Below are 144,179 nucleotides of genomic sequence, written 5' to 3'. Positions count from 1 at the left end.
TGCAGTACCCGCTTGCCTCAACCTTTCATCATCTAGCGAACCGTTTCCACTACTGCCAACCAAGTACTACGTTCACCATGTTGAATGGACTACAAATATCGCCATCACACTACGATCACTCGGGGCCCGCCCCCGCAACGATGCAGGTCACAAGAATGCCCTTTTTCATGCAATCTGTACTGATATGGATTACCACGTCAACGCCGCTGGGCTGTCAAGGCAGCTGCTACAGCCTGGACATGGAATCCGACGTTTGGCGGGAAGCTGACTTCATGGACAACGAAAGCGACGCCGTGCAGTACCCGCTTGCCTCAACCTTTCCCCATCAGGCGAACCGTTTCCACATCTGCCAACCAAGTACTACGTTCAGCGCCACCACGTTGAATGGACTACAAATACCGCCATCACACTCCGATCACTCGGGGCACGCCACCGCAATGATGCAGGTCACAGGAATGCCCTTTTTCATGCAATCTGTACTGATATGGATTACCACGTCAACGCCGCTGGGCTGTCAAGGCAGCTGCTACAGCCTGGACATCGAATCCGACGTTTGGCGGGAAGCTGACTTCATGGACAACGAAAGCGACGCCGTGCAGTACCCGCTTGCCTCAACCTTTCCCCATCTGGCGAACCGTTTCCACATCTTCCAACCAAGTACTACGTTCAGCGCCGCCACGTTGAATGGACTACAAATGCCGCCATAACAATTCGATCACTCGGGGCACGCCACCGCAATGATGCAGGTCACAGGAATGCCCTTTTTCATGCAATCATTACTGATATGGATTACCACGTCAACGCCGCTGGGCTGTCAAGGCAGCTGCTACAACCTGGACACGGAATCCGACGTTTGGCGGCAAGCTGACTTCATGGACAACGAAAGCGACGCCGTGCAGTACCCGCTTGCCTCAACCTTTCCCCATCTGGCGAACCGTTTCCACATCTGCCAACCAAGTGCTACGTTCACCATGTTGAATGGACTACAAATACCGCCATCACACTCCGATCACTCGGGGCCCGCCCCCGCAACGATGCAGGTCACAAGAATGCCATTTTTCATGCACTCTTTAGTGATATGTATTACCACGTCAACGCCACTTGGCTGTCAAGGCAGCTGCTACAACCTGGACATGGAATCCGACGTTAGGCGGCAAGCTGACTTCATGGACAACGAAAGCGACGCTGTGCAGTACCCGCTTGCCTAAGCCTTTCCCCAACTGGCGAACCGTTTCCACATCTGCCAACCAAGTACTACGTTCAGCGCCACCACGTTGAATGGACTACAAATACCGCCATCACACTCCGATCACTCGGGGCCCGCCCCCGCAACGATGCAGGTCACAAGAATGCCCTTTTTCATGCACTCTTTAGTGATATGGATTACCACGTCAACGCCACTGGGCTGTCAAGGCAGCTGCTACAACCTGGACATGGAATCCGACGTTTGGCGGCAAGCTGACTTCATGGACAACGAAGGCGACGCTGTGCAGTACCCGCTTGCCTCAACCTTTCCCCATCTGGCGTACCGTTTCCACATCTGCCAACCAAGTACTACGTTCAGCGCCACCACGTTGAATGGACTACAAATACCGCCATCACACTCCGATCACTCGGGGCCCGCCCCCGCAACGATGCAGGTCACAAGAATGCCCTTTTTCATGCACTCTTTAGTGATATGGATTACCACGTCAACGCCACTGGGCTGTCAAGGCAGCTGCTACAACCTGGACATGGAATCCGACGTTTGGCGGCAAGCTGACTTCATGGACAACGAAAGCGACGCTGTGCAGTACCCGCTTGCCTCAACCTTTCCCCATCTGGCGAACCGTTTCCACATCTTCCAACCAAGTACTACGTTCAGCGCCGCCACGTTGAATGGACTACAAATACCGCCATCACACTCGGGGCACGCCACCGCAACGATGCAGGTCACAAGAATGCCCTTTTCTATGCAATATTTACTGATATGGATTACCATGTCAACTCCGCTGGGCTGTCAAGGCAGCTGTTACAACCTGGACACGGAATGCGACGTTTGGCGGCAAGCTGACTTCATGGACAACGAAAGCGACGCCGTGCAGTAGCCGCTTGCCTCAACCTTTCCCCACCTGGCGAACCGTTTCCACATCTTCCAACCAAGTACTACGTTCAGCGCCGCCACGTTGAATGGACTACAAATACCGCCATCACACTCGGGGCACGCCACCGCAACGATGCAGGTCACAAGAATGCCCTTTTCCATGCAATATTTACTGATATGGATTACCATGTCAACGCCGCTGGGCTGTCAAGGCAGCTGCTACAGCCTGGACATGGAATCCGACGTTTGGCGGGAAGCTGACTTCATGGACAACGAAAGCGACGCCGTGCAGTACCCGCTTGCCTCAACCTTTCCCCATCTGGCGAACCGTTTCCACATCTGCCAACCAAGTACTACGTTCAGCGCCACCACGTTGAATGGACTACAAATACCGCCATCACACTCCGATCCCTCGGGGCACGCCACCGCAACGATGCAGGTCACAAGAATGCCTTTTTTCATGCAATCTTTACTGATATGGATTACCACGTCAACGCCGCTGGGCTGTCAAGGCAGCTGCTACAACCTGGACATGGAATCCGACGTTTGGAGGCAAGCTGACTTCATGGACAACGAAAGCGACGCCGTGCAGTACCCGCTTGCCTCAACCTTTCCCCATCTGGCGAACCGTTTCCACATCTGCCAACCAAGTACTACGTTCACCATGTTGAATGGACTACAAATACCGCCATCACACTCCGATCACTCGGGGCCCGCCCCCGCAACGATGCAGGTCACAAGAATGCCATTTTTCATGCACTCTTTAGTGATATGGATTACCACGTCAACGCCACTGGGCTGTCAAGGCAGCTGCTACAACCTGGACATGGAATCCGACGTTAGGCGGCAAGCTGACTTCATGGACAACGAAAGCGACGCCGTGCAGTACCCGTTTGCCTCAACCTTTCCCCATCTGGCGAACCGTTTCCACATCTGCCAACCAAGTACTACGTTCAGCGCCACCACGTTGAGTGGACTACAAATACCGCCATAACACTTGGATCACTCGGGGCACGCCAACGCAATGATGCAGGTCACAAGAATGCCCTTTTTCATGCAATCTTTACTGATATGGATTACCACGTCAACGCCGCTGGGCTGTCAAGGCAGCTGCTACAACCTGGACATGGAATCCGACGTTTGGCGGCAAGCTGACTTCATGGACAACGAAGGCGACGCGTTGCAGTACCCGCTTGCCTCAACCTTTCCCCATCTGGCGTACCGTTTCCACATCTGCCAACCAAGTACTACGTTCAGCGCCACCACGTTGAATGGACTACAAATACCGCCATCACACTCCGATCACTCGGGGCCCGCCCCCGCAACGATGCAGGTCACAAGAATGCCCTTTTTCATGCACTCTTTAGCGATATGGATTACCACGTCAACGCCACTGGGCTGTCAAGGCAGCTGCTACAACCTGGACATGGAATCCGACGTTTGGCGGCAAGCTGACTTCATGGACAACGAAGGCGAGGTTGTGCAGTACCCGCTTGCCTCAACCTTTCCCCAACTGGCGAACCGTTTCCACATCTGCCAACCAAGTACTACGTTCAGCGCCACCACGTTGAATGGACTACAAATACCGCCATCACACTCCGATCACTCGGGGCACGCCACCGCAACGATGCAGGTCACAAGAATGCCCTTTTTCATGCAATCTTTACTGATATGGATTACCACGTCAACGCCGCTGGGCTGTCAAGGCAGCTGCTACAACCTGGACATGGAATCCAACGTTTGGCGGCAAGCTGACTTCATGGACAACGAAAGCGACGCTGTGCAGTACCCGCTTGCCTCAACCTTTCCCCATCTGGCGTACCGTTTCCACATCTGCCAACCAAGTACTACGTTCAGCGCCACCACGTTGAATGGACTACAAATACCGCCATCACACTCCGATCACTCGGGGCACGCCACCGCAACGATGCAGGTCACAAGAATGCCCTTTTTCATGCAATCTTTACTGATATGGATTACCATGTCAACTCCGCTGGGCTGTCAAGGCAGCTGTTACAACCTGGACACGGAATGCGACGTTTGGCGGCAAGCTGACTTCATGGACAACGAAAGCGACGCCGTGCAGTACCCGCTTGCCTCAACATTTCCCCATCTAGCGAACCGTTTCCACTACTGCCAACCAAGTACTACGTTCACCATGTTGAATGGACTACAAATATCGCCATCACACTACGATCACTCGGGGCCCGCCCCCGCAACGATGCAGGTCACAAGAATGCCCTTTTTCATGCAATCTGTACTGATATGGATTACCACGTCAACGCCGCTGGGCTGTCAAGGCAGCTGCTACAGCCTGGACATGGAATCCGACGTTTGGCGGGAAGCTGACTTCATGGCCAACCAAAGCGACGCCGTGCAGTACCCGCTTGCCTCAACCTTTCCCCATCTGGCGAACCGTTTCCACATCTGCCAACCAAGTACTACGTTCAGCGGCACCACGTTGAATGGACTACAAATACCGCCATCACACTCTGATCACTCGGGGCACGCCACCGCAACGATGCAGGTCACAAGAATGCCCTTTTTCATGCAATCTTTACTGATATGGATTACCACGTCAACGCCGCTGGGCTGTCAAGGCAGCTGCTACAACCTGGACTTGGAATCCGACGTTTGGCGGTATGCTGACTTCATGGACAACGAAAGCGACGCCGTGCAGTACCCGCTTGCCTCAACCTTTCCCCATCTGGCGTACCGTTTCCACATGTGCCAACCAAGTACTACGTTCAGCGCCACCACGTTGAATGGACTACAAATACCGCCATCACACTCCGATCACTCGGGGCACGCCACCGCAATGATGCAGGTCACAGGAATGCCCTTTTTCATGCAATCTCTACTGATATGAATTACCACGTCAATGCCGCTGGGCTGTCAAGGCAGCTGCTACAGCCTGGACATCGAATCCGACGTTTGGCGGAAAGCTGAATTCATGGACAACGAAAGCGACGCCGTGCAGTACCCGCTTGCCTCAACCTTTCCCCATCTGGCGAACCGTTTCCACATCTTCCAACCAAGTACTACGTTCAGCGCCGCCACGTTGAATGGACTACAAATGCCGCCATAACAATCCGATCACTCGGGGCACGCCACCGCAATGATGCAGGTCACAGGAATGCCCTTTTTCATGCAATCATTACTGATATGGATTACCACGTCAACGCCGCTGGGCTGTCAAGGCAGCTGCTACAACCTGGACACGGAATCCGACGTTTGGCGGCAAGCTGACTTCATGGACAACGAAAGCGACGCCGTGCAGTACCCGCTTGCCTCAACCTTTCCCCATCTGGCGAACCGTTTCCACATCTGCCAACCAAGTGCTACGTTCACCATGTTGAATGGACTACAAATACCGCCATCACACTCCGATCACTCGGGGCCCGCCCCCGCAACGATGCAGGTCACAAGAGTGCCATTTTTCATGCACTCTTTAGTGATATGTATTACCACGTCAACGCCACTGGGCTGTCAAGGCAGCTGCTACAACCTGGACATGGAATCCGACGTTAGGCGGCAAGCTGACTTCATGGACAACGAAAGCGACGCCGTGCAGTACCCGCTTGCCTCAACCTTTCCCCATCTGGCGAACCGTTTCCACATCTGCCAACCAAGTACTACGTTCAGCGCCACCACGTTGAGTGGACTACAAATACCGCCATAACACTTCGATCGCTCGGGGCACGCCAACGCAATGATGCAGGTCACAAGAATGCCCTTTTTCATGCAATCTTTACTGATATGGATTACCACGTCGACGCCGCTGGGCTGTCAAGGCAGCTGCTACAACATGGACATGGAATCCGACGTTTGGCGGCAAGCCGACTTCATGGACAACGAAGGCGACGCTGTGCAGTACCCGCTTGCCTCAACCTTTCCCCAACTGGCGAACCGTTTCCACATCTGCCAACCAAGTACTACGTTCAGCGCCACCACGTTGAATGGACTACAAATACCGCCATCACACTCCGATCACTCGGGGCCCGCCCCCGCAACGATGCAGGTCACAAGAATGCCCTTTTTCATGCACTCTTTAGTGATATCGATTACCACGTCAACGCCACTGGGCTGTCAAGGCAGCTGCTACAACCTGGACATGGAATCCGACGTTTGGCGGCAAGCTGACTTCATGGACAACGAAAGCGACGCTGTGCAGTACCCGCTTGCCTCAACCTTTCCCCATCTGGCGTACCGTATCCACATCTGCCAACCAAGTACTATCTTCAGCGCCACCACGTTGAATGAACTACAAATACAGCCATCACACTCCGATCACTCGGGGCACGCCACCGCAACGATGCAGGTCACAAGAATGCCCTTTTTCATGCAATCTTTACTGATATGGATTACCACGTCAACGCCGCTGGGCTGTCAAGGCAGCTGCTACAACCTGGACACGGAATCCGACGTTTGGCGGCAAGCTGACTTCATGGACAACGAAAGCGACGCCGTGCAGTACCCGCTTGCCTCAACCTTTCTCCATCTGGCGAACCGTTTCCACATCTGCCAACCAAGTACTACGTTCACCATGTTGAATGGACTACAAATACCGCCATCACACTCCGATCACTCGGGGCCCGCCCCCGCAACGATGCAGGTCACAAGAATGCCATTTTTCATGCACTCTTTAGTGATATGGATTACCACGTCAACGCCACTGGGCTGTCAAGGCAGCTGCTACAACCTGGACATGGAATCCGACGTTAGGCGGCAAGCTGACTTCATGGACAACGAAAGCGACGCCGTGCAGTACCCGCTTGCCTCAACCTTTCCCCATCTGGCGAACCGTTTCCACATCTGCCAACCAAGTACTACGTTCAGCGCCACCACGTTGAGTGGACTACAAATACCGCCATAACACTTCGATCACTCGGGGCACGCCAACGCAATGATGCAGGTCACAAGAATGCCCTTTTTCATGCAATCTTTACTGATATGGATTACCACGTCAACGCCGCTGGGCTGTCAAGGCAGCTGCTAGAACATGGACATGGAATCCGACGTTTGGCGGCAAGCCGACTTCATGGACAACGAAGGCGACGCTGTGCAGTACCCGCTTGCCTCAACCTTTCCCCAACTGGCGAACCGTTTCCACATCTGCCAACCAAGTACTACGTTCAGCGCCACCACGTTGAATGGACTACAAATACCGCCATCACACTCCGATCACTCGGGGCCCGCCCCCGCAACGATGCAGGTCACAAGAATGCCCTTTTTCATGCACTCTTTAGTGATCTGTATTACCACGTCAACGCCACTGGGCTGTCAAGGCAGCTGGTACAACCTGGACATGGAATCCGACGTTTGGCGGCAAGCTGACTTCATGGACAACGAAGGCGACGCTGTGCAGTACCCGCTTGCCTCAACCTTTCCCCATCTGGCGTATCGTTTCCACATCTGCCAACCAAGTACTACGTTCAGCGCCACCACGTTGAATGGACTACAAATACCGCCATCACACTCCGATCACTCGGGGCCCGCCCCCGCAACGATGCAGGTCACAAGAATGCCCTTTTTCATGCACTCTTTAGTGATATGGATTACCACGTCAACGCCACTGGGCTGTCAAGGCAGCTGCTACAACCTGGACATGGAATCCGACGTTTGGCGGCAAGCTGACTTCATGGACAACGAAGGCGACGCTGTGCAGTACCCGCTTGCCTCAACCTTTCCCCAACTGGCGAACCGTTTCCACATCTGCCAACCAAGTACTACGTTCAGCGCCACCACGTTGAATGGACTACAAATACCGCCATCACACTCCGATCACTCGGGGCACGCCACCGCAACGATGCAGGTCACAAGAATGCCCTTTTTCATGCACTCTTTAGTGATATGGATTACCACGTCAACGCCACTGGGCTGTCAAGGCAGCTGCTACAACCTGGACATGGAATCCGACGTTTGGCGGCAAGCTGACTTCATGGACAACGAAAGCGACGCTGTGCAGTACCCGCTTGCCTCAACCTTTCCCCATCTGGCGTACCGTTTCCACATCTGCCAACCAAGTACTACGTTCAGCGCCACCACGTTGAATGGACTACAAATACCGCCATCACACTCCGATCACTCGGGGCCCGCCCCCGCAACGATGCAGGTCACAAGAATGCCATTTTTCATGCACTCTTTAGTGATATGGATTACCACGTCAACGCCACTGGGCTGTCAAGGCAGCTGCTACAACCTGGACATGGAATCCGACGTTAGGCGGCAAGCTGACTTCATGGACAACGAAAGCGACGCCGTGCAGTACCCGCTTGCCTCAACCTTTCCCCATCTGGCGAACCGTTTCCACATCTGCCAACCAAGTACTACGTTCAGCGCCACCACGTTGAGTGGACTACAAATACCGCCATAACACTTCGATCACTCGGGGCACGCCAACGCAATGATGCAGGTCACAAGAATGCCCTTTTTCATGCAATCTTTACTGATATGTATTACCACGTCAACGCCGCTGGGCTGTCAAGGCAGCTGCTACAACATGGACATGGAATCCGACGTTTGGCGGCAAGCCGACTTCATGGACAACGAAGGCGACGCTGTGCAGTACCCGCTTGCCTCAACCTTTCCCCAACTGGCGAACCGTTTCCACATCTGCCAACCAAGTACTACGTTCAGCGCCACCACGTTGAATGGACTACAAATACCGCCATCACACTCCGATCACTCGGGGCCCGCCCCCGCAACGATGCAGGTCACAAGAAGGCCCTTTTTCATGCACTCTTTAGTGATATGGATTACCACGTCAACGCCACTGGGCTGTCAAGGCAGCTGGTACAACCTGGACATGGAATCCGACGTTTGGCTGCAAGCTGACTTCATGGACAACGAAGGCGACGCTGTGCAGTACCCGCTTGCCTCAACCTTTCCCCATCTGGCGTACCGTTTCCACATCTGCCAACCAAGTACTACGTTCAGCGCCACCACGTTGAATGGACTACAAATACCGCCATCACACTCCGATCACTCGGGGCCCGCCCCCGCAACGATGCAGGTCACAAGAATGCCCTTTTTCATGCACTCTTTAGTGATATGGATTACCACGTCAACGCCACTGGGCTGTCAAGGCAGCTGCTACAACCTGGACATGGAATCCGACGTTTGGCGGCAAGCTGACTTCATGGACAACGAAGGCGACGCTGTGCAGTACCCGCTTGCCTCAACCTTTCCCCATCTGGCGTACCGTTTCCACATCTGCCAACCAAGTACTACGTTCAGCGCCACCACGTTGAATGGACTACAAATACCGCCATCACACTCCGATCACTCGGGGCCCGCCCCCGCAACGATGCAGGTCACAAGAATGCCCTTTTTCATGCACTCTTTAGTGATATGGATTACCACGTCAACGCCACTGGGCTGTCAAGGCAGCTGCTACAACCTGGACATGGAATCCGACGTTTGGCGGCAAGCTGACTTCATGGACAACGAAAGCGACGCTGTGCAGTACCCGCTTGCCTCAACCTTTCCCCATCTGGCGTACCGTTTCCACATCTGCCAACCAAGTACTACGTTCAGCGCCACCACGTTGAATGGACTACAAATACCGCCATCACACTCCGATCACTCGGGGCCCGCCCCCGCAACGATGCAGGTCACAAGAATGCCATTTTTCATGCACTCTTTAGTGATATGAATTACCACGTCAACGCCACTGGGCTGTCAAGGCAGCTGCTACAACCTGGACATGGAATCCGACGTTAGGCGGCAAGCTGACTTCATGGACAACGAAAGCGACGCCGTGCAGTACCCGCTTGCCTCAACCTTTCCCCATCTGGCGAACCGTTTCCACATCTGCCAACCAAGTACTACGTTCAGCGCCACCACGTTGAGTGGACTACAAATACCGCCATAACACTTCGATCACTCGGGGCACGCCAACGCAATGATGCAGGTCACAAGAATGCCCTTTTTCATGCAATCTTTACTGATATGTATTACCACGTCAACGCCGCTGGGCTGTCAAGGCAGCTGCTACAACATGGACATGGAATCCGACGTTTGGCGGCAAGCCGACTTCATGGACAACGAAGGCGACGCTGTGCAGTACCCGCTTGCCTCAACCTTTCCCCAACTGGCGAACCGTTTCCACATCTGCCAACCAAGTACTACGTTCAGCGCCACCACGTTGAATGGACTACAAATACCGCCATCACACTCCGATCACTCGGGGCCCGCCCCCGCAACGATGCAGGTCACAAGAATGCCCTTTTTCATGCACTCTTTAGTGATATGTATTACCACGTCAACGCCACTGGGCTGACAAGGCAGCTGGTACAACCTGGACATGGAATCCGACGTTTGGCGGCAAGCTGACTTCATGGACAACGAAGGCGACGCTGTGCAGTACCCGCTTGCCTCAACCTTTCCCCATCTGGCGTACCGTTTCCACATCTGCCAACCAAGTACTACGTTCAGCGCCACCACGTTGAATGGACTACAAATACCGCCATCACACTCCGATCACTCGGGGCCCGCCCCCGCAACGATGCAGGTCACAAGAATGCCCTTTTTCATGCACTCTTTAGTGATATGGATTACCACGTCAACGCCACTGGGCTGTCAAGGCAGCTGCTACAACCTGGACATGGAATCCGACGTTTGGCGGCAAGCTGACTTCATGGACAACGAAGGCGACGCTGTGCAGTACCCGCTTGCCTCAACCTTTCCCCAACTGGCGAACCGTTTCCACATCTGCCAACCAAGTACTACGTTCAGCGCCACCACGTTGAATGGACTACAAATACCGCCATCACACTCCGATCACTCGGGGCACGCCACCGCAACGATGCAGGTCACAAGAATGCCCTTTTTCATGCAATCTTTACTGATATGGATTACCACGTCAACGCCGCTGGGCTGTCAAGGCAGCTGCTACAACCTGGACATGGAATCCAACGTTTGGCGGCAAGCTGACTTCATGGACAACGAAAGCGACGCTGTGCAGTACCCGCTTGCCTCAACCTTTCCCCATCTGGCGTACCGTTTCCACATCTGCCAACCAAGTACTACGTTCAGCGCCACCACGTTGAATGGACTACAAATACCGCCATCACACTCCGATCACTCGGGGCCCGCCCCCGCAACGATGCAGGTCACAAGAATGCCCTTTTTCATGCACTCTTTAGTGATATGGATTACCACGTCAACGCCACTGGGCTGTCAAGGCAGCTGCTACAACCTGGACATGGAATCCGACGTTTGGCGGCAAGCTGACTTCATGGACAACGAAAGCGACGCTGTGCAGTACCCGCTTGCCTCAACCTTTCCCCATCTGGCGTACCGTTTCCACATCTGCCAACCAAGTACTACGTTCAGCGCCACCACGTTGAATGGACTACAAATACCGCCATCACACTCCGATCACTCGGGGCCCGCCCCCGCAACGATGCAGGTCACAAGAATGCCATTTTTCATGCACTCTTTAGTGATATGGATTACCACGTCAACGCCACTGGGCTGTCAAGGCAGCTGCTACAACCTGGACATGGAATCCGACGTTAGGCGGCAAGCTGACTTCATGGACAACGAAAGCGACGCCGTGCAGTACCCGCTTGCCTCAACCTTTCCCCATCTGGCGAACCGTTTCCACATCTGCCAACCAAGTACTACGTTCAGCGCCACCACGTTGAGTGGACTACAAATACCGCCATAACACTTCGATCGCTCGGGGCACGCCAACGCAATGATGCAGGTCACAAGAATGCCCTTTTTCATGCAATCTTTACTGATATGTATTACCACGTCAACGCCGCTGGGCTGTCAAGGCAGCTGCTACAACATGGACATGGAATCCGACGTTTGGCGGCAAGCCGACTTCATGGACAACGAAGGCGACGCTGTGCAGTACCCGCTTGCCTCAACCTTTCCCCAACTGGCGAACCGTTTCCACATCTGCCAACCAAGTACTACGTTCAGCGCCACCACGTTGAATGGACTACAAATACCGCCATCACACTCCGATCACTCTGGGCCCGCCCCCGCAACGATGCAGGTCACAAGAAGGCCCTTTTTCATGCACTCTTTAGTGATATGGATTACCACGTCAACGCCACTGGGCTGTCAAGGCAGCTGGTACAACCTGGACATGGAATCCGACGTTTGGCTGCAAGCTGACTTCATGGACAACGAAGGCGACGCTGTGCAGTACCCGCTTGCCTCAACCTTTCCCCATCTGGCGTACCGTTTCCACATCTGCCAACCAAGTACTACGTTCAGCGCCACCACGTTGAATGGACTACAAATACCGCCATCACACTCCGATCACTCGGGGCCCGCCCCCGCAACGATGCAGGTCACAAGAATGCCCTTTTTCATGCACTCTTTAGTGATATGGATTACCACGTCAACGCCACTGGGCTGTCAAGGCAGCTGCTACAACCTGGACATGGAATCCGACGTTTGGCGGCAAGCTGACTTCATGGACAACGAAGGCGACGCTGTGCAGTACCCGCTTGCCTCAACCTTTCCCCATCTGGCGTACCGTTTCCACATCTGCCAACCAAGTACTACGTTCAGCGCCACCACGTTGAATGGACTACAAATACCGCCATCACACTCCGATCACTCGGGGCCCGCCCCCGCAACGATGCAGGTCACAAGAATGCCCTTTTTCATGCACTCTTTAGTGATATGGATTACCACGTCAACGCCACTGGGCTGTCAAGGCAGCTGCTACAACCTGGACATGGAATCCGACGTTTGGCGGCAAGCTGACTTCATGGACAACGAAAGCGACGCTGTGCAGTACCCGCTTGCCTCAACCTTTCCCCATCTGGCGTACCGTTTCCACATCTGCCAACCAAGTACTACGTTCAGCGCCACCACGTTGAATGGACTACAAATACCGCCATCACACTCCGATCACTCGGGGCCCGCCCCCGCAACGATGCAGGTCACAAGAATGCCATTTTTCATGCACTCTTTAGTGATATGGATTACCACGTCAACGCCACTGGGCTGTCAAGGCAGCTGCTACAACCTGGACATGGAATCCGACGTTAGGCGGCAAGCTGACTTCATGGACAACGAAAGCGACGCCGTGCAGTACCCGCTTGCCTCAACCTTTCCCCATCTGGCGAACCGTTTCCACATCTGCCAACCAAGTACTACGTTCAGCGCCACCACGTTGAGTGGACTACAAATACCGCCATAACACTTCGATCACTCGGGGCACGCCAACGCAATGATGCAGGTCACAAGAATGCCCTTTTTCATGCAATCTTTACTGATATGTATTACCACGTCAACGCCGCTGGGCTGTCAAGGCAGCTGCTACAACATGGACATGGAATCCGACGTTTGGCGGCAAGCCGACTTCATGGACAACGAAGGCGACGCTGTGCAGTACCCGCTTGCCTCAACCTTTCCCCAACTGGCGAACCGTTTCCACATCTGCCAACCATGTACTACGTTCAGCGCCACCACGTTGAATGGACTACAAATACCGCCATCACACTCCGATCACTCGGGGCCCGCCCCCGCAACGATGCAGGTCACAAGAAGGCCCTTTTTCATGCACTCTTTAGTGATATGGATTACCACGTCAACGCCACTGGGCTGTCAAGGCAGCTGGTACAACCTGGACATGGAATCCGACGTTTGGCTGCAAGCTGACTTCATGGACAACGAAGGCGACGCTGTGCAGTACCCGCTTGCCTCAACCTTTCCCCATCTGGCGTACCGTTTCCACATCTGCCAACCAAGTACTACGTTCAGCGCCACCACGTTGAATGGACTACAAATACCGCCATCACACTCCGATCACTCGGGGCCCGCCCCCGAAACGATGCAGGTCACAAGAATGCCCTTTTTCATGCAATCTTTACTGATATGGATTACCACGTCAACGCCGCTGGGCTGTCAAGGCAGCTGCTACAACCTGGACATGGAATCCAACGTTTGGCGGCAAGCTGACTTCATGGACAACCAAAGCGACGCTGTGCAGTACCCGCTTGCCTCAACCTTTCCCCATCTGGCGTACCGTTTCCACATCTGCCAACCAAGTACTACGTTCAGCGCCACCACGTTGAATGGACTACAAATACCGCCATCACACTCCGATCACTCGGGGCACGCCACCGCAACGATGCAGGTCACAAGAATGCCCTTTTTCATGCAATCATTACTGATATGGATTACCACGTCAACGCCGCTGGGCTGTCAAGGCAGCTGCTACAACCTGGACATGGAATCCGACGTTTGGCGGCAAGCTGACTTCATGGACAACGAAAGCGACGCCGTGCAGTAGCCGCTTGCCTCAACCTTTCCCCATCTGGCGAACCGTTTCCACATCTTCCAACCAAGTACTACGTTCAGCGCCGCCACGTTGAATGGACTACAAATACCGCCATCACACTCGGGGCACGCCACCGCAACGATGCAGGTCACAAGAATGCCCTTTTCCATGCAATATTTACTGATATGGATTACCATGTCAACGCCGCTGGGCTGTCAAGGCAGCTGTTACAACCTGGACACGGAATGCGACGTTTGGCGGCAAGCTGACTTCATGGACAACGAAAGCGACGCCGTGCAGTACCCGCTTGCCTCAACCTTTCCCCATCTAGCGAACCGTTTCCACTACTGCCAACCAAGTACTACGTTCACCATGTTGAATGGACTACAAATATCGCCATCACACTACGATCACTCGGGGCCCGCCCCCGCAACGATGCAGGTCACAAGAATGCCCTTTTTCATGCACTCTTTAGTGATATGGATTACCACGTCAACGCCACTGGGCTGTCAAGGCAGCTGCTACAACCTGGACATGGAATCCGACGTTTGGCGGCAAGCTGACTTCATGGACAACGAAAGCGACGCCGTGCAGTACCCGCTTGCCTCAACCTTTCCCCATCTGGCGAACCGTTTCCACATCTGCCAACCAAGTACTACGTTCAGCGCCACCACGTTGAATGGACTACAAATACCGCCATCACACTCCGATCACTCGGGGCACGCCACCGCAACGATGCAGGTCACAAGAATGCCCTTTTTCATGCAATCTTTACTGATATGGATTACCACGTCAACGCCGCTGGGCTGTCAAGGCAGCTGCTACAACCTGCACATGGAATCCAACGTTTGGCGGCAAGCTGACTTCATGGACAACCAAAGCGACGCTGTGCAGTACCCGCTTGCCTCAACCTTTCCCCATCTGGCGTACCGTTTCCACATCTGCCAACCAAGTACTACGTTCAGCGCCACCACGTTGAATGGACTACAAATACCGCCATCACACTCCGATCACTCGGGGCACGCCACCGCAACGATGCAGGTCACAAGAATGCCCTTTTTCATGCAATCTTTACTGATATGGATTACCACGTCAACGCCGCTGGGCTGTCAAGGCAGCTGCTACAACCTCGACATGGAATCCGACGTTTGGCGGCAAGTTGACTTCATGGACAACGAAAGCGACGCTGTGCAGTACCCGCTTGCCTCTACCTTTCCCCATCTGGCGTACCGTTTCCACATCTGTCAACCAAGTACTACGTTACGCGCCACCACGTTGAATGGACTACAAATACCGCCATCACACTCCGATCACTCGGGGCACGCCACCGCAACGATGCAGGTCACAAGAATGCCCTTTTTCATGCAATCTTTACTGATATGGATTACCACGTCAACGCCGCTGGGCTGTCAAGGCAGCTGCTACAACCTGGACATGGAATCCGACGTTTGGCGGCAAGCTGACTTCATGGACAATGAAAGCGACGCTGTGCAGTACCCGCTTGCCTCAACCTTTCCCCATCTGGCGTACCGTTTCCACATCTGCCAACCAAGTACTACGTTCAGCGCCACCACGTTGAATGGACTACAAATACCGCCATCACACTCCGATCACTCGGGTCACGCCACCGCAACGATGCAGGTCACAAGGATGCCCTTTTTCATGCAATCTTTACTGATATGGATTACCACGTCAACGCCGCTGGGCTGTCAAGGCAGTTGCTACAACCTGGACATGGAATCCGACGTTTGGAGGCAAGCTGACTTCATGGACAACGAAAGCGACGCCGTGCAGTAGCCGCTTGCCTCAACCTTTCCCCATCTGGCGAACCGTTTCCACATCTTCCAACCAAGTACTACGTTCAGCGCCGCCACGTTGAATGGACTTCAAATACCGCCATCACACTCGGGGCACGCCACCGCAACGATGCAGGTCACAAGAATGCCCTTTTCCATGCAATATTTACTGATATGGATTACCATGTCAACGCCGCTGGGCTGTCAAGGCAGCTGCTACAACCTGGACACGGAATGCGACGTTTGGCGGCAAGCTGACTTCATGGACAACGAAAGCGACGTCGTGCAGTACCCGCTTGCCTCAAGCTTTCTCCATCTGGCGAACCGTTTCCACATCTTCCAACCAAGTACTACGTTCAGCGCCGCCACGTTGAATGGACTACAAATACCACCATCACACTCCGATCACTCGGGGCACGCCACCGCAATGATGCAGGTCACAGGAATGCCCTTTTTCATGCAATCTGTACTGATATGGATTACCACGTCAACGGCGCTGGGCTGTCAAGGCAGCTGCTACAACCTGGACACGGAATCTGACGTTTGGCGGCAAGCTGACTTCATGGACAACGAAAGCGACGCCGTGCAGTACCCGCTTGCCTCAACCTTTCCCCATCTAGCGAACCGTTTCCACTACTGCCAACCAAGTACTACGTTCACCATGTTGAATGCACTACAAATATCGCCATCACACTACGATCACTCGTGGCACGCCACCGCAACGATGCAGGTCACAAGAATGCTTTTTTTCATGCAATCTTTAGTGATATGGATTACCACGTCAACGCCACTGGGCTGTCAAGGCAGCTGCTACAACATGGACATGGAATCCGACGTTAGGCGGCAAGCTGACTTCATGGACAACGAAAGCGACGCCGTGCAGTACCCGCTTGCCTCAACCTTTCCCCATCTGGCGAACCGTTTCCACATCTGCCAACCAAGTACTACGTTCAGCGCCACCACGTTGAATGGACTACAAATACCGCCATCACACTCCGATCCCTCGGGGCCCGCCCCCGCAACGATGCAGGTCACAAGAATGCCCTTTTTCATGCACTATTTAGTGATATGGATTACCACGTCAACGCCACTGGGCTGTCAAGGCAGCTGCTACAACCTGGACATGGAATCCGACGTTAGGGGGCAAGCTGACTTCATGGACAACGAAAGCGACGCCGTGCAGTACCCGCTTGCCTCAACCTTTCCCCAACTGGCGAACCGTTTCCACATCTGCCAACCAAGTACTAAGTTCAGCGCCACCACGTTGAATGGAATACAAATACCGCCATCACACTCCGATCACTCGGGGCACGCCACCGCAACGATGCAGGTCACAAGAATGCCCTTTTTCATGCAATCTTTACTGATATGGATTACCACGTCAACGCCGCTGGGCTGTCAAGGCAGCTGCTACAACCTGGACATGGAATCCGACGTTTAGCGGCAAGCTGACTTCATGGACAACGAAAGCGACGCCGTGCTGTAGCCGCTTGCCTCAACCTTTCCCCATCTGGCGAACAGTTTCCACATCTTCCAACCAAGTACTACGTTCAGCGCCGCCACGTTGAATGGACTACAAATACCGCCATCACACTCGGGGCCCGCCCCCGCAACGATGCAGACAACAAGAATGCCCTTTTTCGTGCACTCTTTAGTGATATGGATTACCACGTCAACGCCACTGGGCTGTCAAGGCAGCTGTTACAACCTGGACACGGAATGCGACGTTTTGCGGCAAGCTGACTTCATGGACAACGAAAGCGACGCCGTGCAGTACCCGCTTGCCTCAACCTTTCCCCATCTAGCGAACCGTTTCCACATCTGCGAACCAAGTACTACGTTCACCATGTTGAATGGACTACAAATATCGCCATCACACTACGATCACTCGGGGCCCGCCCCCGCAACGATGCAGGTCACAAGAATGCCCTTTTTCATGCACTCTTTAGTGATATGGATTACCACGTCAACGCCACTGGGCTGTCAAGGCAGCTGCTACAACCTGGACATGGAATCCGACGTTTGGCGGCAAGCTGACTTCATGGACAACGAAAGCGACGCCGTGCAGTACCCGCTTGCCTCAACCTTTCCCCATCTGGCGAACCGTTTCCACATCTGCCAACCAAGTACTACGTTCAGCGCCACCACGTTGAGTGGACTACAAATACCGCCATAACACTTCGATCACTCGGGGCACGCCAACGCAATGATGCAGGTCACAAGAATGCCCTTTTTCATGCAATCTTTACTGATATGGATTACCACGTCAACGCCGCTGGGCTGTCAAGGCAGCTGCTACAACCTGGACACGGAATGCGACGTTTGGCGGCAAGCTGACTTCATGGACAACGAAAGCGACGCCGTGCAGTACCCGCTTGCCTCAACCTTTCCCCATCTAGCGAACCGTTTCCACTACTGCCAACAAAGTACTACGTTCACCATGTTGAATGGACTACAAATATCGCCATCACACTACGATCACTCGTGGCACGCCACCGCAACGATGCAGGTCACAAGAATGCTTTTTTCCATGCAATCTTTACTGATATGGATTACGATGTCAACGCCGCTGGGCTGTCAAGGCAGCTGCTACAACCTGGACATGGAATCCGACGTTTGGCGGCAAGCTGACTTCATGGACAACGAAAGCGACGCCGTGCAGTACCCGCTTGCATCAACCTTTCCCCATATGGTGAACCGTTTCCACGTCTGCCAACCAAGTACTACGTTCAGCGCCACCACGTTGAATGGACTACAAATACCGCCATCACACTCCGATCACTCGGGGCCCGCCCCCGCAACGATGCAGACAACAAGAATGCCCTTTTTCATACACTCTTTAGTGATATGGATTACCACGTCAACGCCACTGGGCTGTCAAGGCAGCTGCTACAACCTGGACATGGAATCCGACGTTTGGCGGCAAGCTGACTTCATGGACAACGAAGGCGACGCCGTGCAGTACCCGCTTGCCTCAACCTTTCCCCACCTGGCGAACCGTTTCCACATCTGCCAACCAAGTACTACGCTCAGCGCCACCACGTTGAATGGACTACAAATACCGCCATCACACTCCGATCACTCGGGGCACGCCATCGCAACGATGCAGGTCACAAGAATGCCCTTTTTCATGCAACCTTTACTGATATGGATTACCACGTCAACGCCGCTGGGCTGTCAAGGCAGCTGCTACAACCTGGACATGGAATCCGAAGTTTGGCGGCAAGCTTACTTCATGGACAACGAAAGCGACGCTGTGCAGTACCCGCTTGCCTCAACCTTTCCCCATCTGGCGTACCGTTTCCACATCTGCCAACCAAGTACTACGTTCAGCGCCGCCACGTTGAATGGACTACAAATACCGCCATCGCACTCCGATCACTCGGGGCACGCCACCGCAACGATGCAGGTCACAAGAATGCCCTTTTTCATGCAATCTTTACTGATATGGATTACCACGTCAACGCCGCTGGGCTGTCAAGGCAGCTGCTACAACCTGGACATGGAATCCGACGTTTGGCTCAAGCTGACTTCATGGACAACGAAAGCGACGCTGTGCAGTACCCGCTTGCCTCAACCTTTCCCCATCTGGCGAACCGTTTCCACATCTGCCAACCAAGTACTACGCTCAGCGCCACCACGTTGAATGGACTACAAATACCGCCATCACACTCCGATCACTCGGGGCACGCCACCGCAACGATGCAGGTCACAAGAATGCCCTTTTTCATGCAATCTTTACTGATATGGATTACCACGTCAACGCCGCTGGGCTGTCAAGGCAGCTGCTACAACCTGGACATGGAATCCGACGTTTGGCTCAAGCTGACTTCATGGACAACGAAAGCGACGCTGTGCAGTACCCGCTTGCCTCAACCTTTCCCCACCTGGCGAACCGTTTCCACATCTGCCAACCAAGTACTACGCTCAGCGCCACCACGTTGAATGGACTACAAATACCGCCATCACACTCCGATCACTCGGGGCACGCCACCGCAACGATGCAGGTCACAAGAATGCCCTTTTTCATGCAATCTTTACTGATATGGATTACCACGTCAACGCCGCTGGGCTGTCAAGGCAGCTGCTACAACCTGGACATGGAATCCGAAGTTTGGCGGCAAGCTTACTTCATGGACAACGAAAGCGACGCTGTGCAGTACCCGCTTGCCTCAACCTTTCCCCATCTGGCGTACCGTTTCCACATCTGCCAACCAAGTACTACGTTCAGCGCCACCACGTTGAATGGACTACAAATACCGCCATCGCACTCCGATCACTCGGGGCACGCCACCGCAACGATGCAGGTCACAAGAATGCCCTTTTTCATGCAATCTTTACTGATATGGATTACCACGTCAACGCCGCTGGGCTGTCAAGGCAGCTGCTACAACCTGGACATGGAATCCGACGTTTGGCTCAAGCTGACTTCATGGACAACGAAGGCGACGTCGTGCAGTACCCGCTTGCCTCAACCTTTCCCCACCTGGCGAACCGTTTCCACATCTGCCAACCAAGTACTACGTTCACCATGTTGAATGGACTACAAATATCGCCATCACACTACGATCACTCGGGGCCCGCCCCCGCAACGATGCAGGTCACAAGAATGCCCTTTTTCATGCACTCTTTAGTGATATGGATTACCACGTCAACGCCACTGGGCTGTCAAGGCAGCTGCTACAACCTGGACATGGAATCCGACGTTTGGCGGCAAGCTGACTTCATGGACAACGAAAGCGACGCCGTGCAGTACCCGCTTGCCTCAACCTTTCCCCATCTGGCGAACCGTTTCCACATCTGCCAACCAAGTACTACGTTCAGCGCCACCACGTTGAGTGGACTACAAATACCGCCATAACACTTCGATCACTCGGGGCACGCCAACGCAATGATGCAGGTCACAAGAATGCCCTTTTTCATGCAATCTTTACTGATATGGATTACCACGTCAACGCCGCTGGGCTGTCAAGGCAGCTGCTACAACCTGGACACGGAATGCGACGTTTGGCGGCAAGCTGACTTCATGGACAACGAAAGCGACGCCGTGCAGTACCCGCTTGCCTCAACCTTTCCCCATCTAGCGAACCGTTTCCACTACTGCCAACAAAGTACTACGTTCACCATGTTGAATGGACTACAAATATCGCCATCACACTACGATCACTCGTGGCACGCCACCGCAACGATGCAGGTCACAAGAATGCTTTTTTCCATGCAATCTTTACTGATATGGATTACGATGTCAACGCCGCTGGGCTGTCAAGGCAGCTGCTACAACCTGGACATGGAATCCGACGTTTGGCGGCAAGCTGACTTCATGGACAACGAAAGCGACGCCGTGCAGTACCCGCTTGCATCAACCTTTCCCCATATGGCGAACCGTTTCCACGTCTGCCAACCAAGTACTACGTTCAGCGCCACCACGTTGAATGGACTACAAATACCGCCATCACACTCCGATCACTCGGGGCCCGCCCCCGCAACGATGCAGACAACAAGAATGCCCTTTTTCATACACTCTTTAGTGATATGGATTACCACGTCAACGCCACTGGGCTGTCAAGGCAGCTGCTACAACCTGGACATGGAATCCGACGTTTGGCGGCAAGCTGACTTCATGGACAACGAAGGCGACGCCGTGCAGTACCCGCTTGCCTCAACCTTTCCCCACCTGGCGAACCGTTTCCACATCTGCCAACCAAGTACTACGCTCAGCGCCACCACGTTGAATGGACTACAAATACCGCCATCACACTCCGATCACTCGGGGCACGCCATCGCAACGATGCAGGTCACAAGAATGCCCTTTTTCATGCAACCTTTACTGATATGGATTACCACGTCAACGCCGCTGGGCTGTCAAGGCAGCTGCTACAACCTGGACATGGAATCCGAAGTTTGGCGGCAAGCTTACTTCATGGACAACGAAAGCGACGCTGTGCAGTACCCGCTTGCCTCAACCTTTCCCCATCTGGCGTACCGTTTCCACATCTGCCAACCAAGTACTACGTTCAGCGCCGCCACGTTGAATGGACTACAAATACCGCCATCGCACTCCGATCACTCGGGGCACGCCACCGCAACGATGCAGGTCACAAGAATGCCCTTTTTCATGCAATCTTTACTGATATGGATTACCACGTCAACGCCGCTGGGCTGTCAAGGCAGCTGCTACAACCTGGACATGGAATCCGACGTTTGGCTCAAGCTGACTTCATGGACAACGAAAGCGACGCTGTGCAGTACCCGCTTGCCTCAACCTTTCCCCATCTGGCGTACCGTTTCCACATCTGCCAACCAAGTACTACGTTCAGCGCCGCCACGTTGAATGGACTACAAATACCGCCATCGCACTCCGATCACTCGGGGCACGCCACCGCAACGATGCAGGTCACAAGAATGCCCTTTTTCATGCAATCTTTACTGATATGGATTACCACGTCAACGCCGCTGGGCTGTCAAGGCAGCTGCTACAACCTGGACATGGAATCCGACGTTTGGCTCAAGCTGACTTCATGGACAACGAAAGCGACGCTGTGCAGTACCCGCTTGCCTCAACCTTTCCCCATCTGGCGAACCGTTTCCACATCTGCCAACCAAGTACTACGCTCAGCGCCACCACGTTGAATGGACTACAAATACCGCCATCACACTCCGATCACTCGGGGCACGCCACCGCAACGATGCAGGTCACAAGAATGCCCTTTTTCATGCAATCTTTACTGATATGGATTACCACGTCAACGCCGCTGGGCTGTCAAGGCAGCTGCTACAACCTGGACATGGAATCCGACGTTTGGCTCAAGCTGACTTCATGGACAACGAAAGCGACGCTGTGCAGTACCCGCTTGCCTCAACCTTTCCCCACCTGGCGAACCGTTTCGACATCTGCCAACCAAGTACTACGCTCAGCGCCACCACGTTGAATGGACTACAAATACCGCCATCACACTCCGATCACTCGGGGCACGCCACCGCAACGATGCAGGTCACAAGAATGCCCTTTTTCATGCAATCTTTACTGATATGGATTACCACGTCAACGCCGCTGGGCTGTCAAGGCAGCTGCTACAACCTGGACATGGAATCCGAAGTTTGGCGGCAAGCTTACTTCATGGACAACGAAAGCGACGCTGTGCAGTACCCGCTTGCCTCAACCTTTCCCCATCTGGCGTACCGTTTCCACATCTGCCAACCAAGTACTACGTTCAGCGCCACCACGTTGAATGGACTACAAATACCGCCATCGCACTCCGATCACTCGGGGCACGCCACCGCAACGATGCAGGTCACAAGAATGCCCTTTTTCATGCAATCTTTACTGATATGGATTACCACGTCAACGCCGCTGGGCTGTCAAGGCAGCTGCTACAACCTGGACATGGAATCCGACGTTTGGCTCAAGCTGACTTCATGGACAACGAAGGCGACGTCGTGCAGTACCCGCTTGCCTCAACCTTTCCCCACCTGGCGAACCGTTTCCACATCTGCCAACCAAGTACTACGTTCACCATGTTGAATGGACTACAAATATCGCCATCACACTACGATCACTCGGGGCCCGCCCCCGCAACGATGCAGGTCACAAGAATGCCCTTTTTCATGCACTCTTTAGTGATATGGATTACCACGTCAACGCCACTGGGCTGTCAAGGCAGCTGCTACAACCTGGACATGGAATCCGACGTTTGGCGGCAAGCTGACTTCATGGACAACGAAAGCGACGCCGTGCAGTACCCGCTTGCCTCAACCTTTCCCCATCTGGCGAACCGTTTCCACATCTGCCAACCAAGTACTACGTTCAGCGCCACCACGTTGAGTGGACTACAAATACCGCCATAACACTTCGATCACTCGGGGCACGCCAACGCAATGATGCAGGTCACAAGAATGCCCTTTTTCATGCAATCTTTACTGATATGGATTACCACGTCAACGCCGCTGGGCTGTCAAGGCAGCTGCTACAACCTGGACACGGAATGCGACGTTTGGCGGCAAGCTGACTTCATGGACAACGAAAGCGACGCCGTGCAGTACCCGCTTGCCTCAACCTTTCCCCATCTAGCGAACCGTTTCCACTACTGCCAACAAAGTACTACGTTCACCATGTTGAATGGACTACAAATATCGCCATCACACTACGATCACTCGTGGCACGCCACCGCAACGATGCAGGTCACAAGAATGCTTTTTTCCATGCAATCTTTACTGATATGGATTACGATGTCAACGCCGCTGGGCTGTCAAGGCAGCTGCTACAACCTGGACATGGAATCCGACGTTTGGCGGCAAGCTGACTTCATGGACAACGAAAGCGACGCCGTGCAGTACCCGCTTGCATCAACCTTTCCCCATATGGCGAACCGTTTCCACGTCTGCCAACCAAGTACTACGTTCAGCGCCACCACGTTGAATGGACTACAAATACCGCCATCACACTCCGATCACTCGGGGCCCGCCCCCGCAACGATGCAGACAACAAGAATGCCCTTTTTCATACACTCTTTAGTGATATGGATTACCACGTCAACGCCACTGGGCTGTCAAGGCAGCTGCTACAACCTGGACATGGAATCCGACGTTTGGCGGCAAGCTGACTTCATGGACAACGAAGGCGACGCCGTGCAGTACCCGCTTGCCTCAACCTTTCCCCACCTGGCGAACCGTTTCCACATCTGCCAACCAAGTACTACGCTCAGCGCCACCACGTTGAATGGACTACAAATACCGCCATCACACTCCGATCACTCGGGGCACGCCATCGCAACGATGCAGGTCACAAGAATGCCCTTTTTCATGCAACCTTTACTGATATGGATTACCACGTCAACGCCGCTGGGCTGTCAAGGCAGCTGCTACAACCTGGACATGGAATCCGAAGTTTGGCGGCAAGCTTACTTCATGGACAACGAAAGCGACGCTGTGCAGTACCCGCTTGCCTCAACCTTTCCCCATCTGGCGTACCGTTTCCACATCTGCCAACCAAGTACTACGTTCAGCGCCGCCACGTTGAATGGACTACAAATACCGCCATCGCACTCCGATCACTCGGGGCACGCCACCGCAACGATGCAGGTCACAAGAATGCCCTTTTTCATGCAATCTTTACTGATATGGATTACCACGTCAACGCCGCTGGGCTGTCAAGGCAGCTGCTACAACCTGGACATGGAATCCGACGTTTGGCTCAAGCTGACTTCATGGACAACGAAAGCGACGCTGTGCAGTACCCGCTTGCCTCAACCTTTCCCCATCTGGTGAACCGTTTCCACATCTGCCAACCAAGTACTACGCTCAGCGCCACCACGTTGAATGGACTACAAATACCGCCATCACACTCCGATCACTCGGGGCACGCCACCGCAACGATGCAGGTCACAAGAATGCCCTTTTTCATGCAATCTTTACTGATATGGATTACCACGTCAACGCCGCTGGGCTGTCAAGGCAGCTGCTACAACCTGGACATGGAATCCGACGTTTGGCTCAAGCTGACTTCATGGACAACGAAAGCGACGCTGTGCAGTACCCGCTTGCCTCAACCTTTCCCCACCTGGCGAACCGTTTCCACATCTGCCAACCAAGTACTACGCTCAGCGCCACCACGTTGAATGGACTACAAATACCGCCATCACACTCCGATCACTCGGGGCACGCCACCGCAACGATGCAGGTCACAAGAATGCCCTTTTTCATGCAATCTTTACTGATATGGATTACCACGTCAACGCCGCTGGGCTGTCAAGGCAGCTGCTACAACCTGGACATGGAATCCGAAGTTTGGCGGCAAGCTTACTTCATGGACAACGAAAGCGACGCTGTGCAGTACCCGCTTGCCTCAACCTTTCCCCATCTGGCGTACCGTTTCCACATCTGCCAACCAAGTACTACGTTCAGCGCCACCACGTTGAATGGACTACAAATACCGCCATCGCACTCCGATCACTCGGGGCACGCCACCGCAACGATGCAGGTCACAAGAATGCCCTTTTTCAAGCAATCTTTACTGATATGGATTACCACGTCAACGCCGCTGGGCTGTCAAGGCAGCTGCTACAACCTGGACATGGAATCCGACGTTTGGCTCAAGCTGACTTCATGGACAACGAAGGCGACGTCGTGCAGTACCCGCTTGCCTCAACCTTTCCCCACCTGGCGAACCGTTTCCACATCTGCCAACCAAGTACTACGTTCACCATGTTGAATGGACTACAAATATCGCCATCACACTACGATCACTCGGGGCCCGCCCCCGCAACGATGCAGGTCACAAGAATGCCCTTTTTCATGCACTCTTTAGTGATATGGATTACCACGTCAACGCCACTGGGCTGTCAAGGCAGCTGCTACAACCTGGACATGGAATCCGACGTTTGGCGGCAAGCTGACTTCATGGACAACGAAAGCGACGCCGTGCAGTACCCGCTTGCCTCAACCTTTCCCCATCTGGCGAACCGTTTCCACATCTGCCAACCAAGTACTACGTTCAGCGCCACCACGTTGAGTGGACTACAAATACCGCCATAACACTTCGATCACTCGGGGCACGCGAACGCAATGATGCAGGTCACAAGAATGCCCTTTTTCATGCAATCTTTACTGATATGGATTACCACGTCAACGCCGCTGGACTGTCAAGGCAGCTGCTACAACCTGGACATGGAATCCGACGTTTGGCGGCAAGCTGACTTCATGGACAACTAAGGCGACGTCGTGCAGTACCCGCTTGCCTCAACCTTTCCCCACCTGGCGAACCGTTTCCACATCTGCCAACCAAGTACTACGTTCAGCGCCACCACGTTGAATGGACTACAAATACCGCCATCACACTCCGATCACTCGGGGCACGCCATCGCAACGATGCAGGTCACAAGAATGCCCTTTTTCATGCAATCTTTACTGATATGGATTACCACGTCAACGCCGCTGGGCTGTCAAGGCAGCTGCTACAACCTCGACATGGAATCCGACGTTTGGCGGCAAGCTGACTTCATGGACAACGAAAGCGACGCTGTGCAGTACCCGCTTGCCTCTACCTTTCCCCATCTGGCGTACCGTTTCCACATCTGCCAACCAAGTACTACGTTCAGCGCCACCACGTTGAATGGACTACAAATACCGCCATCACACTCCGATCACTCGGGGCACGCCACCGCAACGATGCAGGTCACAAGAATGCCCTTTTTCATGCAATCTTTACTGATATGGATTACCACGTCAACGCCGCTGGGCTGTCAAGGCAGCTGCTACAACCTGGACATGGAATCCGACGTTTGGCGGCAAGCTGACTTCACGGACAATGAAAGCGACGCTGTGCAGTACCCGCTTGCCTCATCCTTTCCCCATCTGGCGTACCGTTTCCACATCTGCCAACCAAGTACTACGTTCAGCGCCGCCACGTTGAATGGACTACAAATACCGCCATCGCACTCCGATCACTCGGGGCACGCCACCGCAACGATGCAGGTCACAAGAATGCCCTTTTTCATGCAATCTTTACTGATATGGATTACCACGTCAACGCCGCTGGGCTGTCAAGGCAGCTGCTACAACCTGGACATGGAATCCGACGTTTGGCTCAAGCTGACTTCATGGACAACGAAAGCGACGCTGTGCAGTACCCGCTTGCCTCAACCTTTCCCCATCTGGCGAACCGTTTCCACATCTGCCAACCAAGTACTACGCTCAGCGCCACCACGTTGAATGGACTACAAATACCGCCATCACACTCCGATCACTCGGGGCACGCCACCGCAACGATGCAGGTCACAAGAATGCCCTTTTTCATGCAATCTTTACTGATATGGATTACCACGTCAACGCCGCTGGGCTGTCAAGGCAGCTGCTACAACCTGGACATGGAATCCGACGTTTGGCTCAAGCTGACTTCATGGACAACGAAAGCGACGCTGTGCAGTACCCGCTTGCCTCAACCTTTCCCCACCTGGCGAACCGTTTCCACATCTGCCAACCAAGTACTACGCTCAGCGCCACCACGTTGAATGGACTACAAATACCGCCATCACACTCCGATCACTCGGGGCACGCCACCGCAACGATGCAGGTCACAAGAATGCCCTTTTTCATGCAATCTTTACTGATATGGATTACCACGTCAACGCCGCTGGGCTGTCAAGGCAGCTGCTACAACCTGGACATGGAATCCGACGTTTGGCTCAAGCTGACTTCATGGACAACGAAAGCGACGCTGTGCAGTACCCGCTTGCCTCAACCTTTCCCCATCTGGCGAACCGTTTCCACATCTGCCAACCAAGTACTACGCTCAGCGCCACCACGTTGAATGGACTACAAATACCGCCATCACACTCCGATCACTCGGGGCACGCCACCGCAACGATGCAGGTCACAAGAATGCCCTTTTTCATGCAATCTTTACTGATATGGATTACCACGTCAACGCCGCTGGGCTGTCAAGGCAGCTGCTACAACCTGGACATGGAATCCGACGTTTGGCTCAAGCTGACTTCATGGACAACGAAAGCGACGCTGTGCAGTACCCGCGTGCCTCAACCTTTCCCCACCTGGCGAACCGTTTCCACATCTGCCAACCAAGTACTACGCTCAGCGCCACCACGTTGAATGGACTACATATACCGCCATCACACTCCGATCACTCGGGGCACGCCACCGCAACGATGCAGGTCACAAGAATGCCCTTTTTCATGCAATCTTTACTGATATGGATTACCACGTCAACGCCGCTGGGCTGTCAAGGCAGCTGCTACAACCTGGACATGGAATCCGAAGTTTGGCGGCAAGCTTACTTCATGGACAACGAAAGCTACGCTGTGCAGTACCCGCTTGCCTCAACCTTTCCCCATCTGGCGTACCGTTTCCACATCTGCCAACCAAGTACTACGTTCAGCGCCACCACGTTGAATGGACTACAAATACCGCCATTGCACTCCGATCACTCGGGGCACGCCACCGCAACGATGCAGGTCACAAGAATGCCCTTTTTCATGCAATCTTTACTGATATGGATTACCACGTCAACGCCGCTGGGCTGTCAAGGCAGCTGCTACAACCTGGACATGGAATCCGACGTTTGGCTCAAGCTGACTTCATGGACAACGAAGGCGACGTCGTGCAGTACCCGCTTGCCTCAACCTTTCCCCACCTGGCGAACCGTTTCCACATCTGCCAACCAAGTACTACGTTCACCATGTTGAATGGACTACAAATATCGCCATCACACTACGATCACTCGGGGCCCGCCCCCGCAACGATGCAGGTCACAAGAATGCCCTTTTTCATGCACTCTTTAGTGATATGGATTACCACGTCAACGCCACTGGGCTGTCAAGGCAGCTGCTACAACCTGGACATGGAATCCGACGTTTGGCGGCAAGCTGACTTCATGGACAACGAAAGCGACGCCGTGCAGTACCCGCTTGCCTCAACCTTTCCCCATCTGGCGAACCGTTTCCACATCTGCCAACCAAGTACTACGTTCAGCGCCACCACGTTGAGTGGACTACAAATACCGCCATAACACTTCGATCACTCGGGGCACGCCAACGCAATGATGCAGGTCACAAGAATGCCCTTTTTCATGCAATCTTTACTGATATGGATTACCACGTCAACGCCGCTGGACTGTCAAGGCAGCTGCTACAACCTGGACATGGAATCCGACGTTTGGCGGCAAGCTGACTTCATGGACAACTAAGGCGACGTCGTGCAGTACCCGCTTGCCTCAACCTTTCCCCACCTGGCGAACCGTTTCCACATCTGCCAACCAAGTACTACGTTCAGCGCCACCACGTTGAATGGACTACAAATACCGCCATCACACTCCGATCACTCGGGGCACGCCGTCGCAACGATGCAGGTCACAAGAATGCCCTTTTTCATGCAATCTTTACTGATATGGATTACCACGTCAACGCCGCTGGGCTGTCAAGGCAGCTGCTACAACCTCGACATGGAATCCGACGTTTGGCGGCAAGCTGACTTCATGGACAACGAAAGCGACGCTGTGCAGTACCCGCTTGCCTCTACCTTTCCCCATCTGGCGTACCGTTTCCACATCTGCCAACCAAGTACTACGTTCAGCGCCACCACGTTGAATGGACTACAAATACCGCCATCACACTCCGATCACTCGGGGCACGCCACCGCAACGATGCAGGTCACAAGAATGCCCTTTTTCATGCAATCTTTACTGATATGGATTACCACGTCAACGCCGCTGGGCTGTCAAGGCAGCTGCTACAACCTGGACATGGAATCCGACGTTTGGCGGCAAGCTGACTTCATGGACAACGAAAGCGACGCCGTGCAGTACCCGCTTGCCTCAAGCTTTCCCCATCTGGCGAACCGTTTCCACATCTTCCAACCAAGTACTACGTTCAGCGCCGCCACGTTGAATGGACTACAAATACCGCCGTCACACTCCGATCACTCGGGGCACGCCACCGGAATGATGCAGGTCACAGGAATGCCCCTTTTCATGCAATCTGTACTGATATGGATTACCACGTCAACGGCGCTGGGCTGTCAAGGCAGCTGCTACAACCTGGACACGGAATCCGACGTTTGGCGGCAAGCTGACTTCATGGACAACGAAAGCGACGCCGTGCAGTACCCGCTTGCCTCAACCTTTCCCCATCTAGCGAACCGTTTCCACATCTTCCAACCAAGTACTACGTTCAGCGCCGCCACGTTGAATGGACTACAAATACCGCCGTCACACTCCGATCACTCGGGGCACGCCACCGGAATGATGCAGGTCACAGGAATGCCCCTTTTCATGCAATCTGTACTGATATGGATTACCACGTCAACGGCGCTGGGCTGTCAAGGCAGCTGCTACAACCTGGACACGGAATCCGACGTTTGGCGGCAAGCTGACTTCATGGACAACGAAAGCGACGCCGTGCAGTACCCGCTTGCCTCAACCTTTCCCCATCTAGCGAACCGTTTCCACTACTGCCAACCAAGTACTACGTTCACCATGTTGAATGGACTACAAATATCGCCATCACACTACGATCACTCGTGGCACGCCACCGCAACGATGCAGGTCACACGAATGCTTTTTTTCATGCAATCTTTAGTGATATGGATTACCACGTCAACGCCACTGGGCTGTCAAGGCAGCTGCTACAACCTGGACATGGAATCCGACGTTAGGCGGCAAGCTGACTTCATGGACAACGAAAGCGACGCCGTGCAGTACCCGCTTGCCTCAACCTTTCCCCATCTGGCGAACCGTTTCCACATCTGCCAACCAAGTACTACGTTCAGCGCCACCACGTTGAATGGACTACAAATACCGCCATCACACTCCGATCCCTCGGGGCCCGCCCCCGCAACGATGCAGGTCACAAGAATGCCCTTTTTCATGCACTCTTTAGTGATATGGATTACCACGTCAACGCCACTGCGCTGTCAAGGCAGCTGCTACAGCCTGGACATGGAATCCGACGTTAGGTGGCAAGCTGACTTCATGGACAACGAAAGCGACGCCGTGCAGTACCCGCTTGCCTCAACCTTTCCCCATCTGGCGAACCGTTTCCACATCTGCCAACCAAGTACTACGTTCAGCGCCACCACGTTGAGTGGACTACAAATACCGCCATAACACTTCGATCACTCGGGGCACGCCACCGCAACGATGCAGGTCACAAGAATGCCCTTTTTCATGCAATCTTTACTGATATGGATTACCACGTCAACGCCGCTGGGCTGTCAAGGCAGCTGCTACAACCTGGACATGGAATCCGACGTTTGGCGGCAAGCTGACTTCATGGACAACGAAAGCGACGCTGTGCAGTACCCGCTTGCCTCAACCTTTCCCCATCTGGCGTACCGTTTCCACATCTGCCAACCAAGTACTACGTTCAGCGCCACCACGTTGAATGGACTACAAATACCGCCATCACACTCCGATCACTCGGGTCACGCCACCGCAACGATGCAGGTCACAAGAATGCCCTTTTTCATGCAATCTTTACTGATATTTATTACCACGTCAACACCGCTGGGCTGTCAAGGCAGTTGCTACAACCTGGACATGGAATCCGACGTTTGGAGGCAAGCTGACTTCATGGACAACGAAAGCGACGCCGTGCAGTAGCCGCTTGCCTCAACCTTTCCCCATCTGGCGAACCGTTTGCACATCTTCCAACCAAGTACTACGTTCAGCGCCGCCACGTTGAATGGACTTCAAATACCGCCATCACACTCGCGGCACGCCACCGCAACGATGCAGGTCACAAGAATGCCCTTTTCCATGCAATATTTACTGATATGGATTACCATGTCAACGCCGCTGGGCTGTCAAGGCAGCTGCTACAACCTGGACACGGAATGCGACGTTTGGCGGCAAGCTGACTTCATGGACAACGAAAGCGACGCCGTGCAGTACCCGCTTGCCTCAAGCTTTCTGCATCTGGCGAACCGTTTCCACATCTTCCAACCAAGTACTACGTTCAGCGCCGCCACGTTGAATGGACTACAAATACCGCCATCACACTCCGATCACTCGGGGCACGCCACCGCAATGATGCAGGTCACAGGAATGCCCTTTTTCATGCAATCTGTAGTGATATGGATTACCACGTCAACGGCGCTGGGCTGTCAAGGCAGCTGCTACAACCTGGACACGGAATCTGACGTTTGGCGGCAAGCTGACTTCATGGACAACGAAAGCGACGCCGTGCAGTACCCGCTTGCCTCAACCTTTCCCCATCTAGCGAACCGTTTCCACTACTGCCAACCAAGTACTACGTTCACCATGTTGAATGCACTACAAATATCGCCATCACACTACGATCACTCGTGGCACGCCACCGCAACGATGCAGGTCACAAGAATGCTTTTTTTCATGCAATCTTTAGTGATATGGATTACCACGTCAACGCCACTGGGCTGTCAAGGCAGCTGCTACAACATGGACATGGAATCCGACGTTAGGCGGCAAGCTGACTTCATGGACAACGAAAGCGACGCCGTGCAGTACCCGCTTGCCTCAACCTTTCCCCATCTGGCGAACCGTTTCCACATCTGCCAACCAAGTACTACGTTCAGCGCCACCACGTTGAATGGACTACAAATACCGCCATCACACTCCGATCCCTCGGGGCCCGCCCCCGCAACGATGCAGGTCACAAGAATGCCCTTTTTCATGCACTCTTTAGTGATATGGATTAACACGTCAACGCCACTGGGCTGTCAAGGCAGCTGCTACAACCTGGACATGGAATCCGACGTTAGGCGGCAAGCTGACTTCATGGACAACGAAAGCGACGCCGTGCAGTACCCGCTTGCCTCAACCTTTCCCCAACTGGCGAACCGTTTCCACATCTGCCAACCAAGTACTACGTTCAGCGCCACCACGTTGAATGGACTACAAATACCGCCATCACACTCCGATCACTCGGGGCACGCCACCGCAACGATGCAGGTCACAAGAATGCCCTTTTTCATGCAATCTTTACTGATATGGATTACCACGTCAACGCCGCTGGGCTGTCAAGGCAGCTGCTACAACCTGGACATGGAATCCGACGTTTAGCGGCAAGCTGACTTAATGGACAACGAAAGCGACGCCGTGCTGTAGCCGCTTGCCTCAACCTTTCCCCATCTGGCGAACAGTTTCCACATCTTCCAACCAAGTACTACGTTCAGCGCCGCCACGTTGAATGGACTACAAATACCGCCATCACACTCGGGGCACGCCGCCGCAACGATGCAGGTCACAAGAATGCCCTTTTCCATGCAATATTTACTGATATGGATTAACATGTCAACGCCGCTGGGCTGTCAAGGCAGCTGCTACAACCTGGACACGGAATGCGACGTTTGGCGGCAAGCTGACTTCATGGACAACGAAAGCGACGCCGTGCAGTACCCGCTTGCCTCAACCTTTCCCCATCTAGCGAACCGTTTCCACTACTGCCAACAAAGTACTACGTTCACCATGTTGAATGGACTACAAATATCGCCATCACACTACGATCACTCGTGGCACGCCACCGCAACGATGCAGGTCACAAGAATGCTTTTTTCCATGCAATATTTACTGATATGGATTACGATGTCAACGCCGCTGGGCTGTCAAGGCAGCTGCTACAACCTGGACATGGAATCCGACGTTTGGCGGCAAGCTGACTTCATGGACAACGAAAGCGACGCCGTGCAGTACCCGCTTGCATCAACCTTTCCCCATATGGCGAACCGTTTCCACATCTGCCAACCAAGTACTACGTTCAGCGCCACCACGTTGAATGGACTACAAATACCGCCATCACACTCCGATCACTCGGGGCCCGCCCCCGCAACGATGCAGACAACAAGAATGCCCTTTTTCATGCACTCTTTAGTGATATGGATTACCACGTCAACGCCACTGGGCTGTCAAGGCAGCTGCTACAACCAGGACATGGAATCCGACGTTTGGCGGCAAGCTGACTTCATGGACAACGAAGGCGACGCCGTGCAGTACCCGCTTGCCTCAACCTTTCCCCACCTGGCGAACCGTTTCCACATCTGCCAACCAAGTACTACGCTCAGCGCCACCACGTTGAATGGACTACAAATACCGCCATCACACTCCGATCACTCGGGGCACGCCATCGCAACGATGCAGGTCACAAGAATGCCCTTTTTCATGCAACCTTTACTGATATGGATTACCACGTCAACGCCGCTGGGCTGTCAAGGCAGCTGCTACAACCTGGACATGGAATCCGAAGTTTGGCGGCAAGATTACTTCAAGGACAACGAAAGCAACGCTGTGCAGTACCCGCTTGCCTCAACCTTTCCCCATCTGGCGTACCGTTTCCACATCTGCCAACCAAGTACTACGTTCAGCGCCACCACGTTGAATGGACTACAAATACCGCCATCACACTCCGATCACTCGGGGCACGCCACCGCAACGATGCAGGTCACAAGAATGCCCTTTTTCATGCAATCTTTACAGATATGGATTACCACGTCAACGCCGCTGGGCTGTCAAGGCAGCTGCTACAACCTGGACATGGAATCCGACGTTTGGCGGCAAGCTGACTTCATGGACAACGAAAGCGACGCCGTGCAGTACCCGCTTGCCTCAACCTTTCCCCATCTGGCGAACCGTTTCCACATCTGCCAACCATGTACTACGTTCAGCGCCACCACGTTGAATGGACTACAAATACCGCCATCACACTCCGATCCCTCGGGGCCCGCCCCCGCAACGATGCAGGTCACAAGAATGCCCTTTTTCATGCACTCTTTAGTGATATGGATTACCACGTCAACGCCACTGGGCTGTCAAGGCAGCTGCTACAACCTGGACACGGAATCCGACGTTAGGCGGCAAGCTGACTTCATGGACAACGAAAGCGACGCCGTGCAGTACCCGCTTGCCTCAACCTTTCCCCAACTGGCGAACCGTTTCCACATCTGCCAACCAAGTACTACGTTCAGCGCCACCACGTTGAATGGACTACAAATACCGCCATCACACTCCGATCACTAGGGGCACGCCACCGCAACGATGCAGGTCACAAGAATGCCCTTTTTCATGCAATCTTTACTGATATGGATTACCACGTCAACGCCGCTGGGCTGTCAAGGCCGCTGCTACAACCTGGAGATGGAATCCGACGTTTAGCGGCAAGCTGACTTCATGGACAACGAAAGCGACGCCGTGCTGTAGCCGCTTGCCTCAACCTTTCCCCATCTGGCGAACAGTTTCCACATCTTCCAACCAAGTACTACGTTCAGCGCCGCCACGTTGAATGGACTACAAATACCGCCATCACACTCGGGGCACGCCACCGCAACGATGCAGGTCACAAGAATGCCCTTTTCCATGCAATATTTACTGATATGGATTAACATGTCAACGCCGCTGGGCTGTCAAGGCAGCTGCTACAACCTGGACACGGAATGCGACGTGGCGGCAAGCTGACTTCATGGACAACGAAAGCGACGCCGTGCAGTACCCGCTTGCCTCAACCTTTCCCCATCTAGCGAACCGTTTCCACTACTGCCAACAAAGTACTACGTTCACCATGTTGAATGGACTACAAATATCGCCATCACACTACGATCACTCGTGGCACGCCACCGCAACGATGCAGGTCACAAGAATGCTTTTTTCCATGCAATCTTTACTGATATGGATTACGATGTCAACGCCGCTGGGCTGTCAAGGCAGCTGCTACAACCTGGACATGGAATCCGACGTTTGGCGGCAAGCTGACTTCATGGACAACGAAAGCGACGCCGTGCAGTACCCGCTTGCATCAACCTTTCCCCATATGGCGAACCGTTTCCACTTCTGCCAACCAAGTACTACGTTCAGCGCCACCACGTTGAATGGACTACAAATACCGCCATCACACTCCGATCACTCGGGGCCCGCCCCCGCAACGATGCAGACAACAAGAATGCCCTTTTTCATGCACTCTTTAGTGATATGGATTACCACGTCAACGCCACTGGGCTGTCAAGGTAGCTGCTACAACCTGGACATGGAATCCGACGTTTGGCGGCAAGCTGACTTCATGGACAACGAAGGCGACGCCGTGCAGTACCCGCTTGCCTCAACCTTTCCCCATTTGGCGAACCGTTTCCACATCTGCCAACCAAGTACTACGCTCAGCGCCACCACGTTGAATGGACTACAAATACCGCCATCACACTCCGATCACTCGGGGCACGCCATCGCAACGATGCAGGTCACAAGAATGCCCTTTTTCATGCAACCTTTACTGATGTGGATTACCACGTCAACGCCGCTGGGCTGTCAAGGCAGCTGCTACAACCTGGACATGGAATCCGAAGTTTGGCGGCAAGCTTACTTCATGGACAACGAAAGCGACGCTGTGCAGTACCCGCTTGCCTCAACCTTTCCCCATCTGGCGTACCGTTTCCACATCTGCCAACCAAGTACTACGTTCAGCGCCACCACGTTGAATGGACTACAAATACCGCCATCACACTCCGATCACTCGGGGCACGCCACCGCAACGATGCAGGTCACAAGAATGCCCTTTTTCATGCAATCTTTACTGATATGGATTACCACGTCAACGCCGCTGGGCTGTCAAGGCAGCTGCTACAACCTGGACATGGAATCCGACGTTTGGCGGCAAGCTGACTTCATGGACAACGAAAGCGACGCTGTGCAGTACCCGCTTGCCTCAACCTTTCCCCATCTGGCGTACCGTTTCCACATCTGCCAACCAAGTACTACGTTCAGCGCCACCACGTTGAATGGACTACAAATACCGCCATCACACTCCGATCACTCGGGGCACGCCACCGCAACGATGCAGGTCACAAGAATGCCCTTTTTCATGCAATCGTTACTGATATGGATTACCACGTCAACGCCGCTGGGCTGTCAAGGCAGCTGCTACAACCTGGACACGGAATGCGACGTTTGGCGGCAAGCTGACTTCATGGACAACGAAAGCGACGCCGTGCAGTACCCGCTTGCCTCAACCTTTCCCCATCTGGCGAACAGTTTCCACATCTTCCAACCAAGTACTACGTTCAGCGCCGCCACGTTGAATGGACTACAAATATCGCCATCACACTACGATCACTCGTGGCACGCCACCGCAACGATGCAGGTCACAAGAATGCTTTTTTCCATGCAATCTTTGCTGATATGGATTACGATGTCAACGCCGCTGGGCTGTCAAGGCAGCTGCTACAACCTGGACATGGAATCCGACGTTTGGCGGCAAGCTGACTTCATGGACAACGAAAGCGACGCCGTGCAGTACCCGCTTGCATCAACCTTTCCCCATATGGCGAACCGTTTCCACATCTGCCAACCAAGTACTACGTTCAGCGCCACCACGTTGAATGGACTACAAATACCGCCATCACACTCCGATCACTCGGGGCCCGCCCCCGCAACGATGCAGACAACAAGAATGCCCTTTTTCATGCACTCTTTAGTGATATGGATTACCACGTCAACGCCACTGGGCTGTCAAGGCAGCTGCTACAACCTGGACTTGGAATCCGACGTTTGGCGGCAAGCTGACTTCATGTACAACGAAGGCGACGCCGTGCAGTACCCGCTTGCCTCAACCTTTCCCCACCTGGCGAACCGTTTCCACATCTGCCAACCAAGTACTACGCTCAGCGCCACCACGTTGAATGGACTACAAATACCGCCATCACACTCCGATCACTCGGGGCACGCCATCGCAACGATGCAGGTCACAAGAATGCCCTTTTTCATGCAACCTTTACTGATATGGATTACCACGTCAACGCCGCTGGGCTGTCAAAGCAGCTGCTACAACCTGGACATGGAATCCGAAGTTTGGCGGCAAGCTTACTTCATGGACAACGAAAGCGACGCCGTGCAGTACCCGCTTGCCTCAACCCTTCCCCATCTGGCGAACCGTTTCCACATCTGCCAACCAAGTACTACGTTCAGCGCCACCACGTTGAATGGACTACAAATACCGCCATCACACTCCGATCCCTCGGGGCCCGCCCCCGCAACGATGCAGGTCACAAGAATGCCCTTTTTCATGCACTCTTTAGTGATATGGATTACCACGTCAACGCCACTGGGCTGTCAAGGCAGCTGCTACAACCTGGACATGGAATCCGACGTTAGGCGGCAAGCTGACTTCATGGACAACGAAAGCGACGCCGTGCAGTACCCGCTTGCCTCAACCTTTCCCCAACTGGCGAACCGTTTCCACATCTGCCAACCAAGTACTACGTTCAGCGCCACCACGTTGAATGAACTACAAATACCGCCATCACACTCCGATCACTCGGGGCACGCCACCGCAACGATGCAGGTCACAAGAATGCCCTTTTTCATGCAATCTTTACTGATATGGATTACCACGTCAACGCCGCTGGGCTGTCAAGGCAGCTGCTACAACCTGGACATGGAATCCGACGTTTAGCGGCAAGCTGACTTCATGGACAACGAAAGCGACGCCGTGCTGTAGCCGCTTGCCTCAACCTTTCCCCATCTGGCGAACAGTTTCCACATCTTCCAACCAAGTACTACGTTCAGCGCCGCCACGTTGAATGGACTACAAATACCGCCATCACACTCGGGGCACGCCACCGCAACGATGCAGGTCACAAGAATGCCCTTTTCCATGCAATATTTACTGATATGGATTGACATGTCAACGCCGCTGGGCTGTCAAGGCAGCTGCTACAACCTGGACACGGAATGCGACGTGGCGGCAAGCTGACTTCATGGACAACGAAAGCGACGCCGTGCAGTACCCGCTTGCCTCAACCTTTCCCCATCTAGCGAACCGTTTCCACTACTGCCAACAAAGTACTACGTTCACCATGTTGAATGGACTACAAATATCGCCATCACACTACGATCACTCGTGGCACGCCACCGCAACGATGCAGGTCACAAGAATGCTTTTTTCCATGCAATCTTTACTGATATGGATTACGATGTCAACGCCGCTGGGCTGTCAAGGCAGCTGCTACAACCTGGACATGGAATCCGACGTTTGGCGGCAAGCTGACTTCATGGACAACGAAAGCGACGCCGTGCAGTACCCGCTTGCATCAACCTTTCCCCATATGGCGAACCGTTTCCACTTCTGCCAACCAAGTACTACGTTCAGCGCCACCACGTTGAATGGACTACAAATACCGCCATCACACTCCGATCACTCGGGGCACGCCACCGCAACGATGCAGGTCACAAGAATGCCCTTTTTCATGCAATCTTTACTGATATGGATTACCACGTCAACGCCGCTGGGCTGTCAAGGCAGCTGCTACAACCTGGACATGGAATCCGACGTTTGGCGGCAAGCTGACTTCATGGACAACGAAAGCGACGCTGTGCAGTACCCGCTTGCCTCAACCTTTCCCCATCTGGCGTACCGTTTCCACATCTGCCAACCAAGTACTACGTTCAGCGCCACCACGTTGAATGGACTACAAATACCGCCATCACACTCCGATCACTCGGGGCACGCCACCGCAACGATGCAGGTCAAAAGAATGCCCTTTTTCATGCAACCTTTACTGATATGGATTACCACGTCAACGCCGTTGGGCTGTCAAGGCAGCTGCTACAACCTGGACATGGAATCCGAAGTTTGGCGGCAAGCTTACTTCATGGACAACGAAAGCGACGCTGTGCAGTACCCGCTTGCCTCAACCTTTCCCCATCTGGCGTACCGTTTCCACATCTGCCAACCAAGTACTACGTTCAGCGCCACCACGTTGAATGGACTACAAATACCGCCATCACACTCCGATCACTCGGGGCACGCCACCGCAACGATGCAGGTCACAAGAATGCCCTTTTTCATGCAATCTTTACTGATATGGATTACCACGTCAACGCCGCTGGGCTGTCAAGGCAGCTGCTACAACCTGGACATGGAATCCGACGTTTGGCGGCAAGCTGACTTCATGGACAACGAAAGCGACGCCGTGCAGTAGCCGCTTGCCTCAACCTTTCCCCATCTGGCGAACCGTTTCCACATCTTCCAATCAAGTACTACGTTCAGCGCCGCCACGTTGAATGGACTACAAGTACCGCCATCACACTCGGGGCACGCCACCGCAACGATGCAGGTCACAAGAATGCCCTTTTCCATGCAATATTTACTGATATGGATTACCATGTCAACGCCGCTGGGCTGTCTAGGCAGCTGCTACAACCTGGACACGGAATGCGACGTTTGGCGGCAAGCTGACTTCATGGACAACGAAAGCGACGCCGTGCAGTACCCGCTTGCCTCAAGCTTTCCCCATCTGGCTAACCGTTTCCACATCTTCCAAGCAAGTACTACGTTCAGCCCCGCCACGTTGAATGGACTACAAATACCGCCATCACACTCCGATCACTCGGGGCACGCCACCGCAATGATGCAGGTCACAGGAATGCCCTTTCTCATGCAATCTGTACTGATATGGATTACCACGTACAGGCCGCTGGGCTGTCAAGGCAGCTGCTACAGCCTGAACATGGAATCCGACGTTTGGCGGGAAGCTGACTTCGTGGACAACGAAAGCGACGCCGTGCAGTACCCGCTTGCCTCAACCTTTCCCCATCTGGCGAACCGTTTCCACATCTTGCAACCAAGTACTACGTTCAGCGCCGCCACGTTGAATGGACTACAAATGCCGCCATAACAATTCGATCACTCGGGGCACGCCACCGCAATGATGCAGGTCACAGGAATGCCCTTTTTCATGCAATCATTACTGATATGGATTACCACGTCAACGCCGCTGGGCTGTCAAGGCAGCTGCTACAACCTGGACACGGAATCCGACGTTTGGCGGCAAGCTGACTTCATGGACAACGAAAGCGACGCCGTGCAGTACCCGCTTGCCTCAACCTTTCCCCATCTAGCGAACCGTTTCCACTACTGCCAACCAAGTACTACGTTCACCATGTTGAATGGACTACAAATATCGCCATCACACTACGATAACTCGTGGCACGCCACCGCAACGATGCAGGTCACGAGAATGCTTTTTTTCATGCAATCTTTACTGATATGGATTACGATGTCAACGCCGCTGGGCTGTCAGGGCAGCTGCTACAACCTGGACATGGAATCCGACGTTTGGCGGCAAGCTGACTTCATGGACAACGAAAGCGACGCCGTGCAGTACCCGCTTGCCTCAACCTTTCCCCATCTGGCGAACCGTTTCCACATCTGCCAACCAAGTACTACGTTCAGCGCCACCACGTTGAATGGACTAGAAATACCGCCATCACACTCCGATCCCTCGGGGCCCGCCCCCGCAACGATGCAGGTCACAAGAATGCCCTTTTTCATGCACTCTTTAGTGATATGGATTACCACGTCAACGCCGCTGGGCTGTCAAGGCAGCTGCTACAACCTGGACATGGAATCCGACGTTAGGCGGCAAGCTGACTTCATGGACAACGAAAGCGACGCCGTGCAGTACCCGCTTGCCTCAACCTTTCCCCATCTGGCGAACCGTTTCCACATCTGCCAACCAAGTACTACGTTCAGCGCCACCACGTTGAGTGGACTACATATACCGCCATAACACTTCGATCACTCGGGGCACGCCAACGCAATAATGCAGGTCACAAGAATGCCCTTTTTCATGCAATCTTTACTGATATGGATTACCACGTCAACGCCGCTGGGCTGTCAAGGCAGCTGCTACAACCTGGACATGGAATCCGACGTTTGGCGGCAAGCTGACTTCATGGACAACGAAGGCGACGCTGTGCAGTACCCGCTTGCCTCAACCTTTCCCCATCTGGCGTACCGTTTCCACATCTGCCAACCAAGTACTACGTTCAGCGCCACCACGTTGAATGGACTACAAATACCGCCATCACACTCCGATCACTCGGGGCACGCCACCGCAACGATGCAGGTCACAAGAATGCCCTTTTTCATGCACTCTTTAGTGATATGGATTACCACGTCAACGCCACTGGGCTGTCAAGGCAGCTGCTACAACCTGGACATGGAATCCGACGTTTGGCGGCAAGCTGACTTCATGGACAACGAAGGCGACGCTGTGCAGTACCCGCTTGCCTCAACCTTTCCCCAACTGGCGAACCGTTTCCACATCTGCCAACCAAGTACTACGTTCAGCGCCACCACGTTGAATGGACTACAAATACCGCCATCACACTCCGATCACTCGTGGCACGCCACCGCAACGATGCAGGTCACAAGAATGCCCTTTTTCATGCAATCTTTACTGCTATGGATTACCACGTCAACGCCGCTGGGCTGTCAAGGCAGCTGCTACAACCTGGACATGGAATCCGACGTTTGGCGGCAAGCTGACTTCATGGACAACGAAAGCGACGCCGTGCAGTAGCCGCTTGCCTCAACCTTTCCCCATCTGGCGAACCGTTTCCACTACTGCCAACCAAGTACTACGTTCACCATGTTGAATGGACTACAAATATCGCCATCACACTACGATCACTCGTGGCACGCCACCGCAACGATGCAGGTCACGAGAATGCTTTTTTTCATGCAATATTTACTGATATGGATTACGATGTCAACGCCGCTGGGCTGTCAGGGCAGCTGCTACAACCTGGAAAGGAATCCGACGTTTGGCGGCAAGCTAACTTCATGGACAACGAAAGCGACGCCGTGCAGTACCCGCTTGCCTCAACCTTTCCCCATCTGGCGAACCGTTTCCACATCTGCCAACCAAGTACTACGTTCAGCGCCACCACGTTGAATGGACTACAAATACCGCCATCACACTCCGATCCCTCGGGGCCCGCCCCCGCAACGATGCAGGTCACAAGAATGCCCTTTTTCATGCACTCTTTAGTGATATGGATTACCACGTCAACGCCGCTGGGCTGTCAAGGCAGCTGCTACAACCTGGACATGGAATCCGACGTTTGGCGGCAAGCTGACTTCATGGACAACGAAGGCGACGCTGTGCAGTACCCGCTTGCCTCAACCTTTCAACATCTGGCGTACCGTTTCCACATCTGCCAACCAAGTACTACGTTCAGCGCCACCACGTTGAATGGACTACAAATACCGCCATCACACTCCGATCACTCGGGGCACGCCACCGCAACGATGCAGGTCACAAGAATGCCCTTTTTCATGCACTCTTTAGTGATATGGATTACCACGTCGACGCCACTGGTCTGTCAAGGCAGCTGCTACAACCTGGACACGGAATCCGACGTTTGGCGGCAAGCTGACTTCATGGACAACGAAGGCGACGCTGTGCAGTACCCGCTTGCCTCAACCTTTCCCCATCTGGCGTACCGTTTCCACATCTGCCAACCAAGTACTACGTTCAGCGCCACCACGTTGAATGGACTACAAATACCGCCATCACACTCCGATCACTCGGGGCCCGCCCCCGCAACGATGCAGGTCAGAAGAATGCCCTTTTTCATGCACTCTTTAGTGATATGGATTACCACGTCAACGCCACTGGGCTGCCAAGGCAGCTGCTACAACCTGGACATGGAATCCGACGTTTGGCGGCAAGCTGACTTCATGGACAACGAAGGCGACGCTGTGCAGTACCCGCTTGCCTCAACCTTTCCCCAACTGGCGAACCGTTTCCACATCTGCCAACCAAGTACTACGTTCAGCGCCACCACGTTGAATGGACTACAAATACCGCCATCACACTCCGATCACTCGGGGCACGCCACCGCAACGATGCAGGTCACAAGAATGCCCTTTTTCATGCAATCTTTACTGATATGGATTACCACGTCAACGCCGCTGGGCTGTCAAGGCAGCTGCTACAACCTGGACATGGAATCCGACGTTTGGCGGCAAGCTGACTTCATGGACAACGAAAGCGACGCCGTGCAGTAGCCGCTTGCCTCAACCTTTTCCCATCTAGCGAACCGTTTCCACTACTGCCAACCAAGTACTACGTTCACCATGTTGAATGGACTACAAATATCGCCATCACACTACGATCACTCGGGGCCCGCCCCCGCAACGATGCAGGTCACAAGAATGCCCTTTTTCATGCACTCTTTAGTGATATGGATTACCACGTCAACGCCAGTGGGTTGTCAAGGCAGCTGCTACAACCTGGACATGGAATCCGACGTTAGGCGGCAAGCTGACTTCATGGACAACGAAAGCGACGCCGTGCAGTACCCGCTTGCCTCAACCTTTCCCTATCTGGCGAACCGTTTCCACATCTGCCAACCAAGTACTACGTTCAGCTCCACCACGTTGAGTGGACTACAAATACCGCCATAACACTTCGATCACTCGGGGCACGCCAACGCAATAATGCAGGTCACAAGAATGCCCTTTTTCATGCAATCTTTACTGATATGGATTACCACGTCAACGCCGCTGGGCTGTCAAGGCAGCTGCTACAACCTGGACATGGAATCCGACGTTTGGCGGCAAGCTGACTTCATGGACAACGAAGGCGCCGCCGTGCAGTACCCGCTTGCCTCAACCTTTCCCCACCTGGCGAACCATTTCCACATCTGCCAACCAAGTACTACGTTCAGCGCCACCACGTTGAATGGACTACAAATACCGCCATCACACTCCGATCACTCGGGGCACGCCATCGCAACGATGCAGGTCACAAGAATGCCCTTTTTCATGCAATCTTTACTGATATGGATTACCACGTCAACGCCGCTGGGCTGTCAAGGCAGCTGCTACAACCTGGACATGGAATCCGACGTTTGGCGGCAAGCTGACTTCATGGACAACGAAAGCGACGCTGTGCAGTACCCGCTTGCCTCTACCTTTCGCCATCTGGCGTACCGTTTCCACATCTGCCAACCAAGTACTGCGTTCAGCGCCACCACGTTGAATGGACTACAAATACCGCCATCACACTCCGATCACTCGGGGCACGCCACCGCAACGATGCAGGTCACAAGAATGCCCTTTTTCATGCAATCTTTACTGATATGGATTACCACGTCAACGCCGCTGGGCTGTCAAGGCAGCTGCTACAACCTGGACATGGAATCCGACGTTTGGCGGCAAGCTGACTTCATGGACAACGAAAGCGACGCTGTGCAGTACCCGCTTGCCTCAACCTTTCCCCATCTGGCGTACCGTTTCCACATCTGCCAACCAAGTACTACGTTCAGCGCCACCACGTTGAATGGACTACAAATACCGCCATCACACTCCGATCACTCGGGGCACGCCACCGCAACGATGCAGGTCACAAGAATGCCCTTTTTCATGCAATCGTTACTGATATGGATTACCACGTCAACGCCGCTGGGCTGTCAAGGCAGCTGCTACAACCTGGACATGGAATCCGACGTTTGGCGCCAAGCTGACTTCATGGACAACGAAAGCGACGCCGTGCAGTAGCCGCTTGCCTCAACCTTTCCCCATCTGGCGAACCGTTTCCACATCTTCCAATCAAGTACTACGTTCAGCGCCGCCACGTTGAATGGACTACAAATACCGCCATCACACTCGGGGCACGCCACCGCAACGATGCAGGTCACAAGAATGCCCTTTTCCATGCAATATTTACTGATATGGATCACCATGTCAACGCCGCTGGGCTGTCTAGGCAGCTGCTACAACCTGGACACGGAATGCGACGTTTGGCGGCAAGCTGACTTCATGGACAACGAAAGCGACGCCGTGCAGTACCCGCTTGCCTCAAGCTTTCCCCATCTGGCGAACCGTTTCCACATCTTCCAAGCAAGTACTACGTTCAGCCCCGCCACGTTGAATGGACTACAAATACCGCCATCACACTCCGATCACTCGGGGCACGCCACCGCAATGATGCAGGTCACAGGAATGCCCTTTTTCATGCAATCTGTACTGATATGGATTACCACGTACAGGCCGCTGGGCTGTCAAGGCAGCTGCTACAGCCTGAACATGGAATCCGACGTTTCGCGGGTAGCTGACTTCGTGGACAACGAAAGCGACGCCGTGCAGTACCCGCTTGCCTCAACCTTTCCCCATCTGGCGAACCGTTTCCACATCTTGTAACCAAGTACTACGTTCAGCGCCGCCACGTTGAATGGACTACAAATGCCGCCATAACAATTCGATCACTCGGGGCACGCCACCGCAATGATGGAGGTCACAGGAATGCCCTTTTTCATGCAATCATTACTGATATGGATTACCACGTCAACGCCGCTGGGCTGTCAAGGCAGCTGCTACAACCTGGACACGGAATCCGACGTTTGGCGGCAAGCTGACTTCATGGACAACGAAAGCGACGCCGTGCAGTACCCGCTTGCCTCAACCTTTCCCCATCTAGCGAACCGTTTCCACTACTGCCAACCAAGTACTACGTTCACCATGTTGAATGGACTACAAATATCGCCATCACACTACGATCACTCGTGGCACGCCACCGCAACGATGCAGGTCACGAGAATGCTTTTTTTCATGCAATCTTTACTGATATGGATTACGATGTCAACGCCGCTGGGCTGTCAGGGCAGCTGCTACAACCTGGACATGGAATCCGACGTTTGGCGGCAAGCTGACTTCATGGACAACGAAAGCGACGCCGTGCAGTACCCGCTTGCCTCAACCTTTCCCCATCTGGCGAACCGTTTCCACATCTGCCAACCAAGTACTACGTTCAGCGCCACCACGTTGAATGGACTAGAAATACCGCCATCACACTCCGATCCCTCGGGGCCCGCCCCCGCAACGATGCAGGTCACAAGAATGCCCTTTTTCATGCACTCTTTAGTGATATGGATTACCACGTCAACGCCGCTGGGCTGTCAAGGCAGCTTCTACAACCTGGACATGGAATCCGACGTTAGGCGGCAAGCTGACTTCATGGACAACGAAAGCGACGCCGTGCAGTACCCGCTTGCCTCAACCTTTCCCCATCTGGCGAACCGTTTCCACATCTGCCAACCAAGTACTACGTTCAGCGCCACCACGTTGAGTGGACTACATATACCGCCATAACACTTCGATCACTCGGGGCACGCCAACGCAATAATGCAGGTCACAAGAATGCCCTTTTTCATGCAATCTTTACTGATATGGATTACCACGTCAACGGCGCTGGGCTGTCAAGGCAGCTGCTACAACCTGGACATGGAATCCGACGTTTGGCGGCAAGCTGACTTCATGGACAACGAAGGCGACGCTGTGCAGTACCCGCTTGCCTCAACCTTTCCCCATCTGGCGTACCGTTTCCACATCTGCCAACCAAGTACTACGTTCAGCGCCACCACGTTGAATGGACTACAAATACCGCCATCACACTCCGATCACTCGGGGCACACCACCGCAACGATGCAGGTCACAAGAATGCCCTTTTTCATGCATTCTTTAGTGATATGGATTACCACGTCAACGCCACTGGGCTGTCAAGGCAGCTGCTACAACCTGGACATGGAATCCGACGTTTGGCGGCAAGCTGACTTCATGGACAACGAAAGCGACGCCGTGCAGTACCCGCTTGCCTCAACCTTTCCCCATCTGGCGAACCGTTTCCACATCTGCCAACCAAGTACTACGTTCAGCGCCACCACGTTGAATGGACTAGAAATACCGCCATCACACTCCGATCCCTCGGGGCCCGCCCCCGCAACGATGCAGGTCACAAGAATGCCCTTTTTCATGCACTCTTTAGTGATATGGATTACCACGTCAACGCCGCTGGGCTGTCAAGGCAGCTGCTACAACCTGGACATGGAATCCGACGTTAGGCGGCAAGCTGACTTCATGGACAACGAAAGCGACGCCGTGCAGTACCCGCTTGCCTCAACCTTTCCCCATCTGGCGAACCGTTTCCACATCTGCCAACCAAGTACTACGTTCAGCGCCACCACGTTGAGTGGACTACATATACCGCCATAACACTTCGATCACTCGGGGCACGCCAACGCAATAATGCAGGTCACAAGAATGCCCTTTTTCATGCAATCTTTACTGATATGGATTACCACGTCAACGGCGCTGGGCTGTCAAGGCAGCTGCTACAACCTGGACATGGAATCCGACGTTTGGCGGCAAGCTGACTTCATGGACAATGAAGGCGACGCTGTGCAGTACCCGCTTGCCTCAACCTTTCCCCATCTGGCGTACCGTTTCCACATCTGCCAACCAAGTACTACGTTCAGCGCCACCACGTTGAATGGACTACAAATACCGCCATCACACTCCGATCACTCGGGGCACGCCACCGCAACGATGCAGGTCACAAGAATGCCCTTTTTCATGCATTCTTTAGTGATATGGATTACCACGTCAACGCCACTGGGCTGTCAAGGCAGCTGCTACAACCTGGACATGGAATCCGACGTTTGGCGGCAAGCTGACTTCATGGACAACGAAGGCGACGCTGTGCAGTACCCGCTTGCCTCAACCTTTCCCCATCTGGCGTACCGTTTCCACATCTGCCAACCAAGTACTACGTTCAGCGCCACCACGTTGAATGGACTACAAATACCGCCATCACACTCCGATCACTCGGGGCCCGCCCCCGCAACAATGCAGGTCAGAAGAATGCCCTTTTTCATGCACTCTTTAGTGATATGGATTACCACGTCAACGCCACTGGGCTGTCAAGGCAGCTGCTACAACCTGGACATGGAATCCGACGTTTGGCGGCAAGCTGACTTCATGGACAACGAAGGCGACGCTGTGCAGTACCCGCTTGCCTCAACCTTTCCCCAACTGGCGAACCGTTTCCACATCTGCCAACCAAGTACTACGTTCACCATGTTGAATGGACTACAAATATCGCCATCACACTACGATCACTCGTGGCACGCCACCGCAACGATGCAGGTCACGAGAATGCTTTTTTTCATGCAATATTTACTGATATGGATTACGATGTCAACGCCGCTGGGCTGTCAGGGCAGCTGCTACAACCTGGACATGGAATCCGACGTTTGGCGGCAAGCTGACTTCATGGACAACGAAAGCGACGCCGTGCAGTACCCGCTTGCCTCAACCTTTCCCCATCTGGCGAACCGTTTCCACATCTGCCAACCAAGTACTACGTTCAGCGCCACCACGTTGAATGGACTACAAATACCGCCATCACACTCCGATCCCTCGGGGCCCGCCCCCGCAACGATGCAGGTCACAAGAATGCCCTTTTTCATGCACTCTTTAGTGATATGGATTACCACGTCAACGCCGCTGGGCTGTCAAGGCAGCTGCTACAACCTGGACATGGAATCCGACGTTTGGCGGCAAGCTGACTTCATGGACAACGAAGGCGACGCTGTGCAGTACCCCCTTGCCTCAACCTTTCAACATCTGGCGTACCGTTTCCACATCTGCCAACCAAGTACTACGTTCAGCGCCACCACGTTGAATGGACTACAAATACCGCCATCACACTCCGATCACTCGGGGCACGCCACCGCAACGATGCAGGTCATAAGAATGCCCTTTTTCATGCACTCTTTAGTGATATGGATTACCACGTCGACGCCACTGGTCTGTCAAGGCAGCTGCTACAACCTGGACACGGAATCCGACGTTTGGCGGCAAGCTGACTTCATGGACAACGAAGGCGACGCTGTGCAGTACCCGCTTGCCTCAACCTTTCCCCAACTGGCGAACCGTTTCCACATCTGCCAACCAAGTACTATGTTCAGCGCCACCACGTTGAATGGACTACAAATACCGCCATCACACTCCGATCACTCGGGGCCCGCCCCCGCAACGATGCAGGTCAGAAGAATGCCCTTTTTCATGCACTCTTTAGTGATATGGATTACCACGTCAACGCCACTGGGCTGTCAAGGCAGCTGCTACAACCTGGACATGGAATCCGACGTTTGGCGGCAAGCTGACTTCATGGACAACGAAGGCGACGCTGTGCAGTACCCGCTTGCCTCAACCTTTCCCCATCTGGCGTACCGTTTCCACATCTGCCAACCAAGTACTACGTTCAGCGCCACCACGTTGAATGGACTACAAATACCGCCATCACACTCCGATCACTCGGGGCCCGCCCCCGCAACGATGCAGGTCAGAAGAATGCCCTTTTTCATGCACTCTTTAGTGATATGGATTACCACGTCAACGCCACTGGGCTGTCAAGGCAGCTGCTACAACCTGGACATGGAATCCGACGTTTGGCGGCAAGCTGACTTCATGGACAACGAAGGCGACGCCGTGCAGTACCCGCTTGCCACAACCTTTCCCCAACTGGCGAACCGTTTCCACATCTGCCAACCAAGTACTACGTTCAGCGCCACCACGTTGAATGGACTACAAATACCGCCATCACACTCCGATCACTCGGGGCACGCCACCGCAACGATGCAGGTCACAAGAATGCCCTTTTTCATGCAATCTTTACTGATATGGATTACCACGTCAACGCCGCTGGGCTGTCAAGGCAGCTGCTACAACCTGGACATGGAATCCGACGTTTGGCGGCAAGCTGACTTCATGGACAACGAAAGCGACGCCGTGCAGTAGCCGCTTGCCTCAACCTTTTCCCATCTAGCGAACCGTTTCCACTACTGCCAACCAAGTACTACGTTCACCATGTTGAATGGACTACAAATATCGCCATCACACTACGATCACTCGGGGCCCGCCCCCGCAACGATGCAGGTCACAAGAATGCCCTTTTTCATGCACTCTTTAGTGATATGGATTACCCCGTCAACGCCAGTGGGCTGTCAAGGCAGCTGCTACAACCTGGACATGGAATCCGACGTTAGGCGGCAAGCTGACTTCATGGACAACGAAAGCGACGCCGTGCAGTACCCGCTTGCCTCAACCTTTCCCTATCTGGCGAACCGTTTCCACATCTGCCAACCAAGTACTACGTTCAGCTCCACCATGTTGAATGGACTACAAATATCGCCATCACACTACGATCACTCGTGGCACGCCACCGCAACGATGCAGGTCACGAGAATGCTTTTTTTCATGCAATATTTACTGATATGGATTACGATGTCAACGCCGCTGGGCTGTCAGGGCAGCTGCTACAACCTGGACATGGAATCCGACGTTTGGCGGCAAGCTGACTTCATGGACAACGAAAGCGACGCCGTGCAGTACCCGCTTGCCTCAACCTTTCCCCATCTGGCGAACCGTTTCCACATCTGCCAACCAAGTACTACGTTCAGCGCCACCACGTTGAATGGACTACAAATACCGCCATCACACTCCGATCCCTCGGGGCCCGCCCCCGCAACGATGCAGGTCACAAGAATGCCCTTTTTCATGCACTCTTTAGTGATATGGATTACCACGTCGACGCCACTGGTCTGTCAAGGCAGCTGCTACAACCTGGACACGGAATCCGACGTTTGGCGGCAAGCTGACTTCATGGACAACGAAGGCGACGCTGTGCAGTACCCGCTTGCCTCAACCTTTCCCCAACTGGCGAACCGTTTCCACATCTGCCAACCAAGTACTATGTTCAGCGCCACCACGTTGAATGGACTACAAATACCGCCATCACACTCCGATCACTCGGGGCCCGCCCCCGCAACGATGCAGGTCAGAAGAATGCCCTTTTTCATGCACTCTTTAGTGATATGGATTACCACGTCAACGCCACTGGGCTGTCAAGGCAGCTGCTACAACCTGGACATGGAATCCGACGTTTGGCGGCAAGCTGACTTCATGGACAACGAAGGCGACGCCGTGCAGTAGCCGCTTGCCTCAACCTTTCCCCATCTGGCGAACCGTTTCCACATCTTCCAACCAAGTACTACGTTCAGCGCCGCCACGTTGAATGGACTACAAATACCGCCATCATACTCGGGGCACGCCACCGCAACGATGCAGGTCACAAGAATGCCCTTTTCCATGCAATATTTACTGATATGGATTACCATGTCAACGCCGCTGGGCTGTCAAGGCAGCTGCTACAACCTGGACACGGAATGCGACGTTTGGCGGCAAGCTGACTTCATGGACAACGAAAGCCACGCCGTGCAGTACCCGCTTGCCTCAAGCTTTCCCCATCTGGCGAACCGTTTCCACATCTTCCAACCAAGTACTACGTTCAGCGCCGCCACGTTGAATGGACTACAAATGCCGCCCTCACACTCCCATCACTCGGGGCACGCCACGGCAATGATGCAGGTCACAGGAATGCCCTTTTCCATGCAATATTTACTGATATGGATTACCATGTCAACGCCGCTGGGCTGTCAAGGCAGCTGCTACAACCTGGACACGGAATGCGACGTTTGGCGGCAAGCTGACTTCATGGACAACGAAAGCGACGCCGTGCAGTACCCGCTTGCCTCAACCTTTCCCATCTAGCGAAACGTTTCCACTACTGCCAACCAAGTACTACGTTCACCATGTTGAATGGACTACAAATATCGCCATCACACTACGATCACTCGGGGCCCGCCCCCGCAACGATGCAGGTCACAAGAATGCCCTTTTTCATGCACTCTTTAGTGATATGGATTACCACGTCAACGCCACTGGGCTGTCAAGGCAGCTGCTACAACCTGGACATGGAATCCGACGTTAGGCGGCAAGCTGACTTCATGGACAACGAAAGCGACGCCGTGCAGTACCCGCTTGCCTCAACCTTTCCCCATCTGGCGAACCGTTTCCACATATGCCAACCAAATACTACGTTCAGCGCCACCACGTTGAGTGGACTACAAATACCGCCATAACACTTCGATCACTCGGGGCACGCCAACGCAATGATGCAGGTCACAAGAATGCCCTTTTTCATGCAATCTTTACTGATATGGATTACCACGTCAACGCCGCTGGGCTGTCAAGGCAGCTGCTACAACCTGGACATGGAATCCGACGTTTGGCGGCAAGCTGACTTCATGGACAACGAAGGCGACGCTGTGCAGTACCCGCTTGCCTCAACCTTTCCCCATCTGGCGTACCGTTTCCACATCTGCCAACCAAGTACTACGTTCAGCGCCACCACGTTGAATGGACTACAAATACTGCCATCACACTCCGATCACTCGGGGCACGCCACCGCAACGATGCAGGTCACAAGAATGCCCTTTTTCATGCACTCTTTAGTGATATGGATTACCACGTCAACGCCACTGGGCTGTCAAGGCAGCTGCTACAACCTGGACATGGAATCCGACGTTTGGCGGCAAGCTGACTTCATGGACAACGAAGGCGACGCTGTGCAGTACCCGCTTGCCTCAACCTTTCCCCAACTGGCGAAGCGTTTCCACATCTGCCAACCAAGTACTACGTTCAGCGCCACCACGTTGAATGGACTACAAATACCGCCATCACACTCCGATCACTCGGGGCCCGCCCCCGCAACGATGCAGGTCGCAAGAATGCCCTTTTTCATGCACTCTTTAGTGATATGGATTACCACGTCAACGCCACTGGGCTGTCAAGGCAGCTGCTGCAACCTGGACATGGAATCCGACGTTTGGCGGCAACCTGACTTCATGGACAACGAAAGCGACTACGTGCTGTAGCCGCTTGCCTCAACCTTTCCCCATCTGGCGAACCGTTTCCACATCTTCCAACCAAGTACTACGTTCAGCGCCGCCACCTTGAATGGACTACAAATACCGCCATCGCACTCGGGGCACGCCACCGCAACGATGCAGGTCACAAGAATGCCCTTTTCCATGCAATATTTACTGATATGGATTACCATGTCAACGCCGCTGGGCTGCCAAGGCAGCTGCTACAACCTGGACACGGAATGCGACGTTTGGCGGCAAGCTGACTTCATGGACAACGAAAGCGACGCCGTGCAGTACCCGCTTGCCTCAAGCTTTCCCCATCTGGCGAACCGTTTCCACATCTGCCAACCAAGTACTACGTTCAGCGCCACCACGTTGAATGGACTACAAATACCGCCATCACACTCCGATCACTCGGGGCACGCCACCGCAACGATGCAGGTCACAAGAATGCCCTTTTTCATGCAATCTTTACTGATATGGATTACCACGTCGACGCCACTGGTCTGTCAAGGCAGCTGCTACAACCTGGACACGGAATCCGACGTTTGGCGGCAAGCTGACTTCATGGACAACGAAGGCGACGCTGTGCAGTACCCGCTTGCCTCAACCTTTCCCGAACTGGCGAACCGTTTCCACATCTGCCAACCAAGTACTACGTTCAGCGCCACCACGTTGAATGGACTACAAATACCGCCATCACACTCCGATCACTCGGGGCCCGCCCCCGCAACGATGCAGGTCAGAAGAATGCCCTTTTTCATGCACTCTTTAGTGATATGGATTACCACGTCAACGCCACTGGGCTGTCAAGGCAGCTGCTACAACCTGGACATGGAATCCGACGTTTGGCGGCAAGCTGACTTCATGGACAACGAAGGCGACGCTGTGCAGTACCCGCTTGCCTCAACCTTTCCCCATCTGGCGTACCGTTTCCACATCTGCCAACCAAGTACTACGTTCAGCGCCACCACGTTGAATGGACTACAAATACCGCCATCACACTCCGATCACTCGGGGCCCGCCCCCGCAACGATGCAGGTCAGAAGAATGCCCTTTTTCATGCACTCTTTAGTGATATGGATTACCACGTCAACGCCACTGGGCTGTCAAGGCAGCTGCTACAACCTGGACATGGAATCCGACGTTTGGCGGCAAGCTGACTTCATGGACAACGAAGGCGACGCTGTGCAGTACCCGCTTGCCTCAACCTTTCCCCAACTGGCGAACCGTTTCCACATCTGCCAACCAAGTACTACGTTCAGCGCCACCACGTTGAATGGACTACAAATACCGCCATCACACTCCGATCACTCGGGGCACGCCACCGCAACGATGCAGGTCACAAGAATGCCCTTTTTCATGCAATCTTTACTGATATGGATTACCACGTCAACGCCGCTGGGCTGTCAAGGCAGCTGCTACAACCTGGACATGGAATCCGACGTTTGGCGGCAAGCTGACTTCATGGACAACGAAAGCGACGCCGTGCAGTAGCCGCTTGCCTCAACCTTTTCCCATCTAGCGAACCGTTTCCACTACTGCCAACCAAGTACTACGTTCACCATGTTGAATGGACTACAAATATCGCCATCACACTACGATCACTCGGGGCCCGCCCCCGCAACGATGCAGGTCACAAGAATGCCCTTTTTCATGCACTCTTTAGTGATATGGATTACCACGTCAACGCCAGTGGGCTGTCAAGGCAGCTGCTACAACCTGGACATGGAATCCGACGTTAGGCGGCAAGCTGACTTCATGGACAACGAAAGAAACGCCGTGCAGTACCCGCTTGCCTCAACCTTTCCCTATCTGCCGAACCGTTTCCACATCTGCCAACCAAGTACTACGTTCAGCTCCACCACGTTGAGTGGACTAATAATACCGCCATAACACTTCGATCACTCGGGGCACGCCAACGCAATGATGCAGGTCACAAGAATGCCCTTTTTCATGCAATCTTTACTGATATGGATTACCACGTCAACGCCGCTGGGCTGTCAAGGCAGCTGCTACAACCTGGACATGGAATCCGACGTTTGGCGGCAAGCTGACTTCATGGACAACGAAAGCGACGCTGTGCAGTACCCGCTTGCCTCAACCTTTCCCCATCTAGCGTACCGTTTCCACATCTGCCAACCAAGTACTACGTTCAGCGCCACCACGTTGAATGGACTACAAATACCGCCATCACACTCCGATCACTCGGGTCACGCCACCGCAACGATGCAGGTCACAAGAATGCCCTTTTTCATGCAATCTTTACTGATATGGATTACCACGTCAACGCCGCTGGGCTGTCAAGGCAGCTGCTACAACCTGGACATGGAATCCGACGTTTGGCGGCAAGCTGACTTCATGGACAACGAAAGCGACGCCGTGCAGTAGCCGCTTGCCTCAACCTTTCCCCATCTGGCGAACCGTTTCCACATCTTCCAACCAAGTACTACGTTCAGCGCCGCCACGTTTAATGGACTACATTTTAGAAGTAGAAAGCTATAAGTACCTCGGAGTAACCCTCACGAACAAACTTACTTGGTCCACTCATATAGCTGACATCTGCTCATCAGCAGTAAAGAAGTTGTGGTTTATTAAAAGAAAACTCAGAAACTCTCCCGTGAGTACCAGAATCACTGCATACAAGGCTTGTGTTAGGTCCCGACTTGAATATGCGGCAGCAGTGTGGGACCCGCATAACAAGAAAGACATTGCTCAACTGGAGCGTGTTCAGCGAAAAGCAGTTCGTTTTATTTATGGGAAATATAGAAGGATAGACTCTCCAACTGCATTAATTCGAAAGAGTAATTTACAGTTCTTGGCAATAAGAAGAAAAGTTACCCGTCTAGTAGTGCTTCATAATTACATGTCTGGAAATTTGAAGGCAGATCTTCCTGATTGCGTGAAGCTGGCGAGCACTAGGAGAACACGTCATGTACATGAGCAGTCATTAGCACCAATTTTTGCACGAACTAGTGGGTTTAAGAACAGTTTTTTTCCGAACACTGTCGCGGAGTGGAATGGCCTTCCTTCGGGTCTATGTAAGTCTAGAAATTTTGAGAAGGAGCTCAAGAACTTATTGTATGGCTCCTAGTATCTTGTTTGATGACTCTGGATTTGTGTCCTGCTTACTGACTCGCGGTGTTGTAGCTGATGCTCTTTTAGAAATTTTTTTAGTTGTATGCCCCTCCTGCTTGGGCCAACTCTGGCTTGCAGTATACTGAAATAAATAAATAAATACCGCCATCACACTCGGGGCACGCCACCGCAACGATGCAGGTCACAAGAATGCCCTTTTCCATGCAATATTTACTGATATGGATTACCATGTCAACGCCGCTGGGCTGTCAAGGCAGCTGCTACAACCTGGACACGGAATGCGACGTTTGGCGGCAAGCTGACTTCATGGACAACGAAAGCGACGCCGTGCAGTACCCGCTTGCCTCAAGCTTTCCCCATCTGGCGAACCGTTTCCACATCTTCCAACCAAGTACTACGTTCAGCGCCGCCACGTTGAATGGACTACAAATGCCGCCATCACACTCCCATCACTCGGGGCACGCCACGGCAATGATGCAGGTCACAGGAATGCCCTTCTCCATGCAATATTTACTGATATGGATTACCATGTCAACGCCGCTGGGCTGTCAAGGCAGCTGCTACAACCTGGACACGGAATGCGACGTTTGGCGGCAAGCTGACTTCATGGACAACGAAAGCGACGCCGTGCAGTACCCGCTTGCCTCAACCTTTCCCATCTAGCGAACCGTTTCCACTATTGCCAACCAAGTACTACGTTCACCATGTTGAATGGACTACAAATATCGCCATCACACTACGATCACTCGGGGCCCGCCCCCGCAACGATGCAGGTCACAAGAATGCCCTTTTTCATGCACTCTTTAGTGATATGGATTACCACGTCAACGCCACTGGGCTGTCAAGGCAGCTGCTACAACCTGGACATGGAATCCGACGTTAGGCGGCAAGCTGACTTCATGGACAACGAAAGCGACGCCGTGCAGTACCCGCTTGCCTCAACCTTTCCCCATCTGGCGAACCGTTTCCACATATGCCAACCAAATATTACGTTCAGCGCCACCACGTTGAGTGGACTACAAATACCGCCATAACACTTCGATCACTCGGGGCACGCCAACGCAATGATGCAGGTCACAAGAATGCCCTTTTTCATGCAATCTTTACTGATATGGATTACCACGTCAACGCCGCTGGGCTGTCAAGGCAGCTGCTACAACCTGGACATGGAATCCGACGTTTGGCGGCAAGCTGACTTCATGGACAACGAATGCGACGCTGTGCAGTACCCGCTTGCCTCAACCTTTCCCCATCTGGCGTACCGTTTCCACATCTGCCAACCAAGTACTACGTTCAGCGCCACCGCGTTGAATGGACTACAAATACCGCCATCACACTCCGATCACTCGGGGCACGCCACCGCAACGATGCAGGTCAAAAGAATGCCCTTTTTCATGCACTCTTTAGTGATATGGATTACCACGTCAACGCCACTGGGCTGTCAAGGCAGCTGCTACAACCTGGACATGGAATCCACACGTTTGGCGGCAAGCTGACTTCATGGGCAACGAAGGCGACGCTGTGCAGTACCCGCTTGCCTCAACCTTTCCCCAACTGGCGAAGCGTTTCCACATCTGCCAACCAAGTACTACGTTCAGCGCCACCACGTTGAATGGACTACAAATACCGCCATCACACTCCGATCACTCGGGGCCCGCCCCCGCAACGATGCAGGTCGCAAGAATGCCCTTTTTCATGCACTCTTTAGTGATATGGATTACCACGTCAACGCCACTGGGCTGTCAAGGCAGCTGCTGCAACCTGGACATGGAATCCGACGTTTGGCGGCAACCTGACTTCATGGACAACGAAAGCGACTACGTGCTGTAGCCGCTTGCCTTAACCTTTCCCCAACTGGCGAACCGTTTCCACATCTTCCAACCAAGTACTACGTTCAGCGCCGCCACCTTGAATGGACTACAAATACCGCCATCGCACTCGGGGCACGCCACCGCAACGATGCAGGTCACAAGAATGCCCTTTTCCATGCAATATTTACTGATATGGATTACCATGTCAACGCCGCTGGGCTGCCAAGGCAGCTGCTACAACCTGGATACGGAATGCGACGTTTGGCGGCAAGCTGACTTCATGGACAACGAAAGCGACGCCGTGCAGTACCCGCTTGCCTCAAGCTTTCCCCATCTGGCGAACCGTTTCCACATCTGCCAACCAAGTACTACGTTCAGCGCCACCACGTTGAATGGACTAAAAATACCGCCATCACACTCCGATCAATCGGGCCACGCCACCGCAACGATGCAGGTCACAAGAATGCCCTTTTTCATGCAATCTTTACTGATATGGATTACCACGTCAACGCCGCTGGGCTGTCAAGGCAGCTGCTACAACCTGGACATGGAATCCGACGTTTGGTGGCAAGCTGACTTCATGGACAACGAAAGCGACGCTGTGCAGTAGCGGCTTGCCTCAATCTTTCCCCATCTGGCGAACCGTTTCCACATCTTCCAACCAAGTACAACGTTCAGCGCCGCCACGTTGAATGGACTACAAATACCGCCATCACACTCGGGGCACGCCACCGCAACGATGCAGGTCACAAGAATGCCCTTTTCCATGCAATATTTACTGATATGGATTACCATGTCAACGCCGCTGGGCTGTCAAGGCAGCTGCTACAACCTGGACACGGAATGCGACGTTTGGCGGCAAGCTGACTTCATGGACAACGAAAGCGACGCCGTGCAGTACCCGCTTGCCTCAAGCTTTCCCCATCTGGCGAACCGTTTCCACATCTTCCAACCAAGTACTACGTTCACCATGTTGAATGGACTACAAATATCGCCATCACACTACGATCACTCGGGGCCCGCCCCCGCAACGATGCAGGTCACAAGAATGCCCTTTTTCATGCACTCTTTAGTGATATGGATTACCACGTCAACGCCACTGGGCTGTCAAGGCAGCTGCTACAACCTGGACATGGAATCCGACGTTAGGCGGCAAGCTGACTTCATGGACAACGAAAGCGACGCCGTGCAGTACCCGCTTGCCTCAACCTTTCCCCATCTGGCGAACCGTTTCCACATCTGCCAACCAAGTACTACGTTCTGCGCCACCACGTTGAGTGGACTACAAATACCGCCATAACACTTCGATCACTCGGGGCACGCCAACGCAATGATGCAGGTCACAAGAATGCCCTTTTTCATGCAATCTTTACTGATATGGATTACCACGTCAACGCCGCTGGGCTGTCAAGGCAGCTGCTACAACCTGGACATGGAATCCGACGTTTGGCGGCAAGCTGACTTCATGGACAACGAAGGCGACGCTGTGCAGTACCCGCTTGCCTCAACCTTTCCCCATCTGGCGTACCGTTTCCACATCTGCCAACCAAGTACTACGTTCAGCGCCACCACGTTGAATGGACTACAAATACCGCCATCACACTCCGATCACTCGGGGCATGCCACCGCAACGATGCAGGTCACAAGAATGCCCTTTTTCATGCACTCTTTAGTGATATGGATTACCACGTCAACGCCACTGGGCTGTCAAGGCAGCTGCTACAACCTGGACATGGAATCCGACGTTTGGCGGCAAGCTGACTTCATGGACAACGAAGGCGACGCTGTGCAGTACCCGCTTGCCTCAACCTTTCCCCAACTGGCGAAGCGTTTCCACATCTGCCAACCAAGTACTACGTTCAGCGCCACCACGTTGAATGGACTACAAATACCGCCATCACACTCCGATCACTCGGGGCCCGCCCCCGCAACGATGCAGGTCGCAAGAATGCCCTTTTTCATGCACTCTTTAGTGATATGGATTACCACGTTAACGCCACTGTTCTGTCAAGGCAGCTGCTGCAACCTGGACATGGAATCCGACGTTTGGCGGCAAGCTGACTTCATGGACAACGAAGGCGACGCTGTGCAGTACCCGCTTGCCTCAACCTTTCCCCATCTGGCGTACCGTTTCCACATCTGCCAACCAAGTACTACATTCAGCGCCACCACGTTGAATGGACTACAAATACAGCCATCACACTCCGATCACTCGGGGCCCGCCCCCGCAACGATGCAGGTCACAAGAATGCCCTTTTTCATGCACTCTTTAGTGATATGGATTACCACGTCAACGCCACTGGGCTGTCAAGGCAGCTGCTACAACCTGGACATGGAATCCGACGTTTGGCGGCAAGCTGACTTCATGGACAACGAAAGCGACGCCGTGCAGTAGCCGCTTGCCTCAACCTTTCCCCATCTGGCGAACCGTTTCCACATCTTCCAACCAAGTACTACGTTCAGCGCCGCCACGTTGAATGGACTTCAAATACCGCCATCACACTCGGGGCACGCCACCGCAACGATGCAGGTCACAAGAATGCCCTTTTCCATGCAATATTTACTGATATGGATTACCATGTCAACGCCGCTGGGCTGTCAAGGCAGCTGCTACAACCTGGACACGGAATGCGACGTTTGGCGGCAAGCTGACTTCATGGACAACGAAAGCGACGCCGTGCAGTACCCGCTTGCCTCAAGCTTTCCCCATCTGGCGAACCGTTTCCACATCTTCCAACCAAGTACTACGTTCAGCGCCGCCACGTTGAATGGACTACAAATACCGCCGTCACACTCCGATCACTCGGGGCACGCCACCGCAATGATGCAGGTCACAGGAATGCCCTTTTTCATGCAATCTGTACTGATATGGATTACCACGTCAACGGCGCTGGGCTGTCAAGGCAGCTGCTACAACCTGGACACGGAATCCGACGTTTGGCGGCAAGCTGACTTCATGGACAACGAAAGCGACGCCGTGCAGTACCCGCTTGCCTCAACCTTTCCCCATCTAGCGAACCGTTTCCACTACTGCCAACCAAGTACTACGTTCACCATGTTGAATGGACTACAAATATCGCCATCACACTACGATCACTCGTGGCACGCCACCGCAACGATGCAGGTCACAAGAATGCTTTTTTTCATGCAATCTTTAGTGATATGGATTACCACGTCAACGCCACTGGGCTGTCAAGGCAGCTGCTACAACCTGGACATGGAATCCGACGTTAGGCAGCAAGCTGACTTCATGGACAACGAAAGCGACGCCGTGCAGTACCCGCTTGCCTCAACCTTTCCCCATCTGGCGAACCGTTTCCACATCTGCCAACCAAGTACTACGTTCAGCGCCACCACGTTGAATGGACTACAAATACCGCCATCACACTCCGATCCCTCGGGGCCCGCCCCCGCAACGATGCAGGTCACAAGAATGCCCTTTTTCATGCACTCTTTAGTGATATGGATTACCACGTCAACGCCACTGGGCTGTCAAGGCAGCTGCTACAGCCTGGACATGGAATCCGACGTTAGGCGGCAAGCTGACTTCATGGACAACGAAAGCGACGCCGTGCAGTACCCGCTTGCCTCAACCTTTCCCCATCTGGCGAACCGTTTCCACATCTGCCAACCAAGTACTACGTTCAGCGCCACCACGTTGAGTGGACTACAAATACCGCCATAACACTCCGATCACTCGGGGCCCGCCCCCGCAACGATGCAGGTCACAAGAATGCCCTTTTCATGCACTCTTTAGTGATATGGATTACCACGTCAACGCCACTGGGCTGTCAAGGCAGCTGCTACAACCTGGACATGGAATCCGACGTTTGGCGGCAAGCTGACTTCATGGACAACGAAAGCGACGCTGTGCAGTACCCGCTTGCCTCTACCTTTCGCCATCTGGCGTACTGTTTCCACATCTGCCAACCAAGTACTGCGTTCAGCGCCACCACGTTGAATGGACTACAAATACCGCCGTCACACTCCGATCACTCGGGGCACGCCACCGCAATGATGCAGGTCACAGGAATGCCCTTTTTCATGCAATCTGTACTGATATGGATTACCACGTCAACGGCGCTGGGCTGTCAAGGCAGCTGCTACAACCTGGACACGGAATCCGACGTTTGGCGGCAAGCTGACTTCATGGACAACGAAAGCGACGCCGTGCAGTACCCGCTTGCCTCAACCTTTCCCCATCTAGCGAACCGTTTCCACTACTGCCAACCAAGTACTACGTTCACCATGTTGAATGGACTACAAATATCGCCATCACACTACGATCACTCGTGGCACGCCACCGCAACGATGCAGGTCACAAGAATGCCCTTTTTCATGCAATCTTTACTGATATGGATTACCACGTCAACGCCACTGGGCTGTCAAGGCAGCTGCTGCAACCTGGACATGGAATCCGACGTTTGGCGGCAAGCTGACTTCATGGACAACGAAGGCGACGCTGTGCAGTACCCGCTTGCCTCAACCTTTCCCCATCTGGCGTACCGTTTCCACATCTGCCAACCAAGTACTACATTCAGCGCCACCACGCTGAATGGACTACAAATACCGCCATCACACTCCGATCACTCGGGGCCCGCCCCCGCAACGATGCAGGTCACAAGAATGCCCTTTTTCATGCAATCTTTACTGATATGGATTACCACGTCAACGCCGCTGGGCTGTCAAGGCAGCTGCTACAACCTGGACATGGAATCCGACGTTTGGCGGCAAGCTGACTTCATGGACAACGAAGGCGACGCTGTGCAGTACCCGCTTGCCTCAACCTTTCCCCATCTGGCGTACCGTTTCCACATCTGCCAACCAAGTACTACGTTCAGCGCCACCACGTTGAATGGACTACAAATACCGCCATCACACTCCGATCACTCGGGGCACGCCACCGCAACGATGCAGGTCACAAGAATGCCCTTTTTCATGCACTCTTTAGTGATATGGATTACCACGAAAAAGCCACTGGGCTGTCAAGGCAGCTGCTACAACCTGGACATGGAATCCGACGTTTGGCGGCAAGCTGACTTCATGGACAACGAAGGCGACGCTGTGCAGTACCCGCTTGCCTCAACCTTTCCCCAACTGGCGAAGCGTTTCCACATCTGCCAACCAAGTACTACGTTCAGCGCCACCACGTTGAATGGACTGCAAATACCGCCATCACACTCCGATCACTCGGGGCCCGCCCCCGCAACGATGCAGGTCGCAAGAATGCCCTTTTTCATGCACTCTTTAGTGATATGGATTACCACGTCAACGCCACTGGGCTGTCAAGGCAGCTGCTGCAACCTGAACATGGAATCCGACGTTTGGCGGCAACCTGACTTCATGGACAACGAAAGCGACTACGTGCTGTAGCCGCTTGCCTCAACCTTTCCCCATCTGGCGAACCGTCTCCACATCTTCCAACCAAGTACTACGTTCAGCGCCGCCACCTTGAATGGACTACAAATACCGCCATCGCACTCGGGGCACGCCACCGCAACGATGCAGGTCACAAGAATGCCCTTTTCCATGCAATATTTACTGATATGGATTACCATGTCAACGCCGCTGGGCTGCCAAGGCAGCTGCTACAACCTGGACACGGAATGCGACGTTTGGCGGCAAGCTGACTTCATGGACAACGAAAGCGACGCCGTGCAGTACCCGCTTGCCTCAAGCTTTCCCCATCTGGCGAACCGTTTCCACATCTGCCAACCAAGTACTACGTTCAGCGCCACCACGTTGAATGGACTACAAATACCGCCATCACACTCCGATCACTCGGGGCATGCCACCGCAACGATGCAGGTCACAAGAATGCCCTTTTTCATGCACTCTTTAGTGATATGGATTACCACGTCAACGCCACTGGGCTGTCAAGGCAGCTGCTACAACCTGGACATGGAATCCGACGTTTGGCGGCAAGCTGACTTCATGGACAACGAAGGCGACGCTGTGCAGTACCCGCTTGCCTCAACCTTTCCCCAACTGGCGAAGCGTTTCCACATCTGCCAACCAAGTACTACGTTCAGCGCCACCACGTTGAATGGACTACAAATACCGCCATCACACTCCGATCACTCGGGGCCCGCCCCCGCAACGATGCAGGTCGCAAGAATGCCCTTTTTCATGCACTCTTTAGTGATATGGATTACCACGTCAACGCCACTGTTCTGTCAAGGCAGCTGCTGCAACCTGGACATGGAATCTGACGTTTGGCGGCAAGCTGACTTCATGGACAACGAAGGCGACGCTGTGCAGTACCCGCTTGCCTCAACCTTTCCCCATCTGGCGTACCGTTTCCACATCTGCCAACCAAGTACTACATTCAGCGCCACCACGTTGAATGGACTACAAATACCGCCATCACACTCCGATCACTCGGGGCCCGCCCCCGCAACAATGCAGGTCACAAGAATGCCCTTTTTCATGCACTCTTTAGTGATATGGATTACCACGTCAACGCCACTGGGCTGTCAAGGCAGCTGCTACAACCTGGACATGGAATCCGACGTTTGGCGGCAAGCTGACTTCATGGACAACGAAGGCGACGCTGTGCAGTACCCGCTTGCCTCAACCTTTCCCCAACTGGCGAACCGTTTCCACATCTGCCAACCAAGTACTACGTTCAGCTCCACCACGTTGAATGGACTACAAATACCGCCATCACACTCCGATCACTCGGGGCACGCCACCGCAACGATGCAGGTCACAAGAATGCCCTTTTTCATGCAATCTTTACTGATATGGATTACCACGTCAACGCCGCTGGGCTGTCAAGGCAGCTGCTACAACCTGGACATGGAATCCGACGTTTGGCGGCAAGCTGACTTCATGGACAACGAAAGCGACGCCGTGCAGTAGCCGCTTGCCTCAACCTTTCCCCATCTGGCGAACCGTTTCCACATCTTCCAACCAAGTACTACGTTCAGCGTCGCCACGTTGAATGGACTTCAAATACCGCCATCACACTCGGGGCACGCCACCGCAACGATGCAGGTCAGAAGAATGCCCTTTTCCATGCAATATTTACTGATATGGATTACCATGTCAACGCCGCTGGGCTGTCAAGGCAGCTGCTACAACCTGGACACGGAATGCGACGTTTGGCGGCAAGCTGACTTCATGGACAACGAAAGCGACGCCGTGCAGTACCCGCTTGCCTCAAGCTTTCCCCATCTGGCGAACCGTTTCCACATCTTCCAACCAAGTACTACGTTCCGCGCCGCCACGTTGAATGGACTACAAATACCGCCGTCACACTCCGATCACTCGGGGCACGCCACCGCAATGATGCAGGTCACAGGAATGCCCTTTTTCATGCAATCTGTACTGATATGGATTACCACGTCAACGGCGCTGGGCTGTCAAGGCAGCTGCTACAACCTGGACACGGAATCCGACGTTTGGCGGCAAGCTGACTTCATGGACAACGAAAGCGACGCCGTGCAGTACCCGCTTGCCTCAACCTTTCCCCATCTAGCGAACCGTTTCCACTACTGCCAACCAAGTACTACGTTCACCATGTTGAATGGACTACAAATATCGCCATCACACTACGATCACTCGTGGCACGCCACCGCAACGATGCAGGTCACAAGAATGCTTTTTTTCATGCAATCTTTAGTGATATGGATTACCACGTCAACGCCACTGGGCTGTCAAGGCAGCTGCTACAACCTGGACATGGAATCCGACGTTAGGCAGCAAGCTGACTTCATGGACAACGAAAGCGACGCCGTGCAGTACCCGCTTGCCTCAACCTTTCCCCATCTGGCGAACCGTTTCCACATCTGCCAACCAAGTACTACGTTCAGCGCCACCACGTTGAATGGACTACAAATACCGCCATCACACTCCGATCCCTCGGGGCCCGCCCCCACAACGATGCAGGTCACAAGAATGCCCTTTTTCATGCAATCTTTACTGATATGGATTACCACGTCAACGCCACTGGGCTGTCAAGGCAGCTGCTGCAACCTGGACATGGAATCCGACGTTTGGCGGCAAGCTGATTTCATGGACAACGAAGGCGACGCTGTGCAGTACCCGCTTGCCTCAACCTTTCCCCATCTGGCGTACCGTTTCCACATCTGCCAACCAAGTACTACATTCAGCGCCACCACGTTGAATGGACTACAAATACCGCCATCACACTCCGATCACTCGGGGCCCGCCCCCGCAACGATGCAGGTCACAAGAATGCCCTTTTTCATGCACTCTTTAGTGATATGGATTACCACGTCAACGCCACTGGGCTGTCAAGGCAGCTGCTACAACCTGGACATGGAATCCGACGTTTGGCGGCAAGCTGACTTCATGGACAACGAAAGCGACGCTGTGCAGTACCCGCTTGCCTCTACCTTTCGCCATCTGGCGTACTGTTTCCACATCTGCCAACCAAGTACTGCGTTCAGCGCCACCACGTTGAATGGACTACTAATACCGCCATCACACTCCGATCACTCGGGGCACGCCACCGCAACGATGCAGGTCACAAGAATGCCCTTTTTCATGCAATCTTTACTGATATGGATTACCACGTCAACGCCGCTGGGCTTCAAGGCAGCTGCTACAACCTGGACATGGAATCCGACGTTTGGCGGCAAGCTGACTTCATGGACAACGAAAGCGACGCTGTGCAGTACCCGCTTGCCTCAACCTTTCCCCATCTAGCGTACCGTTTCCACATCTGCCAACCAAGTACTACGTTCAGCGCCACCACGTTGAATGGACTACAAATACCGCCATCACACTCCGATCACTCGGGTCACGCCACCGCAACGATGCAGGTCACAAGAATGCCCTTTTTCATGCAATCTTTACTGATATGGATTACCACGTCAACGCCGCTGGGCTGTCAAGGCAGCTGCTACAACCTGGACATGGAATCCGACGTTTGGCGGCAAGCTGACTTCATGGACAACGAAAGCGACGCCGTGCAGTAGCCGCTTGCCTCAACCTTTCCCCATCTGGCGAACCGTTTCCACATCTTCCAACCAAGTACTACGTTCAGCGCCGCCACGTTGAATGGACTACAAATACCGCCATCACACTCGGGGCACGCCACCGCAACGATGCAGGTCACAAGAATGCCCTTTTCCATGCAATATTTACTGATATGGATTACCATGTCAACGCCGCTGGGCTGTCAAGGCAGCTGCTACAACCTGGACACGGAATGCGACGTTTGGCGGCAAGCTGACTTCATGGACAACGAAAGCGACGCCGTGCAGTACCCGCTTGCCTCACGCTTTCCCCATCTGGCGAACCGTTTCCACATCTTCCAACCAAGTACTACGTTCACCATGTTGAATGGACTACAAATATCGCCATCACACTACGATCACTCGGGGCCCGCCCCCGCAACGATGCAGGTCACAAGAATGCCCTTTTTCATGCACTCTTTAGTGATATGGATTACCACGTCAACGCCACTGGGCTGTCAAGGCAGCTGCTACAACCTGGACATGGAATCCGACGTTAGGCGGCAAGCTGACTTCATGGATAACGAAAGCGACGCCGTGCAGTACCCGCTTGCCTCAACCTTTCCCCATCTGGCGAACCGTTTCCACATATGCCAACCAAATACTACGTTCAGCGCCACCACGTTGAGTGGACTACAAATACCGCCATAACACTTCGATCACTCGGGGCACGCCAACGCAATGATGCAGGTCACAAGAATGCCCTTTTTCATGCAATCTTTACTGATATGGATTACCACGTCAACGCCGCTGGGCTGTCAAGGCAGCTGCTACAACCTGGACATGGAATCCGACGTTTGGCGGCAAGCTGACTTCATGGACAACGAAGGCGACGCTGTGCAGTACCCGCTTGCCTCAACCTTTCCCCATCTGGCGTACCGTTTCCACATCTGCCAACCAAGTACTACGTTCAGCGCCACCACGTTGAATGGACTACAAATACCGCCATCACACTCCGATCACTCGGGGCACGCCACCGCAACGATGCAGGTCACAAGAATGCCCTTTTTCATGCACTCTTTAGTGATATGGATTACCACGAAAAAGCCACTGGGCTGTCAAGGCAGCTGCTACAACCTGGACATGGAATCCGACGTTTGGCGGCAAGCTGACTTCATGGACAACGAAGGCGACGCTGTGCAGTACCCGCTTTCCTCAACCTTTCCCCAACTGGCGAAGCGTTTCCACATCTGCCAACCAAGTACTACGTTCAGCGCCACCACGTTGAATGGACTACAAATACCGCCATCACACTCCGATCACTCGGGGCCCGCCCCCGCAACGATGCAGGTCGCAAGAATGCCCTTTTTCATGCACTCTTTAGTGATATGGATTACCACGTCAACGCCACTGGGCTGTCAAGGCAGCTGCTGCAACCTGGACATGGAATCCGACGTTTGGCGGCAACCTGACTTCATGGACAACGAAAGCGACTACGTGCTGTAGCCGCTTGCCTCAACCTTTCCCCATCTGGCGAACCGTTTCCACATCTTCCAACCAAGTACTACGTTCAGCGCCGCCACCGTGAATGGACTACAAATACCGCCATCGCACTCGGGGCACGCCACCGCAACGATGCAGGTCACAAGAATGCCCTTTTCCATGCAATATTTACTGATATGGATTACCATGTCAACGCCGCTGGGCTGCCAAGGCAGCTGCTACAACCTGGACACGGAATGCGACGTTTGGCGGCAAGCTGACTTCATGGACAACGAAAGCGACGCCGTGCAGTACCCGCTTGCCTCAAGCTTTCCCCATCTGGCGAACCGTTTCCACATCTGCCAACCAAGTAATACGTTCAGCGCCACCACGTTGAATGGACTACAAATACCGCCATCACACTCCGATCACTCGGGGCACGCCACCGCAACGATGCAGGTCACAAGAATGCCCTTTTTCATGCAATCTTTACTGATATGGATTACCACGTCAACGCCGCTGGGCTGTCAAGGCAGCTGCTACAACCTGGACATGGAATCCGACGTTTGGCGGCAAGCTGACTTCATGGACAACGAAAGCGACGCCGTGCAGTAGCCGCTTGCCTCAACCTTTCCCCATCTGGCAAACCGTTTCCACATCTTCCAATCAAGTACTACGTTCAGCGCCGCCACGTTGAATGGACTACAAATACCGCCATCACACTCGGGGCACGCCACCGCAACGATGCAGGTCACAAGAATGCCCTTTTCCATGCAATATTTACTGATATGGATTACCATGTCAACGCCGCTGGGCTGTCTAGGCAGCTGCTACAACCTGGACACGGAATGCGACGTTTGGCGGCAAGCTGACTTCATGGACAACGAAAGCGACGCCGTGCAGTACCCGCTTGCCTCAAGCTTTCCCCATCTGGCGAACCGTTTCCACATCTTCCAAGCAAGTACTACGTTCAGCCCCGCCACGTTGAATGGACTACAAATACCGCCATCACACTCCGATCACTCGGGGCACGCCACCGCAATGATGCAGGTCACAGGAATGCCCTTTCTCATGCAATCTGTACTGATATGGATTACCACGTACAGGCCGCTGGGCTGTCAAGGCAGCTGCTACAGCCTGAACATGGAATCCGACGTTTGGCGGGAAGCTGACTTCGTGGACAACGAAAGCGACGCCGTGCAGTACCCGCTTGCCTCAACCTTTCCCCATCTGGCGAACCGTTTCCACATCTTGCAACCAAGTACTACGTTCAGCGCCGCCACGTTGAATGGACTACAAATGCCGCCATAACAATTCGATCACTCGGGGCACGCCACCGCAATGATGCAGGTCACAGGAATGCCCTTTTTCATGCAATCATTACTGATATGGATTACCACGTCAACGCCGCTGGGCTGTCAAGGCAGCTGCTACAACCTGGACACGGAATCCGACGTTTGGCGGCAAGCTGACTTCATGGACAACGAAGGCGACGCTGTGCAGTACCCGCTTGCCTCAACCTTTCCCCATCTGGCGTACCGTTTCCACATCTGCCAACCAAGTACTACGTTCAGCGCCACCACGTTGAATGGACTACAAATACCGCCATCACACTCCGATCACTCGGGGCACGCCACCGCAACGATGCAGGTCACAAGAATGCCCTTTTTCATGCACTCTTTAGTGATATGGATTACCACGTCAACGCCACTGGGCTGTCAAGGCAGCTGCTACAACCTGGACATGGAATCCGACGTTTGGCGGCAAGCTGACTTCATGGACAACGAAGGCGACGCTGTGCAGTACCCGCTTGCCTCAACCTTTCCCCAACTGGCGAACCGTTTCCACATCTGCCAACCAAGTACTACGTTCAGCGCCACCACGTTGAATGGACTACAAATACCGCCATCACACTCCGATCACTCGTGGCACGCCACCGCAACGATGCAGGTCACAAGAATGCCCTTTTTCATGCAATCTTTACTGCTATGGATTACCACGTCAACGCCGCTGGGCTGTCAAGGCAGCTGCTACAACCTGGACATGGAATCCGACGTTTGGCGGCAAGCTGACTTCATGGACAACGAAAGCGACGCCGTGCAGTAGCCGCTTGCCTCAACCTTTCCCCATCTGGCGAACCGTTTCCACTACTGCCAACCAAGTACTACGTTCACCATGTTGAATGGACTACAAATATCGCCATCACACTACGATCACTCGTGGCACGCCACCGCAACGATGCAGGTCACGAGAATGCTTTTTTTCATGCAATATTTACTGATATGGATTACGATGTCAACGCCGCTGGGCTGTCAGGGCAGCTGCTACAACCTGGACATGGAATCCGACGTTTGGCGGCAAGCTGACTTCATGGACAACGAAAGCGACGCCGTGCAGTACCCGCTTGCCTCAACCTTTCCCCATCTGGCGAACCGTTTCCACATCTGCCAACCAAGTACTACGTTCAGCGCCACCACGTTGAATGGACTACAAATACCGCCATCACACTCCGATCCCTCGGGGCCCGCCCCCGCAACGATGCAGGTCACAAGAATGCCCTTTTTCATGCACTCTTTAGTGATATGGATTACCACGTCAACGCCGCTGGGCTGTCAAGGCAGCTGCTACAACCTGGACATGGAATCCGACGTTTGGCGGCAAGCTGACTTCATGGACAACGAAGGCGACGCTGTGCAGTACCCGCTTGCCTCAACCTTTCAACATCTGGCGTACCGTTTCCACATCTGCCAACCAAGTACTACGTTCAGCGCCACCACGTTGAATGGACTACAAATACCGCCATCACACTCCGATCACTCGGGGCACGCCACCGCAACGATGCAGGTCACAAGAATGCCCTTTTTCATGCACTCTTTAGTGATATGGATTACCACGTCGACGCCACTGGTCTGTCAAGGCAGCTGCTACAACCTGGACACGGAATCCGACGTTTGGCGGCAAGCTGACTTCATGGACAACGAAGGCGACGCTGTGCAATACCCGCTTGCCTCAACCTTTCCCCAACTGGCGAACCGTTTCCACATCTGCCAACCAAGTACTACGTTCAGCGCCACCACGTTGAATGGACTACAAATACCGCCATCACACTCCGATCACTCGGGGCCCGCCCCCGCAACGATGCAGGTCAGAAGAATGCCCTTTTTCATGCACTCTTTAGTGATATGGATTACCACGTCAACGCCACTGGGCTGTCAAGGCAGCTGCTACAACCTGGACATGGAATCCGACGTTTGGCGGCAAGCTGACTTCATGGACAACGAAGGCGACGCTGTGCAGTACCCGCTTGCCTCAACCTTTCCCCATCTGGCGTACCGTTTCCACATCTGCCAACCAAGTACTACGTTCAGCGCCACCACGTTGAATGGACTACAAATACCGCCATCACACTCCGATCACTCGGGGCCCGCCCCCGCAACGATGCAGGTCAGAAGAATGCCCTTTTTCATGCACTCTTTAGTGATATGGATTACCACGTCAACGCCACTGGGCTGCCAAGGCAGCTGCTACAACCTGGACATGGAATCCGACGTTTGGCGGCAAGCTGACTTCATGGACAACGAAGGCGACGCTGTGCAGTACCCGCTTGCCTCAACCTTTCCCCAACTGGCGAACCGTTTCCACATCTGCCAACCAAGTACTACGTTCAGCGCCACCACGTTGAATGGACTACAAATACCGCCATCACACTCCGATCACTCGGGGCACGCCACCGCAACGATGCAGGTCACAAGAATGCCCTTTTTCATGCAATCTTTACTGATATGGATTACCACGTCAACGCCGCTGGGCTGTCAAGGCAGCTGCTACAACCTGGACATGGAATCCGACGTTTGGCGGCAAGCTGACTTCATGGACAACGAAAGCGACGCCGTGCAGTAGCCGCTTGCCTCAACCTTTTCCCATCTAGCGAACCGTTTCCACTACTGCCAACCAAGTACTACGTTCACCATGTTGAATGGACTACAAATATCGCCATCACACTACGATCACTCGGGGCCCGCCCCCGCAACGATGCAGGTCACAAGAATGCCCTTTTTCATGCAATCTTTACTGATATGGATTACCACGTCAACGCCAGTGGGTTGTCAAGGCAGCTGCTACAACCTGGACATGGAATCCGACGTTTGGCGGCAAGCTGACTTCATAGACAACGAAGGCGACGCCGTGAAGTACCCGCTTGCCTCAACCTTTCCCCATTTGGCGAACCGTTTCCACATCTGCCAACCAAGTACTACGCTCAGCGCCACCACGCTGAATGGACTACAAATACCGCCATCACACTCCGATCACTCGGGGCACGCCATCGCAACGATGCAGGTCACAAGAATGCCCTTTTTCATGCAACCTTTACTGATATGGATTACCACGTCAACGCCGCTGGGCTGTCAAGGCAGCTGCTACAACCCGGACATGGAATCCGAAGTTTGGCGGCAAGCTTACTTCATGGACAACGAAAGCGACGCTGTGCAGTACCCGCTTGCCTCAACCTTTCCCCATCTGGCGTACCGTTTCCACATCTGCCAACCAAGTACTACGGTCAGCGCCACCACGTTGAATGGACTACAAATACCGCCATCACACTCCGATCACTCGGGGCACGCCACCGCAACGATGCAGATCACAAGAATGCCCTTTTTCATGCAATCTTTACTGATATGGATTACCACGTCAACGCCGCTGGGCTGTCAAGGCAGCTGCTACAACCTGGACATGGAATCCGACGTTTGGCGGCAAGCTGACTTCATGGACAACGAAAGCGACTTTGTGCAGTACCCGCTTGCCTCAACCTTTCCCCATCTGGCGTACCGTTTCCACATCTGCCAACCAAGTACTACGTTCAGCGCCACCACGTTGAATGGACTACAAATACCGCCATCACACTCCGATCACTCGGGGCACGCCACCGCAACGATGCAGGTCACAAGAATGCCCTTTTTCATGCAATCTTTAGTGATATGGATTACCACGTCAACGCCACTGGGCTGTCAAGGCAGCTGCTACAACCTGGACATGGAATCCGACGTTAGGCGGCAAGCTGACTTCATGGACAACGAAAGCGACGCCGTGCAGTACCCGCTTGCCTCAACCTTTCCCCAACTGGCGAACCGTTTCCACATCTGCCAACCAAGTACTACGTTCAGCGCCACCACGTTGAATGGACTACAAATACCGCCATCACACTCCGATCACTCGGGGCCCGCCCCCGCAACGATGCAGGTCACAAGAATGCCCTTTTTCATGCACTCTTTAGCGATATGGATTACCACGTCAACGCCACTGGGCTGTCAAGGCAGCTGCTACAACCTGGACATGGAATCCGACGTTTGGCGGCAAGCTGACTTCATGGACAACGAAGGCGAGGTTGTGCAGTACCCGCTTGCCTCAACCTTTCCCCAACTGGCGAACCGTTTCCACATCTGCCAACCAAGTACTACGTTCAGCGTCACCACGTTGAATGGACTACAAATACCGCCATCACACTCCGATCACTCGGGGCACGCCACCGCAACGATGCAGGTCACAAGAATGCCCTTTTTCATGCAATCTTTACTGATATGGATTACCACGTCAACGCCGCTGGGCTGTCAAGGCAGCTGCTACAACCTGGACATGGAATCCAACGTTTGGCGGCAAGCTGACTTCATGGACAACGAAAGCGACTTTGTGCAGTACCCGCTTGCCTCAACCTTTCCCCATCTGGCGTACCGTTTCCACATCTGCCAACCAAGTACTACGTTCAGCGCCACCACGTTGAATGGACTACAAATACCGCCATCACACTCCGATCACTCGGGGCACGCCACCGCAACGATGCAGGTCACAAGAATGCCCTTTTTCATGCAATCTTTACTGATATGGATTACCATGTCAACTCCGCTGGGCTGTCAAGGCAGGTGTTACAACCTGGACACGGAATGCGACGTTTGGCGGCAAGCTGACTTCATGGACAACGAAAGCGACGCCGTGCAGTACCCGCTTGCCTCAACCTTTCCCCATCTAGCGAACCGTTTCCACTACTGCCAACCAAGTACTACGTTCACCATGTTGAATGGACTACAAATATCGCCATCACACTACGATCACTCGGGGCCCGCCCCCGCAACGATGCAGGTCACAAGAATGCCCTTTTTCATGCAATCTGTACTGATATGGATTACCACGTCAACGCCGCTGGGCTGTCAAGGCAGCTGCTACAGCCTGGACATGGAATCCGACGTTTGGCGGGAAGCTGACTTCATGGACAACGAAAGCGACGCCGTGCAGTACCCGCTTGCCTCAACCTTTCCCCATCAGGCGAACCGTTTGCACATCTGCCAACCAAGTACTACGTTCAGCGCCACCACGTTGAATGGACTACAAATACCGCCATCACACTCCGATCACTCGGGGCACGCCACCGCAATGATGCAGGTCACAGGAATGCCCTTTTTCATGCAATCTGTACTGATATGGATTACCACGTCAACGCCGCTGGGCTGTCAAGGCAGCTGCTACAGCCTGGACATCGAATCCGACGTTTGGCGGGAAGCTGACTTCATGGACAACGAAAGCGACGCCGTGCAGTACCCGCTTGCCTCAACCTTTCCCCATCTGGCGAACCGTTTCCACATCTTCCAACCAAGTACTACGTTCAGCGCCGCCACGTTGAATGGACTACAAATGCCGCCATAACAATTCGATCACTCGGGGCACGCCACCGCAATGATGCAGGTCACAGGAATGCCCTTTTTCATGCAATCATTACTGATATGGATTACCACGTCAACGCCGCTGGGCTGTCAAGGCAGCTGCTACAACCTGGACACGGAATCCGACGTTTGGCGGCAAGCTGACTTCATGGACAACGAAAGCGACGCCGTGCAGTACCCGCTTGCCTCAACCTTTCCCCATCTGGCGAACCGTTTCCACATCTGCCAACCAAGTGCTACGTTCACCATGTTGAATGGACTACAAATACCGCCATCACACTCCGATCACTCGGGGCCCGCCCCCGCAACGATGCAGGTCACAAGAATGCCATTTTTCATGCACTCTTTAGTGATATGTATTACCACGTCAACGCCACTTGGCTGTCAAGGCAGCTGCTACAACCTGGACATGGAATCCGACGTTAGGCGGCAAGCTGACTTCATCGACAACGAAAGCGACGCCGTGCAGTACCCGCTTCCCTCAACATTTCCCCATCTGGCGAACCGTTTACACATCTGCCAACCAAGTACTACGTTCAGCGCCACCACGTTGAGTGGACTACAAATACCGCCATAACACTTCGATCACTCGGGGCACGCCAACGCACTGATTCAGGTCACAAGAATGCCCTTTTTCATGCAATCTTTACTGATATGGATTACCACGTCGACGCCGCTGGGCTGTCAAGGCAGCTGCTACAACATGGACATGGAATCCGACGTTTGGCGGCAAGCCGACTTCATGGACAACGAAGGCGACGCTGTGCAGTACCCGCTTGCCTCAACCTTTCCCCAACTGGCGAACCGTTTCCACATCTGCCAACCAAGTACTACGTTCAGCGCCACCACGTTGAATGGACTACAAATACCTCCATCACACTCCGATCACTCGGGGCCCGCCCCCGCAACGATGCAGGTCACAAGAATGCCCTTTTTCATGCACTCTTTAGTGATATGGATTACCACGTCAACGCCACTGGGCTGTCAAGGCAGCTGCTACAACCTGGACATGGAATCCGACGTTTGGCGGCAAGCTGACTTCATGGACAACGAAGGCGACGCTGTGCAGTACCCGCTTGCCTCAACCTTTCCCCATCTGGCGTACCGTTTCCACATCTGCCAACCAAGTACTACGTTCAGCGCCACCACGTTGAATGGACTACAAATACCGCCATCACACTCCGATCACTCGGGGCCCGCCCCCGCAACGATGCAGGTCACAAGAATGCCCTTTTTCATGCACTCTTTAGTGATATGGATTACCACGTCAACGCCACTGGGCTGTCAAGGCAGCTGCTACAACCTGGACATGGAATCCGACGTTTGGCGGCAAGCTGACTTCATGGACAACGAAAGCGACGCCGTGCAGTAGCCGCTTGCCTCAACCTTTCCCCACCTGGCGAACCGTTTCCACATCTTCCAACCAAGTACTACGTTCAGCGCCGCCACGTTGAATGGACTACAAATACCGCCATCACACTCGGGGCACGCCACCGCAACGATGCAGGTCACAAGAATGCCCTTTTCTATGCAATATTTACTGATATGGATTACCATGTCAACTCCGCTGGGCTGTCAAGGCAGCTGTTACAACCTGGACACGGAATGCGACGTTTGGCGGCAAGCTGACTTCATGGACAACGAAAGCGACGCCGTGCAGTAGCCGCTTGCCTCAACCTTTCCCCACCTGGCGAACCGTTTCCACATCTTCCAACCAAGTACTACGTTCAGCGCCGCCACGTTGAATGGACTACAAATACCGCCATCACACTCGGGGCACGCCACCGCAACGATGCAGGTCACAAGAATGCCCTTTTCCATGCAATATTTACTGATATGGATTACCATGTCAACGCCGCTGGGCTGTCAAGGCAGCTGCTACAGCCTGGACATGGAATCCGACGTTTGGCGGGAAGCTGACTTCATGGACAACGAAAGCGACGCCGTGCAGTACCCGCTTGCCTCAACCTTTCCCCATCTGGCGAACCGTTTCCACATCTGCCAACCAAGTACTACGTTCAGCGCCACCACGTTGAATGGACTACAAATACCGCCATCACACTCCGATCCCTCGGGGCACGCCACCGCAACGATGCAGGTCACAAGAATGCCTTTTTTCATGCAATCTTTACTGATATGGATTACCACGTCAACGCCGCTGGGCTGTCAAGGCAGCTGCTACAACCTGGACATGGAATCCGACGTTTGGAGGCAAGCTGACTTCATGGACAACGAAAGCGACGCCGTGCAGTACCCGCTTGCCTCAACCTTTCCCCATCTGGCGAACCGTTTCCACATCTGCCAACCAAGTACTACGTTCACCATGTTGAATGGACTACAAATACCGCCATCACACTACGATCACTCTGGGCCCGCCCCCGCAACGATGCAGGTCACAAGAATGCCATTTTTCATGCACTCTTTAGTGATATGGATTACCACGTCAACGCCACTGGGCTGTCAAGGCAGCTGCTACAACCTGCACATGGAATCCGACGTTTGGCGGCAAGCTGACTTCATGGACAACGAAGGCGACGCTGTGCAGTACCCGCTTGCCTCAACCTTTCCCCATCTGGCGTACCGTTTCCACATCTGCCAACCAAGTACTACGTTCAGCGCCACCACGTTGAATGGACTACAAATACCGCCATCACACTCCGATCACTCGGGGCCCGCCCCCGCAACGATGCAGGTCACAAGAATGCCCTTTTTCATGCACTCTTTAGCGATATGGATTACCACGTCAACGCCACTGGGCTGTCAAGGCAGCTGCTACAACCTGGACATGGAATCCGACGTTTGGCGGCAAGCTGACTTCATGGACAACGAAGGCGAGGTTGTGCAGTACCCGCTTGCCTCAACCTTTCCCCAACTGGCGAACCGTTTCCACATCTGCCAACCAAGTACTACGTTCAGCGCCACCACGTTGAATGGACTACAAATACCGCCATCACACTCCGATCACTCGGGGCACGCCACCGCAACGATGCAGGTCACAAGAATGCCCTTTTTCATGCAATCTTTACTGATATGGATTACCACGTCAACGCCGCTGGGCTGTCAAGGCAGCTGCTACAACCTGGACATGGAATCCAACGTTTGGCGGCAAGCTGACTTCATGGACAACGAAAGCGACGCTGTGCAGTACCCGCTTGCCTCAACCTTTCCCCATCTGGCGTACCGTTTCCACATCTGCCAACCAAGTACTACGTTCAGCGCCACCACGTTGAATGGACTACAAATACCGCCATCACACTCCGATCACTCGGGGCACGCCACCGCAACGATGCAGGTCACAAGAATGCCCTTTTTCATGCAATCTTTACTGATATGGATTACCATGTCAACTCCGCTGGGCTGTCAAGGCAGGTGTTACAACCTGGACACGGAATGCGACGTTTGGCGGCAAGCTGACTTCATGGACAACGAAAGCGACGCCGTGCAGTACCCGCTTGCCTCAACCTTTCATCATCTAGCGAACCGTTTCCACTACTGCCAACCAAGTACTACGTTCACCATGTTGAATGGACTACAAATATCGCCATCACACTACGATCACTCGGGGCCCGCCCCCGCAACGATGCAGGTCACAAGAATGCCCTTTTTCATGCAATCTGTACTGATATGGATTACCACGTCAACGCCGCTGGGCTGTCAAGGCAGCTGCTACAGCCTGGACATGGAATCCGACGTTTGGCGGGAAGCTGACTTCATGGACAACGAAAGCGACGCCGTGCAGTACCCGCTTGCCTCAACCTTTCCCCATCAGGCGAACCGTTTCCACATCTGCCAACCAAGTACTACGTTCAGCGCCACCACGTTGAATGGACTACAAATACCGCCATCACACTCCGATCACTCGGGGCACGCCACCGCAATGATGCAGGTCACAGGAATGCCCTTTTTCATGCAATCTGTACTGATATGGATTACCACGTCAACGCCGCTGGGCTGTCAAGGCAGCTGCTACAGCCTGGACATCGAATCCGACGTTTGGCGGGAAGCTGACTTCATGGACAACGAAAGCGACGCCGTGCAGTACCCGCTTGCCTCAACCTTTCCCCATCTGGCGAACCGTTTCCACATCTTCCAACCAAGTACTACGTTCAGCGCCGCCACGTTGAATGGACTACAAATGCCGCCATAACAATTCGATCACTCGGGGCACGCCACCGCAATGATGCAGGTCACAGGAATGCCCTTTTTCATGCAATCATTACTGATATGGATTACCACGTCAACGCCGCTGGGCTGTCAAGGCAGCTGCTACAACCTGGACACGGAATCCGACGTTTGGCGGCAAGCTGACTTCATGGACAACGAAAGCGACGCCGTGCAGTACCCGCTTGCCTCAACCTTTCCCCATCTGGCGAACCGTTTCCACATCTGCCAACCAAGTGCTACGTTCACCATGTTGAATGGACTACAAATACCGCCATCACACTCCGATCACTCGGGGCCCGCCCCCGCAACGATGCAGGTCACAAGAATGCCATTTTTCATGCACTCTTTAGTGATATGTATTACCACGTCAACGCCACTTGGCTGTCAAGGCAGCTGCTACAACCTGGACATGGAATCCGACGTTAGGCGGCAAGCTGACTTCATGGACAACGAAAGCGACGCTGTGCAGTACCCGCTTGCCTCAACCTTTCCCCAACTGGCGAACCGTTTCCACATCTGCCAACCAAGTACTACGTTCAGCGCCACCACGTTGAATGGACTACAAATACCGCCATCACACTCCGATCACTCGGGGCCCGCCCCCGCAACGATGCAGGTCACAAGAATGCCCTTTTTCATGCACTCTTTAGTGATATGGATTACCACGTCAACGCCACTGGGCTGTCAAGGCAGCTGCTACAACCTGGACATGGAATCCGACGTTTGGCGGCAAGCTGACTTCATGGACAACGAAGGCGACGCTGTGCAGTACCCGCTTGCCTCAACCTTTCCCCATCTGGCGTACCGTTTCCACATCTGCCAACCAAGTACTACGTTCAGCGCCACCACGTTGAATGGACTACAAATACCGCCATCACACTCCGATCACTCGGGGCCCGCCCCCGCAACGATGCAGGTCACAAGAATGCCCTTTTTCATGCACTCTTTAGTGATATGGATTACCACGTCAACGCCACTGGGCTGTCAAGGCAGCTGCTACAACCTGGACATGGAATCCGACGTTTGGCGGCAAGCTGACTTCATGGACAACGAAAGCGACGCTGTGCAGTACCCGCTTGCCTCAACCTTTCCCCTTCTGGCGAACCGTTTCCACATCTTCCAACCAAGTACTACGTTCAGCGCCGCCACGTTGAATGGACTACAAATACCGCCATCACACTCGGGGCACGCCACCGCAACGATGCAGGTCACAAGAATGCCCTTTTCTATGCAATATTTACTGATATGGATTACCATGTCAACTCCGCTGGGCTGTCAAGGCAGCTGTTACAACCTGGACACGGAATGCGACGTTTGGCGGCAAGCTGACTTCATGGACAACGAAAGCGACGCCGTGCAGTAGCCGCTTGCCTCAACCTTTCCCCACCTGGCGAACCGTTTCCACATCTTCCAACCAAGTACTACGTTCAGCGCCGCCACGTTGAATGGACTACAAATACCGCCATCACACTCGGGGCACGCCACCGCAACGATGCAGGTCACAAGAATGCCCTTTTCCATGCAATATTTACTGATATGGATTACCATGTCAACGCCGCTGGGCTGTCAAGGCAGCTGCTACAGCCTGGACATGGAATCCGACGTTTGGCGGGAAGCTGACTTCATGGACAACGAAAGCGACGCCGTGCAGTACCCGCTTGCCTCAACCTTTCCCCATCTGGCGAACCGTTTCCACATCTGCCAACCAAGTACTACGTTCAGCGCCACCACGTTGAATGGACTACAAATACCGCCATCACACTCCGATCCCTCGGGGCACGCCACCGCAACGATGCAGGTCACAAGAATGCCTTTTTTCATGCAATCTTTACTGATATGGATTACCACGTCAACGCCGCTGGGCTGTCAAGGCAGCTGCTACAACCTGGACATGGAATCCGACGTTTGGAGGCAAGCTGACTTCATGGACAACGAAAGCGACGCCGTGCAGTACCCGCTTGCCTCAACCTTTCCCCATCTGGCGAACCGTTTCCACATCTGCCAACCAAGTACTACGTTCACCATGTTGAATGGACTACAAATACCGCCATCACACTCCGATCACTCGGGGCCCGCCCCCGCAACGATGCAGGTCACAAGAATGCCATTTTTCATGCACTCTTTAGTGATATGGATTACCACGTCAACGCCACTGGGCTGTCAAGGCAGCTGCTACAACCTGGACATGGAATCCGACGTTAGGCGGCAAGCTGACTTCATGGACAACGAAAGCGACGCCGTGCAGTACCCGTTTGCCTCAACCTTTCCCCATCTGGCGAACCGTTTCCACATCTGCCAACCAAGTACTACGTTCAGCGCCACCACGTTGAGTGGACTACAAATACCGCCATAACACTTGGATCACTCGGGGCACGCCAACGCAATGATGCAGGTCACAAGAATGCCCTTTTTCATGCAATCTTTACTGATATGGATTACCACGTCAATGCCGCTGGGCTGTCAAGGCAGCTGCTACAACCTGGACATGGAATCCAACGTTTGGCGGCAAGCTGACTTCATGGACAACGAAAGCGACGCTGTGCAGTACCCGCTTGCCTCAACCTTTCCCCATCTGGCGTACCGTTTCCACATCTGCCAACCAAGTACTACGTTCAGCGCCACCACGTTGAATGGACTACAAATACCGCCATCACACTCCGATCACTCGGGGCACGCCACCGCAACAATGCAGGTCACAAGAATGCCCTTTTTCATGCAATCTTTACTGATATGGATTACCATGTCAACTCCGCTGGGCTGTCAAGGCAGCTGTTACAACCTGGACACGGAATGCGACGTTTGGCGGCAAGCTGACTTCATGGACAACGAAAGCGACGCCGTGCAGTACCCGCTTGCCTCAACCTTTCCCCATCTAGCGAACCGTTTCCACTACTGCCAACCAAGTACTACGTTCACCATGTTGAATGGACTACAAATATCGCCATCACACTACGATCACTCGGGGCCCGCCCCCGCAACGATGCAGGTCACAAGAATGCCCTTTTTCATGCAATCTGTACTGATATGGATTACCACGTCAACGCCGCTGGGCTGTCAAGGCAGCTGCTACAGCCTGGACATGGAATCCGACGTTTGGCGGGAAGCTGACTTCATGGCCAACCAAAGCGACGCCGTGCAGTACCCGCTTGCCTCAACCTTTCCCCATCTGGCGAACCGTTTCCACATCTGCCAACCAAGTACTAAGTTCAGCGGCACCACGTTGAATGGACTACAAATACCGCCATCACACTCTGATCACTCGGGGCACGCCACCGCAACGATGCAGGTCACAAGAATGCCCTTTTTCATGCAATCTTTACTGATATGGATTACCACGTCAACGCCGCTGGGCTGTCAAGGCAGCTGCTACAACCTGGACTTGGAATCCGACGTTTGGCGGTATGCTGACTTCATGGACAACGAAAGCGACGCCGTGCAGTACCCGCTTGCCTCAACCTTTCCCCATCTGGCGTACCGTTTCCACATGTGCCAACCAAGTACTACGTTCAGCGCCACCACGTTGAATGGACTACAAATACCGCCATCACACTCCGATCACTCGGGGCACGCCACCGCAATGATGCAGGTCACAGGAATGCCCTTTTTCATGCAATCTCTACTGATATGAATTACCACGTCAATGCCGCTGGGCTGTCAAGGCAGCTGCTACAGCCTGGACATCGAATCCGACGTTTGGCGGAAAGCTGAATTCATGGACAACGAAAGCGACGCCGTGCAGTACCCGCTTGCCTCAACCTTTCCCCATCTGGCGAACCGTTTCCACATCTTCCAACCAAGTACTACGTTCAGCGCCGCCACGTTGAATGGACTACAAATGCCGCCATAACAATCCGATCACTCGGGGCACGCCACCGCAATGATGCAGGTCACAGGAATGCCCTTTTTCATGCAATCATTACTGATATGGATTACCACGTCAACGCCGCTGGGCTGTCAAGGCAGCTGCTACAACCTGGACACGGAATCCGACGTTTGGCGGCAAGCTGACTTCATGGACAACGAAAGCGACGCCGTGCAGTACCCGCTTGCCTCAACCTTTCCCCATCTGGCGAACCGTTTCCACATCTGCCAACCAAGTGCTACGTTCACCATGTTGAATGGACTACAAATACCGCCATCACACTCCGATCACTCGGGGCCCGCCCCCGCAACGATGCAGGTCACAAGAGTGCCATTTTTCATGCACTCTTTAGTGATATGTATTACCACGTCAACGCCACTGGGCTGTCAAGGCAGCTGCTACAACCTGGACATGGAATCCGACGTTAGGCGGCAAGCTGACTTCATGGACAACGAAAGCGACGCCGTGCAGTACCCGCTTGCCTCAACCTTTCCCCATCTGGCGAACCGTTTCCACATCTGCCAACCAAGTACTACGTTCAGCGCCACCACGTTGAGTGGACTACAAATACCGCCATAACACTTCGATCGCTCGGGGCACGCCAACGCAATGATGCAGGTCACAAGAATGCCCTTTTTCATGCAATCTTTACTGATATGGATTACCACGTCGACGCCGCTGGGCTGTCAAGGCAGCTGCTACAACATGGACATGGAATCCGACGTTTGGCGGCAAGCCGACTTCATGGACAACGAAGGCGACGCTGTGCAGTACCCGCTTGCCTCAACCTTTCCCCAACTGGCGAACCGTTTCCACATCTGCCAACCAAGTACTACGTTCAGCGCCACCACGTTGAATGGACTACAAATACCGCCATCACACTCCGATCACTCGGGGCCCGCCCCCGCAACGATGCAGGTCACAAGAATGCCCTTTTTCATGCACTCTTTAGTGATATCGATTACCACGTCAACGCCACTGGGCTGTCAAGGCAGCTGCTACAACCTGGACATGGAATCCGACGTTTGGCGGCAAGCTGACTTCATGGACAACGAAGGCGACGCTGTGCAGTACCCGCTTGCCTCAACCTTTCCCCATCTGGCGTACCGTTTCCACATCTGCCAACCAAGTACTACGTTCAGCGCCACCACGTTGAATGGACTACAAATACCGCCATCACACTCCGATCACTCGGGGCCCGCCCCCGCAACGATGCAGGTCACAAGAATGCCCTTTTTCATGCACTCTTTAGTGATATGGATTACCACGTCAACGCCACTGGGCTGTCAAGGCAGCTGCTACAACCTGGACATGGAATCCGACGTTTGGCGGCAAGCTGACTTCATGGACAACGAAAGCGACGCTGTGCAGTACCCGCTTGCCTCAACCTTTCCCCATCTGGCGTACCGTATCCACATCTGCCAACCAAGTACTATCTTCAGCGCCACCACGTTGAATGAACTACAAATACAGCCATCACACTCCGATCACTCGGGGCACGCCACCGCAACGATGCAGGTCACAAGAATGCCCTTTTTCATGCAATCTTTACTGATATGGATTACCACGTCAACGCCGCTGGGCTGTCAAGGCAGCTGCTACAACCTGGACACGGAATCCGACGTTTGGCGGCAAGCTGACTTCATGGACAACGAAAGCGACGCCGTGCAGTACCCGCTTGCCTCAACCTTTCTCCATCTGGCGAACCGTTTCCACATCTGCCAACCAAGTACTACGTTCACCATGTTGAATGGACTACAAATACCGCCATCACACTCCGATCACTCGGGGCCCGCCCCCGCAACGATGCAGGTCACAAGAATGCCATTTTTCATGCACTCTTTAGTGATATGGATTACCACGTCAACGCCACTGGGCTGTCAAGGCGGCTGCTACAACCTGGACATGGAATCCGACGTTAGGCGGCAAGCTGACTTCATGGACAACGAAAGCGACGCCGTGCAGTACCCGCTTGCCTCAACCTTTCCCCATCTGGCGAACCGTTTCCACATCTGCCAACCAAGTACTACGTTCAGCGCCACCACGTTGAGTGGACTACAAATACCGCCATAACACTTCGATCACTCGGGGCACGCCAACGCAATGATGCAGGTCACAAGAATGCCCTTTTTCATGCAATCTTTACTGATATGGATTACCACGTCAACGCCGCTGGGCTGTCAAGGCAGCTGCTAGAACATGGACATGGAATCCGACGTTTGGCGGCAAGCCGACTTCATGGACAACGAAGGCGACGCTGTGCAGTACCCGCTTGCCTCAACCTTTCCCCAACTGGCGAACCGTTTCCACATCTGCCAACCAAGTACTACGTTCAGCGCCACCACGTTGAATGGACTACAAATACCGCCATCACACTCCGATCACTCGGGGCCCGCCCCCGCAACGATGCAGGTCACAAGAATGCCCTTTTTCATGCACTCTTTAGTGATCTGTATTACCACGTCAACGCCACTGGGCTGTCAAGGCAGCTGGTACAACCTGGACATGGAATCCGACGTTTGGCGGCAAGCTGACTTCATGGACAACGAAGGCGACGCTGTGCAGTACCCGCTTGCCTCAACCTTTCCCCATCTGGCGTACCGTTTCCACATCTGCCAACCAAGTACTACGTTCAGCGCCACCACGTTGAATGGACTACAAATACCGCCATCACACTCCGATCACTCGGGGCCCGCCCCCGCAACGATGCAGGTCACAAGAATGCCCTTTTTCATGCACTCTTTAGTGATATGGATTACCACGTCAACGCCACTGGGCTGTCAAGGCAGCTGCTACAACCTGGACATGGAATCCGACGTTTGGCGGCAAGCTGACTTCATGGACAACGAAGGCGACGCTGTGCAGTACCCGCTTGCCTCAACCTTTCCCCAACTGGCGAACCGTTTCCACATCTGCCAACCAAGTACTACGTTCAGCGCCACCACGTTGAATGGACTACAAATACCGCCATCACACTCCGATCACTCGGGGCACGCCACCGCAACGATGCAGGTCACAAGAATGCCCTTTTTCATGCACTCTTTAGTGATATGGATTACCACGTCAACGCCACTGGGCTGTCAAGGCAGCTGCTACAACCTGGACATGGAATCCGACGTTTGGCGGCAAGCTGACTTCATGGACAACGAAAGCGACGCTGTGCAGTACCCGCTTGCCTCAACCTTTCCCCATCTGGCGTACCGTTTCCACATCTGCCAACCAAGTACTACGTTCAGCGCCACCACGTTGAATGGACTACAAATACCGCCATCACACTCCGATCACTCGGGGCCCGCCCCCGCAACGATGCAGGTCACAAGAATGCCATTTTTCATGCACTCTTTAGTGATATGGATTACCACGTCAACGCCACTGGGCTGTCAAGGCAGCTGCTACAACCTGGACATGGAATCCGACGTTAGGCGGCAAGCTGACTTCATGGACAACGAAAGCGACGCCGTGCAGTACCCGCTTGCCTCAACCTTTCCCTATCTGGCGAACCGTTTCCACATCTGCCAACCAAGTACTACGTTCAGCGCCACCACGTTGAGTGGACTACAAATACCGCCATAACACTTCGATCACTCGGGGCACGCCAACGCAATGATGCAGGTCACAAGAATGCCCTTTTTCATGCAATCTTTACTGATATGTATTACCACGTCAACGCCGCTGGGCTGTCAAGGCAGCTGCTACAACATGGACATGGAATCCGACGTTTGGCGGCAAGCCGACTTCATGGACAACGAAGGCGACGCTGTGCAGTACCCGCTTGCCTCAACCTTTCCCCAACTGGCGAACCGTTTCCACATCTGCCAACCAAGTACTACGTTCAGCGCCACCACGTTGAATGGACTACAAATACCGCCATCACACTCCGATCACTCGGGGCCCGCCCCCGCAACGATGCAGGTCACAAGAAGGCCCTTTTTCATGCACTCTTTAGTGATATGGATTACCACGTCAACGCCACTGGGCTGTCAAGGCAGCTGGTACAACCTGGACATGGAATCCGACGTTTGGCTGCAAGCTGACTTCATGGACAACGAAGGCGACGCTGTGCAGTACCCGCTTGCCTCAACCTTTCCCCATCTGGCGTACCGTTTCCACATCTGCCAACCAAGTACTACGTTCAGCGCCACCACGTTGAATGGACTACAAATACCGCCATCACACTCCGATCACTCGGGGCCCGCCCCCGCAACGATGCAGGTCACAAGAATGCCCTTTTTCATGCACTCTTTAGTGATATGGATTACCACGTCAACGCCACTGGGCTGTCAAGGCAGCTGCTACAACCTGGACATGGAATCCGACGTTTGGCGGCAAGCTGACTTCATGGACAACGAAGGCGACGCTGTGCAGTACCCGCTTGCCTCAACCTTTCCCCATCTGGCGTACCGTTTCCACATCTGCCAACCAAGTACTACGTTCAGCGCCACCACGTTGAATGGACTACAAATACCGCCATCACACTCCGATCACTCGGGGCCCGCCCCCGCAACGATGCAGGTCACAAGAATGCCCTTTTTCATGCACTCTTTAGTGATATGGATTACCACGTCAACGCCACTGGGCTGTCAAGGCAGCTGCTACAACCTGGACATGGAATCCGACGTTTGGCGGCAAGCTGACTTCATGGACAACGAAAGCGACGCTGTGCAGTACCCGCTTGCCTCAACCTTTCCCCATCTGGCGTACCGTTTCCACATCTGCCAACCAAGTACTACGTTCAGCGCCACCACGTTGAATGGACTACAAATACCGCCATCACACTCCGATCACTCGGGGCCCGCCCCCGCAACGATGCAGGTCACAAGAATGCCATTTTTCATGCACTCTTTAGTGATATGAATTACCACGTCAACGCCACTGGGCTGTCAAGGCAGCTGCTACAACCTGGACATGGAATCCGACGTTAGGCGGCAAGCTGACTTCATGGACAACGAAAGCGACGCCGTGCAGTACCCGCTTGCCTCAACCTTTCCCCATCTGGCGAACCGTTTCCACATCTGCCAACCAAGTACTACGTTCAGCGCCACCACGTTGAGTGGACTACAAATACCGCCATAACACTTCGATCACTCGGGGCACGCCAACGCAATGATGCAGGTCACAAGAATGCCCTTTTTCATGCAATCTTTACTGATATGTATTACCACGTCAACGCCGCTGGGCTGTCAAGGCAGCTGCTACAACATGGACATGGAATCCGACGTTTGGCGGCAAGCCGACTTCATGGACAACGAAGGCGACGCTGTGCAGTACCCGCTTGCCTCAACCTTTCCCCAACTGGCGAACCGTTTCCACATCTGCCAACCAAGTACTACGTTCAGCGCCACCACGTTGAATGGACTACAAATACCGCCATCACACTCCGATCACTCGGGGCCCGCCCCCGCAACGATGCAGGTCACAAGAATGCCCTTTTTCATGCACTCTTTAGTGATATGTATTACCACGTCAACGCCACTGGGCTGTCAAGGCAGCTGGTACAACCTGGACATGGAATCCGACGTTTGGCGGCAAGCTGACTTCATGGACAACGAAGGCGACGCTGTGCAGTACCCGCTTGCCTCAACCTTTCCCCATCTGGCGTACCGTTTCCACATCTGCCAACCAAGTACTACGTTCAGCGCCACCACGTTGAATGGACTACAAATACCGCCATCACACTCCGATCACTCGGGGCCCGCCCCCGCAACGATGCAGGTCACAAGAATGCCCTTTTTCATGCACTCTTTAGTGATATGGATTACCACGTCAACGCCACTGGGCTGTCAAGGCAGCTGCTACAACCTGGACATGGAATCCGACGTTTGGCGGCAAGCTGACTTCATGGACAACGAAGGCGACGCTGTGCAGTACCCGCTTGCCTCAACCTTTCCCCAACTGGCGAACCGTTTCCACATCTGCCAACCAAGTACTACGTTCAGCGCCACCACGTTGAATGGACTACAAATACCGCCATCACACTCCGATCACTCGGGGCACGCCACCGCAACGATGCAGGTCACAAGAATGCCCTTTTTCATGCAATCTTTACTGATATGGATTACCACGTCAACGCCGCTGGGCTGTCAAGGCAGCTGCTACAACCTGGACATGGAATCCAACGTTTGGCGGCAAGCTGACTTCATGGACAACGAAAGCGACGCTGTGCAGTACCCGCTTGCCTCAACCTTTCCCCATCTGGCGTACCGTTTCCACATCTGCCAACCAAGTACTACGTTCAGCGCCACCACGTTGAATGGACTACAAATACCGCCATCACACTCCGATCACTCGGGGCCCGCCCCCGCAACGATGCAGGTCACAAGAATGCCCTTTTTCATGCACTCTTTAGTGATATGGATTACCACGTCAACGCCACTGGGCTGTCAAGGCAGCTGCTACAACCTGGACATGGAATCCGACGTTTGGCGGCAAGCTGACTTCATGGACAACGAAAGCGACGCTGTGCAGTACCCGCTTGCCTCAACCTTTCCCCATCTGGCGTACCGTTTCCACATCTGCCAACCAAGTACTACGTTCAGCGCCACCACGTTGAATGGACTACAAATACCGCCATCACACTCCGATCACTCGGGGCCCGCCCCCGCAACGATGCAGGTCACAAGAATGCCATTTTTCATGCACTCTTTAGTGATATGGATTACCACGTCAACGCCACTGGGCTGTCAAGGCAGCTGCTACAACCTGGACATGGAATCCGACGTTAGGCGGCAAGCTGACTTCATGGACAACGAAAGCGACGCCGTGCAGTACCCGCTTGCCTCAACCTTTCCCCATCTGGCGAACCGTTTCCACATCTGCCAACCAAGTACTACGTTCAGCGCCACCACGTTGAGTGGACTACAAATACCGCCATAACACTTCGATCGCTCGGGGCACGCCAACGCAATGATGCAGGTCACAAGAATGCCCTTTTTCATGCAATCTTTACTGATATGTATTACCACGTCAACGCCGCTGGGCTGTCAAGGCAGCTGCTACAACATGGACATGGAATCCGACGTTTGGCGGCAAGCCGACTTCATGGACAACGAAGGCGACGCTGTGCAGTACCCGCTTGCCTCAACCTTTCCCCAACTGGCGAACCGTTTCCACATCTGCCAACCAAGTACTACGTTCAGCGCCACCACGTTGAATGGACTACAAATACCGCCATCACACTCCGATCACTCGGGGCCCGCCCCCGCAACGATGCAGGTCACAAGAAGGCCCTTTTTCATGCACTCTTTAGTGATATGGATTACCACGTCAACGCCACTGGGCTGTCAAGGCAGCTGGTACAACCTGGACATGGAATCCGACGTTTGGCTGCAAGCTGACTTCATGGACAACGAAGGCGACGCTGTGCAGTACCCGCTTGCCTCAACCTTTCCCCATCTGGCGTACCGTTTCCACATCTGCCAACCAAGTACTACGTTCAGCGCCACCACGTTGAATGGACTACAAATACCGCCATCACACTCCGATCACTCGGGGCCCGCCCCCGCAACGATGCAGGTCACAAGAATGCCCTTTTTCATGCACTCTTTAGTGATATGGATTACCACGTCAACGCCACTGGGCTGTCAAGGCAGCTGCTACAACCTGGACATGGAATCCGACGTTTGGCGGCAAGCTGACTTCATGGACAACGAAGGCGACGCTGTGCAGTACCCGCTTGCCTCAACCTTTCCCCATCTGGCGTACCGTTTCCACATCTGCCAACCAAGTACTACGTTCAGCGCCACCACGTTGAATGGACTACAAATACCGCCATCACACTCCGATCACTCGGGGCCCGCCCCCGCAACGATGCAGGTCACAAGAATGCCCTTTTTCATGCACTCTTTAGTGATATGGATTACCACGTCAACGCCACTGGGCTGTCAAGGCAGCTGCTACAACCTGGACATGGAATCCGACGTTTGGCGGCAAGCTGACTTCATGGACAACGAAAGCGACGCTGTGCAGTACCCGCTTGCCTCAACCTTTCCCCATCTGGCGTACCGTTTCCACATCTGCCAACCAAGTACTACGTTCAGCGCCACCACGTTGAATGGACTACAAATACCGCCATCACACTCCGATCACTCGGGGCCCGCCCCCGCAACGATGCAGGTCACAAGAATGCCATTTTTCATGCACTCTTTAGTGATATGGATTACCACGTCAACGCCACTGGGCTGTCAAGGCAGCTGCTACAACCTGGACATGGAATCCGACGTTAGGCGGCAAGCTGACTTCATGGACAACGAAAGCGACGCCGTGCAGTACCCGCTTGCCTCAACCTTTCCCCATCTGGCGAACCGTTTCCACATCTGCCAACCAAGTACTACGTTCAGCGCCACCACGTTGAGTGGACTACAAATACCGCCATAACACTTCGATCACTCGGGGCACGCCAACGCAATGATGCAGGTCACAAGAATGCCCTTTTTCATGCAATCTTTACTGATATGTATTACCACGTCAACGCCGCTGGGCTGTCAAGGCAGCTGCTACAACATGGACATGGAATCCGACGTTTGGCGGCAAGCCGACTTCATGGACAACGAAGGCGACGCTGTGCAGTACCCGCTTGCCTCAACCTTTCCCCAACTGGCGAACCGTTTCCACATCTGCCAACCAAGTACTACGTTCAGCGCCACCACGTTGAATGGACTACAAATACCGCCATCACACTCCGATCACTCGGGGCCCGCCCCCGCAACGATGCAGGTCACAAGAAGGCCCTTTTTCATGCACTCTTTAGTGATATGGATTACCACGTCAACGCCACTGGGCTGTCAAGGCAGCTGGTACAACCTGGACATGGAATCCGACGTTTGGCTGCAAGCTGACTTCATGGACAACGAAGGCGACGCTGTGCAGTACCCGCTTGCCTCAACCTTTCCCCATCTGGCGTACCGTTTCCACATCTGCCAACCAAGTACTACGTTCAGCGCCACCACGTTGAATGGACTACAAATACCGCCATCACACTCCGATCACTCGGGGCCCGCCCCCGCAACGATGCAGGTCACAAGAATGCCCTTTTTCATGCAATCTTTACTGATATGGATTACCACGTCAACGCCGCTGGGCTGTCAAGGCAGCTGCTACAACCTGGACATGGAATCCAACGTTTGGCGGCAAGCTGACTTCATGGACAACCAAAGCGACGCTGTGCAGTACCCGCTTGCCTCAACCTTTCCCCATCTGGCGTACCGTTTCCACATCTGCCAACCAAGTACTACGTTCAGCGCCACCACGTTGAATGGACTACAAATACCGCCATCACACTCCGATCACTCGGGGCACGCCACCGCAACGATGCAGGTCACAAGAATGCCCTTTTTCATGCAATCATTACTGATACGGATTACCACGTCAACGCCGCTGGGCTGTCAAGGCAGCTGCTACAACCTGGACATGGAATCCGACGTTTGGCGGCAAGCTGACTTCATGGACAACGAAAGCGACGCCGTGCAGTAGCCGCTTGCCTCAACCTTTCCCCATCTGGCGAACCGTTTCCACATCTTCCAACCAAGTACTACGTTCAGCGCCGCCACGTTGAATGGACTACAAATACCGCCATCACACTCGGGGCACGCCACCGCAACGATGCAGGTCACAAGAATGCCCTTTTCCATGCAATATTTACTGATATGGATTACCATGTCAACGCCGCTGGGCTGTCAAGGCAGCTGTTACAACCTGGACACGGAATGCGACGTTTGGCGGCAAGCTGACTTCATGGACAACGAAAGCGACGCCGTGCAGTACCCGCTTGCCTCAACCTTTCCCCATCTAGCGAACCGTTTCCACTACTGCCAACCAAGTACTACGTTCACCATGTTGAATGGACTACAAATATCGCCATCACACTACGATCACTCGGGGCCCGCCCCCGCAACGATGCAGGTCACAAGAATGCCCTTTTTCATGCACTCTTTAGTGATATGGATTACCACGTCAACGCCACTGGGCTGTCAAGGCAGCTGCTACAACCTGGACATGGAATCCGACGTTTGGCGGCAAGCTGACTTCATGGACAACGAAAGCGACGCCGTGCAGTACCCGCTTGCCTCAACCTTTCCCCATCTGGCGAACCGTTTCCACATCTGCCAACCAAGTACTACGTTCAGCGCCACCACGTTGAATGGACTACAAATACCGCCATCACACTCCGATCACTCGGGGCACGCCACCGCAACGATGCAGGTCACAAGAATGCCCTTTTTCATGCAATCTTTACTGATATGGATTACCACGTCAACGCCGCTGGGCTGTCAAGGCAGCTGCTACAACCTGGACATGGAATCCAACGTTTGGCGGCAAGCTGACTTCATGGACAACCAAAGCGACGCTGTGCAGTACCCGCTTGCCTCAACCTTTCCCCATCTGGCGTACCGTTTCCACATCTGCCAACCAAGTACTACGTTCAGCGCCACCACGTTGAATGAACTACAAATACCGCCATCACACTCCGATCACTCGGGGCACGCCACCGCAACGATGCAGGTCACAAGAATGCCCTTTTTCATGCAATCTTTACTGATATGGATTACCACGTCAACGCCGCTGGGCTGTCAAGGCAGCTGCTACAACCTCGACATGGAATCCGACGTTTGGCGGCAAGTTGACTTCATGGACAACGAAAGCGACGCTGTGCAGTACCCGCTTGCCTCTACCTTTCCCCATCTGGCATACCGTTTCCACATCTGTCAACCAAGTACTACGTTACGCGCCACCACGTTGAATGGACTACAAATACCGCCATCACACTCCGATCACTCGGGGCACGCCACCGCAACGATGCAGGTCACAAGAATGCCCTTTTTCATGCAATCTTTACTGATATGGATTACCACGTCAACGCCGCTGGGCTGTCAAGGCAGCTGCTACAACCTGGACATGGAATCCGACGTTTGGCGGCAAGCTGACTTCATGGACAATGAAAGCGACGCTGTGCAGTACCCGCTTGCCTCAACCTTTCCCCATCTGGCGTACCGTTTCCACATCTGCCAACCAAGTACTACGTTCAGCGCCACCACGTTGAATGGACTACAAATACCGCCATCACACTCCGATCACTCGGGTCACGCCACCGCAACGATGCAGGTCACAAGGATGCCCTTTTTCATGCAATCTTTACTGATATGGATTACCACGTCAACGCCGCTGGGCTGTCAAGGCAGCTGCTACAACCTGGACATGGAATCCGACGTTTGGCGGCAAGCTGACTTCATGGACAACGAAAGCGACGCCGTGCAGTAGCCGCTTGCCTCAACCTTTCCCCATCTGGCGAACCGTTTCCACATCTTCCAACCAAGTACTACGTTCAGCGCCGCCACGTTGAATGGACATCAAATACCGCCATCACACTCGGGGCACGCCACCGCAACGATGCAGGTCACAAGAATGCCCTTTTCCAAGCAATATTTACTGATATGGATTACCATGTCAACGCCGCTGGGCTGTCAAGGCAGCTGCTACAACCTGGACACGGAATGCGACGTTTGGCGGCAAGCTGACTTCATGGACAACGAAAGCGACGCCGTGCAGTACCCGCTTGCCTCAAGCTTTCCCCATCTGGCGAACCGTTTCCACATCTTCCAACCAAGTACTACGTTCAGCGCCGCCACGTTGAATGGACTACAAATACCGCCGTCACACTCCGATCACTCGGGGCACGCCACCGCAATGATGCAGGTCACAGGAATGCCCTTTTTCATGCAATCTGTACTGATATGGATTACCACGTCAACGGCGCTGGGCTGTCAAGGCAGCTGCTACAACCTGGACACGGAATCCGACGTTTGGCGGCAAGCTGACTTCATGGACAACGAAAACGACGCCGTGCAGTACCCGCTTGCCTCAACCTTTCCCCATCTAGCGAACCGTTTCCACTACTGCCAACCAAGTACTACGTTCACCATGTTGAATGGACAACAAATATCGCCATCACACTACGATCACTCGTGGCACGCCACCGCAACGATGCAGGTCACAAGAATGCTTTTTTTCATGCAATCTTTAGTGATATGGATTACCACGTCAACGCCACTGGGCTGTCAAGGCAGCTGCTACAACCTGGACATGGAATCCGACGTTAGGCGGCAAGCTGACTTCATGGACAACGAAAGCGACGCCGTGCAGTACCCGCTTGCCTCAACCTTTCCCCATCTGGCGAACCGTTTCCACATCTGCCAACCAAGTACTACGTTCAGCGCCACCACGTTGAATGGACTACAAATACCGCCATCACACTCCGATCCCTCGGGGCCCGCCCCCGCAACGATGCAGGTCACAAGAATGCCCTTTTACATGCACTCTTTAGTGATATGGATTACCACGTCAACGCCACTGGGCTGTCAAGGCAGCTGCTACAGCCTGGACATGGAATCCGACGTTAGGCGGCAAGCTGACTTCATGGACAACGAAAGCGACGCCGTGCAGTACCCGCTTGCCTCAACCTTTCCCCATCTGGCGAACCGTTTCCACATCTGCCAACCAAGTACTACGTTCAGCGCCACCACGTTGAGTGGACTACAAATACCGCCATAACACTTCGATCACTCGGGGCACGCCACCGCAACGATGCAGGTCACAAGAATGCCCTTTTTCATGCAATCTTTACTGATATGGACTGCCACGTCAACGCCGCTGGGCTGTCAAGGCAGCTGCTACAACCTGGACATGGAATCCGACGTTTGGCGGCAAGCTGACTTCATGGACAACGAAAGCGACGCTGTGCAGTACCCGCTTGCCTCAACCTTTCCCCATCTGGCGTACCGTTTCCACATCTGCCAACCAAGTACTACGTTCAGCGCCACCACGTTGAATGGACTACAAATACCGCCATCACACTCCGATCCCTCGGGGCCCGCCCCCGCAACGATGCAGGTCACAAGAATGCCCTTTTTCATGCAATCTTTACTGATATGGATTACCACGTCAACGCCGCTGGGCTGTCAAGGCAGTTGCTACAACCTGGACATGGAATCCGACGTTTGGAGGCAAGCTGACTTCATGGACAACGAAAGCGACGCCGTGCAGTAGCCGCTTGCCTCAACCTTTCCCCATCTGGCGAACCGTTTCCACATCTTCCAACCAAGTACTACGTTCAGCGCCGCCACGTTGAATGGACTTCAAATACCGCCATCACACTCGGGGCACGCCACCGCAACGATGCAGGTCACAAGAATGCCCTTTTCCATGCAATATTTACTGATATGGATTACCATGTCAACGCCGCTGGGCTGTCAAGGCAGCTGCTACAACCTGGACACGGAATGCGACGTTTGGCGGCAAGCTGACTTCATGGACAACGAAAGCGACGTCGTGCAGTACCCGCTTGCCTCAAGCTTTCTCCATCTGGCGAACCGTTTCCACATCTTCCAACCAAGTACTACGTTCAGCGCCGCCACGTTGAATGGACTACAAATACCACCATCACACTCCGATCACTCGGGGCACGCCACCGCAATGATGCAGGTCACAGGAATGCCCTTTTTCATGCAATCTGTACTGATATGGATTACCACGTCAACGGCGCTGGGCTGTCAAGGCAGCTGCTACAACCTGGACACGGAATCTGACGTTTGGCGGCAAGCTGACTTCATGGACAACGAAAGCGACGCCGTGCAGTACCCGCTTGCCTCAACCTTTCCCCATCTAGCGAACCGTTTCCACTACTGCCAACCAAGTACTACGTTCACCATGTTGAATGCACTACAAATATCGCCATCACACTACGATCACTCGTGGCACGCCACCGCAACGATGCAGGTCACAAGAATGCTTTTTTTCATGCAATCTTTAGTGATATGGATTACCACGTCAACGCCACTGGGCTGTCAAGGCAGCTGCTACAACATGGACATGGAATCCGACGTTAGGCGGCAAGCTGACTTCATGGACAACGAAAGCGACGCCGTGCAGTACCCGCTTGCCTCAACCTTTCCCCATCTGGCGAACCGTTTCCACATCTGCCAACCAAGTACTACGTTCAGCGCCACCACGTTGAATGGACTACAAATACCGCCATCACACTCCGATCCCTCGGGGCCCGCCCCCGCAACGATGCAGGTCACAAGAATGCCCTTTTTCATGCACTCTTTAGTGATATGGATTACCACGTCAACGCCACTGGGCTGTCAAGGCAGCTGCTACAACCTGGACATGGAATCCGACGTTAGGCGGCAAGCTGACTTCATGGACAACGAAAGCGACGCCGTGCAGTACCCGCTTGCCTCAACCTTTCCCCAACTGGCGAACCGTTTCCACATCTGCCAACCAAGTACTAAGTTCAGCGCCACCACGTTGAATGGACTACAAATACCGCCATCACACTCCGATCACTCGGGGCACGCCACCGCAACGATGCAGGTCACAAGAATGCCCTTTTTCATGCAATCTTTACTGATATGGATTACCACGTCAACGCCGCTGGGCTGTCAAGGCAGCTGCTACAACCTGGACATGGAATCCGACGTTTAGCGGCAAGCTGACTTCATGGACAACGAAAGCGACGCCGTGCTGTAGCCGCTTGCCTCAACCTTTCCCCATCTGGCGAACAGTTTCCACATCTTCCAACCAAGTACTACGTTCAGCGCCGCCACGTTGAATGGACTACAAATACCGCCATCACACTCGGGGCCCGCCCCCGCAACGATGCAGACAACAAGAATGCCCTTTTTCATGCACTCTTTAGTGATATGGATTACCACGTCAACGCCACTGGGCTGTCAAGGCAGCTGTTACAACCTGGACACGGAATGCGACGTTTGGCGGCAAGCTGACTTCATGGACAACGAAAGCGACGCCGTGCAGTACCCGCTTGCCTCAACCTTTCCCCATCTAGCGAACCGTTTCCACATCTGCGAACCAAGTACTACGTTCACCATGTTGAATGGACTACAAATATCGCCATCACACTACGATCACTCGGGGCCCGCCCCCGCAACGATGCAGGTCACAAGAATGCCCTTTTTCATGCACTCTTTAGTGATATGAATTACCACGTCAACGCCACTGGGCTGTCAAGGCAGCTGCTACAACCTGGACATGGAATCCGACGTTTGGCGGCAAGCTGACTTCATGGACAACGAAAGCGACGCCGTGCAGTACCCGCTTGCCTCAACCTTTCCCCATCTGGCGAACCGTTTCCACATCTGCCAACCAAGTACTACGTTCAGCGCCACCACGTTGAGTGGACTACAAATACCGCCATAACACTTCGATCACTCGGGGCACGCCAACGCAATGATGCAGGTCACAAGAATGCCCTTTTTCATGCAATCTTTACTGATATGGATTACCACGTCAACGCCGCTGGGCTGTCAAGGCAGCTGCTACAACCTGGACACGGAATGCGACGTTTGGCGGCAAGCTGACTTCATGGACAACGAAAGCGACGCCGTGCAGTACCCGCTTGCCTCAACCTTTCCCCATCTAGCGAACCGTTTCCACTACTGCCAACAAAGTACTACGTTCACCATGTTGAATGGACTACAAATATCGCCATCACACTAAGATCACTCGTGGCACGCCACCGCAACGATGCAGGTCACAAGAATGCTTTTTTCCATGCAATCTTTACTGATATGGATTACGATGTCAACGCCGCTGGGCTGTCAAGGCAGCTGCTACAACCTGGACATGGAATCCGACGTTTGGCGGCAAGCTGACTTCATGGACAACGAAAGCGACGCCGTGCAGTACCCGCTTGCATCAACCTTTCCCCATATGGCGAACCGTTTCCACGTCTGCCATCCAAGTACTACGTTCAGCGCCACCACGTTGAATGGACTACAAATACCGCCATCACACTCCGATCACTCGGGGCCCGCCCCCGCAACGATGCAGACAACAAGAATGCCCTTTTTCATACACTCTTTAGTGATATGGATTACCACGTCAACGCCACTGGGCTGTCAAGGCAGCTGCTACAACCTGGACATGGAATCCGACGTTTGGCGGCAAGCTGACTTCATGGACAACGAAGGCGACGCCGTGCAGTACCCGCTTGCCTCAACCTTTCCCCACCTGGCGAACCGTTTCCACATCTGCCAACCAAGTACTACGCTCAGCGCCACCACGTTGAATGGACTACAAATACCGCCATCACACTCCGATCACTCGGGGCACGCCATCGCAACGATGCAGGTCACAAGAATGCCCTTTTTCATGCAACCTTTACTGATATGGATTACCACGTCAACGCCGCTGGGCTGTCAAGGCAGCTGCTACAACCTGGACATGGAATCCGAAGTTTGGCGGCAAGCTTACTTCATGGACAACGAAAGCGACGCTGTGCAGTACCCGCTTGCCTCAACCTTTCCCCATCTGGCGTACCGTTTCCACATCTGCCAACCAAGTACTACGTTCAGCGCCGCCACGTTGAATGGACTACAAATACCGCCATCGCACTCCGATCACTCGGGGCACGCCACCGCAACGATGCAGGTCACAAGAATGCCCTTTTTCATGCAATCTTTACTGATATGGATTACCACGTCAACGCCGCTGGGCTGTCAAGGCAGCTGCTACAACCTGGACATGGAATCCGACGTTTGGCTCAAGCTGACTTCATGGACAACGAAAGCGACGCTGTGCAGTACCCGCTTGCCTCAACCTTTCCCCATCTGGCGAACCGTTTCCACATCTGCCAACCAAGTACTACGCTCAGCGCCACCACGTTGAATGGACTACAAATACCGCCATCACACTCCGATCACTCGGGGCACGCCACCGCAACGATGCAGGTCACAAGAATGCCCTTTTTCATGCAATCTTTACTGATATGGATTACCACGTCAACGCCGCTGGGCTGTCAAGGCAGCTGCTACAACCTGGACATGGAATCCGACGTTTGGCTCAAGCTGACTTCATGGACAACGAAAGCGACGCTGTGCAGTACCCGCTTGCCTCAACCTTTCCCCACCTGGCGAACCGTTTCCACATCTGCCAACCAAGTACTACGCTCAGCGCCACCACGTTGAATGGACTACAAATACCGCCATCACACTCCGATCACTCGGGGCACGCCACCGCAACGATGCAGGTCACAAGAATGCCCTTTTTCATGCAACCTTTACTGATATGGATTACCACGTCAACGCCGCTGGGCTGTCAAGGCAGCTGCTACAACCTGGACATGGAATCCGAAGTTTGGCGGCAAGCTTACTTCATGGACAACGAAAGCGACGCTGTGCAGTACCCGCTTGCCTCAACCTTTCCCCATCTGGCGTACCGTTTCCACATCTGCCAACCAAGTACTACGTTCAGCGCCGCCACGTTGAATGGACTACAAATACCGCCATCGCACTCCGATCACTCGGGGCACGCCACCGCAACGATGCAGGTCACAAGAATGCCCTTTTTCATGCAATCTTTACTGATATGGATTACCACGTCAACGCCGCTGGGCTGTCAAGGCAGCTGCTACAACCTGGACATGGAATCCGACGTTTGGCTCAAGCTGACTTCATGGACAACGAAAGCGACGCTGTGCAGTACCCGCTTGCCTCAACCTTTCCCCATCTGGCGAACCGTTTCCACATCTGCCAACCAAGTACTACGCTCAGCGCCACCACGTTGAATGGACTACAAATACCGCCATCACACTCCGATCACTCGGGGCACGCCACCGCAACGATGCAGGTCACAAGAATGCCCTTTTTCATGCAATCTTTACTGATATGGATTACCACGTCAACGCCGCTGGGCTGTCAAGGCAGCTGCTACAACCTGGACATGGAATCCGACGTTTGGCTCAAGCTGATTTCATGGACAACGAAAGCGACGCTGTGCAGTACCCGCTTGCCTCAACCTTTCCCCACCTGGCGAACCGTTTCCACATCTGCCAACCAAGTACTACGCTCAGCGCCACCACGTTGAATGGACTACAAATACCGCCATCACACTCCGATCACTCGGGGCACGCCACCGCAACGATGCAGGTCACAAGAATGCCCTTTTTCATGCAATCTTTACTGATATGGATTACCACGTCAACGCCGCTGGGCTGTCAAGGCAGCTGCTACAACCTGGACATGGAATCCGAAGTTTGGCGGCAAGCTTACTTCATGGACAACGAAAGCGACGCTGTGCAGTACCCGCTTGCCTCAACCTTTCCCCATCTGGCGTACCGTTTCCACATCTGCCAACCAAGTACTACGTTCAGCGCCACCACGTTGAATGGACTACAAATACCGCCATCGCACTCCGATCACTCGGGGCACGCCACCGCAACGATGCAGGTCACAAGAATGCCCTTTTTCATGCAATCTTTACTGATATGGATTACCACGTCAACGCCGCTGGGCTGTCAAGGCAGCTGCTACAACCTGGACATGGAATCCGACGTTTGGCTCAAGCTGACTTCATGGACAACGAAGGCGACGTCGTGCAGTACCCGCTTGCCTCAACCTTTCCCCACCTGGCGAACCGTTTCCACATCTGCCAACCAAGTACTACGTTCACCATGTTGAATGGACTACAAATATCGCCATCACACTACGATCACTCGGGGCCCGCCCCCGCAACGATGCAGGTCACAAGAATGCCCTTTTTCATGCACTCTTTAGTGATATGGATTACCACGTCAACGCCACTGGGCTGTCAAGGCAGCTGCTACAACCTGGACATGGAATCCGACGTTTGGCTCAAGCTGACTTCATGGACAACGAAAGCGACGCTGTGCAGTACCCGCTTGCCTCAACCTTTCCCCACCTGGCGAACCGTTTCCACATCTGCCAACCAAGTACTACGCTCAGCGCCACCACGTTGAATGGACTACAAATACCGCCATCACACTCCGATCACTCGGGGCACGCCACCGCAACGATGCAGGTCACAAGAATGCCCTTTTTCATGCAATCTTTACTGATATGGATTACCACGTCAACGCCGCTGGGCTGTCAAGGCAGCTGCTACAACCTGGACATGGAATCCGAAGTTTGGCGGCAAGCTTACTTCATGGACAACGAAAGCGACGCTGTGCAGTACCCGCTTGCCTCAACCTTTCCCCATCTGGCGTACCGTTTCCACATCTGCCAACCAAGTACTACGTTCAGCGCCACCACGTTGAATGGACTACAAATACCGCCATCGCACTCCGATCACTCGGGGCACGCCACCGCAACGATGCAGGTCACAAGAATGCCCTTTTTCATGCAATCTTTACTGATATGGATTACCACGTCAACGCCGCTGGGCTGTCAAGGCAGCTGCTACAACCTGGACATGGAATCCGACGTTTGGCTCAAGCTGACTTCATGGACAACGAAGGCGACGTCGTGCAGTACCCGCTTGCCTCAACCTTTCCCCACCTGGCGAACCGTTTCCACATCTGCCAACCAAGTACTACGTTCACCATGTTGAATGGACTACAAATATCGCCATCACACTACGATCACTCGGGGCCCGCCCCCGCAACGATGCAGGTCACAAGAATGCCCTTTTTCATGCACTCTTTAGTGATATGGATTACCACGTCAACGCCACTGGGCTGTCAAGGCAGCTGCTACAACCTGGACATGGAATCCGACGTTTGGCGGCAAGCTGACTTCATGGACAACGAAAGCGACGCCGTGCAGTACCCGCTTGCCTCAACCTTTCCCCATCTGGCGAACCGTTTCCACATCTGCCAACCAAGTACTACGTTCAGCGCCACCACGTTGAGTGGACTACAAATACCGCCATAACACTTCGATCACTCGGGGCACGCCAACGCAATGATGCAGGTCACAAGAATGCCCTTTTTCATGCAATCTTTACTGATATGGATTACCACGTCAACGCCGCTGGGCTGTCAAGGCAGCTGCTACAACCTGGACACGGAATGCGACGTTTGGCGGCAAGCTGACTTCATGGACAACGAAAGCGACGCCGTGCAGTACCCGCTTGCCTCAACCTTTCCCCATCTAGCGAACCGTTTCCACTACTGCCAACAAAGTACTACGTTCACCATGTTGAATGGACTACAAATATCGCCATCACACTACGATCACTCGTGGCACGCCACCGCAACGATGCAGGTCACAAGAATGCTTTTTTCCATGCAATCTTTACTGATATGGATTACGATGTCAACGCCGCTGGGCTGTCAAGGCAGCTGCTACAACCTGGACATGGAATCCGACGTTTGGCGGCAAGCTGACTTCATGGACAACGAAAGCGACGCCGTGCAGTACCCGCTTGCATCAACCTTTCCCCATATGGCGAACCGTTTCCACGTCTGCCAACCAAGTACTACGTTCAGCGCCACCACGTTGAATGGACTACAAATACCGCCATCACACTCCGATCACTCGGGGCCCGCCCCCGCAACGATGCAGACAACAAGAATGCCCTTTTTCATACACTCTTTAGTGATATGGATTACCACGTCAACGCCACTGGGCTGTCAAGGCAGCTGCTACAACCTGGACATGGAATCCGACGTTTGGCGGCAAGCTGACTTCATGGACAACGAAGGCGACGCCGTGCAGTACCCGCTTGCCTCAACCTTTCCCCACCTGGCGAACCGTTTCCACATCTGCCAACCAAGTACTACGCTCAGCGCCACCACGTTGAATGGACTACAAATACCGCCATCACACTCCGATCACTCGGGGCACGCCATCGCAACGATGCAGGTCACAAGAATGCCCTTTTTCATGCAACCTTTACTGATATGGATTACCACGTCAACGCCGCTGGGCTGTCAAGGCAGCTGCTACAACCTGGACATGGAATCCGAAGTTTGGCGGCAAGCTTACTTCATGGACAACGAAAGCGACGCTGTGCAGTACCCGCTTGCCTCAACCTTTCCCCATCTGGCGTACCGTTTCCACATCTGCCAACCAAGTACTACGTTCAGCGCCGCCACGTTGAATGGACTACAAATACCGCCATCGCACTCCGATCACTCGGGGCACGCCACCGCAACGATGCAGGTCACAAGAATGCCCTTTTTCATGCAATCTTTACTGATATGGATTACCACGTCAACGCCGCTGGGCTGTCAAGGCAGCTGCTACAACCTGGACATGGAATCCGACGTTTGGCTCAAGCTGACTTCATGGACAACGAAAGCGACGCTGTGCAGTACCCGCTTGCCTCAACCTTTCCCCATCTGGCGAACCGTTTCCACATCTGCCAACCAAGTACTACGCTCAGCGCCACCACGTTGAATCGACTACAAATACCGCCATCACACTCCGATCACTCGGGGCACGCCACCGCAACGATGCAGGTCACAAGAATGCCCTTTTTCATGCAATCTTTACTGATATGGATTACCACGTCAACGCCGCTGGGCTGTCAAGGCAGCTGCTACAACCTGGACATGGAATCCGACGTTTGGCTCAAGCTGACTTCATGGACAACGAAAGCGACGCTGTGCAGTACCCGCTTGCCTCAACCTTTCCCCACCTGGCGAACCGTTTCCACATCTGCCAACCAAGTACTACGCTCAGCGCCACCACGTTGAATGGACTACAAATACCGCCATCACACTCCGATCACTCGGGGCACGCCACCGCAACGATGCAGGTCACAAGAATGCCCTTTTTCATGCAATCTTTACTGATATGGATTACCACGTCAACGCCGCTGGGCTGTCAAGGCAGCTGCTACAACCTGGACATGGAATCCGAAGTTTGGCGGCAAGCTTACTTCATGGACAACGAAAGCGACGCTGTGCAGTACCCGCTTGCCTCAACCTTTCCCCATCTGGCGTACCGTTTCCACATCTGCCAACCAAGTACTACGTTCAGCGCCACCACGTTGAATGGACTACAAATACCGCCATCGCACTCCGATCACTCGGGGCACGCCACCGCAACGATGCAGGTCACAAGAATGCCCTTTTTCCAGCAATCTTTACTGATATGGATTACCACGTCAACGCCGCTGGGCTGTCAAGGCAGCTGCTACAACCTGGACATGGAATCCGACGTTTGGCTCAAGCTGACTTCATGGACAACGAAGGCGACGTCGTGCAGTACCCGCTTGCCTCAACCTTTCCCCACCTGGCGAACCGTTTCCACATCTGCCAACCAAGTACTACGTTCACCATGTTGAATGGACTACAAATATCGCCATCACACTACGATCACTCGGGGCCCGCCCCCGCAACGATGCAGGTCACAAGAATGCCCTTTTTCATGCACTCTTTAGTGATATGGATTACCACGTCAACGCCACTGGGCTGTCAAGGCAGCTGCTACAACCTGGACATGGAATCCGACGTTTGGCGGCAAGCTGACTTCATGGACAACGAAAGCGACGCCGTGCAGTACCCGCTTGCCTCAACCTTTCCCCATCTGGCGAACCGTTTCCACATCTGCCAACCAAGTACTACGTTCAGCGCCACCACGTTGAGTGGACTACAAATACCGCCATAACACTTCGATCACTCGGGGCACGCGAACGCAATGATGCAGGTCACAAGAATGCCCTTTTTCATGCAATCTTTACTGATATGGATTACCACGTCAACGCCGCTGGACTGTCAAGGCAGCTGCTACAACCTGGACATGGAATCCGACGTTTGGCGGCAAGCTGACTTCATGGACAACTAAGGCGACGTCGTGCAGTACCCGCTTGCCTCAACCTTTCCCCACCTGGCGAACCGTTTCCACATCTGCCAACCAAGTACTACGTTCAGCGCCACCACGTTGAATGGACTACAAATACCGCCATCACACTCCGATCACTCGGGGCACGCCATCGCAACGATGCAGGTCACAAGAATGCCCTTTTTCATGCAATCTTTACTGATATGGATTACCACGTCAACGCCGCTGGGCTGTCAAGGCAGCTGCTACAACCTCGACATGGAATCCGACGTTTGGCGGCAAGCTGACTTCATGGACAACGAAAGCGACGCTGTGCAGTACCCGCTTGCCTCTACCTTTCCCCATCTGGCGTACCGTTTCCACATCTGCCAACCAAGTACTACGTTCAGCGCCACCACGTTGAATGGACTACAAATACCGCCATCACACTCCGATCACTCGGGGCACGCCACCGCAACGATGCAGGTCACAAGAATGCCCTTTTTCATGCAATCTTTACTGATATGGATTACCACGTCAACGCCGCTGGGCTGTCAAGGCAGCTGCTACAACCTGGACATGGAATCCGACGTTTGGCGGCAAGCTGACTTCACGGACAATGAAAGCGACGCTGTGCAGTACCCGCTTGCCTCAACCTTTCCCCATCTGGCGTACCGTTTCCACATCTGCCAACCAAGTACTACGTTCAGCGCCGCCACGTTGAATGGACTACAAATACCGCCATCGCACTCCGATCACTCGGGGCACGCCACCGCAACGATGCAGGTCACAAGAATGCCCTTTTTCATGCAATCTTTACTGATATGGATTACCACGTCAACGCCGCTGGGCTGTCAAGGCAGCTGCTACAACCTGGACATGGAATCCGACGTTTGGCTCAAGCTGACTTCATGGACAACGAAAGCGACGCTGTGCAGTACCCGCTTGCCTCAACCTTTCCCCATCTGGCGAACCGTTTCCACATCTGCCAACCAAGTACTACGCTCAGCGCCACCACGTTGAATGGACTACAAATACCGCCATCACACTCCGATCACTCGGGGCACGCCACCGCAACGATGCAGGTCACAAGAATGCCCTTTTTCATGCAATCTTTACTGATATGGATTACCACGTCAACGCCGCTGGGCTGTCAAGGCAGCTGCTACAACCTGGACATGGAATCCGACGTTTGGCTCAAGCTGACTTCATGGACAACGAAAGCGACGCTGTGCAGTACCCGCTTGCCTCAACCTTTCCCCACCTGGCGAACCGTTTCCACATCTGCCAACCAAGTACTACGCTCAGCGCCACCACGTTGAATGGACTACAAATACCGCCATCACACTCCGATCACTCGGGGCACGCCACCGCAACGATGCAGGTCACAAGAATGCCCTTTTTCATGCAATCTTTACTGATATGGATTACCACGTCAACGCCGCTGGGCTGTCAAGGCAGCTGCTACAACCTGGACATGGAATCCGACGTTTGGCTCAAGCTGACTTCATGGACAACGAAAGCGACGCTGTGCAGTACCCGCTTGCCTCAACCTTTCCCCATCTGGCGAACCGTTTCCACATCTGCCAACCAAGTACTACGCTCAGCGCCACCACGTTGAATGGACTACAAATACCGCCATCACACTCCGATCACTCGGGGCACGCCACCGCAACGATGCAGGTCACAAGAATGCCCTTTTTCATGCAATCTTTACTGATATGGATTACCACGTCAACGCCGCTGGGCTGTCAAGGCAGCTGCTACAACCTGGACATGGAATCCGACGTTTGGCTCAAGCTGACTTCATGGACAACGAAAGCGACGCTGTGCAGTACCCGCTTGCCTCAACCTTTCCCCACCTGGCGAACCGTTTCCACATCTGCCAACCAAGTACTACGCTCAGCGCCACCACGTTGAATGGACTACAAATACCGCCATCACACTCCGATCACTCGGGGCACGCCACCGCAACGATGCAGGTCACAAGAATGCCCTTTTTCATGCAATCTTTACTGATATGGATTACCACGTCAACGCCGCTGGGCTGTCAAGGCAGCTGCTACAACCTGGACATGGAATCCGAAGTTTGGCGGCAAGCTTACTTCATGGACAACGAAAGCTACGCTGTGCAGTACCCGCTTGCCTCAACCTTTCCCCATCTGGCGTACCGTTTCCACATCTGCCAACCAAGTACTACGTTCAGCGCCACCACGTTGAATGGACTACAAATACCGCCATCGCACTCCGATCACTCGGGGCACGCCACCGCAACGATGCAGGTCACAAGAATGCCCTTTTTCATGCAATCTTTACTGATATGGATTACCACGTCAACGCCGCTGGGCTGTCAAGGCAGCTGCTACAACCTGGACATGGAATCCGACGTTTGGCTCAAGCTGACTTCATGGACAACGAAGGCGACGTCGTGCAGTACCCGCTTGCCTCAACCTTTCCCCACCTGGCGAACCGTTTCCACATCTGCCAACCAAGTACTACGTTCACCATGTTGAATGGACTACAAATATCGCCATCACACTACGATCACTCGGGGCCCGCCCCCGCAACGATGCAGGTCACAAGAATGCCCTTTTTCATGCACTCTTTAGTGATATGGATTACCACGTCAACGCCACTGGGCTGTCAAGGCAGCTGCTACAACCTGGACATGGAATCCGACGTTTGGCGGCAAGCTGACTTCATGGACAACGAAAGCGACGCCGTGCAGTACCCGCTTGCCTCAACCTTTCCCCATCTGGCGAACCGTTTCCACATCTGCCAACCAAGTACTACGTTCAGCGCCACCACGTTGAGTGGACTACAAATACCGCCATAACACTTCGATCACTCGGGGCACGCCAACGCAATGATGCAGGTCACAAGAATGCCCTTTTTCATGCAATCTTTACTGATATGGATTACCACGTCAACGCCGCTGGACTGTCAAGGCAGCTGCTACAACCTGGACATGGAATCCGACGTTTGGCGGCAAGCTGACTTCATGGACAACTAAGGCGACGTCGTGCAGTACCCGCTTGCCTCAACCTTTCCCCACCTGGCGAACCGTTTCCACATCTGCCAACCAAGTACTACGTTCAGCGCCACCACGTTGAATGGACTACAAATACCGCCATCACACTCCGATCACTCGGGGCACGCCGTCGCAACGATGCAGGTCACAAGAATGCCCTTTTTCATGCAATCTTTACTGATATGGATTACCACGTCAACGCCGCTGGGCTGTCAAGGCAGCTGCTACAACCTCGACATGGAATCCGACGTTTGGCGGCAAGCTGACTTCATGGACAACGAAAGCGACGCTGTGCAGTACCCGCTTGCCTCTACCTTTCCCCATCTGGCGTACCGTTTCCACATCTGCCAACCAAGTACTACGTTCAGCGCCACCACGTTGAATGGACTACAAATACCGCCATCACACTCCGATCACTCGGGGCACGCCACCGCAACGATGCAGGTCACAAGAATGCCCTTTTTCATGCAATCTTTACTGATATGGATTACCACGTCAACGCCGCTGGGCTGTCAAGGCAGCTGCTACAACCTGGACATGGAATCCGACGTTTGGCGGCAAGCTGACTTCATGGACAACGAAAGCGACGCCGTGCAGTACCCGCTTGCCTCAAGCTTTCCCCATCTGGCGAACCGTTTCCACATCTTCCAACCAAGTACTACGTTCAGCGCCGCCACGTTGAATGGACTACAAATACCGCCGTCACACTCCGATCACTCGGGGCACGCCACCGGAATGATGCAGGTCACAGGAATGCCCCTTTTCATGCAATCTGTACTGATATGGATTACCACGTCAACGGCGCTGGGCTGTCAAGGCAGCTGCTACAACCTGGACACGGAATCCGACGTTTGGCGGCAAGCTGACTTCATGGACAACGAAAGCGACGCCGTGCAGTACCCGCTTGCCTCAACCTTTCCCCATCTAGCGAACCGTTTCCACATCTTCCAACCAAGTACTACGTTCAGCGCCGCCACGTTGAATGGACTACAAATACCGCCGTCACACTCCGATCACTCGGGGCACGCCACCGGAATGATGCAGGTCACAGGAATGCCCCTTTTCATGCAATCTGTACTGATATGGATTACCACGTCAACGGCGCTGGGCTGTCAAGGCAGCTGCTACAACCTGGACACGGAATCCGACGTTTGGCGGCAAGCTGACTTCATGGACAACGAAAGCGACGCCGTGCAGTACCCGCTTGCCTCAACCTTTCCCCATCTAGCGAACCGTTTCCACTACTGCCAACCAAGTACTACGTTCACCATGTTGAATGGACTACAAATATCGCCATCACACTACGATCACTCGTGGCACGCCACCGCAACGATGCAGGTCACACGAATGCTTTTTTTCATGCAATCTTTAGTGATATGGATTACCACGTCAACGCCACTGGGCTGTCAAGGCAGCTGCTACAACCTGGACATGGAATCCGACGTTAGGCGGCAAGCTGACTTCATGGACAACGAAAGCGACGCCGTGCAGTACCCGCTTGCCTCAACCTTTCCCCATCTGGCGAACCGTTTCCACATCTGCCAACCAAGTACTACGTTCAGCGCCACCACGTTGAATGGACTACAAATACCGCCATCACACTCCGATCCCTCGGGGCCCGCCCCCGCAACGATGCAGGTCACAAGAATGCCCTTTTTCATGCACTCTTTAGTGATATGGATTACCACGTCAACGCCACTGCGCTGTCAAGGCAGCTGCTACAGCCTGGACATGGAATCCGACGTTAGGTGGCAAGCTGACTTCATGGACAACGAAAGCGACGCCGTGCAGTACCCGCTTGCCTCAACCTTTCCCCATCTGGCGAACCGTTTCCACATCTGCCAACCAAGTACTACGTTCAGCGCCACCACGTTGAGTGGACTACAAATACCGCCATAACACTTCGATCACTCGGGGCACGCCACCGCAACGATGCAGGTCACAAGAATGCCCTTTTTCATGCAATCTTTACTGATATGGATTACCACGTCAACGCCGCTGGGCTGTCAAGGCAGCTGCTACAACCTGGACATGGAATCCGACGTTTGGCGGCAAGCTGACTTCATGGACAACGAAAGCGACGCTGTGCAGTACCCGCTTGCCTCAACCTTTCCCCATCTGGCGTACCGTTTCCACATCTGCCAACCAAGTACTACGTTCAGCGCCACCACGTTGAATGGACTACAAATACCGCCATCACACTCCGATCACTCGGGTCACGCCACCGCAACGATGCAGGTCACAAGAATGCCCTTTTTCATGCAATCTTTACTGATATTTATTACCACGTCAACGCCGCTGGGCTGTCAAGGCAGTTGCTACAACCTGGACATGGAATCCGACGTTTGGAGGCAAGCTGACTTCATGGACAACGAAAGCGACGCCGTGCAGTAGCCGCTTGCCTCAACCTTTCCCCATCTGGCGAACCGTTTGCACATCTTCCAACCAAGTACTACGTTCAGCGCCGCCACGTTGAATGGACTTCAAATACCGCCATCACACTCGCGGCACGCCACCGCAACGATGCAGGTCACAAGAATGCCCTTTTCCATGCAATATTTACTGATATGGATTACCATGTCAACGCCGCTGGGCTGTCAAGGCAGCTGCTACAACCTGGACACGGAATGCGACGTTTGGCGGCAAGCTGACTTCATGGACAACGAAAGCGACGCCGTGCAGTACCCGCTTGCCTCAAGCTTTCTGCATCTGGCGAACCGTTTCGACATCTTCCAACCAAGTACTACGTTCAGCGCCGCCACGTTGAATGGACTACAAATACCGCCATCACACTCCGATCACTCGGGGCACGCCACCGCAATGATGCAGGTCACAGGAATGCCCTTTTTCATGCAATCTGTAGTGATATGGATTACCACGTCAACGGCGCTGGGCTGTCAAGGCAGCTGCTACAACCTGGACACGGAATCTGACGTTTGGCGGCAAGCTGACTTCATGGACAACGAAAGCGACGCCGTGCAGTACCCGCTTGCCTCAACCTTTCCCCATCTAGCGAACCGTTTCCACTACTGCCAACCAAGTACTACGTTCACCATGTTGAATGCACTACAAATATCGCCATCACACTACGATCACTCGTGGCACGCCACCGCAACGATGCAGGTCACAAGAATGCTTTTTTTCATGCAATCTTTAGTGATATGGATTACCACGTCAACGCCACTGGGCTGTCAAGGCAGCTGCTACAACATGGACATGGAATCCGACGTTAGGCGGCAAGCTGACTTCATGGACAACGAAAGCGACGCCGTGCAGTACCCGCTTGCCTCAACCTTTCCCCATCTGGCGAACCGTTTCCACATCTGCCAACCAAGTACTACGTTCAGCGCCACCACGTTGAATGGACTACAAATACCGCCATCACACTCCGATCCCTCGGGGCCCGCCCCCGCAACGATGCAGGTCACAAGAATGCCCTTTTTCATGCACTCTTTAGTGATATGGATTAACACGTCAACGCCACTGGGCTGTCAGGCAGCTGCTACAACCTGGACATGGAATCCGACGTTAGGCGGCAAGCTGACTTCATGGACAACGAAAGCGACGCCGTGCAGTACCCGCTTGCCTCAACCTTTCCCCAACTGGCGAACCGTTTCCACATCTGCCAACCAAGTACTACGTTCAGCGCCACCACGTTGAATGGACTACAAATACCGCCATCACACTCCGATCACTCGGGGCACGCCACCGCAACGATGCAGGTCACAAGAATGCCCTTTTTCATGCAATCTTTACTGATATGGATTACCACGTCAACGCCGCTGGGCTGTCAAGGCAGCTGCTACAACCTGGACATGGAATCCGACGTTTAGCGGCAAGCTGACTTAATGGACAACGAAAGCGACGCCGTGCTGTAGCCGCTTGCCTCAACCTTTCCCCATCTGGCGAACAGTTTCCACATCTTCCAACCAAGTACTACGTTCAGCGCCGCCACGTTGAATGGACTACAAATACCGCCATCACACTCGGGGCACGCCGCCGCAACGATGCAGGTCACAAGAATGCCCTTTTCCATGCAATATTTACTGATATGGATTAACATGTCAACGCCGCTGGGCTGTCAAGGCAGCTGCTACAACCTGGACACGGAATGCGACGTTTGGCGGCAAGCTGACTTCATGGACAACGAAAGCGACGCCGTGCAGTACCCGCTTGCCTCAACCTTTCCCCATCTAGCGAACCGTTTCCACTACTGCCAACAAAGTACTACGTTCACCATGTTGAATGGACTACAAATATCGCCATCACACTACGATCACTCGTGGCACGCCACCGCAACGATGCAGGTCACAAGAATGCTTTTTTCCATGCAATATTTACTGATATGGATTACGATGTCAACGCCGCTGGGCTGTCAAGGCAGCTGCTACAACCTGGACATGGAATCCGACGTTTGGCGGCAAGCTGACTTCATGGACAACGAAAGCGACGCCGTGCAGTACCCGCTTGCATCAACCTTTCCCCATATGGCGAACCGTTTCCACATCTGCCAACCAAGTACTACGTTCAGCGCCACCACGTTGAATGGACTACAAATACCGCCATCACACTCCGATCACTCGGGGCCCGCCCCCGCAACGATGCAGACAACAAGAATGCCCTTTTTCATGCACTCTTTAGTGATATGGATTACCACGTCAACGCCACTGGGCTGTCAAGGCAGCTGCTACAACCAGGACATGGAATCCGACGTTTGGCGGCAAGCTGACTTCATGGACAACGAAGGCGACGCCGTGCAGTACCCGCTTGCCTCAACCTTTCCCCACCTGGCGAACCGTTTCCACATCTGCCAACCAAGTACTACGCTCAGCGCCACCACGTTGAATGGACTACAAATACCGCCATCACACTCCGATCACTCGGGGCACGCCATCGCAACGATGCAGGTCACAAGAATGCCCTTTTTCATGCAACCTTTACTGATATGGATTACCACGTCAACGCCGCTGGGCTGTCAAGGCAGCTGCTACAACCTGGACATGGAATCCGAAGTTTGGCGGCAAGATTACTTCAAGGACAACGAAAGCAACGCTGTGCAGTACCCGCTTGCCTCAACCTTTCCCCATCTGGCGTACCGTTTCCACATCTGCCAACCAAGTACTACGTTCAGCGCCACCACGTTGAATGGACTACAAATACCGCCATCACACTCCGATCACTCGGGGCACGCCACCGCAACGATGCAGGTCACAAGAATGCCCTTTTTCATGCAATCTTTACAGATATGGATTACCACGTCAACGCCGCTGGGCTGTCAAGGCAGCTGCTACAACCTGGACATGGAATCCGACGTTTGGCGGCAAGCTGACTTCATGGACAACGAAAGCGACGCCGTGCAGTACCCGCTTGCCTCAACCTTTCCCCATCTGGCGAACCGTTTCCACATCTGCCAACCATGTACTACGTTCAGCGCCACCACGTTGAATGGACTACAAATACCGCCATCACACTCCGATCCCTCGGGGCCCGCCCCCGCAACGATGCAGGTCACAAGAATGCCCTTTTTCATGCACTCTTTAGTGATATGGATTACCACGTCAACGCCACTGGGCTGTCAAGGCAGCTGCTACAACCTGGACACGGAATCCGACGTTAGGCGGCAAGCTGACTTCATGGACAACGAAAGTGACGCCGTGCAGTACCCGCTTGCCTCAACCTTTCCCCAACTGGCGAACCGTTTCCACATCTGCCAACCAAGTACTACGTTCAGCGCCACCACGTTGAATGGACTACAAATACCGCCATCACACTCCGATCACTCGGGGCACGCCACCGCAACGATGCAGGTCACAAGAATGCCCTTTTTCATGCAATCTTTACTGATATGGATTACCACGTCAACGCCGCTGGGCTGTCAAGGCCGCTGCTACAACCTGGAGATGGAATCCGACGTTTAGCGGCAAGCTGACTTCATGGACAACGAAAGCGACGCCGTGCTGTAGCCGCTTGCCTCAACCTTTCCCCATCTGGCGAACAGTTTCCACATCTTCCAACCAAGTACTACGTTCAGCGCCGCCACGTTGAATGGACTACAAATACCGCCATCACACTCGGGGCACGCCACCGCAACGATGCAGGTCACAAGAATGCCCTTTTCCATGCAATATTTACTGATATGGATTAACATGTCAACGCCGCTGTGCTGTCAAGGCAGCTGCTACAACCTGGACACGGAATGCGACGTGGCGGCAAGCTGACTTCATGGACAACGAAAGCGACGCCGTGCAGTACCCGCTTGCCTCAACCTTTCCCCATCTAGCGAACCGTTTCCACTACTGCCAACAAAGTACTACGTTCACCATGTTGAATGGACTACAAATATCGCCATCACACTACGATCACTCGTGGCACGCCACCGCAACGATGCAGGTCACAAGAATGCTTTTTTCCATGCAATCTTTACTGATATGGATTACGATGTCAACGCCGCTGGGCTGTCAAGGCAGCTGCTACAACCTGGACATGGAATCCGACGTTTGGCGGCAAGCTGACTTCATGGACAACGAAAGCGACGCCGTGCAGTACCCGCTTGCATCAACCTTTCCCCATATGGCGAACCGTTTCCACTTCTGCCAACCAAGTACTACGTTCAGCGCCACCACGTTGAATGGACTACAAATACCGCCATCACACTCCGATCACTCGGGGCCCGCCCCCGCAACGATGCAGACAACAAGAATGCCCTTTTTCATGCACTCTTTAGTGATATGGATTACCACGTCAACGCCACTGGGCTGTCAAGGTAGCTGCTACAACCTGGACATGGAATCCGACGTTTGGCGGCAAGCTGACTTCATGGACAACGAAGGCGACGCCGTGCAGTACCCGCTTGCCTCAACCTTTCCCCATTTGGCGAACCGTTTCCACATCTGCCAACCAAGTACTACGCTCAGCGCCACCACGTTGAATGGACTACAAATACCGCCATCACACTCCGATCACTCGGGGCACGCCATCGCAACGATGCAAGTCACAAGAATGCCCTTTTTCATGCAACCTTTACTGATGTGGATTACCACGTCAACGCCGCTGGGCTGTCAAGGCAGCTGCTACAACCTGGACATGGAATCCGAAGTTTGGCGGCAAGCTTACTTCATGGACAACGAAAGCGACGCTGTGCAGTACCCGCTTGCCTCAACCTTTCCCCATCTGGCGTACCGTTTCCACATCTGCCAACCAAGTACTACGTTCAGCGCCACCACGTTGAATGGACTACAAATACCGCCATCACACTCCGATCACTCGGGGCACGCCACCGCAACGATGCAGGTCACAAGAATGCCCTTTTTCATGCAATCTTTACTGATATGGATTACCACGTCAACGCCGCTGGGCTGTCAAGGCAGCTGCTACAACCTGGACATGGAATCCGACGTTTGGCGGCAAGCTGACTTCATGGACAACGAAAGCGACGCTGTGCAGTACCCGCTTGCCTCAACCTTTCCCCATCTGGCGTACCGTTTCCACATCTGCCAACCAAGTACTACGTTCAGCGCCACCACGTTGAATGGACTACAAATACCGCCATCACACTCCGATCACTCGGGGCACGCCACCGCAACGATGCAGGTCACAAGAATGCCCTTTTTCATGCAATCGTTACTGATATGGATTACCACGTCAACGCCGCTGGGCTGTCAAGGCAGCTGCTACAACCTGGACACGGAATGCGACGTTTGGCGGCAAGCTGACTTCATGGACAACGAAAGCGACGCCGTGCAGTACCCGCTTGCCTCAACCTTTCCCCATCTGGCGAACAGTTTCCACATCTTCCAACCAAGTACTACGTTCAGCGCCGCCACGTTGAATGGACTACAAATATCGCCATCACACTACGATCACTCGTGGCACGCCACCGCAACGATGCAGGTCACAAGAATGCTTTTTTCCATGCAATCTTTGCTGATATGGATTACGATGTCAACGCCGCTGGGCTGTCAAGGCAGCTGCTACAACCTGGACATGGAATCCGACGTTTGGCGGCAAGCTGACTTCATGGACAACGAAAGCGACGCCGTGCAGTACCCGCTTGCATCAACCTTTCCCCATATGGCGAACCGTTTCCACATCTGCCAACCAAGTACTACGTTCAGCGCCACCACGTTGAATGGACTACAAATACCGCCATCACACTCCGATCACTCGGGGCCCGCCCCCGCAACGATGCAGACAACAAGAATGCCCTTTTTCATGCACTCTTTAGTGATATGGATTACCACGTCAACGCCACTGGGCTGTCAAGGCAGCTGCTACAACCTGGACATGGAATCCGACGTTTGGCGGCAAGCTGACTTCATGTACAACGAAGGCGACGCCGTGCAGTACCCGCTTGCCTCAACCTTTCCCCACCTGGCGAACCGTTTCCACATCTGCCAACCAAGTACTACGCTCAGCGCCACCACGTTGAATGGACTACAAATACCGCCATCACACTCCGATCACTCGGGGCACGCCATCGCAACGATGCAGGTCACAAGAATGCCCTTTTTCATGCAACCTTTACTGATATGGATTACCACGTCAACGCCGCTGGGCTGTCAAAGCAGCTGCTACAACCTGGACATGGAATCCGAAGTTTGGCGGCAAGCTTACTTCATGGACAACGAAAGCGACGCCGTGCAGTACCCGCTTGCCTCAACCCTTCCCCATCTGGCGAACCGTTTCCACATCTGCCAACCAAGTACTACGTTCAGCGCCACCACGTTGAATGGACTACAAATACCGCCATCACACTCCGATCCCTCGGGGCCCGCCCCCGCAACGATGCAGGTCACAAGAATGCCCTTTTTCATGCACTCTTTAGTGATATGGATTACCACGTCAACGCCACTGGGCTGTCAAGGCAGCTGCTACAACCTGGACATGGAATCCGACGTTAGGCGGCAAGCTGACTTCATGGACAACGAAAGCGACGCCGTGCAGTACCCGCTTGCCTCAACCTTTCCCCAACTGGCGAACCGTTTCCACATCTGCCAACCAAGTACTACGTTCAGCGCCACCACGTTGAATGAACTACAAATACCGCCATCACACTCCGATCACTCGGGGCACGCCACCGCAACGATGCAGGTCACAAGAATGCCCTTTTTCATGCAATCTTTACTGATATGGATTACCACGTCAACGCCGCTGGGCTGTCAAGGCAGCTGCTACAACCTGGACATGGAATCCGACGTTTAGCGGCAAGCTGACTTCATGGACAACGAAAGCGACGCCGTGCTGTAGCCGCTTGCCTCAACCTTTCCCCATCTGGCGAAGAGTTTCCACATCTTCCAACCAAGTACTACGTTCAGCGCCGCCACGTTGAATGGACTACAAATACCGCCATCACACTCGGGGCACGCCACCGCAACGATGCAGGTCACAAGAATGCCCTTTTCCATGCAATATTTACTGATATGGATTAACATGTCAACGCCGCTGGGCTGTCAAGGCAGCTGCTACAACCTGGACACGGAATGCGACGTGGCGGCAAGCTGACTTCATGGACAACGAAAGCGACGCCGTGCAGTACCCGCTTGCCTCAACCTTTCCCCATCTAGCGAACCGTTTCCACTACTGCCAACAAAGTACTACGTTCACCATGTTGAATAAACTACAAATATCGCCATCACACTACGACCACTCGTGGCACGCCACCGCAACGATGCAGGTCACAAGAATGCTTTTTTCCATGCAATCTTTACTGATATGGATTACGATGTCAACGCCGCTGGGCTGTCAAGGCAGCTGCTACAACCTGGACATGGAATCCGACGTTTGGCGGCAAGCTGACTTCATGGACAACGAAAGCGACGCCGTGCAGTACCCGCTTGCATCAACCTTTCCCCATATGGCGAACCGTTTCCACTTCTGCCAACCAAGTACTACGTTCAGCGCCACCACGTTGAATGGACTACAAATACCGCCATCACACTCCGATCACTCGGGGCACGCCACCGCAACGATGCAGGTCACAAGAATGCCCTTTTTCATGCAATCTTTACTGATATGGATTACCACGTCAACGCCGCTGGGCTGTCAAGGCAGCTGCTACAACCTGGACATGGAATCCGACGTTTGGCGGCAAGCTGACTTCATGGACAACGAAAGCGACGCTGTGCAGTACCCGCTTGCCTCAACCTTTCCCCATCTGGCGTACCGTTTCCACATCTGCCAACCAAGTACTACGTTCAGCGCCACCACGTTGAATGGACTACAAATACCGCCATCACACTCCGATCACTCGGGGCACGCCACCGCAACGATGCAGGTCAAAAGAATGCCCTTTTTCATGCAACCTTTACTGATATGGATTACCACGTCAACGCCGTTGGGCTGTCAAGGCAGCTGCTACAACCTGGACATGGAATCCGAAGTTTGGCGGCAAGCTTACTTCATGGACAACGAAAGCGACGCTGTGCAGTACCCGCTTGCCTCAACCTTTCCCCATCTGGCGTACCGTTTCCACATCTGCCAACCAAGTACTACGTTCAGCGCCACCACGTTGAATGGACTACAAATACCGCCATCACACTCCGATCACTCGGGGCACGCCACCGCAACGATGCAGGTCACAAGAATGCCCTTTTTCATGCAATCTTTACTGATATGGATTACCACGTCAACGCCGCTGGGCTGTCAAGGCAGCTGCTACAACCTGGACATGGAATCCGACGTTTGGCGGCAAGCTGACTTCATGGACAACGAAAGCGACGCCGTGCAGTAGCCGCTTGCCTCAACCTTTCCCCATCTGGCGAACCGTTTCCACATCTTCCAATCAAGTACTACGTTCAGCGCCGCCACGTTGAATGGACTACAAGTACCGCCATCACACTCGGGGCACGCCACCGCAACGATGCAGGTCACAAGAATGCCCTTTTCCATGCAATATTTACTGATATGGATTACCATGTCAACGCCGCTGGGCTGTCTAGGCAGCTGCTACAACCTGGACACGGAATGCGACGTTTGGCGGCAAGCTGACTTCATGGACAACGAAAGCGACGCCGTGCAGTACCCGCTTGCCTCAAGCTTTCCCCATCTGGCTAACCGTTTCCACATCTTCCAAGCAAGTACTACGTTCAGCCCCGCCACGTTGAATGGACTACAAATACCGCCATCACACTCCGATCACTCGGGGCACGCCACCGCAATGATGCAGGTCACAGGAATGCCCTTTCTCATGCAATCTGTACTGATATGGATTACCACGTACAGGCCGCTGGGCTGTCAAGGCAGCTGCTACAGCCTGAACATGGAATCCGACGTTTGGCGGGAAGCTGACTTCGTGGACAACGAAAGCGACGCCGTGCAGTACCCGCTTGCCTCAACCTTTCCCCATCTGGCGAACCGTTTCCACATCTTGCAACCAAGTACTACGTTCAGCGCCGCCACGTTGAATGGACTACAAATGCCGCCATAACAATTCGATCACTCGGGGCACGCCACCGCAATGATGCAGGTCACAGGAATGCCCTTTTTCATGCAATCATTACTGATATGGACTACCACGTCAACGCCGCTGGGCTGTCAAGGCAGCTGCTACAACCTGGACACGGAATCCGACGTTTGGCGGCAAGCTGACTTCATGGACAACGAAAGCGACGCCGTGCAGTACCCGCTTGCCTCAACCTTTCCCCATCTAGCGAACCGTTTCCACTACTGCCAACCAAGTACTACGTTCACCATGTTGAATGGACTACAAATATCGCCATCACACTACGATAACTCGTGGCACGCCACCGCAACGATGCAGGTCACGAGAATGCTTTTTTTCATGCAATCTTTACTGATATGGATTACGATGTCAACGCCGCTGGGCTGTCAGGGCAGCTGCTACAACCTGGACATGGAATCCGACGTTTGGCGGCAAGCTGACTTCATGGACAACGAAAGCGACGCCGTGCAGTACCCGCTTGCCTCAACCTTTCCCCATCTGGCGAACCGTTTCCACATCTGCCAACCAAGTACTACGTTCAGCGCCACCACGTTGAATGGACTAGAAATACCGCCATCACACTCCGATCCCTCGGGGCCCGCCCCCGCAACGATGCAGGTCACAAGAATGCCCTTTTTCATGCACTCTTTAGTGATATGGATTACCACGTCAACGCCGCTGGGCTGTCAAGGCAGCTGCTACAACCTGGACATGGAATCCGACGTTAGGCGGCAAGCTGACTTCATGGACAACGAAAGCGACGCCGTGCAGTACCCGCTTGCCTCAACCTTTCCCCATCTGGCGAACCGTTTCCACATCTGCCAACCAAGTACTACGTTCAGCGCCACCACGTTGAGTGGACTACATATACCGCCATAACACTTCGATCACTCGGGGCACGCCAACGCAATAATGCAGGTCACAAGAATGCCCTTTTTCATGCAATCTTTACTGATATGGATTACCACGTCAACGCCGCTGGGCTGTCAAGGCAGCTGCTACAACCTGGACATGGAATCCGACGTTTGGCGGCAAGCTGACTTCATGGACAACGAAGGCGACGCTGTGCAGTACCCGCTTGCCTCAACCTTTCCCCATCTGGCGTACCGTTTCCACATCTGCCAACCAAGTACTACGTTCAGCGCCACCACGTTGAATGGACTACAAATACCGCCATCACACTCCGATCACTCGGGGCACGCCACCGCAACGATGCAGGTCACAAGAATGCCCTTTTTCATGCACTCTTTAGTGATATGGATTACCACGTCAACGCCACTGGGCTGTCAAGGCAGCTGCTACAACCTGGACATGGAATCCGACGTTTGGCGGCAAGCTGACTTCATGGACAACGAAGGCGACGCTGTGCAGTACCCGCTTGCCTCAACCTTTCCCCAACTGGCGAACCGTTTCCACATCTGCCAACCAAGTACTACGTTCAGCGCCACCACGTTGAATGGACTACAAATACCGCCATCACACTCCGATCACTCGTGGCACGCCACCGCAACGATGCAGGTCACAAGAATGCCCTTTTTCATGCAATCTTTACTGCTATGGATTACCACGTCAACGCCGCTGGGCTGTCAAGGCAGCTGCTACAACCTGGACATGGAATCCGACGTTTGGCGGCAAGCTGACTTCATGGACAACGAAAGCGACGCCGTGCAGTAGCCGCTTGCCTCAACCTTTCCCCATCTGGCGAACCGTTTCCACTACTGCCAACCAAGTACTACGTTCACCATGTTGAATGGACTACAAATATCGCCATCACACTACGATCACTCGTGGCACGCCACCGCAACGATGCAGGTCACGAGAATGCTTTTTTTCATGCAATATTTACTGATATGGATTACGATGTCAACGCCGCTGGGCTGTCAGGGCAGCTGCTACAACCTGGAAAGGAATCCGACGTTTGGCGGCAAGCTAACTTCATGGACAACGAAAGCGACGCCGTGCAGTACCCGCTTGCCTCAACCTTTCCCCATCTGGCGAACCGTTTCCACATCTGCCAACCAAGTACTACGTTCAGCGCCACCACGTTGAATGGACTACAAATACCGCCATCACACTCCGATCCCTCGGGGCCCGCCCCCGCAACGATGCAGGTCACAAGAATGCCCTTTTTCATGCACTCTTTAGTGATATGGATTACCACGTCAACGCCGCTGGGCTGTCAAGGCAGCTGCTACAACCTGGACATGGAATCCGACGTTTGGCGGCAAGCTGACTTCATGGACAACGAAGGCGACGCTGTGCAGTACCCGCTTGCCTCAACCTTTCAACATCTGGCGTACCGTTTCCACATCTGCCAACCAAGTACTACGTTCAGCGCCACCACGTTGAATGGACTACAAATACCGCCATCACACTCCGATCACTCGGGGCACGCCACCGCAACGATGCAGGTCACAAGAATGCCCTTTTTCATGCACTCTTTAGTGATATGGATTACCACGTCGACGCCACTGGTCTGTCAAGGCAGCTGCTACAACCTGGACACGGAATCCGACGTTTGGCGGCAAGCTGACTTCATGGACAACGAAGGCGACGCTGTGCAGTACCCGCTTGCCTCAACCTTTCCCCATCTGGCGTACCGTTTCCACATCTGCCAACCAAGTACTACGTTCAGCGCCACCACGTTGAATGGACTACAAATACCGCCATCACACTCCGATCACTCGGGGCCCGCCCCCGCAACGATGCAGGTCAGAAGAATGCCCTTTTTCATGCACTCTTTAGTGATATGGATTACCACGTCAACGCCACTGGGCTGCCAAGGCAGCTGCTACAACCTGGACATGGAATCCGACGTTTGGCGGCAAGCTGACTTCATGGACAACGAAGGCGACGCTGTGCAGTACCCGCTTGCCTCAACCTTTCCCCAACTGGCGAACCGTTTCCACATCTGCCAACCAAGTACTACGTTCAGCGCCACCACGTTGAATGGACTACAAATACCGCCATCACACTCCGATCACTCGGGGCACGCCACCGCAACGATGCAGGTCACAAGAATGCCCTTTTTCATGCAATCTTTACTGATATGGATTACCACGTCAACGCCGCTGGGCTGTCAAGGCAGCTGCTACAACCTGGACATGGAATCCGACGTTTGGCGGCAAGCTGACTTCATGGACAACGAAAGCGACGCCGTGCAGTAGCCGCTTGCCTCAACCTTTTCCCATCTAGCGAACCGTTTCCACTACTGCCAACCAAGTACTACGTTCACCATGTTGAATGGACTACAAATATCGCCATCACACTACGATCACTCGGGGCCCGCCCCCGCAACGATGCAGGTCACAAGAATGCCCTTTTTCATGCACTCTTTAGTGATATGGATTACCACGTCAACGCCAGTGGGTTGTCAAGGCAGCTGCTACAACCTGGACATGGAATCCGACGTTAGGCGGCAAGCTGACTTCATGGACAACGAAAGCGACGCCGTGCAGTACCCGCTTGCCTCAACCTTTCCCTATCTGGCGAACCGTTTCCACATCTGCCAACCAAGTACTACGTTCAGCTCCACCACGTTGAGTGGACTACAAATACCGCCATAACACTTCGATCACTCGGGGCACGCCAACGCAATAATGCAGGTCACAAGAATGCCCTTTTTCATGCAATCTTTACTGATATGGATTACCACGTCAACGCCGCTGGGCTGTCAAGGCAGCTGCTACAACCTGGACATGGAATCCGACGTTTGGCGGCAAGCTGACTTCATGGACAACGAAGGCGCCGCCGTGCAGTACCCGCTTGCCTCAACCTTTCCCCACCTGGCGAACCATTTCCACATCTGCCAACCAAGTACTACGTTCAGCGCCACCACGTTGAATGGACTACAAATACCGCCATCACACTCCGATCACTCGGGGCACGCCATCGCAACGATGCAGGTCACAAGAATGCCCTTTTTCATGCAATCTTTACTGATATGGATTACCACGTCAACGCCGCTGGGCTGTCAAGGCAGCTGCTACAACCTGGACATGGAATCCGACGTTTGGCGGCAAGCTGACTTCATGGACAACGAAAGCGACGCTGTGCAGTACCCGCTTGCCTCTACCTTTCGCCATCTGGCGTACCGTTTCCACATCTGCCAACCAAGTACTGCGTTCAGCGCCACCACGTTGAATGGACTACAAATACCGCCATCACACTCCGATCACTCGGGGCACGCCACCGCAACGATGCAGGTCACAAGAATGCCCTTTTTCATGCAATCTTTACTGATATGGATTACCACGTCAACGCCGCTGGGCTGTCAAGGCAGCTGCTACAACCTGGACATGGAATCCGACGTTTGGCGGCAAGCTGACTTCATGGACAACGAAAGCGACGCTGTGCAGTACCCGCTTGCCTCAACCTTTCCCCATCTGGCGTACCGTTTCCACATCTGCCAACCAAGTACTACGTTCAGCGCCACCACGTTGAATGGACTACAAATACCGCCATCACACTCCGATCACTCGGGGCACGCCACCGCAACGATGCAGGTCACAAGAATGCCCTTTTTCATGCAATCGTTACTGATATGGATTACCACGTCAACGCCGCTGGGCTGTCAAGGCAGCTGCTACAACCTGGACATGGAATCCGACGTTTGGCGCCAAGCTGACTTCATGGACAACGAAAGCGACGCCGTGCAGTAGCCGCTTGCCTCAACCTTTCCCCATCTGGCGAACCGTTTCCACATCTTCCAATCAAGTACTACGTTCAGCGCCGCCACGTTGAATGGACTACAAATACCGCCATCACACTCGGGGCACGCCACCGCAACGATGCAGGTCACAAGAATGCCCTTTTCCATGCAATATTTACTGATATGGATTACCATGTCAACGCCGCTGGGCTGTCTAGGCAGCTGCTACAACCTGGACACGGAATGCGACGTTTGGCGGCAAGCTGACTTCATGGACAACGAAAGCGACGCCGTGCAGTACCCGCTTGCCTCAAGCTTTCCCCATCTGGCGAACCGTTTCCACATCTTCCAAGCAAGTACTACGTTCAGCCCCGCCACGTTGAATGGACTACAAATACCGCCATCACACTCCGATCACTCGGGGCACGCCACCGCAATGATGCAGGTCACAGGAATGCCCTTTTTCATGCAATCTGTACTGATATGGATTACCACGTCAACGCCGCTGGGCTGTCAAGGCAGCTGCTACAACCTGGACATGGAATCCGACGTTTGGCGGCAAGCTGACTTCATGGACAACGAAAGCGACGCCGTGCAGTAGCCGCTTGCCTCAACCTTTTCCCATCTAGCGAACCGTTTCCACTACTGCCAACCAAGTACTACGTTCACCATGTTGAATGGACTACAAATATCGCCATCACACTACGATCACTCGGGGCCCGCCCCCGCAACGATGCAGGTCACAAGAATGCCCTTTTTCATGCACTCTTTAGTGATATGGATTACCACGTCAACGCCAGTGGGTTGTCAAGGCAGCTGCTACAACCTGGACATGGAATCCGACGTTAGGCGGCAAGCTGACTTCATGGACAACGAAAGCGACGCCGTGCAGTACCCGCTTGCCTCAACCTTTCCCTATCTGGCGAACCGTTTCCACATCTGCCAACCAAGTACTACGTTCAGCTCCACCACGTTGAGTGGACTACAAATACCGCCATAACACTTCGATCACTCGGGGCACGCCAACGCAATAATGCAGGTCACAAGAATGCCCTTTTTCATGCAATCTTTACTGATATGGATTACCACGTCAACGCCGCTGGGCTGTCAAGGCAGCTGCTACAACCTGGACATGGAATCCGACGTTTGGCGGCAAGCTGACTTCATGGACAACGAAGGCGCCGCCGTGCAGTACCCGCTTGCCTCAACCTTTCCCCACCTGGCGAACCATTTCCACATCTGCCAACCAAGTACTACGTTCAGCGCCACCACGTTGAATGGACTACAAATACCGCCATCACACTCCGATCACTCGGGGCACGCCATCGCAACGATGCAGGTCACAAGAATGCCCTTTTTCATGCAATCTTTACTGATATGGATTACCACGTCAACGCCGCTGGGCTGTCAAGGCAGCTGCTACAACCTGGACATGGAATCCGACGTTTGGCGGCAAGCTGACTTCATGGACAACGAAAGCGACGCTGTGCAGTACCCGCTTGCCTCTACCTTTCGCCATCTGGCGTACCGTTTCCACATCTGCCAACCAAGTACTGCGTTCAGCGCCACCACGTTGAATGGACTACAAATACCGCCATCACACTCCGATCACTCGGGGCACGCCACCGCAACGATGCAGGTCACAAGAATGCCCTTTTTCATGCAATCTTTACTGATATGGATTACCACGTCAACGCCGCTGGGCTGTCAAGGCAGCTGCTACAACCTGGACATGGAATCCGACGTTTGGCGGCAAGCTGACTTCATGGACAACGAAAGCGACGCTGTGCAGTACCCGCTTGCCTCAACCTTTCCCCATCTGGCGTACCGTTTCCACATCTGCCAACCAAGTACTACGTTCAGCGCCACCACGTTGAATGGACTACAAATACCGCCATCACACTCCGATCACTCGGGGCACGCCACCGCAACGATGCAGGTCACAAGAATGCCCTTTTTCATGCAATCGTTACTGATATGGATTACCACGTCAACGCCGCTGGGCTGTCAAGGCAGCTGCTACAACCTGGACATGGAATCCGACGTTTGGCGCCAAGCTGACTTCATGGACAACGAAAGCGACGCCGTGCAGTAGCCGCTTGCCTCAACCTTTCCCCATCTGGCGAACCGTTTCCACATCTTCCAATCAAGTACTACGTTCAGCGCCGCCACGTTGAATGGACTACAAATACCGCCATCACACTCGGGGCACGCCACCGCAACGATGCAGGTCACAAGAATGCCCTTTTCCATGCAATATTTACTGATATGGATTACCATGTCAACGCCGCTGGGCTGTCTAGGCAGCTGCTACAACCTGGACACGGAATGCGACGTTTGGCGGCAAGCTGACTTCATGGACAACGAAAGCGACGCCGTGCAGTACCCGCTTGCCTCAAGCTTTCCCCATCTGGCGAACCGTTTCCACATCTTCCAAGCAAGTACTACGTTCAGCCCCGCCACGTTGAATGGACTACAAATACCGCCATCACACTCCGATCACTCGGGGCACGCCACCGCAATGATGCAGGTCACAGGAATGCCCTTTTTCATGCAATCTGTACTGATATGGATTACCACGTACAGGCCGCTGGGCTGTCAAGGCAGCTGCTACAGCCTGAACATGGAATCCGACGTTTCGCGGGTAGCTGACTTCGTGGACAACGAAAGCGACGCCGTGCAGTACCCGCTTGCCTCAACCTTTCCCCATCTGGCGAACCGTTTCCACATCTTGTAACCAAGTACTACGTTCAGCGCCGCCACGTTGAATGGACTACAAATGCCGCCATAACAATTCGATCACACGGGGCACGCCACCGCAATGATGGAGGTCACAGGAATGCCCTTTTTCATGCAATCATTACTGATATGGATTACCACGTCAACGCCGCTGGGCTGTCAAGGCAGCTGCTACAACCTGGACACGGAATCCGACGTTTGGCGGCAAGCTGACTTCATGGACAACGAAAGCGACGCCGTGCAGTACCCGCTTGCCTCAACCTTTCCCCATCTAGCGAACCGTTTCCACTACTGCCAACCAAGTACTACGTTCACCATGTTGAATGGACTACAAATATCGCCATCACACTACGATCACTCGTGGCACGCCACCGCAACGATGCAGGTCACGAGAATGCTTTTTTTCATGCAATCTTTACTGATATGGATTACGATGTCAACGCCGCTGGGCTGTCAGGGCAGCTGCTACAACCTGGACATGGAATCCGACGTTTGGCGGCAAGCTGACTTCATGGACAACGAAAGCGACGCCGTGCAGTACCCGCTTGCCTCAACCTTTCCCCATCTGGCGAACCGTTTCCACATCTGCCAACCAAGTACTACGTTCAGCGCCACCACGTTGAATGGACTAGAAATACCGCCATCACACTCCGATCCCTCGGGGCCCGCCCCCGCAACGATGCAGGTCACAAGAATGCCCTTTTTCATGCACTCTTTAGTGATATGGATTACCACGTCAACGCCGCTGGGCTGTCAAGGCAGCTTCTACAACCTGGACATGGAATCCGACGTTAGGCGGCAAGCTGACTTCATGGACAACGAAAGCGACGCCGTGCAGTACCCGCTTGCCTCAACCTTTCCCCATCTGGCGAACCGTTTCCACATCTGCCAACCAAGTACTACGTTCAGCGCCACCACGTTGAGTGGACTACATATACCGCCATAACACTTCGATCACTCGGGGCACGCCAACGCAATAATGCAGGTCACAAGAATGCCCTTTTTCATGCAATCTTTACTGATATGGATTACCACGTCAACGGCGCTGGGCTGTCAAGGCAGCTGCTACAACCTGGACATGGAATCCGACGTTTGGCGGCAAGCTGACTTCATGGACAACGAAGGCGACGCTGTGCAGTACCCGCTTGCCTCAACCTTTCCCCATCTGGCGTACCGTTTCCACATCTGCCAACCAAGTACTACGTTCAGCGCCACCACGTTGAATGGACTACAAATACCGCCATCACACTCCGATCACTCGGGGCACGCCACCGCAACGATGCAGGTCACAAGAATGCCCTTTTTCATGCATTCTTTAGTGATATGGATTACCACGTCAACGCCACTGGGCTGTCAAGGCAGCTGCTACAACCTGGACATGGAATCCGACGTTTGGCGGCAAGCTGACTTCATGGACAACGAAAGCGACGCCGTGCAGTACCCGCTTGCCTCAACCTTTCCCCATCTGGCGAACCGTTTCCACATCTGCCAACCAAGTACTACGTTCAGCGCCACCACGTTGAATGGACTAGAAATACCGCCATCACACTCCGATCCCTCGGGGCCCGCCCCCGCAACGATGCAGGTCACAAGAATGCCCTTTTTCATGCACTCTTTAGTGATATGGATTACCACGTCAACGCCGCTGGGCTGTCAAGGCAGCTGCTACAACCTGGACATGGAATCCGACGTTAGGCGGCAAGCTGACTTCATGGACAACGAAAGCGACGCCGTGCAGTACCCGCTTGCCTCAACCTTTCCCCATCTGGCGAACCGTTTCCACATCTGCCAACCAAGTACTACGTTCAGCGCCACCACGTTGAGTGGACTACATATACCGCCATAACACTTCGATCACTCGGGGCACGCCAACGCAATAATGCAGGTCACAAGAATGCCCTTTTTCATGCAATCTTTACTGATATGGATTACCACGTCAACGGCGCTGGGCTGTCAAGGCAGCTGCTACAACCTGGACATGGAATCCGACGTTTGGCGGCAAGCTGACTTCATGGACAATGAAGGCGACGCTGTGCAGTACCCGCTTGCCTCAACCTTTCCCCATCTGGCGTACCGTTTCCACATCTGCCAACCAAGTACTACGTTCAGCGCCACCACGTTGAATGGACTACAAATACCGCCATCACACTCCGATCACTCGGGGCACGCCACCGCAACGATGCAGGTCACAAGAATGCCCTTTTTCATGCATTCTTTAGTGATATGGATTACCACGTCAACGCCACTGGGCTGTCAAGGCAGCTGCTACAACCTGGACATGGAATCCGACGTTTGGCGGCAAGCTGACTTCATGGACAACGAAGGCGACGCTGTGCAGTACCCGCTTGCCTCAACCTTTCCCCATCTGGCGTACCGTTTCCACATCTGCCAACCAAGTACTACGTTCAGCGCCACCACGTTGAATGGACTACAAATACCGCCATCACACTCCGATCACTCGGGGCCCGCCCCCGCAACAATGCAGGTCAGAAGAATGCCCTTTTTCATGCACTCTTTAGTGATATGGATTACCACGTCAACGCCACTGGGCTGTCAAGGCAGCTGCTACAACCTGGACATGGAATCCGACGTTTGGCGGCAAGCTGACTTCATGGACAACGAAGGCGACGCTGTGCAGTACCCGCTTGCCTCAACCTTTCCCCAACTGGCGAACCGTTTCCACATCTGCCAACCAAGTACTACGTTCACCATGTTGAATGGACTACAAATATCGCCATCACACTACGATCACTCGTGGCACGCCACCGCAACGATGCAGGTCACGAGAATGCTTTTTTTCATGCAATATTTACTGATATGGATTACGATGTCAACGCCGCTGGGCTGTCAGGGCAGCTGCTACAACCTGGACATGGAATCCGACGTTTGGCGGCAAGCTGACTTCATGGACAACGAAAGCGACGCCGTGCAGTACCCGCTTGCCTCAACCTTTCCCCATCTGGCGAACCGTTTCCACATCTGCCAACCAAGTACTACGTTCAGCGCCACCACGTTGAATGGACTACAAATACCGCCATCACACTCCGATCCCTCGGGGCCCGCCCCCGCAACGATGCAGGTCACAAGAATGCCCTTTTTCATGCACTCTTTAGTGATATGGATTACCACGTCAACGCCGCTGGGCTGTCAAGGCAGCTGCTACAACCTGGACATGGAATCCGACTTTTGGCGGCAAGCTGACTTCATGGACAACGAAGGCGACGCTGTGCAGTACCCCCTTGCCTCAACCTTTCAACATCTGGCGTACCGTTTCCACATCTGCCAACCAAGTACTACGTTCAGCGCCACCACGTTGAATGGACTACAAATACCGCCATCACACTCCGATCACTCGGGGCACGCCACCGCAACGATGCAGGTCATAAGAATGCCCTTTTTCATGCACTCTTTAGTGATATGGATTACCACGTCGACGCCACTGGTCTGTCAAGGCAGCTGCTACAACCTGGACACGGAATCCGACGTTTGGCGGCAAGCTGACTTCATGGACAACGAAGGCGACGCTGTGCAGTACCCGCTTGCCTCAACCTTTCCCCAACTGGCGAACCGTTTCCACATCTGCCAACCAAGTACTATGTTCAGCGCCACCACGTTGAATGGACTACAAATACCGCCATCACACTCCGATCACTCGGGGCCCGCCCCCGCAACGATGCAGGTCAGAAGAATGCCCTTTTTCATGCACTCTTTAGTGATATGGATTACCACGTCAACGCCACTGGGCTGTCAAGGCAGCTGCTACAACCTGGACATGGAATCCGACGTTTGGCGGCAAGCTGACTTCATGGACAACGAAGGCGACGCTGTGCAGTACCCGCTTGCCTCAACCTTTCCCCATCTGGCGTACCGTTTCCACATCTGCCAACCAAGTACTACGTTCAGCGCCACCACGTTGAATGGACTACAAATACCGCCATCACACTCCGATCACTCGGGGCCCGCCCCCGCAACGATGCAGGTCAGAAGAATGCCCTTTTTCATGCACTCTTTAGTGATATGGATTACCACGTCAACGCCACTGGGCTGTCAAGGCAGCTGCTACAACCTGGACATGGAATCCGACGTTTGGCGGCAAGCTGACTTCATGGACAACGAAGGCGACGCCGTGCAGTACCCGCTTGCCACAACCTTTCCCCAACTGGCGAACCGTTTCCACATCTGCCAACCAAGTACTACGTTCAGCGCCACCACGTTGAATGGACTACAAATACCGCCATCACACTCCGATCACTCGGGGCACGCCACCGCAACGATGCAGGTCACAAGAATGCCCTTTTTCATGCAATCTTTACTGATATGGATTACCACGTCAACGCCGCTGGGCTGTCAAGGCAGCTGCTACAACCTGGACATGGAATCCGACGTTTGGCGGCAAGCTGACTTCATGGACAACGAAAGCGACGCCGTGCAGTAGCCGCTTGCCTCAACCTTTTCCCATCTAGCGAACCGTTTCCACTACTGCCAACCAAGTACTACGTTCACCATGTTGAATGGACTACAAATATCGCCATCACACTACGATCACTCGGGGCCCGCCCCCGCAACGATGCAGGTCACAAGAATGCCCTTTTTCATGCACTCTTTAGTGATATGGATTACCCCGTCAACGCCAGTGGGCTGTCAAGGCAGCTGCTACAACCTGGACATGGAATCCGACGTTAGGCGGCAAGCTGACTTCATGGACAACGAAAGCGACGCCGTGCAGTACCCGCTTGCCTCAACCTTTCCCTATCTGGCGAACCGTTTCCACATCTGCCAACCAAGTACTACGTTCAGCTCCACCACGTTGAGTGGACTACAAATACCGCCATAACACTTCGATCACTCGGGGCACGCCAACGCAATGATGCAGGTCACAAGAATGCCCTTTTTCATGCAATCTTTACTGATATGGATTACCACGTCAACGCCGCTGGGCTGTCAAGGCAGCTGCTACAACCTGGACATGGAATCCGACGTTTGGCGGCAAGCTGACTTCATGGACAACGAAGGCGACGCCGTGCAGTACCCGCTTGCCTCAACCTTTCCCCACCTGGCGAACCGTTTCCACATCTGCCAACCAAGTACTACGTTCAGCGCCACCACGTTGAATGGACTACAAATACCGCCATCACACTCCGATCACTCGGGGCACGCCATCGCAACGATGCAGGTCAGAAGAATGCCCTTTTTCATGCAATCTTTACTGATATGGATTACCACGTCAACGCCGCTGGGCTGTCAAGGCAGCTGCTACAACCTGGACATGGAATCCGACGTTTGGCGGCAAGCTGACTTCATGGACAACGAAAGCGACGCTGTGCAGTAGCCGCTTGCCTCAACATTTCGCCATCTGGCGTACCGTTTCCACATCTGCCAACCAAGTACTGCGTTCAGCGCCACCACGTTGAATGGACTACTAATACCGCCATCACACTCCGATCACTCGGGGCACGCCACCGCAACGATGCAGGTCACAAGAATGCCCTTTTTCATGCAATCTTTACTGATATGGATTACCACGTCAACGCCGCTGGGCTGTCAAGGCAGCTGCTACAACCTGGACATGGAATCCGACGTTTGGCGGCAAGCTGACTTCATGGACAACGAAAGCGACGCCGTGCAGTAGCCGCTTGCCTCAACCTTTCCCCATCTGGCGAACCGTTTCCACATCTTCCAACCAAGTACTACGTTCAGCGCCGCCACGTTGAATGGACTACAAATACCGCCATCATACTCGGGGCACGCCACCGCAACGATGCAGGTCACAAGAATGCCCTTTTCCATGCAATATTTACTGATATGGATTACCATGTCAACGCCGCTGGGCTGTCAAGGCAGCTGCTACAACCTGGACACGGAATGCGACGTTTGGCGGCAAGCTGACTTCATGGACAACGAAAGCGACGCCGTGCAGTACCCGCTTGCCTCAAGCTTTCCCCATCTGGCGAACCGTTTCCACATCTTCCAACCAAGTACTACGTTCAGCGCCGCCACGTTGAATGGACTACAAATGCCGCCCTCACACTCCCATCACTCGGGGCACGCCACGGCAATGATGCAGGTCACAGGAATGCCCTTTTCCATGCAATATTTACTGATATGGATTACCATGTCAACGCCGCTGGGCTGTCAAGGCAGCTGCTACAACCTGGACACGGAATGCGACGTTTGGCGGCAAGCTGACTTCATGGACAACGAAAGCGACGCCGTGCAGTACCCGCTTGCCTCAACCTTTCCCATCTAGCGAAACGTTTCCACTACTGCCAACCAAGTACTACGTTCACCATGTTGAATGGACTACAAATATCGCCATCACACTACGATCACTCGGGGCCCGCCCCCGCAACGATGCAGGTCACAAGAATGCCCTTTTTCATGCACTCTTTAGTGATATGGATTACCACGTCAACGCCACTGGGCTGTCAAGGCAGCTGCTACAACCTGGACATGGAATCCGACGTTAGGCGGCAAGCTGACTTCATGGACAACGAAAGCGACGCCGTGCAGTACCCGCTTGCCTCAACCTTTCCCCATCTGGCGAACCGTTTCCACATATGCCAACCAAATACTACGTTCAGCGCCACCACGTTGAGTGGACTACAAATACCGCCATAACACTTCGATCACTCGGGGCACGCCAACGCAATGATGCAGGTCACAAGAATGCCCTTTTTCATGCAATCTTTACTGATATGGATTACCACGTCAACGCCGCTGGGCTGTCAAGGCAGCTGCTACAACCTGGACATGGAATCCGACGTTTGGCGGCAAGCTGACTTCATGGACAACGAAGGCGACGCTGTGCAGTACCCGCTTGCCTCAACCTTTCCCCATCTGGCGTACCGTTTCCACATCTGCCAACCAAGTACTACGTTCAGCGCCACCACGTTGAATGGACTACAAATACTGCCATCACACTCCGATCACTCGGGGCACGCCACCGCAACGATGCAGGTCACAAGAATGCCCTTTTTCATGCACTCTTTAGTGATATGGATTACCACGTCAACGCCACTGGGCTGTCAAGGCAGCTGCTACAACCTGGACATGGAATCCGACGTTTGGCGGCAAGCTGACTTCATGGACAACGAAGGCGACGCTGTGCAGTACCCGCTTGCCTCAACCTTTCCCCAACTGGCGAAGCGTTTCCACATCTGCCAACCAAGTACTACGTTCAGCGCCAACACGTTGAATGGACTACAAATACCGCCATCACACTCCGATCACTCGGGACCCGCCCCCGCAACGATGCAGGTCGCAAGAATGCCCTTTTTCATGCACTCTTTAGTGATATGGATTACCACGTCAACGCCACTGGGCTGTCAAGGCAGCTGCTGCAACCTGGACATGGAATCCGACGTTTGGCGGCAACCTGACTTCATGGACAACGAAAGCGACTACGTGCTGTAGCCGCTTGCCTCAACCTTTCCCCATCTGGCGAACCGTTTCCACATCTTCCAACCAAGTACTACGTTCAGCGCCGCCACCTTGAATGGACTACAAATACCGCCATCGCACTCGGGGCACGCCACCGCAACGATGCAGGTCACAAGAATGCCCTTTTCCATGCAATATTTACTGATATGGATTACCATGTCAACGCCGCTGGGCTGCCAAGGCAGCTGCTACAACCTGGACACGGAATGCGACGTTTGGCGGCAAGCTGACTTCATGGACAACGAAAGCGACGCCGTGCAGTACCCGCTTGCCTCAAGCTTTCCCCATCTGGCGAACCGTTTCCACATCTGCCAACCAAGTACTACGTTCAGCGCCACCACGTTGAATGGACTACAAATACCGCCATCACACTCCGATCACTCGGGGCACGCCACCGCAACGATGCAGGTCACAAGAATGCCCTTTTTCATGCAATCTTTACTGATATGGATTACCACGTCGACGCCACTGGTCTGTCAAGGCAGCTGCTACAACCTGGACACGGAATCCGACGTTTGGCGGCAAGCTGACTTCATGGACAACGAAGGCGACGCTGTGCAGTACCCGCTTGCCTCAACCTTTCCCGAACTGGCGAACCGTTTCCACATCTGCCAACCAAGTACTACGTTCAGCGCCACCACGTTGAATGGACTACAAATACCGCCATCACACTCCGATCACTCGGGGCCCGCCCCCGCAACGATGCAGGTCAGAAGAATGCCCTTTTTCATGCACTCTTTAGTGATATGGATTACCACGTCAACGCCACTGGGCTGTCAAGGCAGCTGCTACAACCTGGACATGGAATCCGACGTTTGGCGGCAAGCTGACTTCATGGACAACGAAGGCGACGCTGTGCAGTACCCGCTTGCCTCAACCTTTCCCCATCTGGCGTACCGTTTCCACATCTGCCAACCAAGTACTACGTTCAGCGCCACCACGTTGAATGGACTACAAATACCGCCATCACACTCCGATCACTCGGGGCCCGCCCCCGCAACGATGCAGGTCAGAAGAATGCCCTTTTTCATGCACTCTTTAGTGATATGGATTACCACGTCAACGCCACTGGGCTGTCAAGGCAGCTGCTACAACCTGGACATGGAATCCGACGTTTGGCGGCAAGCTGACTTCATGGACAACGAAGGCGACGCTGTGCAGTACCCGCTTGCCTCAACCTTTCCCCAACTGGCGAACCGTTTCCACATCTGCCAACCAAGTACTACGTTCAGCGCCACCACGTTGAATGGACTACAAATACCGCCATCACACTCCGATCACTCGGGGCACGCCACCGCAACGATGCAGGTCACAAGAATGCCCTTTTTCATGCAATCTTTACTGATATGGATTACCACGTCAACGCCGCTGGGCTGTCAAGGCAGCTGCTACAACCTGGACATGGAATCCGACGTTTGGCGGCAAGCTGACTTCATGGACAACGAAAGCGACGCCGTGCAGTAGCCGCTTGCCTCAACCTTTTCCCATCTAGCGAACCGTTTCCACTACTGCCAACCAAGTACTACGTTCACCATGTTGAATGGACTACAAATATCGCCATCACACTACGATCACTCGGGGCCCGCCCCCGCAACGATGCAGGTCACAAGAATGCCCTTTTTCATGCACTCTTTAGTGATATGGATTACCACGTCAACGCCAGTGGGCTGTCAAGGCAGCTGCTACAACCTGGACATGGAATCCGACGTTAGGCGGCAAGCTGACTTCATGGACAACGAAAGAAACGCCGTGCAGTACCCGCTTGCCTCAACCTTTCCCTATCTGCCGAACCGTTTCCACATCTGCCAACCAAGTACTACGTTCAGCTCCACCACGTTGAGTGGACTAATAATACCGCCATAACACTTCGATCACTCGGGGCACGCCAACGCAATGATGCAGGTCACAAGAATGCCCTTTTTCATGCAATCTTTACTGATATGGATTACCACGTCAACGCCGCTGGGCTGTCAAGGCAGCTGCTACAACCTGGACATGGAATCCGACGTTTGGCGGCAAGCTGACTTCATGGACAACGAAAGCGACGCTGTGCAGTACCCGCTTGCCTCAACCTTTCCCCATCTAGCGTACCGTTTCCACATCTGCCAACCAAGTACTACGTTCAGCGCCACCACGTTGAATGGACTACAAATACCGCCATCACACTCCGATCACTCGGGTCACGCCACCGCAACGATGCAGGTCACAAGAATGCCCTTTTTCATGCAATCTTTACTGATATGGATTACCACGTCAACGCCGCTGGGCTGTCAAGGCAGCTGCTACAACCTGGACATGGAATCCGACGTTTGGCGGCAAGCTGACTTCATGGACAACGAAAGCGACGCCGTGCAGTAGCCGCTTGCCTCAACCTTTCCCCATCTGGCGAACCGTTTCCACATCTTCCAACCAAGTACTACGTTCAGCGCCGCCACGTTTAATGGACTACATTTTAGAAGTAGAAAGCTATAAGTACCTCGGAGTAACCCTCACGAACAAACTTACTTGGTCCACTCATATAGCTGACATCTGCTCATCAGCAGTAAAGAAGTTATGGTTTATTAAAAGAAAACTCAGAAACTCTCCCGTGAGTACCAGAATCACTGCATACAAGGCTTGTGTTAGGTCCCGACTTGAATATGCGGCAGCAGTGTGGGACCCGCATAACAAGAAAGACATTGCTCAACTGGAGCGTGTTCAGCGAAAAGCAGTTCGTTTTATTTATGGGAAATATAGAAGGATAGACTCTCCAACTGCATTAATTCGAAAGAGTAATTTACAGTTCTTGGCAATAAGAAGAAAAGTTACCCGTCTAGTAGTGCTTCATAATTACATGTCTGGAAATTTGAAGGCAGATCTTCCTGATTGCGTGAAGCTGGCGAGCACTAGGAGAACACGTCATGTACATGAGCAGTCATTAGCACCAATTTTTGCACGAACTAGTGGGTTTAAGAACAGTTTTTTTCCGAACACTGTCGCGGAGTGGAATGGCCTTCCTTCGGGTCTATGTAAGTCTAGAAATTTTGAGAAGGAGCTCAAGAACTTATTGTATGGCTCCTAGTATCTTGTTTGATGACTCTGGATTTGTGTCCTGCTTACTGACTCGCGGTGTTGTAGCTGATGCTCTTTTAGAAATTTTTTTAGTTGTATGCCCCTCCTGCTTGGGCCAACTCTGGCTTGCAGTATACTGAAATAAATAAATAAATACCGCCATCACACTCGGGGCACGCCACCGCAACGATGCAGGTCACAAGAATGCCCTTTTCCATGCAATATTTACTGATATGGATTACCATGTCAACGCCGCTGGGCTGTCAAGGCAGCTGCTACAACCTGGACACGGAATGCGACGTTTGGCGGCAAGCTGACTTCATGGACAACGAAAGCGACGCCGTGCAGTACCCGCTTGCCTCAAGCTTTCCCCATCTGGCGAACCGTTTCCACATCTTCCAACCAAGTACTACGTTCAGCGCCGCCACGTTGAATGGACTACAAATGCCGCCATCACACTCCCATCACTCGGGGCACGCCACGGCAATGATGCAGGTCACAGGAATGCCCTTCTCCATGCAATATTTACTGATATGGATTACCATGTCAACGCCGCTGGGCTGTCAAGGCAGCTGCTACAACCTGGACACGGAATGCGACGTTTGGCGGCAAGCTGACTTCATGGACAACGAAAGCGACGCCGTGCAGTACCCGCTTGCCTCAACCTTTCCCATCTAGCGAACCGTTTCCACTATTGCCAACCAAGTACTACGTTCACCATGTTGAATGGACTACAAATATCGCCATCACACTACGATCACTCGGGGCCCGCCCCCGCAACGATGCAGGTCACAAGAATGCCCTTTTTCATGCACTCTTTAGTGATATGGATTACCACGTCAACGCCACTGGGCTGTCAAGGCAGCTGCTACAACCTGGACATGGAATCCGACGTTAGGCGGCAAGCTGACTTCATGGACAACGAAAGCGACGCCGTGCAGTACCCGCTTGCCTCAACCTTTCCCCATCTGGCGAACCGTTTCCACATATGCCAACAAAATATTACGTTCAGCGCCACCACGTTGAGTGGACTACAAATACCGCCATAACACTTCGATCACTCGGGGCACGCCAACGCAATGATGCAGGTCACAAGAATGCCCTTTTTCATGCAATCTTTACTGATATGGATTACCACGTCAACGCCGCTGGGCTGTCAAGGCAGCTGCTACAACCTGGACATGGAATCCGACGTTTGGCGGCAAGCTGACTTCATGGACAACGAAGGCGACGCTGTGCAGTACCCGCTTGCCTCAACCTTTCCCCATCTGGCGTACCGTTTCCACATCTGCCAACCAAGTACTACGTTCAGCGCCACCGCGTTGAATGGACTACAAATACCGCCATCACACTCCGATCACTCGGGGCACGCCACCGCAACGATGCAGGTCAAAAGAATGCCCTTTTTCATGCACTCTTTAGTGATATGGATTACCACGTCAACGCCACTGGGCTGTCAAGGCAGCTGCTACAACCTGGACATGGAATCCACACGTTTGGCGGCAAGCTGACTTCATGGGCAACGAAGGCGACGCTGTGCAGTACCCGCTTGCCTCAACCTTTACCCAACTGGCGAAGCGTTTCCACATCTGCCAACCAAGTACTACGTTCAGCGCCACCACGTTGAATGGACTACAAATACCGCCATCACACTCCGATCACTCGGGGCCCGCCCCCGCAACGATGCAGGTCGCAAGAATGCCCTTTTTCATGCACTCTTTAGTGATATGGATTACCACGTCAACGCCACTGGGCTGTCAAGGCAGCTGCTGCAACCTGGACATGGAATCCGACGTTTGGCGGCAACCTGACTTCATGGACAACGAAAGCGACTACGTGCTGTAGCCGCTTGCCTCAACCTTTCCCCAACTGGCGAACCGTTTCCACATCTTCCAACCAAGTACTACGTTCAGCGCCGCCACCTTGAATGGACTACAAATACCGCCATCGCACTCGGGGCACGCCACCGCAACGATGCAGGTCACAAGAATGCCCTTTTCCATGCAATATTTACTGATATGGATTACCATGTCAATGCCGCTGGGCTGCCAAGGCAGCTGCTACAACCTGGATACGGAATGCGACGTTTGGCGGCAAGCTGACTTCATGGACAACGAAAGCGACGCCGTGCAGTACCCGCTTGCCTCAAGCTTTCCCCATCTGGCGAACCGTTTCCACATCTGCCAACCAAGTACTACGTTCAGCGCCACCACGTTGAATGGACTAAAAATACCGCCATCACACTCCGATCACTCGGGGCACGCCACCGCAACGATGCAGGTCACAAGAATGCCCTTTTTCATGCAATCTTTACTGATATGGATTACCACGTCAACGCCGCTGGGCTGTCAAGGCAGCTGCTACAACCTGGACATGGAATCCGACGTTTGGTGGCAAGCTGACTTCATGGACAACGAAAGCGACGCTGTGCAGTAGCCGCTTGCCTCAATCTTTCCCCATCTGGCGAACCGTTTCCACATCTTCCAACCAAGTACAACGTTCAGCGCCGCCACGTTGAATGGACTACAAATACCGCCATCACACTCGGGGCACGCCACCGCAACGATGCAGGTCACAAGAATGCCCTTTTCCATGCAATATTTACTGATATGGATTACCATGTCAACGCCGCTGGGCTGTCAAGGCAGCTGCTACAACCTGGACACGGAATGCGACGTTTGGCGGCAAGCTGACTTCATGGACAACGAAAGCGACGCCGTGCAGTACCCGCTTGCCTCAAGCTTTCCCCATCTGGCGAACCGTTTCCACATCTTCCAACCAAGTACTACGTTCACCATGTTGAATGGACTACAAATATCGCCATCACACTACGATCACTCGGGGCCCGCCCCCGCAACGATGCAGGTCACAAGAATGCCCTTTTTCATGCACTCTTTAGTGATATGGATTACCACGTCAACGCCACTGGGCTGTCAAGGCAGCTGCTACAACCTGGACATGGAATCCGACGTTAGGCGGCAAGCTGACTTCATGGACAACGAAAGCGACGCCGTGCAGTACCCGCTTGCCTCAACCTTTCCCCATCTGGCGAACCGTTTCCACATCTGCCAACCAAGTACTACGTTCTGCGCCACCACGTTGAGTGGACTACAAATACCGCCATAACACTTCGATCACTCGGGGCATGCCAACGCAATGATGCAGGTCACAAGAATGCCCTTTTTCATGCAATCTTTACTGATATGGATTACCACGTCAACGCCGCTGGGCTGTCAAGGCAGCTGCTACAACCTGGACATGGAATTCGACGTTTGGCGGCAAGCTGACTTCATGGACAACGAAGGCGACGCTGTGCAGTACCCGCTTGCCTCAACCTTTCCCCATCTGGCGTACCGTTTCCACATCTGCCAACCAAGTACTACGTTCAGCGCCACCACGTTGAATGGACTACAAATACCGCCATCACACTCCGATCACTCGGGGCATGCCACCGCAACGATGCAGGTCACAAGAATGCCCTTTTTCATGCACTCTTTAGTGATATGGATTACCACGTCAACGCCACTGGGCTGTCAAGGCAGCTGCTACAACCTGGACATGGAATCCGACGTTTGGCGGCAAGCTGACTTCATGGACAACGAAGGCGACGCTGTGCAGTACCCGCTTGCCTCAACCTTTCCCCAACTGGCGAAGCGTTTCCACATCTGCCAACCAAGTACTACGTTCAGCGCCACCACGTTGAATGGACTACAAATACCGCCATCACACTCCGATCACTCGGGGCCCGCCCCCGCAACGATGCAGGTCGCAAGAATGCCCTTTTTCATGCACTCTTTAGTGATATGGATTACCACGTTAACGCCACTGTTCTGTCAAGGCAGCTGCTGCAACCTGGACATGGAATCCGACGTTTGGCGGCAAGCTGACTTCATGGACAACGAAGGCGACGCTGTGCAGTACCCGCTTGCCTCAACCTTTCCCCATCTGGCGTACCGTTTCCACATCTGCCAACCAAGTACTACATTCAGCGCCACCACGTTGAATGGACTACAAATACAGCCATCACACTCCGATCACTCGGGGCCCGCCCCCGCAACGATGCAGGTCACAAGAATGCCCTTTTTCATGCACTCTTTAGTGATATGGATTACCACGTCAACGCCGCTGGGCTGTCAAGGCAGCTGCTACAACCTGGACATGGAATCCGACTTTTGGCGGCAAGCTGACTTCATGGACAACGAAGGCGACGCTGTGCAGTACCCCCTTGCCTCAACCTTTCAACATCTGGCGTACCGTTTCCACATCTGCCAACCAAGTACTACGTTCAGCGCCACCACGTTGAATGGACTACAAATACCGCCATCACACTCCGATCACTCGGGGCACGCCACCGCAACGATGCAGGTCATAAGAATGCCCTTTTTCATGCACTCTTTAGTGATATGGATTACCACGTCGACGCCACTGGTCTGTCAAGGCAGCTGCTACAACCTGGACACGGAATCCGACGTTTGGCGGCAAGCTGACTTCATGGACAACGAAGGCGACGCTGTGCAGTACCCGCTTGCCTCAACCTTTCCCCAACTGGCGAACCGTTTCCACATCTGCCAACCAAGTACTATGTTCAGCGCCACCACGTTGAATGGACTACAAATACCGCCATCACACTCCGATCACTCGGGGCCCGCCCCCGCAACGATGCAGGTCAGAAGAATGCCCTTTTTCATGCACTCTTTAGTGATATGGATTACCACGTCAACGCCACTGGGCTGTCAAGGCAGCTGCTACAACCTGGACATGGAATCCGACGTTTGGCGGCAAGCTGACTTCATGGACAACGAAGGCGACGCTGTGCAGTACCCGCTTGCCTCAACCTTTCCCCATCTGGCGTACCGTTTCCACATCTGCCAACCAAGTACTACGTTCAGCGCCACCACGTTGAATGGACTACAAATACCGCCATCACACTCCGATCACTCGGGGCCCGCCCCCGCAACGATGCAGGTCAGAAGAATGCCCTTTTTCATGCACTCTTTAGTGATATGGATTACCACGTCAACGCCACTGGGCTGTCAAGGCAGCTGCTACAACCTGGACATGGAATCCGACGTTTGGCGGCAAGCTGACTTCATGGACAACGAAGGCGACGCCGTGCAGTACCCGCTTGCCACAACCTTTCCCCAACTGGCGAACCGTTTCCACATCTGCCAACCAAGTACTACGTTCAGCGCCACCACGTTGAATGGACTACAAATACCGCCATCACACTCCGATCACTCG

Source organism: Amblyomma mixtum, chromosome 8 (assembly GCF_055824585.1).
Source record: "Amblyomma mixtum isolate Tamu chromosome 8, ASM5582458v1, whole genome shotgun sequence".
Lineage (NCBI taxonomy): Eukaryota > Metazoa > Arthropoda > Arachnida > Ixodida > Ixodidae > Amblyomma > Amblyomma mixtum.
This window is presented reverse-complemented; position numbering follows the sequence as displayed.